A 144179-nucleotide genomic window follows, 5' to 3' on the forward strand; every position below is an offset into this window, starting at 1 on the left:
TTGTATGACATCGCCCTCTAAATCGAGTAACGTTTCTATGGAACCGACAGGACTTTATATTGGGATACGAGTATCACCTTTCCGATGCACTATTCCATCTCTGCTGCGTCCCTCGCTCCCTCACATTGACGAATTAACACAGAAATTGCGTCGCTATGAAATACAATGGGTTCTATGACATCTCTTTCTAATTGGAGTAACGTTTCTATGGAAACGACTGGATTTTCTTTTGGGATACGAGTATCTCCTTTCCGATTCACAACTCCTTCTTTACTGCATCCCACGCTCCCTCACATTGACGGATTAACACAGATATTACGTCACTATGAAATACAATGAGTTCTATGACATCTTCTATATCGAGTAACGTTTCTATGGAAACCACAGGATTTCCTTTTTGGATACGAGTATCTCCTTTCCGATGCACTACTCCTTCTTTACAGCATCCCCCGTTCCCTCACATTGACAAATTAACACAGAAATTGCGTCGGTATGAAATACTATGGGTTCTATGGCCTCTCCTCTCAAATCGCGTAACATTTCTATGGAAACGACAGGATTTTCTTTTGGGATATGAGTATCTCCTTTTCGATGCCCTATTCCTCCTTTACTGCATCCCTCGCTCCATCACATTGACGATTTAATTGAGAAATTGCGTCGCTATGAAATACTATGGGTTCTATGACATCTCCTCCCAAATCGACTGACGTTTCTATGGAAACGACAGGATTTTCTTTTGGTAAACGACTATCCCCTTTCTCATGCACTATTCCTACTGTTCTGCATCCCTCGCTCCCTCACATTGACGAATTTACACAGAAATTACGTCACTATGAAATACTATGTGTTATATGACATCTCCTTCTAAATCGAAAAACATTTCTGTGGAAACGACAGGATTTTCATTTTGGTTACGACTATCTCCTTTCCGATGCGCTATTCCTTCATTACTGCATCCCCCGCTCCCTCACATTGCCAAATTAACACTGAAATTGCGTCGGTATGAAATACTATGGGTTCTATGACGTCTCCTCTCAAATCGCGTAACGTTTCAATGGAAACGACAGGATTTTCTTTTGGGATATGAGTATGTCCTTTCCGATGCACTATGCCTCCTTTACTGCATCCCTCGCTCTCTCACATTGACGTATTAACACAGAAATTGCGTCGCAATGAAATACTATGAGTTCAGTGACATCTCCTTCCAAATCGAGTAATGTTTCTATGGAAACGATAGGATTTTCTTTCGGGATACGAGTATCTCCTTTCCGCTGCACTATTCCTTCTTTACTGCATCCCTCGCTCCATCACATTGACGAATTAACAAAGAAATTGCGTCGTTAGGAATTCTATGGGTTCAATGACATCTCCTACTAAATCGAGTAACGGTTCAATGGAAACGACATAATTTTCTTTTGGGATAAGAGTATCTCCTTTCCGATGCACTATTCCTTCTTTACTGCATCCCTCGCTCCCTCACATTGACGATTTAACATAGAAATTGCGTAGCTATGAATTACTATGTGTTCTATGACATCGCCCTCTAAATCAAGTAACGTTTCTATAAAAACGACAGGATTTTCTTTTGCGATACGAGTATCTACTTTCCGATTCACTATTCTTTCTTTACTGCATAACTCGCTCCCTCGCAATGACGATTTAATAGAGATATTGCGTCGCAATGAAATACTATGGGTTCTATGACAACTCCTTCTAAATCGCGTAACGTTTCTATGGATACGACAGGATTTTCTTTTGGTATACGACTATCCCCTTTCTGATGCACTATTCCATCTTTACTGTATCCTCCGCTACTTCACAATGACGAATTAACTCAGAAATTGCGACGCTGTGAAATACTATGCGTTCTATGAATTCTCCCTCTAAATCGAGTAAAGTTTCTATGGAAACGCCTATATTTTCTTTTGGGATACGAGTATCTCCTTTCCGATTTACTATTCCTTCTTTACTGCATTCTTCGCTCCCTCACTTTGACGGATTAACACAGATATTGCGTCGCTATGAAATACTATAAGTTCTAAGACCTCTCCTTCTAAATCGAGTAACGTTTCTATGGAAAGGAAAGGATTTTCTTTAGCGATACGAGTATCTCCTTTCCGATGCACTATTCCTTCCTTACTGCATCTCTCTCTATCTCACATTGACGAATTAACACAGAAATTGCGTCGCTATGAAATACTATGGGTTCCATAAATTCTCCTTCTAAATTGAGTAACGTTCCTACGGAAACGACAGTATTTTCTTTTGGGATACGAGTGTCTTTTTTCCGATCCACTATTCCTTCTTTTACTGCATCCCTCGCTCCATCACATTGACGGATTATCACAGATATTGCGTCGCTATGAAATACTATGTGTTCTATGACATTTCCTTCTGAATCGAGTGACGTTTCTATGGAAACGACGAGATTTTCATTTGGTATACGAGTATCCCCTTTCCGATGCACTATTCCTTCTTTACTGCATCGCTCGCTCCCTCACATTGACGAATTAACACAGAAATGGTGTCTCTATGAAATACTATGGGTTCTATGACATCTCCTTCTAAATCGAGTAAGGTTTCTATGGAAACGACAGGATTTTCTTTAGGGATACGAGTATCTCTTTTCCGATCCACTATTCCTTCTTTACTGCATCTCTCGCTCCCGCACATTGACGAATTAACACAGAAATTGCGTCGCTATGAAATACTATGTGTTCTATGACTTCTACTCTCAAATCGCGTATCGTTTCCATGGAAACGACAGGATTTTGTTTTGGGATACGAGTATCTCCCTTCCGATGCACTATTCCTTCTTTACTGCATCCCTCGCTCCCTCACATTGACGAATTAACACAGAAATAGCGACGCTATGAAATACTATGAGTCCAATGACATCTCCTTCTAAATCGAGTAATGTTTCTATGGAAACCACAGGATTTTCTTTTTGGATACGAATATCTCCTTTCCGATGGACTACTCCTTCTTTACTGCATCCCCCGCTCCCTCACATTGACAAATTAACACAGAAATTGCGTCGGTATGAAAGACTATGGGGTCTATGACTTCTCCTCTCAAATCGCGTAACGTTTCTATGGAAACGACAGGATTTTCTTTTGGGATATGAGTATCACCTTTCCGATGCATTATTCCTCCTTTACTGCATCCCTCGCTCCCTCACATTGACGATTTAACTGAGAAATTGCGTCGCTATGAAATACTACGGGTTCTATGACATCTCCTTCTAAATCGACTAACGTTTCTATGGAAACGACAGGATTTTCTTGTGGTAAACGACTATCCCCTTTCTCTAGTACCATTCCTACTTTTCTGCATTCCTCGCTCCCTCACATTGACGAATTTACACAGAAATTACGTCACTATGAAATACTATGTTTTATATGACATCTCCTAAATCGAATAACATTTCTATGGAAACGACAAGATTTTCTTTTGGGATACGAGTATCTCCTTTCCGATTCACTATTCTTTCTTTACTGAATAACTCGCTCCCTCGCAATGCCGATTTAATAGAGATATTGCGTCGCAATGAAATACTATGGGTTCTATGACAACTCCTTCTAAATCGCGTGACGTTTCTATGGAAACGACTGGATTTTCTTTTGGTATACGACTATCCCCTTTCTGATGCACTATTCCTTCTTTACTGTATCCTCCACTACCTCACAATGACGAATTAACTCAGAAATTGCGACGCTGTGAAATACTATGCGTTCTATGAATTCTCCCTCTAAATCGAGTAAAGTTTCTATGGAAACGCCTGTATTTTCTTTTGGGATACGAGTATCTCCTTTCCGATTTACTATTCCTTCTTTACTGCATCCTTCGCTCCCTCACTTTGACGGATTAACACAGATATTGCGTCGCTATGAAATACTATGAGTCCTATGACATCTCCTTCTAAATCGAGTAATGTTTCTATGGAAACCACAGGATTTTCTTTTTGGATACGAGTATCTCCTTTCCGATGCACTACTCCTTCTTTACTGCATCCCCCGCTCCCTCACATTGACAAATTAACACAGAAATTGCGTAGGTATGAAATACTATGCGTTCTATGACTTCTCCTCTCAACTGGCGTAACGTTTCAATGGAAACGACAGGATTTTCTTTTGGGCCATGAGTATCTCCTTTCCGACGCACTATTCCTCCTTTACTGCACCCCTCGCTCTCTCACATTGACTTATTAACACAGAAATTGCGTCGCAATGAAATACTATGATTTCAGTGATATCTCCTTCCAAATCGAGTATTGTCTCTATGGAAACGATAGGATTTTCTTTCGGGATACGAGTATCTTCTTTCCGCTGCACTATTCCTTCTTTACTGCATCCCTCGCTCCCTCACATTGACGAATTAACACAGAAATTGCGACGCTATGAAATACTATGAGTCCTATGACATCTCCTTCTAAATCGAGTAATGTTTCTATGGAAACCACAGGATTTTCTTTTTGGATACGAGTATCTCCTCTCCGATGCACTACTCCTTCTTTACTGCATCCCCCACTCCCTCACATTGACAAATTAACACAGAAATTGCGTCGGTATGAAAGACTATGGCGTCTATGACTTCTCCTCTCAAATCGCGTAACGTTTCTATGGAGACGAAAGGATTTTCTTTTGGGATATGAGTATCTCCTTTCCGATGCACTATTCCTCCTTTACTGCATCCCTCGCTCCCTCACATTGACGATTTAACTGAGAAATTGCGTCGCTATGAAATACTATGGGTCCTATGACATCTCCTTCTAAATTGAGTAACGTTTCTATGGAAACGACAGTATTTTCTGTTGGGATATGAGTATCTCATTCCGATTCACTAACATTCTTTACTGCATAACTCGCTCCCTCGCAATGACGATTTAATAGAGAAATTGCGTCGCAATGGGATTCTATGGGTTCTATGACATCTCCTTCTAAATCGCGTAAAGTTTATATGGAAACGACAGCATTTTCTTTTGGAATACGACTATCCCCTTACTGATGCACTATTCCTTCTTTATTGCATCCCCCGCTCCCTCACAATGACTGATTAAATCACAATTCGCGACGCTGTGAAGTACTATGCGTTCTATGAATTCTCCTTCTACATCGAGTAACGTTTCTATGGAAACGACTGTATTTTCTTTTGGGATACGAGTATCTCCTTTCCGATTTACCATTCCTTCTTTACTGCATCCCTCGTTCCCTCACATTGACGGATTAACACAGATATTGAGTCGCTATGGAATACTATGTGTTCTATGACATCTTCTTCTAAATCGATTAACATATCTATGGAAACGACGAGATTTTCTTTTGGGATATGAGTATCTCCTTTCCGATGCACTATTCCTTCTTTACTGCATCGCTCGTCCCCTCACTTTGACGAATTAACACAGAAATTGAGTCGCTATGAAATACTATATGTTCTATGACATCTCCTTCTAAATCGAGTAACGTTTCTATGGAAGGGAAAGGATTTTCATTAGGGATACGAGTATCTCCTTTCCGATGCACTATTCCTTCTTTACTGCATCTCTCGCTCCCTCACATTGACGAATTAACACAGACATTGTGTCGCTATGAAATACTATGGCTTCCATAAATTCTCCTTCTAAATTGAGTAACGTTACCATGGAAACGACAGTATTTTCTTTTGGGATACGAGTGTCTTTTTTCCGATTCACTATTCCTTCTTTTACTGCATCCCTCGCTCCGTCACTTTGACGGATTATCACAGATACTGCGTCGCTATGAAATACTATGTGCTCTATGACATTTCCTTCTGAATCGAGAAACGTTTCTATGGAAACGACGAGATTTTCTTTTGGGATACGAGTGTCTCCTTTCCGATGCACTATTCCTTCTTTACTGCATCGCTTGCTTCCTCACATTGACGAATTAACACAGACATTCTGTCGCTATGAAATACTATGGGTTCTATGACATCTTCTTCTAAATCGAGTAACGTTTCTATGGAAACGACAGGATTCTCTTTAGCGATACGAGTATCTCCTTTCCGATGCTCTATTTCTTCTTTACTGCATCCATCGTTCCCTCACATTAACGAATTAACACAGATATTGCGTCGCTATGAAATATTGTGAGTTCTTGACTTCTCCTTCTACATCGAGTAACGTTTCTATTGAAACGACAGGATTCTCTTTTGGGATATGAGTACCTCTTTTCCGATGCTCTATTTCTTCTTTACTGCATCCCTCGCTCCCTCACATTGACGAATTAACACAGAAATTGCGTCGCTATGAAATACTATGAGTTCTATGACTTCTCCTTCTACATCGCGTAACGTTTCTATTGAAACGACAGGATTCTCTTTTGGGATATGAGTACCTCTTTTCCGATGCTCTATTTCTTCTTTACTGCATCCCTTGCTCTCTCACATTAACGAATTAACACAGAAATTGCGTCGCTATGAAATACTATGAGTTCTATGACTTCTCCTTCTACATCGAGTAATGTTTCTATTGAAACAACAGGATTCTCTTTTGGGATATGAGTACCTCCTTTGCGATGCTCTATTTCTTCTTTACTGCATCCCTCGCTCCCTCACATTGACGAATTAACACAGAACTTGCGTCGCAATGAAATACTATGGGTTCTATGACATTTCCTTCTAAATCGAGTAATGTTTCTATGGCAACAACAGGATTTTAGTTTGGGATACGAGTATGTACTTTCCGATGCACTATTCCTTCCTTTACTGCATCCCTCGCTCCGACACATTGACGGATTATCACAGATATTGCGTCGCTATGAAATACTATGTGTTCTATGACATTTCCTTCTGAATCGAGGAACGTTTCTATGGAAACGACGAGATTTTCTTTTGGGATACAAGTATCTCCTTTCTGATCCACCATTCCTTTTTTACTACATCTCTCGCTCCCTCACATTGACGAATTAACACAAAAAATGGCGTCGCTATGAAATACTATGTATTCTATGACTTCTACTCTCAAATCACGTATCGTTTCCATGGAAACGACAGGAATTTATTTTGGGATACCAGTATTTCCCTTCCGATGCACTATTCCTTCTTTACTGCATCCCTCGCTCCCTCACATTGACGAATTAACATAGAAATTGCGTCGCTATGAAATACTATGAGTTCTATGACGTCTCCTTCTTAATCGAGTAACGTTTCTATTGAAACGACAGGATTCTCTTTAGCGATAGGAGTATCTCCTTTCCGATGCTGTATTTCCTCTTTACTGCATCCATCGTTCCCTCACATTGACGAATTAACACAGATATTGCGTCGCTATGAAATATTGTGAGTTCTATGACTTCTCCTTCTACATCGAGTAACGTTGCTATTGAAACGACAGGATTCTCTTTTGGGATATGAGTACCTCTTTTCCGATGCTCTATTTCTTCTTTACTGCATCCCTCGCTCCCTCACATTGACGAATTAACACAGAAATTGCGTCGCTATGAAATACTATGAGTTCTATGACTTCTCCTGCTACATCGAGTAACGTTTCTATTGAAACGACAGGATTCTCTTTTGGGATTTGAGTACCTCTTTTCCGATGCTCTATTTCTTCTTTACTGCATACCTTGCTCCCTCACATTAACGAATTAACACAGAAATTGCGTCGCTATGATATACTATGAGTTCTATGACTTCTCCTTCTACATCGAATAACGTTTCTATTGATACGACAGGATTCTCTTTTGGGATATGAGTACCTCTTTTCCGATGCTCTATTTCTTCTTTACTGCATCCCTCGCTCCCTCACATTTACGAATTAACACAGAAATTGTGTCGCAATGAAATACTATGAGTTCTATGACATTTCCTTCTAAGTCGAGTAATGTTTCTCTGGCAACAACAGGATTTTAGTTTGGGATACGAGTATGTACTTTCCGATGCACTATTCATTCTTTACTGCATCCCTCGCTCCCTCACATTGACGAATTAACACAGAAATTACGGCACTAAGAAATACTACGGTTTCTATGACATCTCCTGCTAAATCGAGTAACGTTTCTATGGAAACACAAAGATTTTCTTTATGCATACGAGTATCTCCTTTCCGATGCACTATTCCTTCTTTACTGCATCGCTCGCTCCGTCACATTGACGAATTAACACGAAATTGTGTCGCTATGAAATACTATGGGTTCTATGTCATCTCCTTCTAAATCGACTAACGTTTCAATGGAAACGACAGGATTTTCTTTAGGGATACGAGTATCTCCTTTCCGATCCACTATTCCTTTTTTACTGCATCTCTCGCTCCCTCACATTGACGAATTAACACAAAAAATGGCGTCGCTATGAAATACTATATATTCAATGACTTCTACTCTCAAATCACGTATCGTTTCCATGGAAACGACAGGAATTTATTTTGGGATACGAGTATCTCCTTTCCGATGCACTATTCCTTCTTTACTGCATCCCTCGCTCCCTCACATTGACGAATTAACACAGAAATTGCGTCGCTATGAAATACTATGAGTTCTATGACGTCTCCTTCTAAATCGAGTAACGTTTCTATTGAAACGACAGGATTCTCTTTAGCGATACGAGTATCTCCTTTCCGATGCTCTATTTCTTCTTTACTGCATCCATCGCTCCCTCACATTAACGAATTAACACAGAAATTGCGTCGCTATGAAATACTATGAGTTCTATGACTTCTCATTCTACATCGAGTAACGTTTCTATTGAAACGACAGGATTCTCTTTTGGGATATGAGTACCTCTCTTCCGATGCTCTATTTCTTCTTTACTGCATCCCTCGCTCCCTCACATTGACGAATTAACACAGAAATTGCGTCGCTATGAAATACTATGAGTTCTATGACTTCTCCTTCTACATCGAGTAACGTTTCTATTGAAACGACAGGATTCTCTTTTGGGATATGAGTGTCTTTTTTCCGATTCACTATTCCTTCCTTTACTGCATACCTCGCTCCGACACATTGACGGATTATCACAGATATTGCGTCGCTATGAAATACTATGTGTTCTATGACATTTCCTTCTGAATCGAGTAACGTTTCTATGGAAACGACGAGATTTTCTTTTGGGATACAAGTATCTCCTTTCCGATCCACCATTCCTATTTTACTACATCTCTCGCTCCCTCACATTGACGAATTAACATAGAAATTGCGTCGCTATGAAATACTATGAGTTCTATGACGTCTCCTTCTAAATCGAGTAACGTTTCTATTGAAACGACAGGATTCTCTTTAGCGATAGGAGTATCTCCTTTCCGATGCTGTATTTCCTCTTTACTGCATCCCTCGCTCCGTCACATTAACGAATTAACACAGAAATTGCGTCGCTATGAAATACTATGAGTTCTATGACTTCTCCTTCTACATCGAGTAACGTTGCTATTGAAACGACAGGATTCTCTTTTGGGATATGAGTACCTCTTTTCAGATGCTCTATTTCTTCTTTACTGCATCCATCGCTCCCTCACATTGACGAATTAACACAGAAATTGCGTCGCTATGAAATACTATGAGTTCTATGACTTCTCCTTCTACATCGAGTAACGTTTCTATTGAAACGACAGGATTCTCTTTTGGGATATGAGTACCTCTTTTCCGATGTTCTATTTCTTCTTTACTGCATCCCTCGCTCCCTCACATTGACGAATTAACACAGAAATTGCGTCGCAATGAAATACTATGAGTTCTATGACATTTCCTTCTAAGTCGAGTAATGTTTCTATGGCAACAACAGGATTTTAGTTTGGGATACGAGTAACTCCTTTCCGATGCACTATTCATTCTTTACTGCATCCCTCTCTCCCTCACATTGACGAATTAACACAGAAATTACGGCACTAAGAAATACTACGGGTTCTATGACATCTCCTGCTAAATCGAGTAACGTTTCTATGGAAACGAAAGGATTTTCTTTATGCATACGAGTATCTCATTTCCGATGCACTATTCCTTCTTTACTGCATTCCCCGCTTCCTCACAATGACGAATTAACTCAGAAATTGCGACGCTGTGAAATTCTATGCGTTCTACGAATTCTCCCTCTAAATCGAGTAACGTTTCTATGGAAACGACAGGATTTTCATTAGGGATACGAGTATCTCCTTTCCGATACACTATTCCTTTTTTACTGCATCTCTCGCTTCCTCACATTGACGAATTAACACAAAAAATAGCGTCGCTATGAAATACTATGTATTCTATGACTTCTACTCTCAAATCACGTATCGTTTCCATGGAAACGACAGGAATATATTTTGGGATACGAGTATCTACTTTCCGATGCACTATTCGTTCTTTACTGCATCCCTCGCTCCCTCACATTGACGAATTAACACAGAAATTGCGTCGCTATGAAATACTATGAGTTCTATGACTTCTCCTTCTACATCGAGTAACGTTTCTATTGAAACGACAGGATTCTCTTTTGGGATATGAGTACCTCTTTTCCGATGCTCTATTTCTTCTTTACTGCATCCCTCGCTCCCTCACATTAACGAATTAACACAGAAATTGCTTCGCTATGAAATACTATGAGTTCTATGACTTCTCCTTCTACATCGAGTAACGTTTCTATTGATACGACAGGATTCTCTTTTGGGATATGAGCACCTCTCTTCCGATGCTCTATTTCTTCTTTACCGCATCCCTCGCTCCCTCACATTGACGAATTAACACAGAAATTGCGTCGCTATTAAATACTATGAGTTCTATGACTTCTCCTTCTACATCGAGTAACGTCTCTATTGAAGCGACAGGATTCTCTCTTGGGATATGAGTAACTCCTTTCCGATGCTCTATTTTTTCTTTTCTGCGACCCTCGCTCCCTAACATTGACGAATTAACACAGAAATTGCGTCGCTATGAAATACTATGGGTTCTATGACATCTCCTTCCAAATCGAGTAACGTTTCTATGGAAACGACGAGATTTTCTTTTAGGATACGAGTATCTCCTTTCCGATGAACTATTCCTTCTTTACTGCTTCGCTCGCTCCCTCATATTGACGAATTGACACAGAAATTGCGTCGCTATGAAATACTATGCGTTCTATGATATCGCCCTCTAAATCGAGTAACGTTTCTATGGAAACGACAGTATTTTCTTTTGGGATACGAGTATCTCCTTTCCGATTCACCATTCTTTCTTTACTGCATCCCTCGCTCCCTCACAATGACGACTTAAGAGAGAAATTGCGCCGCAATGAAATACAATGTGTTCTATGACATCTCCTTCTAAACTGAGTAACGTTTCTATGGAAACGACAGGATTTTCTCTTGGGATATGACTATCCCCTTTGCGATGCACAATTCCTAGTTTCTGCATCCTGCGCTCCCTCACAATGACGAATTAACACAGAAATAGCGCCGCTATGAAATACTATGGGTTCTATGAATTCTCCTTCCAAATCGAGTAACGTTTCCATGGCAACGACAGGATTTTCGTTTGGGATACGAGTTTCTCCTTTCCGATACACTATTCCTACTTTACTGCATCCCTCGCTCCCTCACATTGACGAACTAACACAGAAGTTACGGCACTATGAAGTACTACGTGTTCTATGACATCTCCTTGTAAATTGAGTAGCGTTTCTATGGAAACGAAAGGATTTTCTCTTGGGATACGACTATCTCCTTTGCGATGCACAATTCCTACTTTACTGCATCCTCCGCTTCCTCACAATGACGTATTAACACAGAAATTACGCCGCTATGAAATACAATGTGTTCTATGACATCTCCTTCTAAATCGAGTAATGTTTCAATGGGAACGACAAGATTTTCTTTTGGGATTCGAGTATTTCCATTCCGATGCTCTATTCCTTCTGTACTGCATCGCTCGCTCAATCACATTGACGAATTAACACAGATATTGGGACGCTATGAAATACTATGGGTTCTATGACATCTCCTTCTAAATCGAGTAACGTTTCTATGGAAACGACAATAATTTCTTTAGGGATACGAGTATCTCCTTTCCGATACACTATTCCTTCTTTACTGCTCTCTCGCTCCCTCACACTGACGATTTAACACAGAAATTGCGTCGCTATGAAATATTATGAGTTGTGTGACTTCTCCTCTCAAATCACGTAACGTTTCTATGGAAACGACAGGATTTTTGTTTTGGGATACGAGTTTCTCCATTCCGATGCACTATTCCTTCTTTACCGCATCCCTCGCTCGCTCACATTGACGAATTAACACAGAAATTGTGTCGCTATGAAATACTATGGGTTCTATGACATCTCCTTCTAAATCGACTAACGTTTCTATGGAAACGACAGGATTTTCTTTAGGGATACGAGTATCTCCTTTCCGATCCAATATTCCTTTTTTACTGCATCTCTCGCTCCCTCACATTGACGAATTAACACAAAGAATGGCGTCGCTATGAAAGACTATGTATTCTATGACTTCTACTCTCAAATCACGTATCGTTTCCATGGAAACGACAGGAATTTATTTTGGGATACGAGTATCTCCTTTCCGATGCACTATTCCATCTTTACTGCATCCCTCGCTCCCTCATATTGACGAATTAAACACAGAAATTGCGTCGCTATGAAATACTATGAGTTCCATGACGTCTCCTTCTAAATCGAGTAACGTTTCTATTGAAATGACAGGATTCTCTTTAGCGATACGAGTATCTCCTTTCCGATGCTCTATTTCTTCTTTACTGCATCCATCGCTCCCTCACATTAACGAATTAACACAGATATTGCGTCGCTATGAAATAGTATGGGTTCTATGACTTCTCATTCTACATCGAGTAACGTTTCTATTGAGACGACAGGATTCTCTTTTGGGATATGAGTACCTCTTTTCCGATGCTCTATTTCTTCTTTACTGCATCCCTCGCTCCCTCACATTAACGAATTAACACTGAAATTGCGTCGCTATGAAATACTATGAGTTCTATGACTTCTCCTTCTACATCGAGTAACGTTGCTATTGAAGCGACTGGATTCTCTTTTGGGAAATGAGTACCTCTTTTCCGATGCTCTATTTCTTCTTTACTGCATCCCTCGCTCCCTCACATTGACGAATTAACACAGAAATTGCGTCGCTATGAAATACTATGAGTCCTATGACTTCTCCTTCTACATCGAGTAACGTTTCTATGGAAACGACAGGATTCTCTTTTGGGATATGAGTACCTCTTTTCCGATGCTCTATTTCTTCTTTACTGCATCCCTCGCTCCCTCACATTAACGAATTAACACAGAAATTGCGTCGCTATGAAATACTATGAGTTCTATGACTTCTCCTTCTACATCGAGTAGAGTTTCTATTGAAACAACAGGATTCTCTTTTGGATATGAGTACCTCTTTTCCGATGCTCTATTTCTTCTTTACTGCATAACTCGCTCCCTCACATTGACGAATTAACACAGAAATTGTGTCGCAATGAAATACTATGAGTTCTATGACATTTCCTTCTAAGTCGAGTAATGTTTCTATGGCAACAACAGGATTTTAGTTTGGGATAAGAGTATGTACTTTCCGATGCACTATTCATTCTTTACTGCATCCCTCGCTCCCACACATTGACGAATTAACACAGAAATTACGGCACTAAGAAATACTACGATTTCTATGACATCTCCTGCTAAATCGAGTAACGTTTCTATGGAAACGAAAGGATTTTATTTATGCATACGAGTATCTCCTTTCCGATGCACTATTCCTTCTTTACTGCATTCCCCGCTCCCTCACAATGACGAATTAACTAAGAAATTGCGACGCTGTGAAATTCTATGCGTTCTACGAATTCTCCTTCTGAATCGAGTAACGTTTCTATCGAGACGACAGTATTTTCTTTCGGGATATGAGTGTCTTTTTTCCGATTCACTATTCCTTCCTTTACTGCATCCCTCGCTCCGACACATTGACGGATTATCACAGATATTGCGTCGCTATGAAATACTATGTGTTCTATGTCATCTCCATCTAAATCGACTAAAGTTTCTATGGAAACGACAGGATTATCTTTAGGGATACGAGTATCTCCTTTCCGATCCACTATTCCTTTTTTACTGCATCTCTTGCTCCCTCACATTGACGAATTAACACAAAAAATGGCGTCGCTATGAAATACTATGTATTCTATGTCTTCTACTCTCAAATCACGTATCGATTCCATGGAAACGACAGGAATTTATTTTGGGATACGAGTATCTCCTTTCCGATGCACTATTCCTTCTTTACTGCATCCCTCGCTCCCTCACATTGACGAATTAACACAGAAATTGCGTCGCTATGAAACACTATGAGTTCTATGACGTCTCCTTCTAAACCGAGTAACGTTTCTATTGAAACGACAGGATTCTCTTTTGCGATACGAATATCTCTTTTCCGACGCTCTATTTCTTCTTTACTGCATCCATCGTTCCCTCACATTAACGAATTAACACAGATATTGCCTCGCTATGATATACTATGAGTTCTATGACCTCTCCTTCTACATCGAGTAACGTTTCTATTGAAACGACAGGATTCTCTTTTGGGATATGAGTACCTCTTTTGCGATGCTCTATTTCTTCTTTACTGCATCCCTCGCTCCCTCACATTAACGAATTAACACAGAAATTGCGTCGCTATGAAATTCTATGAGTTCTATGACTTCTCCTTCTACATCGAGTAACGTTTCTATTGAAACGACAAGATTCTCTTTTGGGATATGAGTACCTCTCTTCCGATGCTCTATTTCTTCTTTACTGCTTCCCTCGCTCCCTCACATTGACGAATTAACACAGAAATTGCGTCGCTATTAAATACTATGAGTTCTATGACTTCTCCTTCTACATCGAGTAACGTCTCTATTGAAGCGACAGGATTCTCTCTTGGGATATGAGTAACTCCTTTCCGATGCTCTATTTTTCCTTTTCTGCGTCCCTCGCTCCCTATCATTGACGAATCAACACAGAAATTGCGTCGCTATGAAATACTATGGGTTCTATGACATCTCCTTCCAAATCGAGTAACGTTTCTATGGATACGACGAGATTTTCTTTTGGGATACGAGTATCTCCTTTCCGATGAACTATTCCGTCTTTACTGCTTCGGTCGCTCCCTCACATTGACAAATTAACACAGAAATTGCGTCGCTATGAAATACTACGCGTTCTATGATATCGCCCTCTAAATCGAGTAACGTTTCTATGGAAACGACAGTATTTTCTTTTGGGATACGAGTATCTCCTTTCCGATTCACCATTCTTTCTTTACTGCATCCCTCGCTCCCTCACAATGACGACTTAAGAGAGAAATTGCGGCGCAATGAAAAACTATGTGTTCTATGACATCTCCTTCTAAATTGAGTAACGTTTCTATGGAAACGACAGGATTTTCTCATGGGATACGACTATCCCCTTTGCGATGCACAATTCCTAGTTTACTGCATCCTGCGCTCCCTCACAATGACGAATTAACACAGAAATTGCGCCGCTATGAAATACTATGGGTTCTATGAATTCTCCTTCCAAATCGAGTAACGTTTCCATGGCAACGACAGGATTTTCGTTTGGGATACGAGTATCTCCTTTCCGATACACTATTCCTACTTTACTGCATCCCTCGCTCCCTCACATTGACGAACTAACACAGAAGTTACGGCACTATGAAGTACTACGTGTTCTATGACATCTCCTTGTAAATTGAGTAACGTTTCTATAGAAACGAAAGGATTTTCTCTTGGGATACGACTATCCCCTTTGCGATGCACAATTCCTACTTTACTGCATCCTCCGCTTCCTCACAATGACGAATTAACACAGAAATTGCGCCGCTATGAAATACAATGTGTTCTATGACATCTCCTTCTAAATCGAGTAATGTTTCAATGGAAACGACAAGATTTTCTTTTGGGATACGAGTATTTCCACTCCGATGCTCTAATCCTTCTGTACTGCATCGCCCGCTGAATCATATTGACGAATTAACACAGATATTGAGACGCTATGAAATACAATGGGTTCTATGACATCTCCTTCAAAATCGAGTAACGTTTCTATGGAAACGACAATAATTTCTTTAGGGATACGAGTATCTCCTTTCCGATACTCTATTCCTTCTTTACTGCTCTCTCGCTCCCTCACATTGACGATTTAACACAGAAATTGCGTCGCTATGAAGTATTATGAGTTGTGTGACTTCTCCTCTCAAATCACGTAACGTTTCTATGGAATCGACAGGATTTTTGTTTTGGGATACGAGTTTCTCCATTCCGATGCACTATTCCTTCTTTACTTCATCCCACGCTCCCTTACACTTACGAATTAGCACAAAAACTGCGTCGCTATGAAATACTATGAGTGCTATGGCTACTCCTTCTAAATCGAACTTCGTTTCTATGGTAACGAAAGGATTCTCTTTTGGGATATGAGTATCTCCTGTCCGATGCTCAAATTCTTCTTTACTGCATCCCTCGCTCCCTCACAGTGACGAATTAGCACAGATATTGCGTCACTATGAAATATATGGGTTCAATGACATCTCCTTCTAAATCGAGTAACGTTTTTATGGAAACGACAGGATTTTCTTTTGGGATACGAGTATCTCCTTTCCGATGCACTATTCCTTCTTTACTGCATCAATCGCTCCCCCACATTGACGAATTAACACAGAAATTGCGTCGCTATGAAATACTAAGGTTTCTATGTCATCGCCCTCTAAATCGAGTAACGTTTCTATGGAAACGACAGGATTTCCTTTTTGGGATACGAGTATCTCCTCTCCGATGCACTATTCCTTCTTTACTGCATCCCCCGCACCCACATATTGACGAATTAACACAGAAATTGCGTCGCTATGAAATACTATTGGTTCTATGACATCGTCTTTTAAATCAAGTAACGTTTCTGAGGAAACGACAGGATTTTCTTTTGGGATAAAACTATCCCCTGTCCGATGAACTATTCCCCCTTTACTGCATCGCCCGCTCCCTCACAATGACGAATTAACACAGAAATTGCGTCGCTATGAAATACTATGGGTTCTGGGACTTCTCCAGTCAAATCGCGTAACGTTTCAATGGAAACGACAGGATTTTCTATTGGGATACGAGTATTTTGTTTCCGATGCACTATTCCTATCCTACTGCAACCCTCACTCCCTCACATTGACGAATTAACACAGAAATTGTGACGCCATGAAATCCTATGGATTCTATGTCATCTCCTTCTAAATCGAGTAACGGCGCTATGGTACCGAGAGGATTTTCTTTTAAGATACGAGTATCTCCTTTGCGATGCACTATTCCTTCTTTACTGCTCTCTCGCTCCCTCACATTGACGAAATAACACAGAAATTGCGTCGCTATGAAATACTATGAGTTCTATGATTCCCCTTCTAATTCGAGTAACGTTTCTATGCAAACGATAGGATTCTCTTTTGGAAAATGAGTATCTCCTTTATGATGCACTATTCCTTCTTTACTGAATTCCTCGATCCCTCACATTGACGAATTAACACAGACATTGCGTCGCTATGAAATACTATGGCTTCTATGTCATCTCCTTCTAAATCGAGTAACGTCTCTATGGGAACGACAGGACTTCCTTTTAGGGTACGAGTATCACCTTTCCGATGCACTATTACTTCTTTACTGCATCCCACGCTACCTCTCATTGACGATTTAACATAGAAATAGCGCAGCTATGAAATACTATGTGTTCTATATAATCGCCCTCTAAATCGAGTAACGTTCATATGGAATCGACAGGATTTCCTTTTTGGGATACGAGTATCTCCTTTCCGATGTACTATTCCTTCTTTACTGCATCCCTCGTACCCACACATTGACGAATTAACACAGAAATTGCGTCGCTATGAAATACTATGGGTTCTATTACATCTCCTTCTTAATCGAGTAACGTTTCTATGGAAACGACAGGATAATCTTTTGGGATACGACTAACCCCTGTCCGATGCACTAATCCTTCTTTACTGCATCCCCCGCTCCATAACAATGACCAATTAACACAGAAATTGCGTCGCTATGAAAACTATGGGTTGTATGAATTCTCCTTCTAAATCGAGTAACGTTTCTATAGAAACGACAGAATTTTCTTTTGGCACAGGAGTATCCCCTTTCCGATTCACTATTCCTTCTTTACTGCATCCCTCGCTCCCTCACATTGATGGATTAACACAGATATTGCGTCACCATGAAATACTATGTGTTCTTTGACATCTCCTTCTAAATAGAGTAACGTTTATATGAAAACGACGAGATTATCTTATGGGATACTCGTACCTCCTTCCCGATGCAATATTCCTTCTTTCCTGCATCGCACGCTCCCTCACATTGACGAATTAACAGAGAAATTGCGTCGCTATGAATTTCTATGGGTTCTATGGCATTTCCTTCTAAATCGAGTAACGTCTCTATTGAAACGACAGGTTTCTTTTTTGGGATGCGACTATGCCCTTTCCGATGCACTAATCCTACTTGTCTGCATCCCTCGCTCCCTCACATTAACGAATTAATACAGAAAATGCGTCGCTATGAAATACTATGTGTTGTATGACATCTCCTTCTAAATCGAGTAACGTTTCTATGGAAACGACAGGATTCTCTTTTGGGATATGAGTATCTCCTTTAGGATGCTCTATTCCTTCTTTACTGCATCCCTCGCTTCCTCACATTGACGATTTAACAGAGAAAATGCGTCGCTATGAAATACTATTGGTTCTATGACATCTCCTTCTAAATCGAGTAACGTTTCTATCGAAACGACCGGATTTTCTTTTGGGATACGATTATGCCCTTTCCTATGCATTATTCCTACTTTTCTGCATCCCTCGCCCCCTCACAGTGACAAATTATCACAGAAATTGCGTCACTATGAAAAATATGGGTTCTATGACATCTTCTAAATCGAGTAACGTTTTTATGGAGACGACAGGATTTTCTTTTGCGATACGAGTATCTCCTCTCCGATGCACTATTCCTTCTTTACTGCATCCCTCGCTCCCCCACATTGACGAATTAACACAGAAATTGCGTCCCTATGAAATACTAAGGTTTCTATGTCATCGCCCTCTAAATCGAGTAACGTTTCTATGGAAACGACAGGATTTTCTTTTGGGATACGATTATGCCCTTTCCGATGCATTATTCCTACTTTTCTGCATCTCTCGCCCCCCCACATTGACGAATTAACACAGAAATTGCGTCCCTATGAAATACTAAGGTTTCTATGTCATCGCCCTCTAAATCGAGTAACGTTTCTATGGAAACGACAGGATTTCCTATATGGGATACGAGTATCTCTTCTCCGATGCACTATTCCTTCTTTACTGCATCCCCCGCACCCACACATTGACGAATTAACACTGAAATTGCGTCGCTATGAAATACTATGGGTTCTATGACATCGCCTTCTAAATCAAGTAACGTTTCTATGGAAACGACAGGATTTTCTTTTGGGACACGATTATGCCCTTTCCGATGCATTATTCCTACTTTTCTGCATCCCTCGCCCCCTCACATTGACGAATTAACACAGAAATTGCGTCGCTATGAAATACTATGTGTTCTATGACATCTTCTAAATCGAGTAACGTTTCTATGGAAACGACAGGATTCTCTTTTGGGATATAAGTATCTCCTTTCCGATGCTCTATTCCTTCGTAACAGCATCCAACGCTCACTGAAATTGACGAATTAACAAAGACATTGCGTCGCTATGAAATACTATGGGTTCTATGACATTTCCTTCTAATTCGAGTAACGGTTCTATGGAAACGACAGGATTTTCTTTTGGGATACGAGTATCTCCTTTCCGATGCTCTATTTCTTATTTACTGCATCGCTCGCTCCCTCAAATTGACGAATTAACACAGAGATTGCGTCGCTACGAAATACAATGGGTTCTATGACATCTCCTTCTAAATCGAGTAACGTTTCTATGGATACGACAGTATTTTATTTAGGATACGAGTATCTCCTTTCCGATGTACTATTCCTTCTGTACTGCATCTCTCGCTCCCTCACATTGACGAATGAAGACAGAAATTGCGTCGCTATGAAATACTATGGATTCTGTGACATTTCCTCTCTAATTGCGTAACGTTTTTATGGAAACGAAAGGATATTCTTTTGGGATACGAGTATCTCATTTCCGATGCACTGTTCCTTTTTTACTGCATCCCTCGTTCCCTGACATTGGCGAATTAACACAGAAATTGCGCCGCTATGAAATACTATGAGTTCTATGACTTCTCTTTCCAAATCGAGTAACGTTTCTATGGAAACGACAGGATTCTCTTTTGGGATATGAGTATCTCGTTTCCGATGCTCTATTTCTTGTTTACTGCATCGCTCGCTCCCTCACATTCACGAATTAACACAGAAATTGAGTCGCTATGAAATACTATGGCTTCTATATCATCTCCTGCTACATCGAGTAACGTCTCGATGGGAACGACAGGATTTTCTTTTTAGGATACGAGTATCTCCTTTCCGATGCACTATACCCTCTTTACGGCATCCCACGCTACCTCACATTGACGAATTAACACAGAAATTACGACACTGTGAAATACTATGGGTTCTATGCGATTTCCTTCTAAATCGAGTAACGGTTCTATGGAAACGACAAGATTTTATTTTGGGATACGAATATCTCCTTTCCGATGCACTATTCCTTCTTTACTGCGTCCCCCGCTCTCTCACAATGACGAAATAACACAGAAATTGCGTCGGTATGATATACAATGGGTTCTATGACTTCTCCTTGTAAATCGCGGAACGTTTCTATGTAAACGACAGGTATTTCATTTGGGATACGAGTATCTCCTTTCCGATGCACTACTCCTCCTTTACTGCATCTCTCGCTCTCTCACATTGACAAATTAACACAGAAATTGCGTCGCTATGAAATACAAAGGTTTCCGTGACTTCTCCTCCATAATCGCGGAACGTTTCAATGGGAACAACCGGATTTTCTTTCGGGATACGAGTATCTCCTTTCCGATGCACTATTCCTTCCTTCCTGCATCCCCCGTTCCCTCACAATGACGAAATAACACAGAAATTGCATCGCTATGAAGTACTATGAGTTCTAAGACCTCTCCTTCTAAATCGAGTAACGTCTCTATGGAAACGACAGGATTCTCTTTTGGGATATGAGTAACTCCTTTCCGATGCTCTATTTCTTCTTTACTGCATCCCTCGCTCCCTCACATTGACGATGTAACATCGAAAATGCGTCGCTATGAAATACTATGTGCTCTATGACATCGCCTTCTAAATCGAATAACGTTTCTATGGAAACAACAGGATTTTCTTTTGGGATACGAGTATCTCATTTCCGATGCACTATTCCTTCTTTACTGCATCCCTCGCTCCCTCACATTCAAGAATCAACACAGAAATTGTGTCGCTTTGAAATAGTATGTGTTCAATGACATCTCCTAAATCGAGTAACGTTTCTATGGGAACAACCGGATTTTCTTTCGGGATACGAGTATCTCCTTTTCGGTGCACTATTCCTTCTTTACTGCATCCCTCGCTCCCTCACAATGACAAATTAACACAGAAACTACGGCACTAAGAAGCACTATGGGTTTTATGACACCTCCTTCTAAATCGAGTAATGTTTCTATGGAAACGACAGTATTTTCTTTTGGGATACGAGTATCTCCTTTCCGAGTCACTATTCCTTCTTTACTGCATCCCTCGCTCCCGCACATTGACGAATTAACACAGAAATTGCATCGCTATTAAGTACTATGAGTTCTATGACTTCTCCTTCTAAATCAAGTAACGTTTCTATGGGAACGACTGGATTTTCTTTTGCGATACGAGTATCTCCTTTCCGATGCACAATTCCTTCTCTACTGCATCCCTCGCTCCCTCAAATTGACAAATTAAAACAGAAATTACGTCAGTAAGAAATACTATGTGTTCTATGACATCTCCTTCTAAATCGAGTAACGTGTCTATGGAAACGACGGGATTTTCTTTTGGGATACGAGTATCTCCTTTCCGATGCACTATTCCTTCTTTACTGCATCTCTCGCTCCCTCACATTGACGAATTAACACAGAAATTTCGTCGCTATGAAATACTATGGGTTCTGGGACTTCTCCAGTCAAATCGCGTAACGTTTCAATGGAAACGACAGGATTTTCTATTGGGATACGAGTATTTCGTTTCCGATGCACTACTCCTTTTCTACTGCAACCCTCACTCCCTCACATTGACGAATTAACACAGAAATTGTGACGCCATTAAATCCTATGGATTCTATGTCATCTCCTTCTAAATCGAGTAACGGCGCTATGGTAACGAGAGGATTTTCTTTTAAGATACGAGTATCTCCTTTCCGATGCACTATTCCTTCTTTACTGCTCTCTCGCTCCCTCACATTGACGAATTAACACAGAAATTGCGTCGCTATGAAATACTATGAGTTCTATGATTCCCCTTCTAATTCGAGTAACGTTTCTATGCAAACGATAGGATTCTGTTTTGGAAAATGAGTATCTCCTTTATGATGCTCTATTTCTTCTTTACTGCATCCCTCGCTCCCTCACATTGACGAATTAACAGAGAAATTGCGCCGCTATGAACTATATGGCTTCTATGACGTCTCATTCTAAATCGAGTAACGTCTCTACGGAAACGACAGGATTTTCTTTTGGGATACGAGTATCTATTTTCCGATGCACTATTCCTTCTTTACTGAATTCCTCGCTCCCTCACATTGACGAATTAACACAGACATTGCGTCGCTATGAAATACTATGGCTTCTATGTCATCTCCTTCTAAATCGAGGAACGTCTCTATGGGAACGACAGGACTTCCTTTTAGGGTACGAGTATCACCTTTCCGATGCACTATTACTTCTTTACTGCATCCCACGCTACCTCTCATTAACGATTTAACATAGAAATAGCGCCGCTATGAAATACTATGTGTTCTATATAATCGCCCTCTAAATCGAGTAACGTTCATATGGAATCGACAGGATTTCCTTTTTGGGATACGAGTATCTCCTTTCCGATGTACTATTCCTTCTTTACTGCATCCCTCGTACCCACACATTGACGAATTAACACAGAAATTGCGTCGCTATGAAATACTATGGGTTCTATTACATCTCCTTCTTAATCGAGTAACGTTTCTATGGAAACGACAGGATAATCTTTTGGGATACGACTAACCCCTGTCCGATACACTATTCCTTCTTTACTGCATCCCCCGATCCATAACAATGACGAATTAACACAGAAATTGCGTCGCTATGAAAACTATGGGTTGTATGAATTCTATTTCTAAATCGAGTAACGTTTCTATAGAAACGACAGTATTTTCTTTTGGCACAGGAGTATCCCGTTTCCGATTCACTATTCCTTCTTTACTGCATCCCTCGCTCCCTCACATTGATGGATTAACACAGATATTGCGTCACCATGAAATACTATGTGTTCTTTGACATCTTCTAAATAGAGTAACGTTTATATGAAAACGACGAGATTATCTTATGGGATACTCGTATCTCCTTCCCGATGCAATATTCCTTCTTTCCTGCATCGCACGCTCCCTCACATTGACGAATTAACAGGGAAATTGCGTCGCTATGAAAATCTATGGGTTCTATGGCATTTCCTTCTAAATCGAGTAACGTCTCTATTGAAACGACAGGTTTCTTTTTTGGGATGCGACTATGCCCTTTCCGATGCACTAATCCTACTTGTCTGCATCCTTCGCTCCCTCACATTAACGAATTAATACAGAAAATGCGTCGCTATGAAATACTATGTGTTGTATGACATCTCCTTCTAAATCGAGTAACGTTTCTATGGAAACGACAGGATTCTCTTTTGGGATATGAGTATCTCCTTTAGAATGCTCTATTCCTTCTTTACTGCATCCCTCGCTTCCTCACATTGACGATTTAACAGAGAAAATGCGTCGCTATGAAATACTATTGGTTCTATGACATCTCCTTCTAAATCGAGTAACGTTTCTATCGAAACGACCGGATTTTCTTTTGGGATACGATTATGCCCTTTCCTATGCATTATTCCTACTTTTCTGCATCCCTCGCCCCTACACAGTGACAAATTATCACAGAAATTGCGTCACTATGAAAAATATGGGTTCTATGACATCTCCTTCTAAATCGAGTAACGTTTTTATGGAAACGACAGGATTTTCTTTTGCGATACGTGTATCTCCTCTCCGATGCACTATTCCTTCTTTACTGCATCCCTCGCTCCCCCACATTGACGAATTAACACAGAAATTGCGTCCCTATGAAATACTAAGGTTTCTATGTCATCGCCCTCTAAATCGAGTAACGTTTCTATGGAAACGACAGGATTTCCTATTTGGGATACGAGTATCTCTTCTCCGATGCACTATTCCTTCTTTACTGCATCCCCCGCACCCACACATTGACGAATTAACACTGAAATTGCGTCGCTATGAAATACTATGGGTTCTATGACATCGCCTTCTAAATAAAGTAACGTTTCTATGGAAACGACAGGATTTTCTTTTGGGATACGATTATGCCCTTTCCGTTGCATTATTCCTACTTTTCTGCATCCCTCGCCCACTCACATTGACGAATTAACACAGAAATTGCGTCGCTATGAAATACTATGTGTTCTATGACATCTCCTAAATCGAGTAACGTTTCTATGGAAACGACAGGATTCTCTTTTGGGATATAAGTATCTCCTTTCCGATGCTCTGTTCCTTCGTAACTGCATCCAACGCTCACTGAAATTGACGAATTAACAAAGACATTGCGTCGCTATGAAATACTATGGGTTCTATGACATTTCCTTCTAATTCGAGTAACGGTTCTATGGAAACGACAGGATTTTCTTTTGGGATACGAGTATCTCCTTTCCGATGCTCTATTCCTTATTTACTGCATCGCTCGCTCCCTCAAATTGACGAATTAACACAGAGATTGCGTCGCTACGAAATACAATGGGTTCTATGACATCTCCTTCAAAATCGAGTAACGTTTCTATGGATACGACAGGATTTTATTTAGGATACGAGTATCTCCTTTCCGATGTACTATTCCTTCTGTACTGCATCTCTCGCTCCCTCACATTGACGAATTAAGACAGAAATTGCGTCGCTATGAAATACTATGGATTCTGTGACATTTCCTCTCTAATTGCGTAACGTTTTTATGGAAACGAAAGGATATTCTTTTGGGATACGAGTATCTCATTTCCGATGCACTGTTCCTTTTTTACTGCATCCCTCGTTCCCTGACATTGGCGAATTAACACAGAAATTGCGCCGCTATGAAATACTATGAGTTCTATGACTTCTCTTTCCAAATCGAGTAACGTTTCTATGGAAACGACAGGATTCTCTTTTCGGATATGAGTATCTCGTTTCCGATGCTCTATTTCTTGTTTACTGCATCGCTCGCTCCCTCACATTCACGAATTAACACAGAAATTGAGTCGCTATGAAATACTATGGCTTCTATGTCATCTCCTGCTACATCGAGTAACGTCTCGATGGGAACGAGAGGATTTTCTTTTTAAGATACGAGTATCTCCTTTCCGATGCACTATACCCTCTTTACGGCATCCCACGCTACCTCACATTGACGAATTAACACAGAAACTACGACACTGTGAAATACTATGGGTTCTATGACATTTCCTTCTAAATCGAGTAACGGTTCTATGGATACGACAGGATTTTATTTTGGGATACGAATATCTCCTTTCCGATGCACTATTCCTTCTTTACTGCGTCCCCCGCTCTCTCACAATGACGAAATAACACAGAAATTGCGTCGGTATGATATACAATGGGTTCTATGACTTCTCCTTGTAAATCGCGGAACGTTTCTATGTAAACGACAGGTATTTCATTTGGGATACGAGTATCTAATTTCGATGCACTCCTCCTCCTTTACTGCATCTCTCGCTCTCTCACATTGACAAATTAACACAGATATTGCGTCGCTATGAAATACAAAGGGTTCTGTGACTTCTCCTCCATAATCGCGGAACGTTTCAATGGGAACAACCGGATTTTCTTTCGGGATACGAGTATCTCCTTTCCGATGCACTATTCCTTTCTTCCTGCATCCCCCGTTCCCTCACAATGACGAAATAACACAGAAATTGCATCGCTATGAAGTACTATGAGTTCTAAGACCTCTCCTTCTAAATCGAGTAACGTCTCTATGGAAACGACAGGATTCTCTTTTGGGATATGAGTAACTCCTTTCCGATGCTCTCTTTCTTCTTTACTGCATCCCTCGCTCCCTCACATTGACGATGTAACATCGGAAAATGCGTCGCTATGAAATACTATGTGCTCTATGACATCGCCTTCTAAATCGAATAACGTTTATATGGAAACAACAGGATTTTCTTTTGGGATACGAGTATCTCATTTCCGATGCACTATTCCTTCTTTACTGCATCCCTCGCTCCCTCACATTCACGAATCAACACAGAAATTGTGTCGCTTTGAAATACTATGTGTTCAATGACATCTCCTAAATCGAGTAACGTTTCTATGGGAACAACCGGATTTTCTTTCGGGATACGAGTATCTCCTTTTCGGTGCACTATTCCTTCTTTACTGCATCCCTCGCTCCCTCACAATGACAAATTAACACAGAAATTACGGCACTAAGAAACACTATGGGTTCTATGACACCTCCTTCTAAATCGAGTAATGTTTCTATGGAAACGACAGTATTTTCTTTTGGGATACGAGTATCTCCTTTCCGAGTCACTATTCCTTCTTTACTGCATCCCTCGCTCCCGTACATTGACGAATTAACAGAGAAATTGCATCGCTATTAAGTACTATGAGTTCTATGACTTCTCCTTCTAAATCAAGTAACGTTTCTATGGGAACGACTGGATTTTGTTTTGCGATACGAGTATCTCCTTTCCGATGCACAATTCCTTCTCTACTGCATCCCTCGCTCCCTCACATTGACAAATTAAAACAGAAATTACGTCAGTAAGAAACACTATGTGTTCTATGACATCTCCTTCTAAATCGAGTAACGTGTCTATGGAAACGACGGGATTTTCTTTTGGGATACGAGTATCTCCTTTCCGATGCACTATTCCTTCTTTACTGCATCTCTCGCTCCCTCACATTGACGAATTAACCCATAATTTGCGTCGCTATGAAATACAATGTGTTCTATGACTTCTCCTCTCAAATCGCTTAACGTTTCAATGGAAACGACAGGATTTTATTTTGGGATACGAGTACCACCTTTCCCATTCACTATTCCTTCTCTACTACATCTCTCGCTCCCGCACATCGACGAAATAACACAGAATTTGTATCGCTATGAAGTACTATGGTTTCTATGACTTCTCCTTTTAAATCGAGTAACGTTTCTATGGAAACGACAGGATTCTCTTTTGGGATATGAGTAACTCCTTTCCGATGCTCAATTTCTTCTTTACTGAATCCCACGCTCCCTCACATTGACGAATTAACACAGAAATTGCGTCGTTAAAAAAACTATGTGTAATATGACATCTCCTTCTAAATCGAATAACATTTCTGTGGAAACAACAGGATTTTCTTTTGGGATACGACTATCTCCTTTCCGATGCACTATTCCTTCTTTACTGCATCCCCCGCTCCCTCACATTGACGAATTAACACAGAAATTGCGACGCTATGAAATACAATGGGTTCAATCACATCTCCTTCTAAACTGAGTAACGTTTGAATGGAAACGACAGGATTTTCATTTGGGATACGAGTATCTCCTATCCGATGCACTATCTCTCCTTTACTGCATCCCTCGCTCCCTCACATTGACGAAATGACACAGAAATTGCGGGGCTATGGAATACTATGGGTTCTATGACATCTCCTTCTAAGTTGTGTAACGTTTCTATGGAAACGACAGAATTTTCTTATGGGATACGACTATCCTCTTTCCGATGAATTATTACTTCTATTCTGAATCCCTCTTTCACTCACATTGACGAATAAACACAGAAATTGCGTCGCTATGATATACTATAGGTTCTATGGCATCTCCTTCTAAATCGAGTAATGTTTCTATTGTAACGAAAGGATTTTTTTTTTGGGATACAACTAACTCCTTTCCGATGCACTATTCCTACTTTACAGCAGTCCTCGCTCCATCACATTGCCCATTTAACACAGAAATAGCGTCGCTATGAAATTCTATAGGTTCTATGACATCTCCTTCTAAATCGAGTAACGTTTCTATGGAAACGAGAGGATTATCTTTTGGGATACGAGTATCTCCTTTCCGATGCACTATTCCATCTCTACGGCACCCCTCGCTCCCTCACATTGCCGATTTAACAAAGAAATTACGTCGCTATAAAATACTATGCGTTCTATGACATCTCCTGCTAAATCGTGTAACGTTTCTATGGAAACGACAGGATTTTCTTTTGGGATACGAGTGTTTCCTTTCATATGCAGTATTCCATCTTTATTGCATCCCCCGCTCCCTCACAACAACGAATTAACATAGAAATTGCGTCGCTATGAAATACTATGGGTTCTACGAATTTTCCTTCTAAATCGAGTAACGTTTCTATGGAAACGACAGTATTTTCTTTTGAGATACGAGTATCTCCTTTCCATTTCACTATTCCTACTTTACTGCATCCCTCGCTCCCTTACATTGACGGATCAACACAGATATTGCGACGCTATGAAATACTATGTGTTCCATAACATCTCCTTCTAAATCCAGTAACGTTTCTATGTAAACGACGATATTTTCTTTTGGGATACGAGTATCTCCTTTCCGATGCGCTATTCCTTCTTTACTGCATCCCTCGCTCCGTCACATTGACGAATTAACACAGAAATTGCGTCGCTATGAAATACTATGTGATCTATGACATCACCTACTAAATCGATTAACGTTTCTATGGAAACGACAGGATATTCTTTAGGGGATACGAGTATCTCCTTTCCTATGCACTATTCCTTCTTTACTGCTTCCCCAGCTCCCTCACAATGATGAATTAACACACAAATTGCCACGCTATGAGTTACTATGTGTTCTATGACATCTCCTTCTAAATCGAGTAACGTTTGTATGGAAACGACAGGATTTTCTTTTGGGACACGAGTATCTCCTTTCCGATGCACTATTCCTTCTTTACTGCATCTCTCGCTCCCTCACATTGACGATTAAACACAGAAATTGCGTCGCTATGAAATACTATGGGTTCTATGACATCTCCTTCTAAAACGTGTAACGTGTCTATGGAAACGACAGGATTTTCTTTAGGGATACGTGTATCTCCTTTTCGATGCACTATTCCTTCTTTACTGCATCCCTCGCTCCCTCACATTGACGAATTAACACAGAAATTGCGTCGTTATGAAATTCTATAGGTTCTATGACATCTCCTTCTAAATCGAGAAACGTTTCTATGGAAGCGAGAGGATTTTCTTTTGGGATACGAGTATCTCCTTTCCGATGCACTATTCCATCTTTACGGCACCCCTCGCTCCCTCACATTGACGATTTAACAAAGAAATTACGTCGCTATAAAATACTATCCGTTCTATGACATCTTCTGCTAAATCGTGTAACGTTTCTATGGAAACGACAGGATTTTCTTTAGGGATGCGTGTATCTCCTTTTCGATGCACTATTCCTTCTTTACCGCATCCCTCGCTCCCACACATTGACGAATTAACACAGAAATTGCGTCGCTATGAAATACTATGTGTTCTATGACATCTCCTAAATCAAGTAACGTTTCTATGGAAACGACAGGATTCTCTTTTGGGATATAAGTATCTCCTTTCCGATGCTCTATTCCTTCGTAACTGCATCCAACGCTCACTGAAATTGACGAATTAACAAAGACATTGCGTCGCTATGAAATACTATGGGTTCTATGACATTTCCTTCTAATTCGAGTAACGGTTATATGGAAACGACAGGATTTTCTTTTGGGATACGAGTATCTCCTTTCCGATGCTCTATTCCTTATTTACTGCGTCGCTCGCTCCCTCAAATTGACGAATTAACACAGAGATTGCGTCGCTACGAAATACAATGGGTTCTATGACATCTCCTTCAAAATCGAGTAACGTTTCTATGGATACGACAGGATTTTATTTAGGATACGAGTATCTCCTTTCCGATGTACTATTCCTTCTGTACTGCATCTCTCGCTCCCTCACATTGACGAATTAAGACAGAAATTGCGTCGCTATGAAATACTATGGATTCTGTGACATTTCCTCTCTAATTGCGTAACGTTTTTATGGAAACGAAAGGATATTCTTTTGGGATACGAGTATCTCATTTCCGATGCACTGTTCCTTTTTTACTGCATCCCTCGTTCCCTGACATTGGCGAATTAACACAGAAATTGCGCCGCTATGAAATACTATGAGTTCTATGACTTCTCTTTCCAAATCGAGTAACGTTTCTATGGAAACGACAGGATTCTCTTTTGGGATATGAGTATCTCGTTTCCGATGCTCTATTTCTTGTTTACTGCATCGCTCGCTCCCTCACATTCACGAATTAACACAGAAATTGAGTCGCTATGAAATACTATGGCTTCTATGTCATCTCCTGCTACATCGAGTAACGTCTCGATGGGAACGACAGGATTTTCTTTTTAAGATACGAGTATCTCCTTTCCGATGCACTATACCCTCTTTACGGCATCCCACGCTACCTCACATTGACGAATTAACACAGAAATTACGACACTGTGAAATACTATGGGTTCTATGACATTTCCTTCTAAATCGAGTAACGGTTCTATGGATACGACAGGATTTTATGTTGGGATACGAATATCTCCTTTCCGATGCACTATTCCTTCTTTACTGCGTCCCCCGCTCTCTCACAATGACGAAATAACACAGAAATTGCGTCGGTATGATATACAATGGGTTCTATGACTTCTCCTTGTAAATCGCGGAACGTTTCTATGTAAACGACAGGTATTTCAGTTGGGATACGAGTATCTCCTTTCCGATGCACTACTCCTCCTTTACTGCATCTCTCGCTCTCTCACATTGACAAATTAACACAGAAATTGCGTCGCTATGAAATACAAAGGGTTCTGTGACTTCTCCTCCATAATCGCGGAACGTTTCAATGGGAACAACCGGATTTTCCTTCGGGATACGAGTATCTCCTTTCCGATGCACTATTCCTTTCTTCCTGCATCCCCCGTTCCCTCACAATGACGTAATAACACAGAAATTGCATCGCTATGAAGTACTATGAGTTCTAAGACCTCTCCTTGAAAATCGAGTAACGTCTCTATGGAAACGACAGGATTCTCTTTTGGGATATGAGTAACTCCTTTCCGATGCTCTCTTTCTTCTTTACTGCATCCCTCGCTCCCTCACATTGACGATGTAACATCGAAAATGCGTCGCTATGAAATACTATGTGCTCTATGACATCGCCTTCTAAATCGAATAACGTTTATATGGAAACAACAGGATTTTCTTTTGGGATACGAGTATCTCATTTCCGATGCACTATTCCTTCTTTACTGCATCCCTCGCTCCCTCACATTCACGAATCAACACAGAAATTGTGTCGCTTTGAAATACTATGTGTTCAATGACATCTCCTAAATCGAGTAACGTTTCTATGGGAACAACCGGATTTTCTTTCGGGATACGAGTATCTCCTTTTCGGTGCACTATTCCTTCTTTACTGCATCCCTCGCTCCCTCACAATGACAAATTAACACAGAAATTACGGCACTAAGAAACACTATGGGTTCTATGACACCTCCTTCTTAATCGAGTAATGTTTCTATGGAAACGACAGTATTTTCTTTTGGGATACGAGTATCTCCTTTCCGAGTCACTATTCCTTCTTTACTGCATCCCTCGCTCCCGTACGTTGACGAATTAACAGAGAAATTGCATCGCTATTAAGTACTATGAGTTCTATGACTTCTCCTTCTAAATCAAGTAACGTTTCTATGGGAACGACTGGATTTTGTTTTGCGATACGAGTATCTCCTTTCCGATGCACAATTCCTTCTCTACTGCATCCCTCGCTCCCTCACATTGACAAATTAAAACAGAAATTACGTCAGTAAGAAACACTATGTGTTCTATGACATCTCCTTCTAAATCGAGTAACGTGTCTATGGAAACGACGGGATTTTCTTTTGGGATACGAGTATCTCCTTTCCGATGCACTATTCCTTCTTTACTGCATCTCTCGCTCCCTCACATTGACGAATTAACCCATAATTTGCGTCGCTATGAAATACAATGTGTTCTATGACTTCTCCTCTCAAATCGCGTAACGTTTCAATGGAAACGACAGGATTTTATTTTGGGATACGAGTACCACCTTTCCCATTCACTATTCCTTCTCTACTACATCTCTCGCTCCCGCACATCGACGAAATAACACAGAATTTGTATCGCTATGAAGTACTATGGGTTCTTTGACTTCTCCTTTTAAATCGAGTAACGTTTCTATGGAAACGACAGGATTCTCTTTTGGGATATGAGTAACTCCTTTCCGATGCTCAATTTCTTCTTTACTGAATCCCACGCTCCCTCACATTGACGAATTAACACAGAAATTGCGTCGTTAAAAAAACTATGTGTAATATGACATCTCCTTCTAAATCGAATAACATTTCTGTGGAAACAACAGGATTTTCTTTTGGGATACGAGTATCTCCTTTCTGATGCGCTATTCCTTCCTTACTGCATCCCTCGCTCCCTCACATTGACGAAATGACACAGAAATTGCGGGGCTATGGAATACTATGGGTTCTATGACATCTCCTTCTAAGTTGTGTAACGTTTCTATGGAAACGACAGGATTTTCTTTTGGGATACGACTATCCTCTTTCCGATGAATTATTCCTTCTATTCTGAATCCCTCTTTCACTCACATTGACGAATAAACACAGAAATTGCGTCGCTATGATATACTATATGTTCTATGGCATCTCCTTCTAAATCGAGTAATGTTTCTATTGTAACGAAAGGATTTTTTTTGGGATACGACTAACTCCTTTCCGATGCACTATTCCTACTTTACAGCATTCCTCGCTCCATCACATTGACCATTTAACACAGAAATAGCGTCGCTATGAAATTCTATAGGATCTATGACATCTCCTTCTAAATCGAGTAACGTTTCTATGGAAACGAGAGGATTATCTTTTGGGATACGAGTATCTCCTTTCCGATGCACTATTCCATCTTTACGGCACCCCTCGCTCCCTCACATTGCCGATTTAACAAAGAAATTACGTCGCTATAAAATACTATGCGTTCTATGACATCTCCTGCTAAATCGTGTAACGTTTCTATGGAAACGACAGGATTTTCTTTTGGGATACGAGTGTTTCCTTTCATATGCAGTATTCCATCTTTATTGCATCCCCCGCCCCCTCACAACAACGAATTAACATAGAAATTGCGTCGCTATGAAATACTATGGGTTCTACGAATTTTCCTTCTAAATCGAGTAACGTTTCTATGGAAACGACAGTATTTTCTTTTGAGATACGAGTATCTCCTTTCCATTTCACTATTCCTACTTTACTGCATCCCTCGCTCCCTCACATTGACGGATTAACACAGATATTGCGACGCTATGAAATACTATGTGTTCTATAACATCTCCTTCTAAATCCAGTAACGTTTCTATGTAAACGACGATATTTTCTTTTGGGATACGAGTATCTCCTTTCCGATGCGCTATTCCTTCTTTACTGCATCCCTCGCTCCGTCACATTGACGAATTAACACAGAAATTGCGTCGCTATGAAATACTATGTGATCTATGACATCACCTACTAAATCGATTAACGTTTCTATGGAAACGACAGGATATTCTTTAGGGGATACGAGTATCTCCTTTCCTATGCACTATTCCTTCTTTACTGCTTCCCCAGCTCCCTCACAATGATGAATTAACACACAAATTGCCACGCTATGAGTTACTATGGGTTCTATGACATCTCCTTCTAAATCGAGTAACGTTTGTATGGAAACGACAGGATTTTCTTTTGGGACACGAGTATCTCCTTTCCGATGCACTATTCCTTCTTTACTGCATCTCTCGCTCCCTCACATTGACGATTAAACACAGAAATTGCGTCGCTATGAAATACTATGGGTTCTATGACATCTCCTTCTAAAACGTGTAACGTGTCTATGGAAACGACAGGATTTTCTTTAGGGATACGTGTATCTCCTTTTCGATGCACTATTCCTTCTTTACTGCATCCCTCGCTCCCTCACATTGACGAATTAACACAGAAATTGCGTCGTTATGAAATTCTATAGGTTCTATGACATCTCCTTCTAAATCGAGTAACGTTTCTATGGAAGCGAGAGGATTTTCTTTTGGGATACGAGTATCTCCTTTCCGATGCACTATTCCATCTTTACGGCACCCCTCGCTCCCTCACATTGACGATTTAACAAAGAAATTACGTCGCTATAAAATACTATCCTTTCTATGACATCTTCTGCTAAATCGTGTAACGTTTCTATGGAAACGACAGGATTTTCTTTAGGGATGCGTGTATCTCCTTTTCGATGCACTATTCCTTCTTTACCGCATCCCTCGCTCCCACACATTGACGAATTAACACAGAAATTGCGTCCCTATGAAATACTATGGGTTATTTGAGATCTCCTTATAAATCGTTAACGTTTCTGCTGAAACGACATGATTTTCTTTTGGGATACGAGTATCTCCTTTCTGATGCATTATTCCTTCTTTACTGCATCCGCCGCTCCTTCACAATGACGAATTAACACTGAAATTGTGTCGCTATGAGATACTATGGGTTGTATGAATTCTCCTTCTAAATCGAGTAACGTTTCTATGGAAACTACAGTATTTTCTTTTGGGATACGAGTGTCTCCTTTCCGATTCACTATTCCTTCTTTCCTGCATCCCTCGCTCCCTCACATTGACGGATTATCACAGATATTGCGTTTCTATGAAATACTATGAGTTGTATGACATCTCCTTCTAAATCGTGTAATATTTCTTTGGAAACGAGAGTATTTTCTTTTGGGATATAAGTATCTCCTTTCCGATGCTCTATTCCTTCGTAACTGCATCCAACGCTCACTGAAATTGACGAATTAACAAAGACATTGCGTCGCTATGAAATATTATGGGTCTATGACATTTCCTTCTAATTCGAGTAACGGTTCTATGGAAACGACAGGATTTTCTTTTGGGATACGAGTATCTCCTTTCCGATGCTCTATTCCTTATTTACTGCATCGCTCGCTCCCTCAAATTGACGAATTAACACAGAGATTGCGTCGCTACGAAATACAATGGGTTCTATGTCATCTCCTTCTAAATCGAGTAACGTTTCTATGGATACGACAGGATTTTATTTAGGATACGAGTATCTCCTTTCCGATGTACTATTCCTTCTGTACTGCATCTCTCGCTCCCTCACATTGACGAATTAAGACGGAAATTGCGTCGCTATGAAATACTATGGATTCTGTGACATTTTCTCTCTAATTGCGTAACGTTTTTATGGAAACGAAAGGATATTCTTTTGGGATACGTGTATCTCATTTCCGATGCACTGTTCCTTTTTTACTGCATCCCTCGTTCCCTGACATTGGCGAATTAACACAGAAATTGCGCCGCTATGAAATACTATGAGTTCTATGACTTCTCTTTCCAAATCGAGTAACGTTTCTATGGAAACGACAGGATTCTCTTTTGGGATATGAGTATCTCGTTTCCGATGCTCTATTTCTTGTTTACTGCATCGCTCGCTCCCTCACATTCACGAATTAACACAGAAATTGAGTCGCTATGAAATGCTATGGCTTCTATGTCTTCTCCTGCTACATCGAGTAACGTCTCGATGGGAACGACAGGATTTTCTTTTTAAGATACGAGTATCTCCTTTCCGATGCACTATACCCTCTTTACGGCATCCCACGCTACCTCACATTGACGAATTAACACAGAAACTACGACACTGTGAAATACTATGGGTTCTATGACATTTCCTTCTAAATCGAGTAACGGTTCTATGGAAACGAAAGGATTTTTTTTAGGGATGCGAATATCTCCTTTCCGATGCACTATTCATTCTTTACTGCGTCCCCCGCTCTCTCACAATGACGAAATAACACAGAAATTGCGTCGGTATGATATACAATGGGTTCTATGACTTCTACTTGTAAATCGCGGAACGTTTCTATGTAAACGACAGGTATTTCATTTGGGATACGAGTATCTCCTTTCCGATGCACTACTCCTCCTTTACTGCATCTCTCGCTCTCTCACATTGACAAATTAACACAGAAATTGCGTCGCTATGAAATACAAAGGGTTCTGTGACTTCTCCTACATAATCGCGGAACGTTTCAATGGGAACAACCGGATTTTCTTTCGGTATACGAGTATCTCCTTTCCGATGCACTATTCCTTCCTTCCTGCATCCCCCGTTCCCTCACAATGACGAAATAACACAGAAATTGCATCGCTATGAAGTACTATGAGTTCTAAGACCTCTCCTTCTAAATCGAGTAACGTCTCTATGGAAACGACAGGATTCTCTTTTGGGATATGAGTAACTCCTTTCCGATGCTCTATTTCTTCTTTACTGCATCCCTCGCTCCCTCACATTGACGATGTAACATCGAAAATGCGTCGCTATGAAATACTATGTGCTCTATGACATCGCCTTCTAAATCGAATAACGTTTCTATGGAAACAACAGGATTTTCTTTTGGGATACGAGTATCTCATTTCCGATGCACTATTCCTTCTTTACTGCATCCCTCGCTCCCTCACAATAACAAATTAACACAGAAATTACGGCACTAAGAAACACAATGGGTTCTATGACACCTCCTTATAAATCGAGTAATGTTTCTATGGAAACGACAGTATTTTCTTTTGGGATACCAGTATCTCCTTTCCGAGTCACTATTCCTTCTTTACTGCATCCCTCGCTCCCGCACATTGACGAATTAACACAGAAATTGCATCGCTATTAAGTACTATGAGTTCTATGACTTCTCCTTCTAAATCAAGTAACGTTTCTATGGGAACGACTGGATTTTCTTTTGCGACACGAGTATCTCCTTTCCGATGCACAATTCCTTCTTACTGCATCCTTCGCTCTCTCACATTGACAAATTAAAACAGAAATTACGTCAGTAAGAAATACTATGTGTTCTATGACATCTCCTTCTAAATCGAGTAACGTGTCTATGGAAACGACGGGATTTTCTTTTGGGATACGAGTATCTCCTTTCCGATGCACTATTCCTTCTTTACTGCATCTCTCGCTCCCTCACATTGACGAATTAACCCATAATTTGCGTCGCTATGAAATACAATGTGTTCTATGACTTCTCCTCTCAAATCGCGTAACGTTTCAATGGAAACGACAGGATTTTATTTTGGGATACGAGTACCACCTTTCCGATTCACTATTCCTTCTCTACTACATCTCTCGCTCCCGCACATCGACGAAATAACACAGAATTTGTATCGCTATGAAGTACTATGGGTTCTATGACTTCTCCTTTTAAATCGAGTAACGTTTCTATGGAACGACAGGATTCTCTTTTGGGATATGAGTAACTCCTTTCCGATGCTCAATTTCTTCTTTAATGAATCCCACGCTCCCTCACATTGACGAATTAACACAGAAATTGCGTCGTTAAAAAAACTATGTGTAATATGACATCTCCTTCTAAATCGAATAACATTTCTGTGGAAACAACAGGATTTTCTTTTGGGATACGACTAACTCCTTTCCGATGCACTATTCCTTCTTTACTGCATCCCCCGCTCCCGCACATTGACGAATTAACACAGAAATTGCGTCGCTATGAAATACAATGGGTTCAATCACATCTCCTTTTAAACTGAGTAACGTTTGAATGGAAACGACAGGATTTTCATTTGGGATACGAGTATCTCCTATCCGATGCACTATCTCTCCTTTACTGCATCCCTCGCTCTCTCACATTGACGAATTAAGACGGAAATTGCGTCGCTATGAAATACTATAATTTCTGTGACATCTCCTTCTAAATCGAGTAATGTTTCAATGGAAACGACAGGATTTTCTTTTGGGATACGAGTATCTCCTTTCTGATGCGCTATTCCTTCCTTACTGCATCCCTCGCTCCCTCACATTGACGAAATGACACAGAAATTGCGGGGCTATTGAATACTATGGGTTCTATGACATCTCCTTCTAAGTTGTGTAACGTTTCTATGGAAACGACAGGATTTTCTTTTGGGGTACGAGTGTTTCCTTTCATATGCAGTATTCCATCTTTATTGCATCCCCCGCTCCCTCACAACAACCAATTAACATAGAAATTGCGTCGCTATGAAATACTATGTGTTCTACGAATTTTCCTTCTAAATCGAGTAACGTTTCTATGGAAACGACAGTATTTTCTTTTGAGATACGAGTATCTCCTTTCCATTTCACTATTCCTACTTTACTGCATCCCTCGCTCCCTCACATTGACGGATTAACACAGATATTGCGACGCTATGAAATACTATGTGTTCTATAACATCTCCTTCCAAATCCAGTAACGTTTCTATGTAAACGACGATATTTTCTTTTGGGATACGAGTATCTCCTTTCCGATGCGCTATTCCTTCTTTACTGCATCCCTCGCTCCGTCACATTGACGAATTAACACAGAAATTGCGTCGATATGAAATACTATGTGATCTATGACATCACCTACTAAATCGATTAACGTTTCTATGGAAACGACAGGATATTTTTTTGGGATACGAGTATCTCCTTTCCTATGCATTATTCCTTCTTTACTGCTTCCCCCGCTCCCTCACAATGATGAATTAACACACAAATTGCCACGCTATGAGTTACTATGTGTTCTATGACATCTCCTTCTAAATCGAGTAACGTTTGTATGGAAACTACAGGATTTTCTTTTGGGACACGAGTATCTCCTTTCCGATGCACTATTCCTTCTTTACTGCATCTCTCGCTCCCTCACATTGACGATTAAACACAGAAATTGCGTCGCTATGAAATACTATGGGTTCTATGACATCTCCTTCTAAAACGAGTAACGTGTCTATGGAAACGACAGGATTTTCTTAAGGGATACGTGTATCTCCTTTTCGATGCACTATTCCTTCTTTACTGCATCCCTCGCTCCCTCACATTGACGAATTAACACAGAAATTGCGTCGTTATGAAATTCTATAGGTTCTATGACATCTCCTTCTAAATCGAGTAACGTTTCTATGGAAGCGTGAGGATTTTCTTTCCGATGCACTATTCCATCTTTACGGCACCCCTCGCTCCCTCACATTGACGATTTAACAAAGAAATTACGTCGCTATAAAATACTATGCGTTCTATGACATCTCCTGCTAAATCGAGTAACGTCTCTATGGAAACGACAGGATTTTTTTTTGGGATACGAGTATCTCCTTTCATATGCAGTATTCCATCTTTATTGCATACCCCGCTCCCTCACAACAACGAATTAACATAGAAATTGCGTCGCTATGAAATACTATGCGTTCTACGAATTTTCCTTCTAAATCGGGTAACGTTTCTATGGAAACGACAGTATTTTCTTTTGAGATACGAGTATCTCCTTTCCGTTTCACTATTCCTACTTTACTGCATCCCTCGCTCCCTCACATTGACGGATTAACACAGATATTGCGACGCTATGAAATACTATGTGTTCTATGACATCTCCTTCTAAATCCAGTAACGTTTCTATGTAAACGACAATATTTTCTTTTGGGATACGAGTATCTCCTTTCCGATGCGCTATTCCGTCTTTACTGCATCCCTCGCTCCGTCACATTGACGAATTAACACAGAAATTGCGTCGCTATGAAATACTATGTGATCTATGACATCTCCTACTAAAACGATTAATGTTTCTATGGAAACGACAGGATTTTCTTTTGGGGTACGAGTATCTCCTTTCCGATGCACTATTCCAACTTTACTGCGTCCCCAGCTCCTCACAATGATGAATTAACACACAAATTGCCACGCTATGAGTTACTATGTGTTCTAAGACATCTCCTTCTTCATCGTCTAACGTTTCTATGGAAACGACGAGATTTTTTTTTTTGGGATACGAGTATCTCCTTTCCGATGCACTGTTCCTTCTTTACTGCATCTCTCGCTCCCTCACATTGACGGATTAACACAGAAATTACGTCGCTATGAAATACTATGGGTTATTCGACATCTCATTCTAAATCGAATAACGTTTCTGTGGAAACGACAGGATTATCTTTAGGGATACGAGTATCTCCTCTCCGATGCACTATTCCTTAATTACTGCATCTCTCGCTCCCTCACATTGAGGAATTAACACAAATTGTGACGCTATGAAATGCTATGTGATCTATGACATCTCCTATCTAATCGCGTAACGTTTCTATGGAAACCACAGGATTTCCTTTTGGGATACGAGCCTCTCCTTTCCGAAGCACTATTCCCTCTTTACTGCATCCCTCGCTCCCTCTCATTAATGAATTAACACAGATATTACGTCGCTATGAAATACTATGAGTTCTGTGACATCTCGTTTCTAATCGAATAACGTTTCTATGTAAACGAAAGGATTATCTTTTGGGATACGAGTATCTCCTTTCCGATGCACTATTCCTTCCTTACTGCATCCATCGCTCCCTCACAATGACGAATTAACACAAAATTGTGTCGCTATGAAATGCTATGAGTTCTATGACATCTCCTTCTAAATCGTGTAACATTTCTTTGGAAACGAGAGTAATTTCTTTTGGGGTACGAGTATCTCCTTTCCAATGCACTACTCCTTCTTTACTGCATCTCTCGCTCCCTCACACTGACGAATTAACACAGAAATTGCGTCGCTATGAAATACTATGGGTTATTCGACATCTCATTCTAAATCGAATAACGTTTCTGTGGAAACGACAGGATTATCTTTTGGGATACGAGTATATCCATTCCAATGCACTATTCCTTCCTTACTGCATCCATCGCTCCCTCACAATGACGAAATAACACAGAAATTGTGTCGCTATGAAATACTATGGGTTCTATGATATCTCCATCTAAATCGAGTAACGTTTCTATGTAAACGACAGTATTTTCTTTTGGGTTACGAGTGTCTCCATTCCGATTCACTATTCCTTCATTCCTGCATCCCTCGCTCCCTCACATTGACGGATTAACACAGATATAGCGTCGCCATGAAATACTATGTGTTCTATGACATCTCCTTCTACATCGAGTAACGTTTCTATGGAAACGACGAGATTTTCTTTTGGGATACGGGTATCTCCTTTCCGATACCCTATTCCTTCTTTACAGCATCGCTCGCTCTCTCACTTTGACGAATTAACACAGAAATTGCGTCGCTATGAAATACTACGGGTTCAATGTCATCTCCGTCTAAAACGAGTAACGTTTCTGTGGAAAAGACAGGATTTTCTTTTGGGATACGTGTATCTCCTTTCAGATGCGCTATTCCTTCCTTACTGCATCCATCGCTCCCTCACAATGACGAATTAACACCGAAATTGTATCGCTATGAAATACTATGGGTTCTATGGATTCTCCTTCTAAATCGAGTAACGTTTCTATGGAAACGACAGTATTTTCTTTTATGATACGAGTGTCTCCTTACCGATTCACTATTCCTTCTTTCCTGCATCCCTCGCTCCCTCACATTGACGGATTAACACAGATATAGCGTCGCTATGAAATACTATGTGTTCTATGACATCTCCTTCTAAATCGAGTAACGTTTCTTGGAAACGACGAGATTTTCTTTTGGGACACGGGTATCTCCTTTCCGATGCACTATTCCTTCTTTGTCCGCCCCTCGTGGTATCGCGGTAGCGTTCTCGCTTCGCGAGCACGGGGTCTCGGGTTCGATTCCCTAGGGGTCAGGAGTTTTTCCTGTCTCGAGATGACTGGGTGTTGTTGTGTCGTCTTCATCATCATCATTCATTCCCATTACGGTCGGAGGAAGGCAACGGCAAACCACCTCCATTAGGACCCTGCCTAGTAAGGCGGTGCGGGGCTCCCGCATCGTTCCCCTACGCTCTGTAAAGAAGCATGGGACTTCATTTCCATTTTCCATTCCGTCTTTACTGCATCACTCTCTCTCTCACTTTGACGAATTAACACAGAAGTTGTGTCGCTATGAAATACTATAGGATCTATGACATCTCCTTCTAAATCGAGTAACGTTTCTATGGAAACGACAGGATTTTCTTTAGGGATACGAGTATCTCTTTTCCGATGCACTATTCCTTCATTACTGCATCTCTCGCTCCCTCACATTGACGAATTAACACAGAAATTGTGTCGCTATGAAATGCTATGTGTTCTATTAATTCTCCTATCAAATCGCGTAACGTTTCTATGGAAACCACAGGATTTCCATTTGGGATACGAGTAACTCCTTTCCGATGCACTGTTCCTTCTTTACTGCATCCCTCGCCCCCTCTCATTGACGAATTGACACAGAAATTATGTCGCTACGAAATACTATGTGTTCTGTGACATCTCCTTATAAATCGAGTAACGTTTCTATGGAAACGAAAGGATTCTCTATTGGGATATGAGTTACCCCTTTCAGATGCACTATTCCCACTTTACTGCATCCCTCGCTCCCTCACATTGACGAATTAACACAAAAATTGCGTTGCTATGAAATACTATTTGTTCTATAACATCTCCTTCTAAAACGAATAACGTTTCTATGGAAACGAAAGGATTCTCTTTTGGGAATGAGTTTCAACATTCCGTTGCTCTATTTCTTCATTACCGCATCCCTCGCCCCACACATTGACGAATTAACACAAAAATTGCGTTGCTATGAAATACTATGTGTTCTATGACATCTCCTTCCATATCGAGTAACGTTTCTATGGAAACGACAGGATTTTCTTTTGGGATACGAACATCTTCTTTCCGATGCACTATTCCTTCATTACTGCATCTCTCGCGCCCTCACATTGACGAATTAACACAGAAATTCCGTCACTATAAAATACTATGGGTTCTATGACATCTTCTTCTATATCGAGTAACGTTTCTATGGAAACGACAGGATTTTCTTTCTGGATAAGAGTATCTCCTTTCCGATGCACTATTCCTTCTATACTGGAACCCCCGCTCCCACACAATGACGAATTAACACCGAAATTGTATCGCTATGAAATACTATGAGTTCTATGACGTCTCCTTCTAAATCGAGTAACGTTTCTATGGAAACGACGAGATTTTCTTTTGGGACACGGGTATCTCCTTTCCTATGCACTATTCCTTCTTTACTGGATCGCTCTCTCTCTCACTTTGACGAATTAACACAGAAATTGTGTCGCTATGAAATACTATAGGATCTATGACATCTCCTTCTAAATCGAGTAACGTTTCTATGGAAACGACGAGATTTTCTTTTGGGACACGGGTATCTCCTTTCTGATGAACTATTCCTTCTTAACTGCATCGCTCTCTCTCTCACTTTGACGAATTAACACAGAAATTGTGTCGCTATGAAATACTATAGGATCTATGACATCTCCTGTATCGAGTAACGTTTCTATGGAAACGACAGGATTTTCTTTAGGGATACGAGTATCCCCTTTCCGATGCACTGTTCCTTCTTTACTGCATCCCTCGCTTCCTCACATTAACGATTTAACACAAAAATTGCGTTGTTATGAAATACTATTTGTTCTATAACATCTCCTTCTAAAACGAATAACGTTTCTATGGAAACGAAAGGATTCTCTTTTGGGAATGAGTTTCAACTTTCCGTTGCTCTATTTCTTCATTACCGCATCCCTCGCCCCTCACACTGACGAATGAACACAAAAATTGAGTTGCTATGAAATACTATGGGTTCTATGACATCTCCTTCTAAATCGAGTAACGTTTCTATGGAAACGACAGGATTTTCTTTAGGGATACCAGTATCTCCTTTCCGATCCACTATTCCTTCTTTACTGCATCGCTCTCTCTCCCACTTTGACGATTTAACTCAGAAATTGTGTCGCTATGAAATACTATAGGATCTATGACATCGCCTTCTAAATCGATATCGTTTCAATGGAAACGACAGGATTTTCTTTAAGGATACGAGTATTTCCTTTCCGATGCACTATTCCTTCATTACTGCATCTCTCGCGCCCTCACATTGACGAATTAACACAGAACTTGTGTCGCCATGAAATGCTATGTGTTTTATTAATTCTCCTATCAAATCGCGTAACGTCTCTATGGAAACCACAGGATTTCCATTTGGGATACGAGTATCTACTTTCCGATGCACTGTTCCTTCTTTACTGCATCGCTAGCTCCCACTCATTGACGAATTGACACAGAAATTATGTCGCTACGAAATACTATGTGTTCTGTGACAGCTCCTTATAAATCGAGTAACGTTTCTATGGAAACGAAAGGATTCTCTATTGGGATATGAGTTTCCCCTTTCCGATGCACTATTCCCTCTTTACTGCATCCCTCGCTCCCTCACATTGACGAATTAACACAAAAATTGCGTTGTTATGAAATACTATGTGTTCTATGACATCTCCTTCTAAATGGAGTAACGTTTCTATGGAAACGACAGGATTTTCTTTTGGGATACGAGCATCTCCTTTCCGATGCACTATTCCTTCTTTAATGCGGCCCTCGCTCCCTCACATTGACGATATAACATAGAAATTACGTCGCTATGAAATACTATGTGTTCAATTACATCGCCCTCTAAATCGAGTAACGTTTCTATGGAAACGACAGAATTTTCTTTTTGGATACGATTAACTCCTTTCCGATGCACTATTCCTTCTATACTGCAACCCGCGCTGCCTCATAATGACGAATTAACACAGAAATTGCGTCGCTATGAAATACTATGGATTCTATGAATTCTCCTTCTAAATCGAGTAACGTATCTATGGAAACGACAGTATTTTCTTTTGGGATACGAGTATCTCCATTCCGATGCAGTATTCCTTCTTTACTGCATCCCTCGCTATGTCACATTGACGGATTAACACAGATATTGCGTCGCTATGAAATACTATGTGTTCTATGACATCTCCTTCTATATCGAGTCACGTTTCTATGGAAACGACAGGATTTTCTTTTGGGATACGAGTATCTCCATTCCGATGCAGTATTCATTCTTTGCTGCATCCCTCACTCCCTCACATTGACGAATTAACACAGAAATATCGTCGCAATGAATTACTATGAGTTCAATGACATCCCCTTCTAAATCGAGTAACGTTTGTATCGAAACGACAGGATTTCCTATTTGGATACGTTTTGTCCCTTCCTAAGCACTATTCCTTCTTTACTGCATCCCTCGCTCCCTCACACTGACAAATTAACACAAGAATTACGTCACTATGAAATACTACGGGTTCTATGACATCTCCTTCTAAATCGAGTAACGTTTATGTGGAAAAGACAGGATTTTCTCTTTTGGTATACGACTATCTCCTTTCCGATGCATTATTCCTACTTTACAGCATCCGCTCCCTCACATTGAGAAATTAACACAGAAATTGCGTCGCTTTGAAATACTATGGGTTCTATGACTTCTCCTCTCAAATCGAGTAACATTTCTATGGAAACGACAGGATTTTCTTTTGGGATACGAGTATCTCCTTTCCGATGCACTATTCCTTCTTTACTACATCCCTGGCTCCCTCACATTGACGAATTAACACAGAAATTGTGTCGCTATGAAATGCTATGTGTTCTATTAATTCTCCTATCAAATCGCGTATCGTTTCTATGGAAACCACAGGATTTCCATTTGGGATACAAGTATCTCCTTTCCGATGCACTGTTCCTTCTTTACTGCATCCCTCGCTCCCTCTCATTGACGAATTAACACAAAAATTACGTTGCTATGAAATACTATGGGTTCTATGACATATCCTTTTAAATTGCGTAACGTTTCTATGGAAACTACAGGGTTTTCTTTTGGGGTACGAGCATCACCTCTCCGATTCACTATTCCTTCTTTAATGCAGCCCTCGCTCCCTCACATTGACGATATAACATAGAAATTGCGTCGCTATGAAATACTATGTGTTCTATGACAACGCCCTCTAAATCGAGTAACGTTTCTATGGAAACGACAGAATATCCTTTTTGGATACGATTAACTCCTTTCCGATACACTATTCCTTCTATACTGCATCCCCCGCTGCCTCATAATGACGAATTGACACAGAAATTGCGTCGCTATGAAATGCTATGGGTTCTATGATTTCTCCTTCTAAATCGTGTAACGTTCCAATGGAAACGACAGTATTTTCTTTTGGGATACGAGTATCTCCTTTCCGATGCACTATTCCTACTTTACTGCATCCCTCGCTATGTCACATTGACGGATTAACACAGATATTACGTCGCTATGTAATACTATGTGTTCTATGATATCTCCTTCTAAATCGAGTAACGTTTCTATGGAAACGACATGATTTTCTTTTGGGATACGAGTATCTCCATTCCGATGCAGTATTCCTTCTTTACTGCAACCCTCGCTCCCTCACATTGACGAATTAAAACAGAAATTGCATTGCTATGAAATACTATGGGTTCTATGACATCTTCCTCTAAATTGAGTAACGTTTCTATTTAAACAACAGGATTTTCTTTTTGGATACGAGTATCTCCTCTCCAATGCAATATTCCTTCTTTACTGCATCCCTCGCTTCGTCACATTGACAAATTAACACAGAAATTGCGTCGCTACGAAATACTATGGTTTCTATGACCTCTCCTTCTAAAACGAGTAACGTTTGTATGGAAACGACAGGATTTTCTATTTGGATACGAGTATCTCCTTTCCGATGCAAAATTCCTTCTTTACTGCATCCCTCGCTCCCTCGCACTGACGAATTAACACAGAAATTCCGTCACTATGAAATACTATGGGTTCTATGACATCTCCTTCTATATCGAGTAACGTTTCTATGGAAACGACAGGATTTTCTTTTTGGATAAGAGTATCTCCTTTCCGATGCACTATTCCTTCTATACTGGATCCCCCGCTACCACACAATGACGAATTAACACAGAAATTGCTCCGCTATGATATTATATGGGTTCTATGAATTCTCCTTCTATATCGAGTAACGTTTCTAAGGAAACGACAGTATTTTCTTTTGGGACACGAGTATCTCCCTTCCGATTCACTATTCCTTCATTACTGCATCCCTCGCTATCTCACATTGACGGATTAACGCAGATATTGCGTCGCTATGAAATACCATGTGTTCTATGACATCACTTCTAAATCGAGTAACGTTTCTATGGAAACGACAGGATTTTCTTTTGGGATACGAGTATCTCCATTCCGATGCTATATTCCTTCTTTACTGCATCCCCCGCTCCCTCACATTGACGAATTAACACAGAAATTGCGTCGCTATGAAATACTACGGGATCTATGTCATCTCCTTCTAAAACGAGTAACGTTTCTGTGGAAAAGACAGGATTTTCTTTTGGTATACGTGTATCTCCTTTCCAATGGGCTATTCCTTCCTTACTGCATCCATCGCTCCCTCACAATGACGAATTAACACCGAAATTGTATCGCTATGAAATACTATGGGTTCTATGGATTCTCCTTCTAAATCGAGTAACGTTTCTATGGAAACGACAGTATTTTCTTTTATGATACGAGTGTCTACTTTCCGATTCACTATTCCTTCTATCCTGCATCCCTCGCTCCCTCACACTGACGGATTAACACAGATATAGCGTCGCTATGAAGTACTATGTGTTCTATGACATCTCCTTCTAAATCGAGTAACGTTTCTATGGAAACGACGAGTTTTCCTTTTCGCACACGGGTATCTCCTTTCCGATGCACTATTCCTTCTTTACTGGATCGCTCTCTCTCTCACTTTGACGAATTAACACAGAAATTGTGTCGCTATGAAATACTATAGGATCTATGACATCTCCTTCTAAATCGAGTAACGTTTCTATGGAAACGACAGGATTTTCTTTAGGGATACGAGAATCTCCTTTCCGATGCACTATTCCTTCATTACTGCATCTCTCGCTCCCTCACATTGACGAATGAACACAGAAATTGTTTCGCTATGAAATACTATGTGTTCTATGACATCTCCTTCTAAATCGAGTAACGTTTCTATGGAAACGACGTGATTTTCTTTTGGGACACGGGTATCACCTTTCCGATGAACTATTCCTTCTTAACTGCATCGCTCTCTCTCTCACTTTGACGAATTAACACACAAATTGTATCGCTATGAAATACTATAGGATCTATGACATCTCCTTCTGAATCGAGTAACTTTTCTATGGAAACGACAGGATTTTCTTTAGGGATACGAGTATCTCCTTTCCGATGCACTGTTCCTTCTTTACTGCATCCCTCGCATCCTCACATTAACGATTTAACACAAAAATTGCGTTGTTATGAAATACTATTTGTTCCATAACATCTCCTTCTAAAACGAATAACGTTTCTATGGAAACGAAAGGATTCTCTTTTGGGAATGAGTTTCAACTTTCCGTTGCTCTATTTCTTCATTACTGCATCCCTCGCCCCTCACATTGACGAATTAACACAAAAATTGCGTTGCTATGAAATACTATGGGTTCTATGACATCTCCTTCTAAATCGAGTAACGTTTCTATCGAAACGACAGGATTTTCTTTAGGGATACGAGTATCTCCTTTCCGATGCACTATTCCTTCTTTACTGCATCGCTCTCTCTCCCACTTTGACGATTTAACTCAGAAATTGTGTCGCTATGAAATACTATAGGATCTATGACATCGCCTTCTAAATCGAGTAACGTTTCTATGGAAACGACAGGATTTTCTTTAGGGATACGAGTATCTCCTTTCCGATGCACTATTTAGTCATTACTGCATCTCTCGCTCCCTCACATTGACGAATTAACTCAGAAATTGTGTCGCCATGAAATGCTATGTGTTTTATTAATTCTCCTATCAAATCGCGTAACGTTTCTATGGAAACCACAGGATTTCCATTTGGGATACGAGTATCTCCTTTACGATGCACTGTTCCTTGTTTACTGCATCCCTCGCTCCCTTTCATTGACGAATTAACACAAAAATTACGTTGCTATGAAATACTATGGGTTCTCTAACATGTCCTTATAAATCGAGTAACGTTTCTATGGAAACGACAGGATTTTCTTTTGTGATACGAGTATCTCCATTCCGATGCTCTATTCCTTCTTTACTGCATCCCCCGCTCCCTCACATTGACGAATTAACACAGAAATTGCGTCGCTGTGAAATACTACGGGATCTATGTCATCTCCTTCTGAAACGAGTAACGTTTCTGAGGAAAAGACAGGAATTTATTTTGGGATACGTGTATCTCCTTTCCGATGCGCTATTCCTTCCTTACTGCATCCATCGCTCCCTCACATTGACGAATTAACACCGAAATTGTATCGCTATGAAATACTATGGGTTCTATGGATTCTCCTTCTAAATCGAGTAACGTTTCTATGGAAACGACAGTTATTTTTTTTTTATGATACGAGTATCTCCTTTCCGATGCACTATTCCTTCATTACTGCATCTCTCGCTCCCTCACATTGACGAATTAACACAGAAATTGTGTCGCTATGAAATGCTATGTGTTCTATTAATTCTCCTATCAAATCGCGTAACGTTTCTATGGAAACAACAGGATTTCCATTTGGGATACGAGTAACTCCTTTCCGATGCACTGTTCCTTCTTTACTGCATCCCTCGCTCCCTCTCATTGACGAATTGACACAGAAATTATGTCGCTACGATATACTATGTGTTCTGTGACTGCTCCTTATAAATCGAGTAACGTTTCTATGGAAACGAAAGGATTCTCTATTGGGATATGAGTTTCCCCTTTCCGATGCACTATTCCCTCTTTACTGCATCCCTCGCTCCCTCACATTGACGAATTAACACAAAAATTGCGTTGCTATGAAATGCTATGTGTTCTATGACATCTCCTTCTAAATCGAGTAACGTTTCTATGGAAACGACAGGATTTTCTTTTGGGATACGAGCATCTCCTTTCCGATGCACTATACCTTCTTTAATGCAGCCCTCGCTCACTCACATTGACGAATTAACACAGAAATATCGTCGCACTGAAATACTATGAGGTCTATGACATCTCCTTCTAAATCGAGCAACGTTTGTATCGAAACGACAGGATTTTCTATTTGGATACGTTTTGTCCTTTCCAATGCACTATTCCTTCTTTACTGCATCCCTCGCTCCCTCACACTGACGAATTAACACAAAAATTACGTCACTGTGAATTACTATGGGTTCTATGACATCTCCTTGTATTTCGAGTAACGTTTCTAGGGAAACGACAGGATTTTCTTTTTGGATACGAGTATCTACTTTCCGATGCACTATTCCTTCTATACTGCATCCCCCGCGCCCTCACAACGACGAATTAACACAGAAATTGCGTCGCTATGAAATACTACGGGTTCTATGACATCTCCTTCTAAATCGGGTAACGTGTCTGTGGAAAAGACAGGATTTTTTTTGGGATACGACTATCTCCATTCCGATGCATTATTCCTTCTTTACAGCATCCGCTCCCTCACATTGACGAATTAACACAGAAATTGTGTCGCTATGAAATGCTATGTGTTCTATTAATTCTCCTATCAAAACGCGTAACGTTTCTATGGAAACCACAGGATTTCCATTTGGGATACGAGTATCTCCTTTCCGATGCACTGTTCCTTCTTTACTGCATCCGTCGCTCCCTCTCATTGACGATTTAACACAAAAATTACGTTTCTATGTTATACTACGGGTTCCCTAACACGTCCTTATAAATCGAGTAACGTTTCTATGGAAACGACAGGATTATCTTTTGGGATACGAGCATCTCCTTTCCGATGCACTATTCCTCCTTTAATGCAGCCCTCGCTCCCTCACATTGACGATATAACATAGAAATTGCGTCGCTATGAAATACTATGTGTTCTATGAATTCTCCTTCTAAATCGAGTAACGTTTCTATGGAAACGACAGGATTTTCTTTAGGGATACGAGTATCTCCTTTCCGATGCACTATTCCTTCTTTACTGCATCCCTCTCTCTCCCACTTTGACGATTAAACACAGAAATTGTGTCGCTATGAAAAACTATAGGATCTATGACATCTCCTTCTAAATCGAGTAATGTTTCTATGGAAACGACAGGATTTTCTTTAGGGATACGAGTATCTCCTTTCCGATGCACTATTCCTTCATTACTGCATCTCTCGCTCCCACACATTGACGAATTAACACAGAAATTTTGTCGCTATGAAATGCTACGTGTTCTATTAATTCTCCTATCAAATCGCGTAACGTTTCTATGGAAACCACAGGATTTCCATTTGGGATACGAGTATCTCATTTCCGATGCACTGTTCCTTCTTTACTGCATCCCTTGCTCCCTCTCATTGACGAATTAACACAAAAATTACGTTGCTATGAAATACTATGGGTTCTATGACTGCTCCTTATAAATCGAATAACGTTTCTATGTTAACGGCAGGATTTTCTTTTGGGATACGAGCATCTCCTTTCCGATGCACTATTCCTTCTTTAATGCAGCCCTTGCTCCCTCACATTGACGATATAACATAGAAATTGCGTCGCTAAGAAATACTATGTGTTCTTTGACATCGCCCTCTAAATCGAGTAACGTTTCTATGGAAACGACAGAATTTCCTTTTTGGATACGATTAACTCCTTTCCGATGCACTATTCCTTCAATACTGCATCCCCCGCTGCCTCATAATGACGACTTAACACAGAAATTGCGTCGCTATGAAATACTACGGTTTCTATGAATTCTCCTTGTAAATCGAGTAACGTTCCTATGGAAACGACAGTATTTTCTTTTGGGATACGAGTATCTTTTTCCGATTCACTATTCCTTCTTTACTGCATCCCTCGCTATGTCACATTGACGGATTAACACAGATATTGCGTCGCTATGATATACTATGTGTTCTATGACATCTCCTTTTAATCGAGTAACGTTTCTATAGAAACGACAAGATTTTCTTTAGGGATACGAGTATCTCCTTTCCGATGCACTATTCCTTCTTTACTGCTTCGCTCTCTCACCCACTTTGACGATTTTACACAGAAATTGTGTCGCTATGAAATACTATAGGATCTATGACATCTCCTTCAAAATCGAGTAACGTTTCTATGGAAACGACAGGATTTTCTTTAGGGGTACGAGTATCTTCTTTCCGAAGCACTGTTTCTTCTTTACTACATCCCTCGCTCCCTCTCATTGACGAATTGACACAGAAATTATGTCGCTACGAAATACTATGTGTTCTGTGACATCTCCTTATAAATCGAGTAACGTTTCTATGGAAACGAAAGGATTCTCTATTGGTATATGAGTTTCCCCTTTCCGATGCACTATTCCCTCTTTACTGCATCCCTCGCTCCCTCACATTGACGAATTGACACAAAAATTGCGTTGCTATGAAATACTATGGGTTCTATGACATCTCCTTCTAAATGGAGTAACATTTCTATCGAAACGACAGGATTTTCTTTTGGGATACGAGCATCTCCTTTCCCATGCACTATTCCTTCTTTACTGCAGCCCTCGCTCCCTCACATTGACGATATAACATAGAAATTGCGTCGCTATGAAATACAATGTGTTCTATGACATCGCCCTCTAAATCGAGTAACGTTTCTATGGAAACGACAGAATTTTCTTTTTGGATACGATTAACTTCTTTCCGATGCACTATTCCTTCTATACTGCATCCCCCGCTGCCTCATTATGACGAATTAACACAGAAATTCCGTCGCTATGAAATACTATGGGTTCTATGAATTCTCCTTCTAAATCGAGTAACGTTCCTATGGAAACGACAGTATTTTCTTTTGGGATACGAGTATCTCCTTTCCGATTCACTATTCGTTCTTTACTGCATCCCTCGCTATGTCACATTGACGGATTAACACAGAAATTGCGTCGCTATGAAATACTATGTGTTCTATGACATCTCCTTCTAAATCGAGTCACGTTTCTATGGAAACGACAGGATTTTCTTTTGGGATACGAGTATCTCCATTCCGATGCAGTATTATTTCTTTGCTGCATCCCTCACTCCCTCACATTGACGAATTAACACAGAAATATTGTCGCACTGAAATACTATGAGCTCTATGACATCTCCTTCTAAATCCAGTAACGTTTGTATCGAAACGACAGGATTTTCTTTTTGGATACGAGTATCTACTTTCAGATGCACTATTCCCTCTATACTGCATCCCCCGGGCCTCACAACGACGAATTAACACAGAAATTGCGTCGCTATGAAATACTACGGGTTCTATGACATCCCCTTCTGAATCGAGTAACGTGTCTGTGGAAAAGACAGGATTTTCTTTTGGGATACGACTATCTCCATTCCGATGCATTATTCCTTCTTTACAGCATCTGCTCCCTCACATTGACGAATTAACACAGAAATTGTGTCGCTAGGAAATGCTATGTGTTCTATTAATTCTCCTATCAAATCGCGTAACGTTTCTATGACAACCACAGGATTTCCATTTGGGATACGAGTATCTCCTTTCCGATGCACTGTTCCTTCTTTACTGCATCCCTCGCTCCCTCTCACTGACGAATTGACACAGAAATTATGTCGCTACGAAATACTATGTGTTCTGTGACATCTCCTTATAAATCGAGTAACGTTTCTATGGAAACGAAAGGATTCTCTATTGGTATATGAGTTTCCCCTTTCCGATGCACTATTCCCTCTTTACTGCATCCCTCGCTCCCTCACATTGACGAATTAACACAAAAATTTCGTTGCTATGAAATAATATGGGTTCTATGACGTCTCCTTCTAAATGGAGTAACGTTTCTATGGAAACGACAGGATTTTCTTTTGGGATACGAGCATCTCCTTTCCGATGCACTATTCCTTCTTTACTGCAGCCCTCGCTCCCTCACATTGACGATATAACATAGAAATTGCGTCGCTATGAAATACAATGAGTTCTATGACATCTCCTTCTAAATCGAGTAACGTTGGTATGGAAACGACTGGATTTTCTATTTGGATACGTTTATTTCTTTCCAATGCACTATTCCTTCTTTACTGCATCCCTCGTTCCCTCACATTGAGTAACATTTCTATGGAAACGAAAGGATTTTCTTTTGGGATACGAGTATCTCCTTTCCGATGCACTATTCCTACTTTACTACATCCCTCGCTCCCTCACATTGACGAATTAACACAGAAATGGCGTCGCTATGAAATACTACGGGTTCTATGACATCTCCTTCTAAATCGAGTAGCGTTTCTGTGGAAAAGACAGGATTTTCTTTTGGGATACGACTATATCCTTTCCGATGCATTATTCCTTCTTTACTGCATCCGCTCCCTCACATTGACGAATTAACACAGAAATTGCGTCTCTTTGAAATACTATGGGCTCTATGACTTCTCCTCTCAAATCGAGTAACATTTCTATGGAAACGGCAGAATTATCTTTTGGGATACGAGTATCTCCTTTGCGATGCACTATTCCCTCCTTACTGCATCCATCGCTCCCTCACAATGACGAATTAACACCGAAATTGTATCGCTATGAAATATTATGGGTTCTATGGATTCTCCTTCTAATTCGAGTAACGTTTCTATGGAAACGACAGTATTTTCTTTTATGATACGAGTGTCTCCTTTCCGATTCACTATTCCTTCTTTCCTGCATCCCTCGCTCCCTCACATTGACGGATTAACACACATATAGCGACGTTATGAAGTACTATGGGGCCTATGACTTCTCCTTCTAAATCGAGTAACGTTTCTTTGGAAACGACGAGAATTTCTTTTGGGACACGGGTATCTCCTTTCTGATGCACTATTCCTTCTTTACTGCATCGCTCTCTCTCTCACTTTGACGAATTAACACATAAATTGTGTCGCTATGAAATACTGTAGGATCTATGACATCTCCTTCTAAATCGAGTAACGTTTCTATGGAAACGACAGGGTTTTCTTTAGGGATACGAGTATCTCCATTCCGATGCACTATTCTTCCATTACTGCACCTCTCGCCCCCTCGCATTGACGAATTAACACAGAAATTGTTTCGCTATGAAATGCTATGGGTTCTATGGCATCTCCTTCTAAATCGAGTAACGTTTCTATGGAAACGACAGGATTCTCTTTTGGAATACGAGTATCTCCTTTCCGATGCACTGTTCCTTCTTTGCTGCATCCCTCGCTTCCTCACATTGACGAATTAACACAGAAATTGTGTCGCTATGAAATACCATAGGTTCTATGATATCTCCTTCTAAATCGAGTAACGTTTCCATGGAAACGACAGGCTTTTCTTTAGGGATACGAGTGTCTCCTATCCGATGCACTATTCCTTCACTACTGCATCTCTCGCTCCCTTACATTGACGAATTAACACAGAAATTGTTTCGCTATGAAATACTATGGGTTCTATAACATCTCCTTCTAAAACGAATAACGTTTCTATGGAAACGAAAGGATTCTCTTTTGGGAATGAGTTTCAACTTTCCGTTGCTCTATTTCTTCTATGCTGCATCCCTCGCTCCCTCACATTGACGAATTAACACAAAAATTGCGTTGCTATGAAAGCCATGGGTTCTATGACATCTCCTTCTAAATCGAGTAACGTTTCTATGGAAACGACAGGATTTTCTTTTGGGATACGAGCATCTCCCTTCCGATGCACTATTCCTTCTTTAATGCAGCACTCGCTCCCTCACATTGACGATATAACATAGAAATTGCGTCGCTATGAAATTCTGTGTGTTCTATGACATCGCCCTTTAATCGAGTAACGTTTCTATGGAAACGTCAGAATTTTCTTTTTGGATACGATTAACTCCTTTCCGATGCACTATTCCTTCTTTACTGCATCCCCCGCTGCCTCATAATGACGAATTGACACAGAAATTGCGTCGCTATGAAGTACTATGGGTTCTATGAGTTCTCCTTCTAAATCGTGTAACGTTTCTATGGAAACGACGAGATTTTCTTTTGGGATACGAGTATCTCCTTTCCGATGCACTATTTCTACTTTACTGCATCCCTCGCACCCTCACATTTTCGAATTAACAGAGATATAGCGTCGCTATGAAATACTATGGGTTCTATGACTTCTCTCTCTCAAATCGAGTAACGTTTCTGAGGAAGCGACAGGATATTCCTTTGGGATACGAGTATCTCCTTTCCGATGCACTATTCCTTCTTTACTGCATCCGTCGCTCCCTCACATTGACGAATGAACACAGAAACTTCGTCGCTATGAAATACTATGGGTTCTATGGCATCTCCATTTAAATCGAGTAACGTTTCTGTGGAAGCGACAGGATTTTCTTGTGGGATACGAGTATCTCCTTTCCGATGCACTGTTCCATCTTTACTGCATCCCTCGTTCCCTCACATTGACGAATTAACACAGAAATTGCGTCGCTATGAAATACTAGGGGTTCTATGACTTCTTCTCTCAAATCGAGTAACATTTCTATGGAAACGACAGGATTTTCTCTTGTGATGGAAGTATCTCCTTTCCGATGCACTATTCCTTCTTTACTGCATCCCCTGCTCCGCCACAATGACGAATCAACACAGAAATTGCGTCGCTATGAATTACAATGGGTTCTATGATTTCTCCTTGTAAATCGAGTAACGATTTTATGGAAACGACAGTATTTTCTTTTGGGGTCAGAGTATCTCCTTTCCGATTCACTATTCCTTCTTTACTGCATCCCTCGCTCCCTCACAATGCCGGATTATCACAGACATTGCGTCGCTATGAAATACTATGTGTTCTATGACATCTACTTCAAAATCGAGTAACGTTTCTATGGAAACGACAGGATATTCCTTTGGGATACGAGTATCTCCTTTCCGATGCACTATTCCTTCTTTACTGCATCCGTCGCTCCCTCACATTGACGAATGAACACAGAAACTTCGTCGCTATGAAATACTATGGGTTCTATGGCATCTCCATTTAAATCGAGTAACGTTTCTGTGGAAGCGACAGGATTTTCTTGTGGGATACGAGTATCTCCTTTCCGATGCACTGTTCCATCTTTACTGCATCCCTCGTTCCCTCACATTGACGAATTAACACAGAAATTGCGTCGCTATGAAATACTAGGGGTTCTATGACTTCTTCTCTCAAATCGAGTAACATTTCTATGGAAACGACAGGATTTTCTCTTGTGATGGAAGTATCTCCTTTCCGATGCACTATTCCTTCTTTACTGCATCCCCTGCTCCGCCACAATGACGAATCAACACAGAAATTGCGTCGCTATGAATTACAATGGGTTCTATGATTTCTCCTTGTAAATCGAGTAACGATTTTATGGAAACGACAGTATTTTCTTTTGGGGTCAGAGTATCTCCTTTCCGATTCACTATTCCTTCTTTACTGCATCCCTCGCTCCCTCACAATGCCGGATTATCACAGACATTGCGTCGCTATGAAATACTATGTGTTCCATGGATTCCCAATCCCAATCGAGTAACATATCTACGGCAACGAAAGGATTTTCTTTTGGGAGCCGAGTAACTCTTTCCGATGCACTATTGCTTCTCTACTGCATCCCTTGCTCCCTCACATTGACGAAATAACACAGAACATTCGTCGATACGAAATACTATGGGTTCAATGCCTTCTCCTTCTAAATCGAGTAACGTCTTTATGGCAACGACAGGAGTTTCTTTTCGGAGACGTGTATCTCTTTTCCGATGCACTATTATTCTTATACTGCATCCCTCGCTCCCTCAATTTGACGAATTAACACAGACATTACGTCGCTATGAAATACTATGGGTTATATGACATCTCCTTCTAAATCGAGTAACGTTCCTATGGAAACGACAGGATTTTCTTTTGGGATACGAGTATCTCCTTTCCGATGCACTATTCCTTCTCTACTGCATCCCTTGCTAACTCACACTGACGAATTAACACAGAATTTGCTTCGCTATGAAATACTATGGGTTCTATGACTTCTCCTTCTAAATCGAGTAACGTTTCAATGGATTCGACAGGTCACTCTCTTGGGATATGAGTATCTCCTTTCCGATGCACTATTCCTCCTTTACTGCATCCCTCGCTCCCACACATTGACGAATTATCACAGAAATTGCGTCGCTACGAAATTCTATTAGTTCTATGACATCTCCTTCTAAATCGAGTAACGTCTCTATGGAAACGACAGGATTTTCTTTTGGGATACGAGTATTTCCTTTCCGATGCACTATTCCAGCTTTACTGCATCCCTCGCTCCCTCAAATTGACGGATTATCACAGATATTGCGTCGCTATGAAATACTATGTGTTCTATGACATCTCCTTCAAAATCGAGTAACGTTTCTATGAAAACTACCAGATTTTCTGTTGGGATACGAGTATCTCCGTTCTGATGCAGTATTCCTTCTTTACTGCATCTCTCGCTCACTCACAATTTATCATAGAAATTGCGTCGCTATGAAATACTATGTGTTCTATGACATCGCCTTCTAAATCGAGTAACGTTTCTATGAAAACAAGAGGATTGTCTCTTGGGATACGAGTATCTCCTTTCCGATGCACTATTCCTTCTCTGCTGCATCCCTCACTCCCTCACATTCACGATTTATCACAGACATTGTGTCGCTATTAAATACTATGGGTTCTATGACATCTCCTTACAAAAGGAGTAACGTTTCTATGTAAACGACAGGATTAACTTTTGGGATACGAGTATCTCCTTTCCGATTCACTATTCCTTCTTTACTGCATCTCTAGCTGCCTCACTTGACGAATTAACACAGAAATTATGTCGCTACGAAATACTATGTGTTCTATGACATCTCCTTCTAAATCGAGTAACGTTACTATGGAAACGACAGGATTTTCTTTTGGGATACGACAATCCCCTTTCCGATGCATTAATCCATCTTTTCTGCATCCCTCGCTCCCTCACATTAACGAATTGACACAGAAATTGCGTCGCTATGAAATACTATGGGTTCTATGGCTTCTCCTCTTTAATCGCGTAACGTTTCCATGGAAACGACAGGATTTTCTTTTGGGATACGAGTATCTTCCTTCCGATGCACTATTCCTGCTTTACTGTATCCCTCGCTCCCTCACATTGGCGAGTTAACACAGAAATTGCGTCGCTATGAAACACTATGGGTTCTATGACATCTTCTAAATCGAGTACCGTTTCTATGGAGACATCAGGATTTTCTTTTGGGATACGAGTATCTCCTTTCCGATGCACTATTCCTTCCTTACTGCATCCCTCGCACGCAGACATTGACGAGTTAACACAGAAATTGCGTCGCTACGACATTCTATTAGTTCAATGACATCTCCTTCTAAATCGAGTAACGTTCCTATGGAAACGACAGGATATTCTTTTTGGATATGAGTATCTCCGTTCCGATGCACTATTCCTTCTTTACGGCATCACTCGCTCCCTCATATTGACGAATTAACACAGAAATTGCTTCGCTATGAAACACTACGGGTTCTATGACATCTCCTTCTAAATCAAGTACCGTTTCTATGGAAACGACAGGATTTTCTTTTGGGATACGAGTATCTCCTCACCGACGCACTATTCCATCTTTACTGCATCACTCGCACCCTGACATTGCCGAGTTAACACAGAAATTGCGTCGCTACGAAATTCTATTAGTTCTATGACATCTCCTTCTAAATCGAGTAACGTTTCTATGGATACGACAGGATTTTCTTTTGGGATATGAGTATCTCCTTTCCGATGCACTATTCCTCCTTTACTGCATCCCTCGCCCTCACACATTGACGAATTAACACAAAAATTGCGTCGCTACGAAATTCTATTAATTCTATGATATCTCCTTCTAAATCGAGTAACGTTTCTATGGATACGACGGAATTCTCTTTTGGGATACGAGTATCTCCTTTCCGATGCACTATTCCTCCTTTACTGCATCCCTCGCTCCCTCCCATTGACGAATTATCACAGAAATTGCGTCGCTATGTAATACTATGGGTTCTATGACAACCCCTTCTAAATCGCGTAACGTTACTATGGAAACGACAGGATTTTCTTTTGGGATACGACAATCCCCTTTCCGATGCACTACTCCTTCTCTTCTGCATCCCTCGCTCCCTCACATTGACGAATTGACACAGAAATTGCGTCGCTATAAGGTACTATGGGTTCTATGACATTACCATGTAAATCGAGTAACCTTTCTATGTAAGCGACAGGAATTTCTTCTGGGATACGAGTATCTCCTTTCCGATGCACTGTTCCTTCTTTACTGCATCGCACGCTCTCTCACACTGACAATTTTTTCACAGAAATTGGGTCGCTATGAAATACTATGGGTTCTATGACATCTCCTCCTAAATCGAGTAACGTTTCTAAGGAAACGACAGGATTCTCTTTTGGGATACGAGTATCCCCTATCCGATGCACTATTCCTTCTTTACTGCATCCCTCGCTCCCTCACATTGACGAATTAACACAGATATTGAGTCGCTATGAAATACTATGTGTTCTAAGACATCTCCTTCTAAATCGAGTAACGTTTCTATGGAAACGACGAGATTTTCTTTTGGGATACGAGTATCTCCATTCCGATGCACTATTTCTTCTTTACTGCATCGCTCGCTCCCTGACATTGACGAATTAACACAGAAATTGCGACGCTATGAAATACTATGGGTTCTATGACATCTCCTATGGAAACGACAGTTTTTCTTTTGGGATACGAGTATCTCCTTTGCGATTCACTATTCCTTCTTTCCTGTATCCCATAGAAACGACAGGATTTTCTTTTGGGATACGAGTATCTCCTTTCCGATGCACTATTCCTTCTCTACTGCATCCCTCGCTCCCTCACATTGACGAATTAACACAGAAATTGCGTCGCTATGAAATACTATGGTTTCTATGACATCTACTTCTAAATCGAGTAACGTTACTACGGAAACGACATGATTTTCTTTTGGGATACGACAGTCCCCATTCCGGTTCACTATTCCTCCTTCTCTGCATCCCTCGCTCCCGCACATAGACGAACTAACACAGAAATTGCGTCGCTATGAAATACTATGGGTTCTATGTCATCTCCTTCTAAATCGAGTAACGTTTCTATGAAAACGACAGGATTTTCTTTTGGGATACGAGTATCTCCTTTCCGATGCACTATTCCTATTTTACTGCCACCCTCGCTCCCTCACATTGACAAATTAACACAGAAATTAGGTCTTTATGAAATACTGTGGGTTCTGTGACATCTCCTTCTAAATCGAGTAACGTTTCTATGGAAACGACAGGATTTTTTTTTGGGATACGAGTAACTCCTTTCCGATGCACTAATCCTTCTTTACTGCATCCCTCGCTCCCTTAGAATGACGAATTAACACAGAAATTGCGTCGCTATGAAATACTATGTGTTCTATGACTTCTCCTTCTGAATCAAGTATCTTTTCTATGGAAACGACAGTTTTTCTTTTGGGATACGAGTATCTCCTTTCCGATTCACTAGTCCTTCTTTACTGCATTCCTCGCTCCCTCACGTTGACGGATTATCACAGATATTGTGCCGCTATGTAATGCAATGGGTTCTATGACATCTCCTTCTAAATCGAGTAGCGCTTCTATGGAAACGACAGTTTTTCTTTTGGGATACGAGTATCTCCTTTGCGATTCACTATTTCTTCTTTCCTGTATCCCTCGCTCCCTCACATTGACGGATTATCACAGATATTGCGTCGCTATGTAATACTGAAAATTTAATAGTCATGGGTGACTGGAATTCGAGTGTAGGAAAAGGGAGAGAAGGAAACATAGTAGGTGAATATGGATTGGGGGACAGAAATGAAAGAGGAAGCCGCCTGGTCGAATTTTGCACAGAGCACAACATAATCATAACTAACACTTGGTTTAAGAATCATGAAAGAAGGTTGTATACATGGAAGAACCCTGGAGATACTAAAAGGTATCAGATGGATTATATAATGGTAAGACAGAGATTTAGGAACCAGGTTTTAAATTGTAAGACATTTCCAGGGGCAGACGTGGACTCTGACCACAATCTATTGGTTAAGACCTGTAGATTAAAACTGAAGAAACTGAAAAAAGGTGGTAATTTAGGGAGATGGGACCTGGATAAACTAAAAGAACCAGAGGTTGTACAGAGATTCAGGGAGAGCATAAGGGAGCAATTGACAGGAATGGGGGAAATAAATACAGTAGAAGAAGAATGGGTAGCTTTGAGGGATGAAGTAGTGAAGGCAGCACAGGATCAATTTGGTAAAAAGACGAGGGCTAGTAGAAATCCTTGGGTAACAGAAGAAATATTGAATTTAATTGATGAAAGGAGAAAATATAAAAATGCAGTAAGTGAAACGGGCAAAAAGGAATACAAACGTCTCAAAAATGAGATCGACAGGAAGTGCAAAATGGCTAAGCAGGGATGGCTAGAGGACAAATGTAAGGATGTAGAGGCCTATCTCACTAGGGGTAAGATAGATACCGCCTTCAGGAAAATTAAAGAGACTTTTGGAGATAAGAGAACGACTTGTATGAATATCAAGAGCTCAGATGGTAACCCAGTTCTAAGCAAAGAAGGGAAAGCAGAAAGGTGGAAGGAGTATATAGAGGGTCTATACAAGGGCTATGTACTTGAGGACAATATTATGGAAATGGAAGAGGATGTAGATGAAGATGAAATGGGAGATGTGATACTGCGTGAAGAGTTTGACAGAGCACTGAAAGACCTGAGTCGAAACAAGGCCCCCGCAGTAGACAATATTCCATTGGAACTACTGACGGCCGTGGGAGAGCCAGTCCTGACAAAACTCTACCATCTGGTGAGCAAGATGTATGAAACAGGCGAAATACCCTCAGACTTCAAGAAGAATATAATAATTCCAATCCCAAAGAAAGCAGGTGTTGACAGATGTGAAAATTACCAAACTATCACCTTAATAAGTCACAGCTGCAAAATACTAACACGAATTCTTTACAGACGAATGGAAAAACTAGTAGAAGCCAACCTCGGGGAAGATCAGTTTGGATTCCGTAGAAACACTGGAACACGTGAGGCAATACTGACCTTACGACTTATCTTAGAAGAAAGATTAAGGAAAGGCAAACCTACGTTTCTAGCATTTGTAGACATAGAGAAAGCTTTTGACAATGTTGACTGGAATACTCTCTTTCAATTTCTAAAGGTGGCAGGGGTAAAATACAGGGAGCGAAAGGCTATTTACAATTTGTACAGAAACCAGATGGCAGTTATAAGAGTCGAGGGACATGAAAGGGAAGCAGTGGTTGGGAAGGGAGTAAGACAGGGTTGTAGCCTCTCCCCGATGTTGTTCAATCTGTATATTGAGCAAACAGTAATGGAAACAAAAGAAAAATTCGGAGTAGGTATTAAAATTCATGGAGAAGAAATAAAAACTTTGAGGTTCGCCGATGACATTGTAATTCTGTCAGAGACAGCAAAGGACTTGGAGGAGCAGTTGAATGGAAAGGACAGTGTCTTGAAAGGAGGATATAAGATGAACATCAACAAAAGCAAAACAAGGATAATGGAATGTAGTCTAATTAAGTCGGGTGATGCTGAGGGAATTAGATTAGGAAATGAGGCACTTAAAGTAGTAAAGGAGTTTTGCTATTTGGGGAGCAATATAACTGATGATGGTCGAAGTAGAGAGGATATAAAATGTAGGCTGGCAATGGCAAGGAAAGCGTTTCTGAAGAAGAGAAATTTGTTAACATCCAGTATTGATTTAAGTGTCAGGAAGTCATTTCTGAAAGTATTCGTATGGAGTGTAGCCATGTATGGAAGTGAAACATGGACGATAAATAGTTTGGACAAGAAGAGAATAGAAGCTTTCGAAATGTGGTGCTACAGAAGAATGCTGAAGATTAGATGGGTAGATCACATAACTAATGAGGAAGTATTGAATAGGATTGGGGAGAAGAGAAGTTTGTGGCACAACTTGACCAGAAGAAGGGATCGGTTGGTAGGACATGTTCTGAGGCATCAAGGGCTCACCAATTTAGTATTGGAGGGCAGCGTGGAGGGTAAAAATCGTAGAGGGAGACCAAGAGATGAATACACTAAGCAGATTCAGAAGGATGTAGGCTGCAGTAGGTACTGGGAGATGAAAAAGCTTGCACAGGATAGGGTAGCATGGCGAGCTGCATCAAACCAGTCTCAGGACTAAAGACCACAACAACAACAACAATGTAATACTATGGGTTCTATGACATCTCCTGCTAAATCGAGTAACGTATCTATGGAAACGACAGGACTCACTTTTTGGATATGAGTATCTCCTTTCCGATGCACTAGTCCTTCTTTACTGCATCCCTCGCTCCCTCACATTGACGAGTTAACACAGAAATTGCGTCGCTATGAAACACTATGGGTTCTATGACATCTTCTAAATCGAGTACCGTTTCTGTGGAGACGACAGGATTTTCTTTAGGTATACGAGTATCTCCTTTCCGATGCACTATTCCTTCCTTACTGCATCCCTCGCTCCCTGACATTGACGAGTTCACACAGAAATTGCGTCGCTACGAAATTCTATTAGTTCAATGACATCTCCTTCTAAATCGAGTAACGTTCCTATGAAGACGACAGGATATTCTTTTGGGATATGAGTATCTCCGTTCCGATGCACTATTCCTTCTTCACGGCATCCCTCGCTCCCTCATATTGACGAATTAACACAGAAATTGCGTCGCTATGAAACACTATGGGTTCTATGACATCTCCTTCTAAATCTAAATGGAAACGACAGGATTTTCTTTTGGGATACGAGTATCTCCTTACCGACGCACTATTCCTTCTTTACTGCATCACTCGCACCCTGACATTGACGAGTTAACACAGAAATTGCGTCGCTACGAAATTCTATTAGTTCTATGACATCTCCTTCTAAATCGAGTAACGTTTCTATGGATACGACAGGATTTTCTTTTGGTATTGAGTATCTCCTTTCCGATGCACTATTCCTCCTTTACTGCATCCCTCGCCCTGTCACATTGACGACTTAACACAAAAATTGCGTCGCTTCGAAATTCTATTAACTCTATGATATCTCCTTCTAAATCGAGTAACGTTTCTATGGATACGACGGAATTTTCTTTTGGGATACGAGTATCTCCTTTCCGATGCACTATTCCTCCTTTACTGCATCCCTCGCTGCCTCACATTGACGAATTATCAAAGAAATTGCGTCGCTATGTAATACTATGGGTTCTATGACAACTCCTTCTAAATCGAGTAACGTTTCTATGGAACCGACAGGATTATCTTTTGTGATACGAGTATCTCCTTTCCGATGCACTATTCCTTCTTTACTGCATCCCTCGCTCCCTCACATAGACGAATTAACACAGAAATTAAGTCGCTATTGAAAGCTATGGTTATATGACATCTCCTTCTAAATCGTATAACGTTTCTGTGGAAACCACAGGATTATCTTTTGGCATACGACTATCTCCTTTCCGATGCGCTATTCTCTCTTTACTGCATCCTTCGCTCCCTCACATTGACGAAATTACACAGAAATTGCGTCGCTATAAAATACTATGGGTTCTATGACTTCTCGTCTCAAATCGAGTAACGTTTCTATGGAAACGACAGGAATTTCTTTTGGGCTACGAGTATCTCCATTCCGATGAACTATACCTCCTTTACTGCATCGCTCGCACTCTCACATTGACGAATTACCACAGAAATTGCGTCGCTATGAAATACTATGGGTTCTGTGACATCTCCTTCTATATCGAGTAATGTTTCTACGGAAATGACAGGATTTTCTTTTGGGATACAAGTATCTCCTTTCCGATGCACTATTCCTTCTTTACTGCATCCGTCGCTCCCTCACATTGACGTTTTAACACAGAAATTGCGTCGCTATGAAATACTAAGGGTTCTATGGCATCTCCGTCTAAATGGAGTAACATTTCTATGGAAACGACAGGATTTTCTTTTGGGATACGAGTATCTCCTTTCCGATGCACTATTCCTTCTTAACAGCATCCCTCGCTCCCTCACATTGACGGATTTACACAGAAATTACGTCGCTATGAAATACTATGTGTTCTATGACATCTCCTTCTAAATCGAGTAACATTACTATGGAAACGAAAGGATTTTCTTTTCGGATACGACTATCCACTTTCCGATTCACTATTCCTTCTTTTCCTCCTTTTCTGCATCTCACGCTCCCCCACATTGACGAATCAAATAAGAAACTGCGTCGCTATGAAAAACTATAGGTTCAATGGCATCTCCTACAAAATCAAGTGATTGTATTGTGAAAAATCAAGTAACATTTCTATGGAAACGACAGGATTTTCTTTTGGGATACGAGTATCTCCATTCCGATGCACTATTCCTTCTCTAGTGCATCCCTCGATCCCTCACATTGACGAATTAACACAGAATTAGCGTCGCTATGAAATACTATGGGTTCTATGACTTCTCCTCTCAAATCGAGTAACGTTTTTATGGAAACGACAAGACATTCTTTTGGGATACGAGTATCTCCTTTCCGATGCACTATTTCTATTTTACTGCTTCCCTCGGTTTCTCACATTGATGAATTACCACAGAAATTGCGTCGCTATGAAATACCATGGGTTCTGTGACATCTCCTTCTAAATCGAGTAACGTTTCTAGGGAAAGGACAGGATTTTCTTTTGGGATACGAGTATCTCCTTTCGGATGCACTATTCCTTCTTTAAAGCATTCCTCGCTCCCTCACATGGACGTTTTAACTCAGAAATTGCGTCGCTATGAAATACTATGGGTTCTATGACATCTCCAAAATGGACTAATGTTACTATGTAAACGACAGGATTTTCTTTTGGGATACGACTATTCCCTTTATGATGCACTATTCCTTCCTTTCTCCATCCCTCGCTCCCTCACATTGACGAATTAAGACAGAAATTGCGTCGCTATGAAAAACTATAGGTTCTATGACATCTCCATTGAAATCGAGTAACGTTTCCATGGAAACAACAGGTTTTTCTTTTGGGAAACAAGTAACTCCTTTCCGATGCACTATTCCTTCTTTACTGCATCCCTCGCTCCCGCACATTGACTAATTAACACAGAAATTGCGTAGCTATGATGTATTATTAGTTCCCTGACTCCTCCTTCAAAATCGAGTAACGTTTCTATGGAAACGACAGGATATTCATTTGGGATATGAGTATCTCTTTTCCGATGCTCTATTTCTTCTTTACTGCATCCCTCGCTCCCTCGCATTGACGAATTAACACAGAAATTGCGTCGCTATGAAATACTAAGGGGTTCTAAGACATCTCCTCCTAAATCAAGTAACGTTACTATGGAAACGAAAGGATTTTCTTTTAAGATACTACTATCCCCTTTCTGATTCACTATTCCTCCTCTTCCTTCTTTTCTGCATCCCTCGCTCCCTCACATTGACGAATCAACACAGAAATTCCGTCGCTATGTAAAACTATAAGTGCTATTACATCTCCTTCTAAATGGAGTAACGTTTCTATGGAACAGACAGGATTTTATTTGGGATACGAGCATCTCCTTTCCGATGCACTATTCTTTCCTTACTGCATCCCTCGCTCCCTCACATTGACGATTTATCACAGAAATTGCGTCGCTATGAAATACTATGGATTCTATGACATCTCCTAAATCGTGTAACTTTACTATGGAAACGACAGGATTTTCTTTTGGGATACGACTATCCCCTTTCCGATGCACTATTCCTTCTTTTCTGCATCCCTCGTTCCCTCACATCTACGAATTATTTAGAAATTGCGTCGCTATGAAAAACTATAGGTTCTATAAGATCTCCATCTAAATCGGGTAACGTTTCTGTGGAAACGACAGGATTTTCTTTTGTGATGCAAGTAACTCCTTTCCGATGCACTATTCCTTCTTTTCTGCTTCCCTCGCTCCCCCACATTGACGAATTAACACAGAAATCGCGTGGCTATGAAAAACTATTGGTTCTATGACATCTCCAGCTACATCGAGTAACGTTTCGATGGAAACGACAGGATTTTTTTTTGGGATACAACTATCTCCTTTCCGATGCACTATGCCTTCTTTACTGCATTCCTCGCTCCCTCACATTGACTAATTAACACAGAAATTGCATCGCTATGATGTACTATGATTTCTATGACTTCTCCTTCTAAATCGAGTAACGTTTCTATGGAACAGACAGGATTTTATTTGGGATACGAGAATCTCCTTTCCGATGCACTATTCTTTCCTTACTGCATCCCTCGCTCCCTCACATTGACGATTTATCACAGAAATTGCTTCGCTATGAAATATTATGGGTTCTACGTCATCTCCTTCTAAATCGAGTACCGTTTCTATGGAAACGATAGGATTTTCTTTTGGGAAACGAGTATCTCCTATTCGATGAGCAATTCCTTCTTTACTGCATCCCTCGCTCCCTCACATTGACGATTTAACACAGAAATTGCGCCGCTATGAAATACTATATGTTCTATGACATCACCTAAATCGAGTAACGTTACTATGGAAATGAGAGGATTATCCTTTGGGATACGACTATCCCCTTTCCGATGCACTATTCCTTCTTTTCTGCATCCCTCGCTCTCTCACATTGACGAATTAAACAGAAATCGCGTCGCTATGAAAAACTATAGGTTCTATGACATCTCCATCTACATCGAGTAACGTTTCTATGGAAACGACAGTATTTTCTTTTGGGATACAACTAACTCCTTTCCGATGCACTATTCCTTCTTTACTGCATCCCTCGCTCCCTCACATTGGCGAATTAACACAGAAATTGTGTCGCTCTGATATACTATGATTTCAGTGACTTCTTCTAAATCGAATAACGTTTCTATGGAAACGACTGGATTCTCTTTTGGGATATGAGTATGTCCTTTCCGTTGCTCTATTTCCTCTTCACTGCATCCCTCGATCCCTCACATTGACGAATTAACACAGATAATGCGTCGCTATGAAAGATTATGTGTTCTATGACATCTTCTTCTAAATAGAGTAACGTTTTTATGGATACGACGAGATTTCCTTTAGGGATACGAGTATCTCCATTTCGATGCACTATTTCTTCTTTACTTCATCTCTCGCTCCCTCATATTGACGAATTAACACAGAAATTGCGTCGCTATGAAATACTATGGGTTCTATGACTTCTCTTCTCAAATCGCGTAACGTTTCTATGGAAACGACAGGATTTTCTTTTGGTATACAAGTATCTCCTTTCCGATAAACTAATTCTTCGTTACTGCATCCCTCGCTGCCTCACATTGACGAATTAACTCAGAAATTGCGTCGCTATGAATTACTATGGATTCTATGACATCTCCCTCTAAATCGAGTAACGTTTCTATGGAAACGACGAGATTTTCTTTTGGGATACTAGTATCTCCTTCCCGATGCACTATTCCTTCTTTACTGCATCGCTCGCTCCCTCACATTGACGCATTAACACAGAAATTGCGTCGCTATGAAATACTATCGGTTCTATGACATCTTCTAAATCGAGTAACATTTCTATGGAAACGACAGGATTTTCTATTGGGATACGAGTATCTCCTTTCCATGCACTATCCCTTCTTTACTGCATCCTTCACACCCTCACATTGACGAATTACACAGAAATTACGTCACTATGAAATAAAGGGTGATTCAAAATAAATACCACAACTTTAGGAATTTATAACTCTGCAACGACAAAAGGCAGAGCTAAGCACTATCTGTCGGCGAATTAAGGGAGCTATAAAGTTTCATTTAGTTGTACATTTGTTCGCCATTTAGCCAATAAAGTTTTTGGCCCCTTTTTCTTCGAAGGTGCTACTGTAACTGGACTACAGTATCTGGAGATGTTAGAGAATTGGCTGTTCCCTCAGCTCGAACAAGAAGCACAACAATTCATATTTCAGCAGGATGGAGCGCCCCCACATTGGCACTTATCTGTCCGTAACTACCTGAACGTCAACTACCTGAGGCGATGGATCGGCCGCCAGGCAGCCCGTGACAGAGCACTTCATCACTGGCCTCCAAGAAGCCCAGATCTCACCCCTCGCGATTATTTCTTATGGGGGTATGTTAAGGATATGGTGTTTCTTCCACTTCTCCCAGCCACCATTGATGATTTGAAACGAGAAATAACAGCAGCTATCCAAACTGTTACGCCTGATATGCTACAGAGAGTGTGGAACGAGTTGGAGTATCGGGTTGATATTGCTCGTGTGTCTGGAGGGGTCCATATTGAACATCACTGAACTTGTTTTTGAGTGAAAAAAACCTTTTTAAATACTCTTTGTAATGATGTATAACAGAATGTTATACTATGTTTCTTTCGTTAAATACACATTTTTAAAGTTGTGGTATTCTTTTTGATTCACCCTGTACTTTGAGTTCTATTACATATCTTTCTAAATCGATTAACGTTTCTATTGAAGCGACGAGATTTTCTTTTAGGAAACGAGTATCTCCTTTCCGATGCACTATTCCTTCTTTACTGCATCCCTCGCTCCCTCACATTGACGATTTAACACAGAAATTGCGTCGCTATGAAATACTATGTGTTCTATAAGATCGCCCTCTAAATCGTGTAACGATTCTACGGAAACGACAGGATTTTCTTTTGGGATACGAGTATCTCCTTTCCGATGCGCTATTCCTTCTTTACTGCATCACTCGCTCCCTGACATTGACGATTTAACGTAGAAATTGCGTCGCTATGAAATACTATGTGTTCTATGACATCGAACTCTAAATCGAGTAACGTTTCTGCGGAAACGACAAGATTTTCTTTTGGGATACGAGTATCTCCTTTCCGATGCACTATTCCTTCTTTACTGCATCCCTCCCTCCCTCACAGTGACAGATTAACGCAGAAATTGCGTCGCTATGATATACTATGTGTTCTATGACATCTCCTTCCAAATCGAGTAACGTTTCTATGAAAACGACAGGATTTTCTTTTGGGATACGGGTATCTCTTTTCCGGTGCACTATTCTTTCTTTACTGCAACCCTCGCTCCCTCACACTGACGAATTAACACAGAAATTGTGTCGCTATGAAATACTATTGGTTCTGTGACTTCTCCTTCTAAATCGAGTAACGTTTCTATGGTAACGACTGTATTTTCTTTTGGGATACGATTATCTCCTTCCCGATGCACCATTCCCTCTTTACTGCATCCCTCGCTCCATCACATTGACGAATTAACAAAGAAATTGCGTCGCTATGAAATACTATGTGTTCTATGACATCTCCCCTCTAAATCGAGTAACGTTTCAATGGAAACGACAGGATTTCCTTTTGGGATACAACTAACTCCCTTCCGATGCACTATTCCTTCTTTACTGCATCCCTCTCTCCCTCACATTGGCGAATCAAAAGAGTAATTGCGTCGTTATGAAATGCTATATGTTCTATGACATCTCCATGTATATCGAGTAACGTTTCAATGGAGGCGACAGGATTTTCTTTTGGGATATGAGTATCTTCTTTCCAATGCACTATTCCTTCTCTACTGCATCCGTCTCTCCCTCACGTTGACGTTTTAACACAGAAATTGCATCGCTATGAAATACTATGGGTTCCATGGCATCTCCTTCTAAATCGAGTAACGTTTCTATGGAACGACAGGATTTTATTTGGGATACGAGTATCTCGTTTCCGATGCACTATTCTTACCTTACTGCATCCCTCGCTCCATCACATTGACGATTTAACACAGAAATTGCGTCCCTATGAAATACTATGTATTCTATGACATCTCCTATATCGAGCAACTTTACTATGGAAACGACAGGAATTTCTTTTGGGATACGACTATCCCCTTTCCGATGCACTATTCCTTCTTTTCTGCATCCCTCGTTCCCTCACATTGACGAATTAACTTCGAAATTGCGTCGCTATGAAAAACTATAGGTTCTATAAGATCTCCATCTAAATCGAGTAACGTTTCTGTGGAAACGACAGGATTTTCTTTTGTGATGCAACTAACTCCTTTCCGCGCACTATTCCTTCTTTTCTGCTTCCCTCGCTCTCCCACATTGACGAATTAACACAGAAATCGCGTCGCTATGAAAAACTATTGGTTCTATGACATCTCCAGCTACATCGAGTAACGTTTCGATGGAAACGACAGGATTTTCTTTTGGGATACAACTAACTCCTTTCCGATGCACTATTCCTTCTTTACTGCATCCCTCGCTCCCTCACATTGTCGAATTAACACAGAAATTGCATCGCTATCATGTACTATGATTTCTATGTCTTCTCCCTTTAAATCTAGTAACGTTTCTATGGAAACGACAGGATTTTCTTTTGGGATATGAGTAGCACCTTTCCGATGCTCTATTTTTCCTTTACTGCATCCCTCGCTCCCTCACATTGACGAATTAACACAGATATTGCGTCGCTATGAAAGAATATGTGTTCTGTGACATCTCCTTCTAAATCGAGTAACATTTCTATAGATACGACGAGATTTTCTTTTGGGATACGAGAATCTCCTTTCCGATGCACTATTCGTTCTTTACTGCATCGATCGCTCCCTCACATTAACGAATTAACGCAGAAATTGCTTCGCTATGAAATATTATGGGTTCTACGTCATCTCCTTCTAAATCGAGTAACGTTTCTATGGAAACGATAGGATTTTCTTTTGGGAAACGAGTATCTCCTATCCGATGAACAATTCCTTCTTTACTGCATCCCTCGCTCACTCACATTGACGATTTAACACAGAAATTGCGCCGCTATGAAATACTATGGATTCTATGATATCCCCTAAATCGAGTAACGTTGCTATGGAAACGAGAGGATTATCCTTTGGGATACGACTATCCCCTTTCCGATGCACTATTCCTTCTTTTCTGCATCCCTCGCTCTCTCACATTGACGAATTAAACAGAAATCTCGTCGCTATGAAAAACTATAGGTTCAATGACATCTCCATCTACATCGAGTAACGTTTCTATGGAAACGACAGTATTTTCTTTTGGGATACAACTAACTCCTTTCCGATGCACTATTCGTTCTTTACTGCATCCCTCGCTCCCTCACATTGACGAATTAACACAGAAATTGCGTCGCTATGATATACTATGATATCAGTGACTTCTCCTTCTAAATCGAATAACGTTTCTATGGAAACGACAGGATTCTCTTTTGGGATATGAGTATCTCCTTTCCGTTGCTCTATTTCTTCTTCACTGCATCCCTCGCTCCCTCACATTGACGAATTAACACAGATATTGCGTCGCTATGAAAGATTATGTGTTCTATGACATCTCCTTCTAAATCGAGTAACGTTTTTATAGATACGACGAGATTTCCTTTAGGGATACGTGTATCTCCATTCCGATGCACTATTTCTTCTTTACTTCATCTCTCGCTCCCTCATATTGACGAATTAACACTGAAATTGCGTCGCTATGAAATACTATGGGTACTATGACTTCTCTTCTCAAATCGCGTAACGTTTCTATGGAAACGACAGGATTTTCTTTTGGTATACAAGTATCTCCTTTCCGATAAACTAATTCTTCGTTACTGCATCCCTCTCTGTCTCACATTGACGAATTAACTCAGAAATTGCGTCGCTATGAATTACTATGGATTCTATGACATCTCCTTCTAAATCGAGTAACGTTTCTATGAAAACGACGAGATTTTCTTTTGGGATACGAGTATCTCCTTTCCGATGCACTATTCCTTCTTTACTGCATCGCTCTCTCCCTCACATTGACGCATTAACACAGAAATTGCGGCGCTATGAAATACTATCGGTTCTATGACATCTTCTAAATCGAGTAACATTTCTATGGAAACGACAGGATTTTCTTTTGGGATACGAGTATCTCCTTTCCGTGCACTATCCCTTCTTTACTGCATCCCTCGCACCCTCACATTGACGAATTAACACAGAAATTACGTCACTATGAAATACAGGGTGATTGAAAAAGAATACCACAACTTTAGGAATTTATAACTCTGCAACGACAAAAGGCAGAGCTAAGCACTATCTGTCGGCGAATTAAGGGAGCTATAAAGTTTCATTTAGTTGTACATTTGTTCGCCATTTCAGCCAATAAAGTTTTTGGTCCCTTTTTCTTCGAAGGTGCTACTGTAACTGGACTACAGTATCTGGAGATGTTAGAGAATTGGCTGTTCCCTCAGCTCGAACAAGAAGCATAACAATTCATATTTCAGCAGGATGGAGCGCCCCCACATTGGCACTTATTTGTCCGTAACTACCTGAACGTCAACTACCCGAGGCGATGGATCGGCCGCCAGGCAGCCCGTGACAGAGCACTTCATCACTGGCCTCCAAGAAGCCCTGATCTTACCCCCCGCGATTATTTCTTATGGGGGTATGTTAAGGATATGGTGTTTCGGCCACTTCTCCCAGCCACCATTGATGATTTGAAACGAGAAATATCAGCAGCTATCCAAACTGTTACGCCTGATATGCTACAGAGAGTGTGGAACGAGTTGGAGTATCGGGTTGATATTGCTCGTGTGTCTGGAGGGGGCCATATTGAACATCAATGAACTTGTTTTTGAGTGAAAAAAACCTTTTTAAATACTCTTAGTAATGATGTATGACAGAAGGTTATATTATGTTTCTTTCGTTAAATACACATTTTTAAAGTTGTGGTATTCTTTTTGAATCACCCTGTACTTTGAGTTCTAATACATATTCTTCTAAATCGATTAACGTTTCTATTGATGCGACGAGATTTTCATTTAGGAAACGAGTTCCTCCTTTCCGATGCAGTATTCCTTCATTACTGCATCCCTCGCTCCCTCACATTGACAGATTAACGCAGAAATTGCGTCGCTATGATATACTATGTGTTCTATGACATCTTCTTCTAAATCGAGTAACGTTTCTATGAAAACGACAGGATTTTCTTTTGGGATACGGGTATCTCCTTTCCGGTGCACTATTCCTTCTTTACTGCAACCCTCGCTCCCTCACATTGACAAATTAACACTGAAATTACGTCGCTATGAAATACTATGGTTATATGACATCTCCATCTAAATCGTATAACGTTTCTGTGGAAACTACAGGTTTTTCTTTTGGGATACGACTATTTCCCTTAAGATGCACTATTCCTACATTACTGCATCCCCCGCTCCCTCAAATTGACGAATTAACACAGAAATTGCGTCGCTATTAAACTCTATGGGTTCTACGACTCCTCCTCTCAAATCGAGTAACGTTTCTATGGAGGCGACAAGATTTTCTTTTGGGATTCGAGTATACCCATTCCGATGCACTATTCTTCCTTTACTGCATACCTCGCACTCTCACATTGACGAATTACCGCTGAAATTGCGTCGCTATGAAATACTATGGGTTCTGTGACCTCTCCTTCTAAATCGAGTAAAGTTTCTATGGAAACGATCGGATTTTCTTTTGGGTTACGAGTATCTCCTTTCCGATGCACTATTCTTTCTTTACTGCATCCCTCGCTCCCTCACATTGACGAATTAACGTAGAAATTACGTCGCTATGAAATACTGTGGTTATATGACATCTCCCTCTAAATCGTATAACGTTTCTGTGGAAACTACAGGATTTTCTTTTGGGATCCGACTATCTCCATTCCGATGCACTATTCCTTCTTTACTGCATCCCCCGCTCCCTCACACTGACAAATTACCACAGAAATTGCGTCGCTATGAAGTACTATGGGTTCTGTGACTTCTCCTTCTAAATCGAGTAATGTTTCTATGGAAACGACAGGATTTTCTTTTGGGAAACGAGTATCTCCTTTCAGATGCACTATTCCTTCTTTACTGCATCCCTCGCTCCCTCACATTGACGATTTAACACAGAAATTGCGTCGCTATGAAATACTATGGGTTCTATGATATCCCCTAAATCTAGTAACGTACTATGGAAACGAGAGGATTTTCTTTTGGGATACGACTATCCCCTTTCCGATGCACTATTCCTTCTTTTCTGCATCCCTCGCTCTCTCACATTGACGAATTAACACAGAATTCGCGTTGCTATGAAAAACCATCGGTTCTATGACATCTCCATCTACATCAAATAACGTTTCTATGGAAATGACAGTATTTTCTTTTGGGATACAACTAACTCCTTTCCGATGCACTATTCCCTCTTTACTGCAACCCTCGCTCTCTCACATTGACGAATTAATACAGAAATGGCGTCGTTATGGTATACTATGATTTCTATGACTTCTCCTTCTAAATCGAGTAACGTTTCTATGGAAACGACAGGATTCTCTTTTGGGATATGGGTATATCCTTTCCGATGCTCTATTTCATCTTTACTGCGTCCCTCGCTCCCTCACATTGACGAATTAACACAGAAATTGCGTCGCTATGATATACTATGGTTTCTCTGACATCTCCCTCCAAATCGAGTAACGTCTCTATGGAAGCGACAGGATTCGCTTTTGTGATACGAGTATCTCCTTTCCGATGCATTATTCCTTCTTTACTGCATCCCTCGCTCCCTCACATTGACGAATTAACACAGAAATTGGGTCGTTATGAAATACTATGGGTTCTATGTCATCTCCTTCTAAATCGAGTAACGTTTCGATGTAAACGACAGGATTTTCTTTTGGGATACGAGTATCTCCTTTTCGATGCACTATTTCTTCTATACTGCATCGCTCGCCCAATCACATTGACGAATTAACACAGAAATTACGCCATATGAAATACTATGTGTTCTATGACATCTACTCTCTAAATCAAGTAACGTTTCTATGGAAACGACAGGATTTTCTTTTGGGATACGAGTATCTCCTTTCCGATGCACTATTCCTTCTTTACTGCATCCCCCGCTCCCTCACAAGACGAATTAACACAGAAATTGCGTCGCTATGAAATACTATGGGTTCTATGAATTCTGCTTCTAAATCGAAAAACGTTTCAATGGGAACGAATGTATTTTCTTTTGGGATACGAGTATCTCCCTTCCAATTCACTATTCCTTCTTTACTGCATCCCTCGCTTCCTTACTTTGACGGATTAACACAGATATTGCGTCGCTATTAAATACTATGTGTTCTATGACATCTCCTTCTAAATCGAGTAACGTTTCTATGGAAACGACGAGATTTTCTTTTGGGATACGAGTATATCCTTTCCGATACACTATTCCTTCTTTACTGCATCGCTCGCTCCCTCACATTGACGAATTAGCGCAGAAATTGCGTCGCTATGAAATACTATGGGTTCTATGTGTGGCGTCACCGCTAGACACCACACTTGCTAGGTGGTAGCTTAAATCGGCCGCGGCCCATTTAGTACATGTCGGACCCGCGTGTCGCCACTGTGTGATCGCAGACCGAGCGCCACCACAAGGCAGGTCTCGAGATACGGACTAGCACTATCCCCAGTTGTACGGACGACATTGCTAGCGACTAGACTGACGAAGCCTTACTCTCATTTGCCGAGAGACAGTTAGAATAGCCTTCAGCTAAGTCCATGGCTACGACCTAGCAGGGCGCCATTAGTCTTACATAGTTGATAGTTATCGTATGAAATGTCTCATCAAGAATGCTGTAGTCACGTGAAGGAATAAAAGTTAAGTATTCGAGGAGCTGCATACTTTTCTTATTAGCATTCACTACTTATCCTGTTCCAGAATTCACGATCCTCTGCATTAGATAGCGTGCATTTCGGCCTCCTCTATCTACAAGGTGTTGGCTCATTTGCCAACATATCACTACGACATCTCCTTCTAAATCGTGTTACGTCTCTATGGAAACGACAGGATTTTCTTTAGGCATACGAGTATCTCCTTTCCGATGCACTGTTCCTTCTTTACTGCATCTCTCGCTCCCTCACATTGACGAATTTACACAGAAATTGCGTCGCTATGAAATACTATGGGATCTATGACGTGTCCTTCTAAATCGGGTAACGTTTCTATGGAAACGACAGGATTTTCTTTTGGGAGACGTGTACCTTTTTACGATGCACAATTCCTTCTTTACTGCATCTCTCGCTCCCTCACATTGACGAATTAACACAGAAATTGCGTCGCTATGAAATACTATGGGCTCTATGACATCTCCTTCTAAATCCCGTAACGTTTCTATGGAAACGACGAGATTTTCTTTTGGGAAACGAGTGACTCCTTTCCGATGCACCATTCCTTCTTTACTGCATCGCTCGCTCCCTCATATTGACGAATAAACACAGAAATTGCGTCGCTCTGAAATACTATGGGTTCTATGACATCTCCTAAATCGAGTAACGTTTCTATGGAACCGACAGGATTTTCGTTTGGGATACAAGTATCTCTTTTCCGATGCACTGTTCCTTCTCTACTGCATCCTTCGCTCCCTCACATTGAGGAATCAAAACAGAAATTGCGTCGCTATTAATTACTATGTGTTCTATGACATCACCTTCTAAATCGAGTAACGTTTCTATGGAAACGACGAGATTTTCTTTTGGGATACGAGTATCTCCTTTCCGATGCAGTTTTCCTTCCTTACTGCATCGCTCGCTCCCTCACATTGACGCATTAACACAGAAATTTCGTCGCTATGAAAAACTATGCGTTCTATGACATCTTCTAAATCGAGTAACGTTTCTATGGAAACGACTGGATTTTCTTTTGGGATACGAGTATCTCCTTTCCGATGCAGTATTCCTTCTTTGCTGCATCTCTCGCTCCCTAACATTGACGAATTAACACAGAAATTGCGTCGCTATGAAGTACAATGTGTTCCATGACATCTCCTTCTAGATCAAGTAACGTTTCTATAGAAACGACAGGATTTTCTTTTGGGATACAACTAACACCTTTCCGATGCACTATTTCCTCTTTACTGCATCCCTCGCTCCCTCACATTGACGATTAAACACAGAAATTGCGTCGTTATTAAATACCTTGTTCCTATGACATCTCCTTCCAAACCGAGTAACATTTCTATGGATACGAGAGGATTTTCTTTTGGGATACGAGTATCTCTTTTCCGATGCACTGTTCCTTCTCTACTGCATCCTTCGCTCCCTCACATTGACGAATCAACACAGAAATTGCGTCGCTATTAATTACTATGGGTTCTATGACATCACCTTCTAAATCGAGTAACGTTTCTATGGAAACGACGAGATCTTCTTTTGGGATACGAGTATCTCCTTTCCGATTCACTATTCCATCACTACTGCATCCCCCGCTCCCACACGATGACGAACTAACACTGAAATTGCATCGCTATGAAATACTATGGGTTCTATGAATTCTCCTTCTAAATCGAGTAATGTTTCTATGGAAACGACAGTATTTTCTTTTGGGATACGGGTATCTCCTTTCCGATTCACTATTCCTTCTTTCCTGCTTCCCTCGCTCCCTCACGTTGACGGATTAACAAAGATATTACGTCGCTATGAAATACTGTGTGTTCCATGACGTCTCCTTCTAAATCGAATAACGTTTCTGTGGAAACGACAGGATTTTCTTTAGGGAAACAAGTATCTCCTTTCCGATGCACTATTTCTTCTTTACTGCATCTCTCGCTCCCTCTCACTGACGAATTAACACAGAAATTGGTTCGCTATGAAATACTATGGGTTCTATGACATCTCCTTCTAAATCGAGTAACGTATGTAAGGTTGGTTGGTGTTTGGGGAAGGAGACCAAACAGAGTGGTCATCGGTCTCATCGGATTAGGGGAGGATGGGGAAGGAAGTCGGCCGTGCCCTTTCAGAGGAACCATCCCGGCAATTGCCTGGAGTGATTTAGGGAAATCACGGAAAACCTAAATCAAGATGGCCGGACGCGGGATTGAACCGTCGTCCTCCCGAATGCGAGTCCAGTGCGTATCTAAGGAATCTACAGGATTTTCTTTTGGGATACGAGGATCTCCTTTCCGTTGCACTAGTCCCTCTTTACTGCATCTCTTGCTCCCTCAAATTGACGAAGTAACACCGAAATGGCGTCGCTATGAAATACTATGTGTTCTATGACATCTCCTTCTAAATCGAGTAACGTTTCTATGGAAACGACAGGATTTTCTTTTGGGATACAACTAACTGCATTCCGATGCACTATTCCTTCTTTACTGCATCCCTCGCTTCCTCACATTAACGATTAAACACAGAAATTGCGTCGTTATTAAATACCAAGGGTTCTATGATACATCCTTCTAAATCGAGTAACGTTTCTGTGGAAACGACTGCATTTTCTTTTGGGATACCACTATCTCTTTTCCGATGCACTATTCCTTCTTTACTGCATCCCTCGCTCCCTCACGTTGACGAATTAACACAGAAATTGCGTCGCTATGAAATTCTATGGGTTCTGTAACATCTCCTTCTAAATCGAGTAACGTTCCTATTGTAACGACAGGATTTTCTTTTGGTATACGATTGTCTCTTTTCCGATGAACTATTCCTTCTTTACTGCATCCCCCGCTCCCTCACAATGAAGAATTAACACAGAAATTGCGTCGCTATGAAATACTATGGGTTCTATGAATTCTCCTTCTAAATGGAGTAACGTTTCTATGAAAACGACAGTATTTTCTTTTGGGATACGAGTATCTCCTTTCTGATTCACTATTCCTTCTTTACTGCAACCCTCGCTCTCTCACATAGACGGATTGACACAGATATAGTGTCGCTATGAAATACTATGTGGTCTATGATATCTCCTTCTAAATTGAGTAACGTTTCTATGGAGACGACGAGATCTTCTTTTGGGATACGCGTATCTCCTTTCCGATGCACTATTCCTTCTTTACTGCATCGCTCGCTCCCTCACATTAACGAATTAACACAGAAATTGCGCCGCTATGAAATACTATGTGATCTATGACATCTCCGTCTAATTCGAGTAACGTTTCTGTGGAAACGACAGGATTTTCTTTAGGGATACGAGTATCTCCTTTCCGATGCACTATTACTTCTTTACTGCATCTCTCGCTCCCTCACATTGACGAATTAACTTAGAAATTGCGTCGCTATGAAATACTATGGTATCTATGACTTCTGCTCTCAAATCGCGTAACGTTTCTATGGAAAGGACAGAATTTTCTTTTGGGATACGAGTATCTCCTTTCCGATGCACTATTCCTTTGTTACTGCATCCCTCGCCCCGTCATATTGACTAATTAACACAGATACAACTTCGCTATGAAATACTATCAGTTCTAAGACTTCTCCTTCTAAATCGAGTAACGTTTCAATGGAAACGACGGGATATTCATTTGGGATATGAGTATCTCCTTTCCGTTGCTCTATTTCTTCTTTACTGCATCCCTCGCTCCCTCACATTGACGAATTAACACAGAAATTGTGTCGCTACGAAATACTCTGGGTTCTATGCCTTCTCCTTCAAAAAGGAGTAACGTTTCTTTGGCAACGGCAGGATTTTCATTTGGGCATCTAGTATGATAAAAAAATTATTACAATTAAATATATCTCAATTCTTTCAATTTAAATCTGTATTTCATCCTAGAGTGCCGTGTTCCCAGTTTGGCAAAGCTTTGCCACAGGACACACGAAAGCGGTCGAAGACGTCCGTCTTCTGGTCGGCTCCTGATCGTTGTCAGAAGGAGGCTAGTTTTTGATTACGCAAAGACTTCTATTATTTGGAAGAGAACAACCCGGATTGCTTTACATAATCAGTATGAATTTTATAATTACCTAAGGGACCTTTAACAACGAATAGTAAAAGAAATTGCATTTGCAAATGAAATCATTAATAAATGGGGCAGCTATGAGTTGTATAGAAGCACGGAGCGGCCTTCTGTCTACGACCGGGATGCCGCAGTATTCTCTGCTGTAGTAAAGGCTGTTTGACATTTATAAAAATAATATGGCATGGAGGATAAAAAGGTATAAAGGAAAAGAACAGAATAAGAAGTCAGGTAAACACTAAATATATTCAAACAATTCTCACTAGCAAATTAGGGCATATTTATAAACAATATAACTTACATAAGTACTTTTCTAACAGTATGGTGCGATCAGATTTCAGCCTGTCCTGTGCAGTTTCCTTGGTACACGTTTTTGTCACAAATTACAGTCATTACTTTTCTCCTTTCGTTAAAGACAATTCTTGCAGTGCAGCAAATACGCTTCTCGGGTTTGCCGCCGGATCGTATTGTGTAAATCGTACAATATATCTTCGATACAACTGCTCGACATCATCAGGTGGTGGTAGCTGCTGCTGTCACTGCTACAAGCGCGACTGATGACATGAAAAGTCACAATTATTGCACTGTTGAACACCTCCGATAACAATAGCTTGCTGATTTACAGATTCGAACATAAAATACATTAATTTTATTAATTAATAATGTTGTCCGCACGCTGGCAAGACCGCTCACTTTTTTTAACTTAAAGTCGACCTCCTTTACGTTTTCACATTACAAGCAGACGTAGATTAAAATCTGAAGATCTACAAAAGTTTTTTTTTTTCCTTACTGTCATCTTTTATTTATATCGAAGCGGAACGACAGTTCAACTTCTGTAAAAATGTTTCTTTGACTGCGCAATCGATGTATTAGCGTCCGTGCTAGATGCGCATCTTTACAGTTATGTAAATTATACAAAACAAATGTCTTTCAAAGAATATGTCTCATCTTATAAGTTGATCATTTAATATACAGATAGGTGAATGCCTTTCCAAGGGTACTCAATGCTTTCATAGGACGAAAATACCAATTACAATACAAGGCGAACATCTCTGTTCCGATGCACTATTCTTCCTTTTCTGCATCCTCGCTCCCTCACCCTGACGAATTAACTAAGAAATTGGGTCGCTATGAAATACTATGTGTTCCATGGATTCCCCATCCCAATCGAGTAACGTTTCTACGGCAACGAAAGGATTTTCTTTTGGGAGTCGAGTAACTCTTTTCCGATGCACTATTCCTTCTCTACTGCATCCCTCGCTCCCTCACACTGACGAAATAACACAGATATTGCGTCGATACGAAATACTATGTGTTCTATGCCTTATCCTTCTAAATCGAGTAACGTTTCTATGGAAACGACAGGATTTTCTTTTGGGATACGAGTATCTCCTTTCCGATGCACTATTATTCCTTTACTGCATCCATCGCTCTCTCACATTGACGAATTAACACAGAAATTGCGTCGCTATGAAATACAATGGGTTCTATGACTTCTCCCTTTAACTCGAGTAACGTTTCTATGGCAACGAGAGGATTTTTTTTGGGATACGAGTATCTCTTTTCCGATGCACTATTCCTTCTTTACTGCATGCCTCGCTCCCTCACATTGACGAATTACTACAGAAATAGCGTCGCTATGAAATACTATGGGTTCTATGACATCTCCTACTAAATCGAGTAACGTTTCTATGGATACGACAGGACTCTCTTTTGGGATACGAGTATCTCTTTTCCGATGCACTATTCCTTCTTGACTGCATCCCTCGCTCCCTCACATTAACGAATTAACTCAGAAACTGCGTCGCTACGAAATTCTATGGGTTCTATGACAACTACTTCTAAATCGAGTAACGTTTCTATGGAAACGAAAGGACTTTCTTTTGGGATACGAGTATCTTTTTCGGATGCACTATTCCTTCTTTACTGCACCCCTCGCTCCCTCACATTGGCGAATTAACACAGAAATTGCGTCGCTATGAAATACTATGTGTTATATGACATCTCCCTCTAAATCGAATTACGTTTCTGTGGAGACGACAAGATTTTCTTTTGGGATACGACTATCTCCTTTCCGTGCACTACTCCGTCTTTACTGCATCCCCCGCTCCCTCACATTGACGAATTTACACAGAAATTGCGTAGCTATGAAATACTATGGGTTCTATGACTTCTCCTCTCGAATCGAGTAACGTTTCTATGAAAACGACAGGATTTTCTTTTGGGTTACGAGTATCTCCTTTCCGATGCACTATTCTTCCTTTTCTGCATCCCCCGCTCATTCACATTGACGAATTAACACAGAAATTGCGTCGCTATGAAATACTATGGGTTCTGTGACATCTCCTTCTAAATCGAGTAATGTTTCTATGGAGACGAAAGGATTTTCTTTTGGGATACGGGTAACTCCTCTCCGATGCATTATTCCTTCTTTACTGCATCCCTCGCTCCCTCACATTGACGATTTTACACAGAAATTGCGACGCTATGAAATACTGTGGGTTCTACGACATCTCCTTCTAAACCGAGTAACGTTTCTATGGAAACGAAAGGATTTTCTTTTGGGTCACGAGTATCACCTATCCGATGCACTATTCCTTCTTAACAGCATCCCTCGCTCCCTCACATTGAGGAATTAAGACAGAAATTGCGTCGCTATGTAATACTATGGGTACTATGATATCACCTTCTAAATCGAGTAAGGTTACTATGGAAACGACAGGATTTTCTTTTGGGATACGGCTATCCCCTTTCCGATGCACTATTCCTTCTTTTCTGCATCCCTCGCTCCCTCACATTGACGAATTAACACAGAAAATTCGTCGCTATGAAATGCTATAGGTTCTATGACATCTCCTTCTAAATCGAGTAACGTTTCTATAGAAACGACAGGATTTTCTTTTGGGATACGTGTATCTCCTTTCCAAAGCACTATTCCTCCTTTACTGCATCCCACGCTCTCTCACATTGACGAATTAACACAGAAATTGCGTCGTTATGATAAACTTTAAGTTATGACATCTCCTTCTAAATCGAGTAACGTTTCTATGGAAACGACAGGATTTTCCTTTGGGAAACGAGTATCTTCTTTCCGATGCACTGTTCCTTCTTTACTTCATCCCTCGCTCCCTCACATTTGCGAATTAACACAGAAATTGCGTCGCTATAAAAATACTATGGGTTCAATGACATCTCCTTCTAAATCGAGTAACGTTTCTAAGGAAACGACGAGATTTTCTTTTGGGGTACGAGTATCTCCTTTCCGATACACTATTCCTTCTTTACTGCATCCCTCGCTCCCTCACATTGACGAATTAACACAGAAATTGCGTCGCTATGAAAAACTATAAATTGTAACATCTCCTTTTAAATGGAGTAACGTTTCTATGGAATCGACAGGATTTTCTTTTGGGATGCAACTAACTCCTTTCCGATACGCTATTCCTTCTTCACTGCATCCCTCGCGCGCTCACATTGACGAATTATCACAGAAATTACGTCACTATGAAATACTATGTGTTCCGTCACATCTCCTTCTAAATCGAGTAACGTTTCTATGGAAACGACGAGATTTTCTTTTGGGATACGAGTATCTCCTTTCCGATGCACTATTCCTTCTATACTGAATCCCTCTCTCCCTCACATTGACGGATTAACACAGATATTGCGTCGCTATGAAATACTATGCGTTCAGTGACATCTCCTTCTAAATCAAGTAACATTTTTATGGACACGACGAGATTATCTTTTGGGATACGAGTATCTCCTTTCCGATGCACTATTCCTTCTTTACTGCAGCGCTCGCTCCCTCACATTGTCGAATTAAACAGAAATTGCGGCACATTGAAATACTATGGGTTCTGTGACACCTTCTTCTAAATCGAGTAACGTTGCAATGGAAACGACATGATTTTCGTTAGGGATACGTGTATTTCCATTCCGATGCACTATTCCTTCATTACTGCATCCCTCGCTCCCTCACATTGACGAACTAACAAGGAAATTGCGTCGCTATGAAATACTATGGGTTCTATGACATCTCCTTCTAAATCGAGTAACGTTACTATGGAAACGACAGGATTTTCTTTTGGGATACGAGTATCTCCTTTCCGATGCACGATTCCTTCTTTACTGCATCCGTCGCACCCTCACATTGACGAATTAACACAGAAAATGCGTCGCTATGAAATACTATGTGTTATATGACATCTCCCTCTAAATCGAATTACGTTTCTGTGGAGACGACAAGATTTTCTTTTGGGATACGACTATCTCCTTTCCGTGCACTACTCCGTCTTTACTGCATACCCGCTCCCTCACATTGACGAATTTACACAGAAATTGCGTAGCTATGAAATACTATGGGTTCTATGACATCTCCTCTCGAATCGAGTAACGTTTCTATGAAAACGACAGGATTTTCTTTTGGGTTACGAGTATCTCCTTTCCGATGCACTATTCCTCCTTTACTGCATCCCCCGCACTTTCACATTGACGAATTAACACAGAAATTGCGTCGCTATGAAATACTATGGGTTCTGTGACAACTCCTTCTAAATCGAGTAATGTTTCTATGGAGACGACAGGATTTTCTTTTGGGATACGGGTATCTCCTTTCCGATGCATTATTCCTTCTTTACTGCATCCCTCGCTCCCTCACATTGACGATTTTACACAGAAATTGCGACGCTATGAAATACTATGGGTTCTACGACATCTCCTTCTAAACCGAGTAACGTTTCTATGGAAACGAATGGATTTTCTGTTGCGATACGAGTATCACCTATCCGATGCACTATTCCTTCTTAACAGCATCCCTCGCTCCCTCACATTGAGGAATTAACACAGAAATTGCGTCGCTATGTTATACTATGTGTGCTATGATATCACCTTCTAAATCGAGTAAGGTTACTATGGAAACGACAGGATCTTCTTTCAGGATACGAGTATCTCCTTTCCGATGCAATATCCCTTCTTTACTCTATCCCTCGCTCCCTCTCATTGTCGATTAAACATAGAAATTGCGTCGGTATTAAATACAATATGTTCTATGACATCGCCCTCAAAACCGAGTTACGTTTCTATGGAAACGAGAGGATTTTCTTTAGGGATACGAGTATCTCCTTTCCGATGCACTATTCCTTCCATACTGAATCCCTCTCTCCCTCACATTGACGGATTAACACAGATATTGCGTCGCTATGAAATACTATGCGTTCAGTGACATCTCCTTCTAAATCAAGTAACATTTTTATGGACACGACGAGATTATCTTTTGGGATACGAGTATCTCCTTTCCGATGCACTATTCCTTCTTTACTGCAGCGCTCGCTCCCTCACATTGTCGAATTAAACAGAAATTGCGGCACATTGAAATACTATGGGTTCTGTGACACCTTCTTCTAAATCGAGTAACGTTGCAATGGAAACGACATGATTTTCGTTAGGGATACGTGTATTTCCATTCCGATGCACTATTCCTTCATTACTGCATCCCTCGCTCCCTCACATTGACGAACTAACAAGGAAATTGCGTCGCTATGAAATACTATGGGTTCTATGACATCTCCTTCTAAATCGAGTAACGTTACTATGGAAACGACAGGATTTTCTTTTGGGATACTAGTATCTCCTTTCCGATGCACGATTCCTTCTTTACTGCATCCGTCGCACCCTCACATTGACGAATTAACACAGAAAATGCGTCGCTATGAAATACTATGTGTTATATGACATCTCCCTCTAAATCGAATTACGTTTCTGTGGAGACGACAAGATTTTCTTTTGGGATACGACTATCTCCTTTCCGTGCACTACTCCGTCTTTACTGCATACCCGCTCCCTCACATTGACGAATTTACACAGAAATTGCGTAGCTATGAAATACTATGGGTTCTATGACATCTCCTCTCGAATCGAGTAACGTTTCTATGAAAACGACAGGATTTTCTTTTGGGTTACGAGTATCTCCTTTCCGATGCACTATTCCTCCTTTACTGCATCCCCCGCACTTTCACATTGACGAATTAACACAGAAATTGCGTCGCTATGAAATACTATGGGTTCTGTGACAACTCCTTCTAAATCGAGTAATGTTTCTATGGAGACGACAGGATTTTCTTTTGGGATACGGGTATCTCCTTTCCGATGCATTATTCCTTCTTTACTGCATCCCTCGCTCCCTCACATTGACGATTTTACACAGAAATTGCGACGCTATGAAATACTATGGGTTCTACGACATCTCCTTCTAAACCGAGTAACGTTTCTATGGAAACGAATGGATTTTCTGTTGCGATACGAGTATCACCTATCCGATGCACTATTCCTTCTTAACAGCATCCCTCGCTCCCTCACATTGAGGAATTAACACAGAAATTGCGTCGCTATGTTATACTATGTGTGCTATGATATCACCTTCTAAATCGAGTAAGGTTACTATGGAAACGACAGGATCTTCTTTCAGGATACGAGTATCTCCTTTCCGATGCAATATCCCTTCTTTACTCTATCCCTCGCTCCCTCTCATTGTCGATTAAACATAGAAATTGCGTCGGTATTAAATACAATATGTTCTATGACATCGCCCTCAAAACCGAGTTACGTTTCTATGGAAACGAGAGGATTTTCTTTAGGGATACGAGTACCTCCTTTCCAAAGCACTATTCCTCCTTTACTGCATCCCACGCTCTCTCACATTGACGAATTAACACAGAAATAGCGTCGCTAGGAAAAACAATGGGTTCTACGACATCTCGTTCCAAATCGAGTAACGTTACTATGGAGACGACAGGATTTTCTTTTGGGATACGACTATCCCCTTTCCAATGCACTATTCCTTCTTTATTGCATCCCTCGCTCCCTCACATTGACGAATTAACACAGAAATGGCGTCGCTATGATAAACTTTAAGTTATGACATCTATTTCTAAATCGAGTAACGTTTCTATGGAAACGACAGAATTTTCTTTAGTGATACAACTAACTCCTTTACGATACGCTATTCCTTCTTTACTGCATCCCTCGCTGCCTCACATTGACGAATTAACACAGACATTACGTCACTATGTGATACTATGGGTTCTATGACTACGCCTTTTAAATGGATTACGTTTCTATGAAAACGACAGGATTTACTTTTGGGATACAAGTATCTCCTTTCCTATGCACTATTCCTTCTATACTGCATCCCCCGCTCCGTCACAATAAAAATTAACACAGAAATTGCGTCGCATTGAAATACTATGGGTTCAATGAATTCTCCTTCTAAATCGAGTAACGTTTCCTCGGAAACGACAGTATCGTTTTTGGGGTACGAGTATCTCCTTTCCGATTCACCAATCCTTCTTTACTGCATCCCTCTCTCCCTCACATAGACGGAGTAACACAGATATTGCGTCGCTAGGAAATACTATGTGTTCTATGACATCTCCTTCTAAATCGAGTAACGTTTCTATGGACACGACGAGATTTTCTTTTGGGATACGAGTACCTCCTTCCCGATGCTCTATTCCTTCTTTACTGCAGCGCTCACTCCTTCACATTGACGGATTAACACAGAAATTGCGTCGCTATGAAATACTACGGGTTCTATGACATCTCCTTCTAAATCGAGTAACGTTTCTATGGAAACGACATGATTTTCATTCGGGATACGTGTATTTCCTTTCCGATGCACTATTCCTTCTTTACTACATCTCTCGCTCCTTTACATTGACGAATTAACACAGAAAATGCGTCTCTATGAAATACTATGGGTCCTATGACTTCTCCTCTCAAATCACCTAACGTTGCTATGGAAACGACAGGATTTTCTTTTGGGATACGAGTATCTCATTTCGGATGCACTATTGCTACTTTACTGCATCCCACGCTCCCTCACATTGACGAATTAACACCGAAAACGCGTCGCTATGAAATACTATGGGTTCTATGACATCTCCATCTAAATCGAGTAACATTTCTATGGAAACGACAGGATTTTCTTATGGGATACGAGTATTTCCTTTCCGATGCACTATTCCTTCTTTACTACATCCCTCGCTCCCTCATATTGACGATTAAACGCAGAAATTGCGTCGCTATGAAATACTATGTCTTCTATGACATCTCCTTCTAAATCGAGTAACGTTACTATGGAAACTACAGGATTTTCTTTTGGGATACGAGTATCTCCTTTCCGATGCACTATTTCTTCTTTACTGCATCCGTCGCTCCCTCACATTGACAAATTAACACAGAAAATACGTCACTATTAAATACTATGTGTTCTATGACAACTCCTTCTAAATCGAGTAACGTTTCTATGGAAACGACAGGATTTTCTTTTGGGAGAAGAGTATCTCATTTCCGATGCACTATTCCATCTTTACTGCATCCCCCGCTTCCTCACAATGACGAATTAACACATAAATTGCGTTGCTATGAAATACTATGGGTTCTATGACATCTTCTTCTATATCGAGTATCGTTTCTATGGAAACGACAGGATTGTTTTTTGGGACACAGGTACCTCCTTTCCGATGCACTATTCATTCTTTACTGCATCCGTCACTCCCTCAATATGATGGATTAACACAGATATTGCGTCGCTTTGAAATACTACGTTTTCTATGACATCTCCTTCTAAATCGAGTAACGTTTCTATGGAAACGACGAGATTTTCTTTAGGGATACGAGTATCTCCATTCCGATGCACGCTTCCTTCTTTACTGCATCTCTCGCTCCCACACATTGACGAATTAACACAGAAATTTCATCGCTATGTAATACTATGTGTTCTATGACATCCCCTTCTAAATCGAGCAACGTTTCAATGGAAGCGACAGGATTTTCTTTTGGGATACGAGTATCTCCTTTCCGATGCACTATTCCTTCTTTACTGCTTCCCTCGCTTCCTCTCATTGACGATTTAACACAGATATTGCGTCGCTATGAAATACTATGTATTGTATGACTTCTCCGCTCAAATCGCGTAACGTTTTTATGGAAACGACAGGATTTTCTTTTGGGATACGGGTACCTCCTTTCCGATGCACTATTCATTGTCTACTGCATCCCTCGCTCCCTCACATTGACGAATTAACACAGAAATTGCGTCGCTATGAAATACTATGAGTTCCATGACTTCTCCTTCTAAATCGAGTAACGTTCCAATGGTAACGACAGGATTTTCTTTTGGGATACGAGTATCTCCCTTCCGATGCACTATTCCTTCTTTACTGCATCCCTCGCTCACTCACATTGACGAATTAACACAGAAATTACGTCACTATAAAATACTATGGGTTCTATGACATCTCCTTCTAAATCGAGTAACGTTTCTATGGAAACGGCAGGATTTTCTTTTTGGATACGAGTATCTTATTTCCGATGCACTATTCCTTCTTTACTGCATCCCCCGCTCCCTCACAATGACGGATTAACACAGAAAATCCGTTGCTATGAAATACTATGGGTTCTATGAATTCTCCTTCTAAATCGAGTAACGTATTTGCGGAAACGACAGTATTTTGGGATACGAGTATCTCCTTTCCGATGCACTATTCCTTCTTTACTGCCTCTATTTTGGGATACGAGTATCTCCTTTCCGATGCACTATTCCTTCTTTACTGCCCTCTATAAAGGCACATTTGCATGCCGTGCGTGAGTATTCTCGGAAACGCGAAATCTTAATTAAATGATTAATCTCTGACATATAAATAAAGCCTATGGCACAGAGTTGCAGCGCTATGTCGCTTATAAAACAAAAAACACAATTACGATACTCTTATGTTTCATTAAGAAAAAGAGAGCTTGGATAAGTGGTGCGGGAAGCACGTATATTTCATTGACTTGCACACCGCCATATTTGATGTTATATAAGAACACTGCGAGTTGCAATCTTACTAGGCACTCGAGTCTGTAAAGAATTTATATTTATGAAAGTAAGTAGAATTATTTAACTGTAGGCTTATTGGTTGAATATATCTGATTTAACTAACTGGGTAAACTTTTTATGTTTAGTAGACAGTCACCTCTGTACGACGTATTGACATGGCTGGCAAAATTAGTCTAATATTGAGAATTTAGATTTGAGTCCGCACCTACCGCAGCAGTCTTTGGAAACGATTTAAATACGAAGTCCGATTATTTGAGTCTCATTTCACGGTCAACTACGAATAACATCGCATTTACGAAAAAGCCATTGTCAAGCGTCTGATACCGAATAATTAAACGTCCACGTTCCAGATAAGCAAATATTAATTACAACCAATCACTATCATACAGATAAAATAATTTATATTTTATTTTATTTTATTTTATATATTTTATATTGGCGACTGCGTGTCGGACTTGTTATTTTGTTATTTGTTACATTGTTCTCTTTGTTTCATGTGAAAAATCAACTTTCTTGACCTGGACTTGACTATATGAGAAATAACAATAATCTGAAGATATTTGCCAATTATAAAATTTTGTGGGAAGACGCAATGAAGCTTCCAGCAAAATAAGGTAATACGCAGCATCTTTGCATTGGCAGGCTTGACCAGACGCATAATTCAGTGTATTAGCTCTTCAGTAGATTCTGTAGTATTTTTTTCGCGCGTAGCAGTTTTCAGTGATAAATTTCATTCTCAGTACTTTTCCTTAAACAATAACTTCTGCAACAATACCAATACACGAGTGTACAATATGGCCGACTTCTGTACGATACGTTGTAACACGGACAGCAGCCATTAACAATAATCCCATATTCAGTTTACATTTATAAATTAACAAACAGCCATTGTTGCTACGAGTGATTCATGCTCAACTGCATTTTATTTTAAAACCAGTGTCAAACGTTATTTTCTTGAAACATATACCACGTGTGGCATGGTCATAACTAGAAAACAATACGCAAAGATGGAACAGCAAAGACATACTCAAAAAAATGGCTCTGAGCACTATGGGACTCAACTGCTGAGGTCATTAGTCCCCTAGAACTTAGAACTAGTTAAACCTAACTAACCTAAGGACATCACAAACATCCATGCCCGAGGCAGGATTCGAACCTGCGACCGTAGCGGGCTTGCGGTTCCAGACTGCAGCGTCTTTAACCGCACGGCCACTTCGGCCGGCAACAAAGACATACTATTCAGACGCAATCCGACTCGGACGGGAGACAAGTGTTAGAAAATGACTTTACGACAGCAACCGGTAGTGACGATTCATCAAATATTGACGCAAGTGTTAACGGAAATTTTGACAATAGGCCGTCCACCACAAAAATTTCAAAGTCTCAGTCAGAGCCCATGTTAATACATGACGTCACGTCTAATGACGCGACGGGGGCAGAGACCTTGCAAACAGTAAACGTTGCCATCATGTTACAAATGCTAATGAAACAGAACGCGGAAAACATGGCAACCTTAAAGACACAGTTAAAGACACAAAATGACGAAATTAAATCTGATCTCATAGCAATCAAGACAGGTAATGACACTTTATAAAAACGTGTAGAACTTATAGACGCCACACAGACCAAACAGATGACTGAGCTCAGTACGAAATTTTCCAAGCTTAATACGATACAAGAAAAGACTACAAATGACGTAGCACTTTTACAGACACAATTAAAAAACCTTAATGTCCCGTGTGAAGCTCTTACTGAACAAATTCAAACATATCCTTCAGTACACGACAACCTTGAAAAACGAATTACTGACGTGCAGAATAAATTTGACGATGTTGAACAACACCTGACTGACATCTTACAATCTGATGCCACAGCTCATTTTCAAAATATTAATAAAGAATTTCATGATTGGGTAGAGAACAAAGACAAACATTTTGATAGATGCATACGTGAAAATTTACCAACAACTGTGCACGACTCCGTAGCAGAATACATCACTAATAACAAACAGCTGAATAGTGACGCAGTACAATCCGTCACTGCACCCATGAGACAATTCACCGATCAACCACAGTCTGAATGTAACGAAGATATGAGTCAAAATGTACAGTTCAGAAACCAATATACATTCGAGTATGACGCACACATACCGCACACGAAAAACACACAAGAACAAAACACACCACGACTACAACACATACCACGACGTGCAACCACAAACACAAGCTATTATCATGGTAAACCACAGCAACATTATCGTAATTACTCGCCAGCTGAACATTGCAGTAATTACAGTGGAAGAAATCCATATCATAATGCAAAGTAAGAAGAAAGCTTAATAAAACACCGGCAATTTCAGGCTTTTATCCCAGAAAAACGAACCATTCATCCGGTGATTTTTCTTAAATCTTTTAGTAACGCATTTCCACGCACTTGGAGTGACCGGAAAAAGATTTCATATATTATCGGTTACATCCAAGGCGATGCAGCTGTCTGGGCATACAGTCAAGCTGACGTATGTACCACGTACAGTGAGTTTGAGCATGCCTTTCTGAACAAATTCTGGTCGCAATCCGTCCAGGAGCGACTCAGGAGACAAATTTTAGAACCTGAAACTTTTAACAGTAAAAATAGTAACTTACGCAGATATTTTGAAAAATACTTGAACATGGGACATTTTTTAGACGAACCAGTCGCAACACATGATGTACTCCGTGCGTTGAAGGCCAAATTGCCTTTCAACATTAAAGAAAAACTCTTACATATTCCGGATGACGATCCAGATTATTTTTTAACAGCTTTAGATTCGGTCGACATGTTACTAGAAGATCAGCGCTTCGCGCGGCAAAACAGCAGCCACAATGTTTATACTAGTGGTATGCAAAACATGCAGGCTTGCCAACTCGATTCTGGCGCGCCCACAGTTGGATACGCGGTACAGCAAAAACAGCAAACTCACATGCCGTCTCAATACGGAAATCAAAATCAACACACGTATTCCAATACGAACAACAGTTACAACAGTAATAACACTCCATGCGGCAATCCATACAAAAGGCACCGCAGTAATAACAACAACGGTAACAACGGATACAAATGTAACAACAAAAACACAAACAGAAATAGAAATAATAATAACTACGATCCAAGACAGCATCAAGGCTGGACTCGTAGCGATCAATACTTTCATTCAAACACTGCTTTACCACAGCAGCCACCAGGACAAAATTGGAGCATACCTTACGACCGACAGGTAAGTTATAATGCGCAACAGCAAAAACAACCGCAAAAGTTTGGAGTCACAACAGGCAATATCCGAATGTGAATATAATAGAAATGACACCTGATACACAACCTCAATCTGTGTCAGTACCTAATACAAATGCTAATCCAACAAACTAGAAACAGTCACTTCTATGCCCCGGATCGTCGCTGAAGAATTCTTGGGGGGCGACTTCAATGTTAATCAGTTATTTGACACCACAATTGAACAACAAAATATTGGTATGCCTAATAATTCTAAACAAAAACTACCTGTTCTATTTATAAGATACAACCACAATGACAATATATCAGATGAACTTTTGAAAGACAGTACACAATGTCGTTCAAACACAAATGAAATTGTTTTAGCATCTTCTACTGGTGTAGTAGGTGGGATTCCAACTACTATTATCTTAGATACAGGTGCAGCTGTGAGCGTTTTGTCTTTTAATTTCTATAAAAAGATGTGTGAATTGGAGCCTGTGCCTGAGTTTCCTGCCCAAAACTGTAAAATAACTACTGCTCTAGGTAATAAGTCATGTAGAGTTACGAAGCAAGTTTTTGTGAACATTAAAATAGGGAATGGAACCGTACAATGGCCATTCCTGGTTGTACAAAACCTTGTGACAAATTGCATATTAGGAATAGATATTATGAGCGAGAAGGACTGCATTATAGACTTCTCCAAAGGTAAATGCATTTTAAATGATAAAGGCAGTGTAATTATTATTGATTTGGACAGGAGAACTCTAAAGCATGACAAACACTGTACAGGGTACAAGGTTCAGTTAGTACTTGACAATGACATTCAAGACACGCACACACACTCATCTGACACAGAGCTAATGGACTTGAAAACATTGCTTGATCATAAGATAAATGAAGCTACAGCTCTCAGTGTACATGAACGTATAAAACTACAGGAAGTGTTATCCAAATATTTACAAGTTTTTACCAAACGATTAGGTGTTATCAACACGTATGTGTACAAGATTGAAGTTAAGCCTCACAAGATCTTCTACCACAAGACATATAACGTACCGTTATCTCAACGACCTGCTGTGTGGCAAGAATTAAAACAAATGTTAGACTAAAAGGTCATTGAACCATCCACCTCACCTTACTGTAGTCCTCTACTTGTTGTCAAAAAATCAAATGGTAGCATTAGGCTAGTGTTAGACGCACGGGCAATTAATGAAATAATTTTACCGGTTCACACAAAACCTGAAAATTTAGAAGAGCAATTACAGAAGTTTCGAGATGCAAAATATTTTTCCACAATAGATCTCGCTAATTCATTTTGGCAAGTAGTTATCACTCCTGATTCTCGGAAATATACTGCATTTATGTTCGGGGGGCGAACCTATCAGTTTTGTGTTCTACCCTTCGGATTGAATGTCAGTTCTGGGGTATTCATTACAGCCCTGGGTACCGTACTTGGCGATGATTTAGTTGAGACAGTCACACACTATGTAGATGATATACTGATAGCTACACAGTCTTGGAATGAACACGTTGACATACTTCAAAAAATTTTATAAAAATTTGCACAAGCTGGAGTCACAGCCAATCTTAGAAAATCAAAATTTGGTTGCAGAGAGATAAAATATTTAGGACATATCATTAATTCACAGGGCATACGTCCTGATCCCAGTAAATTAGATGCTATCAGAAACTTTCCTAGCCCTCGAACTAAAAAGCAGTTAAAATCATTCCTTGGGCTATGTTCATTTTTCAGACGTTTTTTACCACAACCATTTTTGAACAGTAAACATCTGCTAAATCTACTCAGAAAGAATCAAGTTTGGATCTGGTCGGAACAGTGCCAGAATGACTTTAATACAATTAAACATGCTTTAGTGAATGCAAACATATTGAGCCATCCAGATTTCAATTTAGATTTTTGTATGACTTGTGACGCTTCATGTACTGTCTTGGGCTGTTGCTTATTTCAAGTTGTAAAGAATAAAGAAAAGGAACAGATAAGAATTATTGGGTTTGCAAGTCGTACTCTAACTGAATGTGAGCGTACATACTCCACTACTGAGTTAGAAACACTTTCCATAGTCTGGGCATTCAAGAAATTCAATTATTATTTATTTGGAAAACATACAGTTATTTATACCGATCACCAGGCCCTGACATTTTTGTTAACCTGTAAACTTGTACATCCTAGACTATCACGATGGGCAGTTACACTTCAGAACTACTCTTTTGAAATTAAGTACATAAAAGGTAAGGACAACACCATTGCCGATGCTTTGTCTAGACTTCCACAAGGTATGAATGAAACCAACAGTGACTAGAAAATATAAATGACTACAGGATTCTCTTAATGCAAGACAAGCAGTATCACCAATATTATATTGATATGTGCAGAAACATGGCTAAATTACAAAAATCTGATCCTCACTGGTATAAGATAATAACATTACTGGTAGAAAAACACAATCATCCTTTGACTAGGTATTACAAGTTACACAATGATGTGTTATTTTATCGCCGACATCCAAATGCTACTAACTGGTGTGTATGCATTCCCAAAGAGTTTGAACGTAATCTGATTTGGCACACACACTTAGTTTGGGGTCATTATGGGACGAAAAAGTGTTTGGCAAAGCTCAGCACATACTGTTATTTTAGCAATATGAGAAGAAAAATTTACAGGGAACTGAAAACATGTGTCCTATGTCAAAAATCAAAACCTCAGAATTTATCCACAAAAACAGATTTACATTCTATTTCACCGAGTAAACCCCTGGAAATTCTATGTACTGACATCAGTGGATCGCATCCAGCAAGCTCTGGAGGTGTCAAATATATCTTAGCTTTTTACGATATATTTTCTAAACATGTAAAACTTTATGCTTTAAAATCCGCCACTGCAAATGCTATAATACGAAGATTCTCAAGTGATTACCTGACGCACGTGGGAAAACCTAAAACAATTCTGTCAGATAGTGCAGCATACTACTCTGGGTACAAATGGAGAAATTTCTTGAAGGACAATAACATTAAAAGTATATTTATTTCAAAGTTTAGTCCACAATGTAACGCGACTGAAAGACTTTTCCGAGAACTAAACCGATTCATGAGGACCTATATTTCATCAAAACATACAAATTGGGTGTCCTACCTAAGTCTTTTCGAAGACGTACACAATAACTTAAATATTTACAATACAAATTACACACCTAACGAGATCATGTTAAGTTGCAAACAGAACGATCAATGGATAGAACCATTACCTCAGTTGTCAGACAAGGAAATGACACCTGAACAGAAAATAAAAGAAGTATTGACTACACTGGCACATCATGCACAGATACGAAACAAACATCACACAAACATAATAAAAAGAAAACAAAAATTCAAGGTAGGAATGCTTGTACTACTTCGTACTCATCATAACTCTGTAGCACTCAAACGACGCAATGCTAAGTGGCGTCTGCTATATGAAGGACCTTATATAACTGTTAACATCCCGCATCCTGGTGCGTATCTGTAACAACGTCCCAGAACTAACAAAATTATTGGGCTATACGCACACCGAGATCTTAGAGCATTTCATGCTAAATAATGTCAAAGTCATACCCATAAAAACATTGCTAAGCAACTCGCCAAACTCTGTTTGCTACAACACAGATAATAAGTAGTATAGAAATTTTCATTTCAGCGGTTCCAGTGACGCAGTTGAAGACAGAAGAACTTTTCTTTCAACGCCGCGGCACCACCGAGAAGACTGAATATTAAAGTAAAATTTATGATTACGTAGCAGTGAAGGATATATTAATTTTTCACGGAACATTTGTGACTGTAGGTACCACTGACTTGGTATGACACCTGACGAACCGACAGACGTCATCTGTGAAGCGATCTTTTACTTCGAGAAATAGATTAGACGCACATCTCTCAGCAAGAAAAGCATCTACCAGTAGCCAAGGCCACACAGACACTATACACACACGCACAAAACGCGAGGAATCGAACAGTTTTCCGTCTCTTATTATTTTGAATATTTATTGAGTAGTGAAAACGCCTGGTCTTGCCTACTGATGTAGTGAATTTTGTGTCTAACCTATCTTAATTTCAGATGACATCACAAAAAAAAAAAAATCGATAAAATCCCAGCAAAACCGTTAAAGACGACGTAAATATCTGCAATTCATGTAATCAAATGTGACACAATGTAATAATTTATAGCTATGTATTGATGATGTAAACATGTTTATGTGTAACTGTATTATGTTTATGCTAAGAATATATGTGACGTGTATATGTATGATTAATTATGTTTTTTTTAACTGATGTATAATGTAACTGTTAGTATGTGAAAATTTGAACAATAACGAGTGCCAAAATATAAAAAAAAAAAAAAGCGTAGTGAACCACTGTTCACGGACATTAACGTACATTACTAAGTCTGGGGAGACCAAGAGATGACTACACTAAGCAGATTCAGAAGGATGTAGGTTGCAGTAGGTACTGGGAGATGAAAAAGCTTGCACAGGATAGAGTAGCATGGAGAGCTGCATCAAACCAGTCTCAGGACTGAAGACCACAACAACAACAACTAAGTCTGCAACTACGCAGAAACTTATGTGAAAGAAACTGTTAATGACATTCATCATGCATCGTACTTTTGTAAACGCGATGAACGATTTCTTTGATAAGTAACTACGAACATTTAGGTGAGCTATATTTAGCAAAAAAAACTGAAAATGTGAAGTGCGTAATTGGTGCATCGTCTAGTGACATTACTACAGTATCTAACTTCAAGATGTTAACTGGATTAAATGGTCACAACGTGCCTGTCCAGAAAACAACACGACGAGTGGAAGAATTTTGGTTGGAACTTCAGGGAATGGAATGTTCTCGAAATGTGACGGACACACTTACCTGGACTGTCCAAGGATCGACGCCAGCTATGTACCGCCGCCAGCTATGTACCGCCCGAGGTTCTGCAACCAAGCTTCCACGGAATATCGAAAACGAACTGCATAAGGACCAATTACTCGACGGGTCACGTCTGACCTGTAATAAACAATGCCTTTTGTCACAACGAAATTGCTCGCCTGCAGGTGTGTCGTTTCGCCTCGCAATTCAGGGGGCAATATAAAGGTACATTTGCATGCCGTGCGTGAGTTTCCTCGGAAACGCGAAATCTTAATTAAATGATTAATCTCTGACATATAAATAAAGCCTATGGCACAGAGCTGCAGCGCTATGTCGCTGATAAAACAAAAAACACAATTACGATATGCTTATGTTTCATTAAGAAAAAGAGAGCTTGGATAAGTGGTGCGGGAAGCACGTATATTTCATTGACTGGCACACCGCCATATTTGATGTTATATAAGAACACTGCGAGTTGCAATCTTACTAGGCACTCGATTCTGTAAAGAATTTATATTTATGAAAGTAAGCAGAATTATTTAACTGTAGGCTTATTGGTTGAATATATCTGTGTAAACTTTTTATGTTTAGTAGACAGTCACCTCTGTACGACGTATTGACATGGCTGGCAAAATTAGTCTAATATTGAGAATTTAGATTTGAGTCCGCACCTACCGCAGCAGTCTTTGGAAACGATTTAAATACGAAGTCCGATTATTTGAGTCTTAATTCACGGTCAACTACGAATAACATTGGATTTACGAAAAAGCCATTGTCAAGCGACTGATACCAAATAATTAAACGTTCACGTTCCAGATAAGCAAATATTAATTACAACCAATCACTATCATACAGATAAAATATTTAATATTTTATTTTATTTTATTTATTATATACCTCGCGCCCTCACATTGACGATTAAACATAGAAATTGCGCAGGTATGAAATACAATGTGTTCTATGACACCACCCTCTAAATCGAGTAACGTTTCGATGGAAACGACAGGATTTTCTATTGGGATACGAGTATCTCCTTTCTGATGCACTATTCCTTCTTTACTGCATCCTTCGCTCTCTCACATTGAGGAATTAACACAGAAATTGCGTCGCTATGTAATACTATGGGTTCTATGACATCTCCTTCTAAATCGAGTAACGTTTCTATGGAAACGACACAATTTTCTTTTTGGATACGAGTATCCCATTTCCGATGCACTATTCCTTCTTTACTGCATCCCCCACTCCCTCACAATGACGAATTAACACAGAAATTGCGTCGCAATCAAATACTATGAGTTCTATGAATTCTCCTTCTAAATCGAGTAACGTTTCTATGGAAGCGACAGTATTTTCACTTGGGATACGAGTATCTCCTTTCCGATGCACTATTCCTCCTTCACTGCATCCCTCGCTCTCTCACATTGACGAATTAACAGAGAAATTGCGTCGCTATGTAATACTATGTGTTCTATGACATCTCCTTCTAAATCGAGTAACGTTTCTATGGAAACGACACAATTTTCTTTTTGGATACGAGTATCCCATTTCCGATGCACTATTCCTTCTTTACTGCATCCCCCACTCCCTCACAATGACGAATTAACACAGAAATTGCGTCGCAATCAAATACTATGAGTTCTATGAATTCTCCTTCTAAATCGAGTAACGTTTCTATGGAAGCGACAGTATTTTCACTTGGGATACGAGTATCTCCTTTCCGATGCACTATTCCTCCTTCACTGCATCCCTCGCTCTCTCACATTGACGAATTAACAGAGAAATTGCGTCGCTATGTAATACTATGTGTTCTATGACATCTCCATCTAAATCGAGTAACGTTTCTATGGAAGTGACAGGATCCTCTTTTGGGATACGCGTATCTCCTTTCCGATGCACTATTCCTCCTTTACTGCTTCCCTCGCCTCCTCACATAGACGATTTAACACAGAAATTGCGTCGCTATGAAGTTCTATGGGTTCTATGACATCTCCTTCTAAATCGAGTAACGTTTCTATGGAAACGACAGGATTTTCTTTTGGGATACGAGTATCTCCATTCCGATGCATTATTCCTTTTTTTACTGCATCCCTCGCTCCCTCACATCGACCAGTGTGTTCTATGACATCTCCTTCTAAATCAGATAACGTTTCTGTGGAAACGACAGATTTTTCTTTTGGGATACGAGTATCTCCTTTCCGATCCACTATTCCTTCTTTACTGCACCCGTCGCTCAATCAAATTGACGGATTACCCCAGATATTGCGTCGCTTTGAGTCACAACGTTTTCTATGACATCTCATTCTAAATCGAGTAACGTTTCTATGGAAACGACGAGATTTTCTTTAGGGATACGAGTATCTCCTTTCCGATGCACTATTCCTTCTTTACTGCATGGCTCGCTCCCTCACATTGCCGAATTAACACAGAAATAGCGTCGCTATGAAATACGATAGGTTCTTTGACATCTGCTTCTAAATCGAGTAACGTTTTTATGGAAACGACAGAATTTACTTTAGGGACACGAGTATCTCCTTTCCGATGCACTATTCCTTCTTTACTGCATATCTCGCTTCCTCACTATGAAGATTTTTCATAGAAATTGCGTCGCTATGAAATACTATGTGTTCTATGATATCGCCCTCTATATCGAGTAACGTTTCTATGGAAACGACGGGATTTTCTTTTGGGATACGAGTATCTCCTTTCCGATGCACTATTCCTTCTTTACTGCATTCCTCGCTCCCTCACATTGACGAATTAACACAGAAATTACGTCGCTATGAAATACTATGGGTTCTATAACATCTCCTCCTAAATCGAGTAATGTTTCTATGGAAACGACAGGATTTTCTGTTTGGATACGAGTATCTGCTTTCCGATGCACTAGTCCTTCTTTACTGCATCCCTCGCTCCCTCACATTGACGAATTAACACAGAAATTACGTCACTATAAAAAACTATGGTTTCTATAATATCTCCTTCTAAATCGAGTAACGTTTCTATGGAAACGACAGGATTTTGATTTTGGATACGAGTAACTCATTTCCGATGCACTATTCCTTCTTTACTGCATCCCCCACTCCCTGACAATGACGAATTAACACAGAAATTGCGTCGTTATGAAATACTATGAGTTCTATAAATTCTCCTCCTAAATCGAGTAACGTTTCTATGGAAACGATAGCATTTTCTTTTGGGATACGAGTATCTCCTTTCCGATTCACTATTCCTTCCTTACTGCATCCCTCGCTCCGTCACATTGACCGATTAACACAGATATGCCGTCGCTATGAAATACATTGTGTTCTATGACATCTCCTTCTAAATCGAGTAACGTTTCTATGGATACGATGAGATTTTCGTTTGGGGTGCGAGTATCTCCTTTCCGATGCACTGTTCCTTCTTTACTGCATCGCTCGCTACCTCACATTGACAAATTAACACAGAAATTGCGTCGCTATGAAATACTATGGGTTCTTTGACATCGCTCTCTATATCGAGTAACGTTTCCATGGAAACGACAGAATTTTTTTTGGGATACGGGTATCTCCTTTCCGATGCACTATTCAATCTCTACTGCATCCTTCACTCCCTGACATTGACAATTTAACACATAAATTGCGTCGGTATGAAATACTATGAGTTTTATGACTTCTCCTTCTAAATCAGGTAACGTTTGTATGGTAACGACAGGATTTTCTTTTGGGATACGAGTATCTCCTCTCCGATGTACTATTCCTCCTTTACTGCATCCCTCATTTTCTCACATTGTCGAATTCACACAGAAATTGCGTCGCTATGAAATACTATTAGTTCTATGACTTCTCCGCTCAAATCGCGTAACGTTTCAATGGAAACGACAGGATTTTCATTTAGGATACGGGTATCTCCTTTCCGATGCACTATTCCTCCTTTACTGCATCCCTCATTCTCTCACATTGTCGAATTCACACAGAAATTGCGTCGCTATGAAATACTATCAGTTCTATGACTTCTCGGCTCAAATCGCGTAACGTTTCAATGGAAACGACAGGATTTTCTTTTAGGATACGGGTATCTCCTTCCCGATGCACAATTATTCCTCTACTGCATCCGCTACTCCCTCACATTGCCGAATTAACACAGAAATGGCGTCGCTATGAAATACTATGAGTTCTATGTCTTCTCCTTCTAAATCGAGTAACGTTTGTATGGTAACGACAGGATTTTCTTTTGGGAAACGAGTATCTCCTTTCCGATGCACTTTTCCTTCTTTTCTGCATCTCTCGCTCCCTCACATGGATGATTTAACATAGAAATTTCGTCGCTATGTAATGCTATGTGTTCTATGACATCTCCTTCTAAATCGAGTAACGTTTCAATGGAAACGACAGGATTTTCTTTTGGGATTCGAGTATCTCCTTTCCGATGCACTATTCCCTCTTTACTGCATCTCTCGCTCCCACACATCGACGCATTAACACAGAAATTTCGTCGCTATGTAATACTATGTGTTCTATGACATCTCCTTCAAAACCGAGTAACGTTTCTATGGAAGCGATAGGATTTTCTTTAGGGGTACGAGTATCTCCTTTCTGATGCACTATTCCTTCTTTACTGCTTCCCTTGCTTCCTCACATTGACGATGTAACACAGAAATTGCGTCGCTATGAAATACTAAGGGTTCTATGATATCTCCGCTCAAATCGCGTAACGTTTCTATGGAAACGACAGGATTTTCTTTTAGGATACGGGTATCTCCTTTTTGATGCACTATTCAATCTCTACTGCATCCCTCACTCCCTCACATTGACGATTTAACACATAAATTGCGTCGATATGAAATACTATGAGTTCTATGACTTCTCCTTCTAAATCGGGTAACGTTTCTATGGTAACGTCAGGATTTCCATTTGGAATACGAGTATCTCCTTTCCGATGTACTATTCCTTCTGTACTGCTTCCCTCGCTCCCTCACATTGATGATTTAACATAGAAATTGCGTCGCTATGAAATTCTATCTGTTCTATGACATCGCCCTCTATATCTAGTAACGTTTCTATGGAAACGACAGGATTGTGTTTTGGGATACGAGTATCTCCTTTCTGATGCACTATCCCCTCTTTACTGCATCCTTCGCTCCCTCACATTAAGGAATTAACACAGAAATTGCGTCGCTATGTAATACAATGAGTTCTATGACATCTCCTTCTAAATCGAGTAACGTTTCTATGGAAACGACAGAATTTTCTTTTAGGATACGAGTATCTGATTTCCGATGCACTATTCCTTCTTTACTGCATCCCCCACTCCCTCACAAAGACGAATTAACACAGAAATTGCGTCGCAATCAAATACTATGAGTTCTATTAATTCTCCTTCTAAATCGAGTAACGTTTCTATGGAAGCCACAGTATTTTCATTTGGGATACGAGTATCTCCTTTCCGATGCACTATTCCTCCTTCACTGCATCCCTCGCTCTCTCACATTGACGAATTAACACAGAAATTGCGTCGCTATGTAATACTATGTGTTCTATGACATCATCATCTAAATCGAGTAACGTTTCTATGGTAGCGACAGGATCTTCTTTTGGGATACGAGTATCTCCTTTCCGATGCACTATTCCTCCTTTACTGCTTCCCTCGCTTCCTCACATAGACGATTTAACACAGAAATAGCGTCGCTATGAAGTTCTATGGGTTCTATGACATCTCCTTCTAAATCGAGTAACGTTTCAATGGAAACGACAGGATTATCTTTGGGGATACGTGTATCTCCATTCCGATGCATTATTCCTTTTTTTACTGCATCCCTCGCTCCCTCACATTGACCAATTAACACAGAAATTGCGTCGCTATGAATTACTATTGGTTCTATGACATCTCCTTCTAAATCGATTAACGTTTCTATGGAAACGACAGGATTTTCTTTTGGGATTCGAGTATCTCCGCTCCGATGCACAATTCCTTCATTACTGCTTCCCTCGCTTCCTCTCATTGACGATTTAACACAGAAATTGCGTCGCTATGAAGTGCTATGGGTTCCCTGACCTCTCCGCTCAAATCGCGTAACGTGTCCATGGAAAGGACAGGAGTTTTTTTTGGGATACGGGTATCTCCTTTCCGATGCACTATTCATTCTCTACTGCATCCCTCGCTCCCGCACATTGACGAATTAACACAGAAATTGCGTCGCTATGACATTCTATGAGTTCAATGAAGTCTCCTTCTAAATCGAGTAACATTTCTATGGAAGGGACAGCATTTTCATTTGGGATACGATTATCTACTTTCCGATGCACTATTCCTTCTTTACTGCATCCCCCACCCCCTCACAATGACGAATGAACACAAAAATTGCGTCGCAATGAAATACTATGGGTTCTATGAATTCTCCTTCTAAATCGAGTAACGTTTCTATGGAAACGACAGAATTTTCATAAGGGACACGAGTATCTCCTTTCCGATGCACCATTCCTTCTTTACTACATCCCTCGCTCACACACATTGACGAATTAACACAGAAATTTCGTCGCTATGTAACACTATGTGTTCTATGACATCTCCATCTAAATCGTTTAACGTTTCTATGGAATCGACAGGATTTTCTTTTGGTATACGAGTATCTTCATTCCGATGTAGTATTCCTACTTTTCTGCTTCCCTCGCTTCCTCACATTTACGATTTAACACAGAAATTGCGTCGCTCTGAAGTTCTATGGGTTCTATGACATCTCCTTCTAAATCGAGTAACGTTTCTATCGAAACGACAGGATTTTCTTTTGGGATACGAGTATCTCCATTCCGATGCATTATTCCTTTTTTTACTGCATCCCTCGCTCCCTCACATTGACAAATTAACACAGAAATTGCGTCCCTTCGAAATACTATGGGTTCTATGACATCGCCTTCTAAATCGGATAACGTTTCTGTGGAGAAGACAGGTTTTTCATTTGGGATACGAGTATCTCCTTTCCGATGCACTATTCCTTCTTTACTGCATCTCAAGCTCCCTCACATTGAAGATTTAAAATAGAAATTGCGTCGCTATGAAATACTATGTGTTCTATGACATCGCCCTCTATATCGGGTAACGTTTCTATGGAAACGACATGATTTCCTTTTGGGATACGAGTATCTCCTTTCTGATGCACTATTCCTGCTCTACTGCTTCCCTCGCTTCCTCACATTGATGATTTAACACAGAAATTGCGTCGCTATGAAATACTATTAGTTCTATAACTTCTCCGCTCAAATCGCGTAACGTTTCTATGGAAACGACAGGAATTTCTTTTAGGATACGGGTATCTCCTTTCCGATGCACAATTCCTTCTTTACTACATCTCTCGCTCCCACACATTGTCGAATTAACACAGAAATTTCGTTGCTGTGTAATATAATGTGATCTATGACATCTCCATCTAAATCGAGTAACGTTTCTATGGAAGCACAGGATTTTCTTTTGGGATACGAGTATCTCCTTTCCGATGCACTATTCCTTCTTTGCTGCTTCCCTCGCTTACTCACACTGGCGAATTTACACAGAAATTGAGTCGCTTTGGAATACTATGGGTTCTATGACGTCTCCTTCGAAATCAGATAACGTTTCTGTGGAAACGACAGGCTTTTCGTTTGGGATACGAGTACCTCCTTTCCGATGCACTATTCCTCCTTTACTGCATCCCTCGTTCTCTCACATTCACGAATTCACACAGAAATTGCGTCGCAGTGAAATACTATGGGTTCTATGAAATATCCTTCTAAATCGAGTAATATTTCTACGGAAACGATAGGATTTTCTTTTGGGATACGAGTATGTCTTTTCCGATGCACTATTCCTGCTTTACTGCACCCTTCGCTCCCTCACATTGACGATTTAACAGAGAATTAGCGACGCGAAGAAATACTATGGTTTCTATCACATCTCCTTCTAAATCGAGTAACGTTTGTATGGAAACGACTGGATTTTCTTTTGGGATTTGACTCTCCCCATTCCGATGCACTATTCCTTCTTTTCTGCATCCCTCGCGCCCTCACATTGACGAATTAACACAGAGATTGCGTCGCTATGAAATACTATGTATTCTAAGACATCTCCTTCTAAACCGAGTAACGTTTCTATGGAAACGACAGGATTTTCTTTTTGGGATACGAGTATCTATTTTCCAATATACTATTCCTTCTATACTGCATCCCTCGCATACCTCACACTTACGAATTTACACAGAAATTGCGTCGCTATAAAATACTATGGGTTCTATGACAACTCCTTCTAAATCGAGTAACGTTTCTATGGAAACGACAGGAATTTCTTTAGGGATACGAGTATCTCCTTTCCGAAGCACGCTTCCTTCTTTACTGCATCTCTCGCTCCCAGATATTGACGAATTAACACAGAAACTTCGTCGCTATGTAATACTATGTGTTCTATGACATCTCCTTCTAAATCGAGTAGCGTTTCTATGGAAACTACAGGATTTTCTTTTAGGATACGGGTATCTCCTTTCCGATGCACAATTCATTCCCTACTGCATCCCTCACTCACTCACATTGACGAATTAACACAGAAATTGCGTCGCTATGAATTACTATTGGTTCTATGACATCTCCTTCTAAATCGGGTAACGTTTCTATGGAAACGACAGGAATGTCTTTAGGGATACGAGTATCTCCTTTCCGAAGCACGCCTCCTTCTTTACTGCATCTCTCGCTCCCACATATTGACGAATTAACACAGTAATTTCGTCGCTATGTAATACTATGTGTTCTACGACATCGACCTCTAAATAGAGTAACGTTTCTATGGAAACGACAGGATTTCAATTGGGATACGAGTATCTCCCTTCCGATGCACTGATCCTATTTTACTGCATCGCTCGCTCTCTCACACTGCCGAATTAACACAGAAATTGCGTCGCTATGAATTACAATTGGTTCGATGACTTCTCCTTCAAAATCGAGTAACGTCTCTACGGAAACGACAGGATTTTCTTTTGGGATTCGAGTATCCCCTTTCCGATGCACTATTCCTTCTTTGCTGCTTCCCTCGCTTACTCACACTGGCGAATTTACACAGAAATTGCGTCGCTATGTAATACTATGGGTTCTATGACGTCTCCTTCGAAATCGGATAACGTTTCTGTGGAAACGACAGGCTTTTCTTTTGGGATACGAGTACCTCCTTTCCGATGCACTATTCCTCCTTTACTGCATCCCTCGTTCTCTCACATTGTCGAATTCACACAGAAATTGCGTCGCTATCAAATACTATGGGTTCTGTGTTATATACCTCTAAATCGAGTAATGTTTCTATGGAAACGATAGGATTTCCATTTGGGATACGAGTATGTCCTTTCCGATTCACTATTCCTTCTTTACTGCATCCCTCGCTCCCTCACATTGACGATTTAACACAGAATTAGCGGCGCTATGTAATACTATGTGTTGTATGACGTCTTCTTCTAAATCGAATAACGTTTCTATGGAAGCGACAGGATATTCTTTTGGGATACGAGTATCTCATTTCCGATGCACTATTCCTTCTTTACTGGATCCCCCACCCACTCACAGTGACGAATGAACACAGAAATTGCGTCGCAATGAAATACTATGAGTTCTATGAATTCTCCTTCTAAATCGAGTAACGTTTCTATGGATGCGACAGTATTCTCATTTGGGATACGAGTATCTCCTTTCCGATGCACTATTCCTCCTTTACTGCATCCCTCGCTATCTCACATTGACGAATTAACACAGAAATTGTGTCGCTATGTAATACCATGTGTTCTATGACATCTCCTTCTAAATCGAGTAACGTTTCTATGAAAACGACAGGATTTTCTTTAGGGATACGAGTATTTCCTTTCCGATGCACCATTCCTTCTTTATTACATCTCTCGCTCATACACATTAACGAATTAACACAGAAATTGCGTCGCTATGAAGTTCTATGGGTTCTATGACATCTCCTTCTAAATCGAGTAACGTTTCTATGGAAACGACAGGATTTTCTTTTGGGATACGAGTATCTCTATTCCGATGCATTATTCCTTTTTTTACTGCATCCCTCGCTACCTCACATTGACAAATTAACACAGAAATTGCGTCGCTTCGAAATACTATGGGTTCTATGACATCGTCTTCTAAATCGGATTACGTTTCTGTGGAGAAGACAGGTTTTTCATTAGGGATACGAGTTTCTCCTATCCTATGCACTGTCCTTCTTTACTGCATCTCAAGCTCCCTCACATTGAAGATTTAACATAGAAATTGCGTCGCTATGAAATACTACGTGTTCTATGATATCGCCCTCTATATCGGGTAACGTTTCTATGGAAACGACAGGATTTCCTTTTGGGATACGAGTATCTCCTTTCTGATGCTTTATTCCTGCTTTACTGCTTCCCTCGCTTCCTCACATTGATGATTTAACACAGAAATTGCGTCGCTATGAAATACTATTAGTTCTATGACTTCTCCACTCAAATCGCGTAACGTTTCTATGGAAACGAAAGGATTTTCTTTTAGGATACGGGTATCTCCTTTCCGAGGCATAATTCATTCTCTACTGCATCCCTCACTCCCTCACATTGACGAATTAACACAGAAATTGCGTCGCTATTAATTAATATTGGTTCTATGACATCTCCTTCTAAATCGATTAACGTTTCTATGGAAACGACAGGATATTCTTTTGGGATACGAGTATCTCCTTTCCGATGCACTATTCGTTCCTTACTTCATCCCTCGCTCGTTCAAATTGGCGATTTAACACAGAATTAGCGTCGCTATGAAATACTATGGGTTCTATGACATCTCCTTCTAAATCGAGTAACGTTTCTATGGAAACGACTGGATTTTTCTTAGCGATACGAGTATCTCCTTTCCGATGCACTATTCCGTCTTTACTGCATCGCACGCTCCCTCACATTGCCGAATTAACACAGAAATTGCGTCGCTATAAAATACTATGGGTTCTATGAAATCTCCTTCTGAATCGATTAACGTTTCTATGGAAACGACAGGAATTTCTTTAGGGATTCGAGTATCTCCTTTCCGAAGCACGCTTCCTTCTTTACTGCATCTCTCGCTCCCACATATTGACGAATTAACACAGAAATTTCGTCGCTATGTAATACTATGTGTTCTATGACATCTCCTTCTAAATCGAGTAACGTTTCTATGGAAACGACAGGATTTTCTTTTGGGATACGTGTATCTCCATTCCGATGCATTATTCCTTTTTTTAGTGCATCCCTCGCTCCCTCACATTGACGAATTAACACAGAAATTGCGTCGCTATGAAAGACTATGGGTTATATGACGTCTCCTTCTAAATCGAATAACGTTTCTGTGGAAACGACAGGTTTTTCTTTTGGGATACGAGTATCTCCTTTCCGATGCACTATTCCTCCTTTACTGCATCCCTCGTTCTCTCACATTCACGAATTCACACAGAAATTGCGTCGCAGTGAAATACTATGGGTTCTGTGAAATATCCTTCTAAATCGAGTAATATTTCTACGGAAACGATAGGATTTTCTTTTGGGATACGAGTATGTCCTTTCCGATGCACTATTCCTGCTTTACTGCATCCTTCGCTCCCTCACATTGACGATTTAACACAGAATTAGCGACGCGATGAAATACTATGGTTTCTATCACATCTCCTTCTAAATCGAGTAACGTTTGTATGGAAACGACTGGATTTTCTTTTGGGATTTGACTCTCCCCATTCCGATGCACTATTCCTTCTTTTCTGCATCCCTCGCGCCCTCACATTGACGAATTAACACAGAGATTGCGTCGCTATGAAATACTATGTATTCTAAGACATCTCCTTCTAAACCGAGTAACGTTTCTATGGAAACGACAGGATTATCTTTTGGGATACGAGTATCTATTTTCCAATATACTATTCCTTCTATACTGCATCCCTCGCATCCCTCACATTTACGAATTTACACAGAAATTGCGTCGCTATAAAATACTATGGGTTCTATGACATCTCCTTCTAAATCGAGTAACGTTTCTATGGAAACGACAGGATTTCCTTTTGGGATACGAGTATCTCCTTTCTGATGCTTTATTCCTGCTTTACTGCTTCCCTCGCATCCTCACATTGATGATTTACCACAGAAATTGCGTCGCTATGAAATACTATTAGTTCTATGACTTCTCCACTCAAATCGCGTAACGTTTCTATGGAAACGAAAGGATTTTCTTTTAGGATACGGGTATCTCCTTTCCGAGGCATAATTCATTTTCTACTGCATCCCTCACTCCCTCACATTGACGAATTAACACAGAAATTGCGTCGCTATTAATTAATATTGGTTCTATGACATCTCCTTCTAAATCGATTAACGTTTCTATGGAAACGACAGGATATTCTTTTGGGATACGAGTATCTCCTTTCCGATGCACTATTCGTTGCTTACTTCATCCCTCGCTCGTTCAAATTGGCGATTTAACACAGAATTAGCGTCGCTATGAAATACTATGGGTTCTATGACATCTCCTTCTAAATCGAGTAACGTTTCTATGGAAACGACTGGATTTTTCTTAGCGATACGAGTATCTCCTTTCCGATGCACTATTCCGTCTTTACTGCATCGCACGCTCCCTCACATTGCCGAATTAACACAGAAATTGCGTCGCTATAAAATACTATGGGTTCTATGAAATCTCCTTCTGAATCGATTAACGTTTCTATGGAAACGGCAGGAATTTCTTTAGGGATACGAGTATCTCCTTTCCGAAGCACGCTTCCTTCTTTACTGCATCTCTCGCTCCCACATATTGACGAATTAACACAGAAATTTCGTCGCTATGTAATACTATGTGTTCTATGACATCTCCTTCTAAATCGAGTAACGTTTCTATGGAAACGACAGGATTTTCTTTTGGGATACGTGTATCTCCATTCCGATGCATTATTCCTTTTTTTAGTGCATCCCTCGCTCCCTCACATTGACGAATTAACACAGAAATTGCGTCGCTATGAAAGACTATGGGTTATATGACGTCTCCTTCTAAATCGAATAACGTTTCTGTGGAAACGACAGGTTTTTCTTTTGGGATACGAGTATCTCCTTTCCGATGCACTATTCCTCCTTTACTGCATCCCTCGTTCTCTCACATTCACGAATTCACACAGAAATTGCGTCGCAGTGAAATACTATGGGTTCTGTGAAATATCCTTCTAAATCGAGTAATATTTCTACGGAAACGATAGGATTTTCTTTTGGGATACGAGTATGTCCTTTCCGATGCACTATTCCTGCTTTACTGCATCCTTCGCTCCCTCACATTGACGATTTAACACAGAATTAGCGACGCGATGAAATACTATGGTTTCTATCACATCTCCTTCTAAATCGAGTAACGTTTGTATGGAAACGACTGGATTTTCTTTTGGGATTTGACTCTCCCCATTCCGATGCACTATTCCTTCTTTTCTGCATCCCTCGCGCCCTCACATTGACGAATTAACACAGAGATTGCGTCGCTATGAAATACTATGTATTCTAAGACATCTCCTTCTAAACCGAGTAACGTTTCTATGGAAACGACAGGATTATCTTTTGGGATACGAGTATCTATTTTCCAATATACTATTCCTTCTATACTGCATCCCTCGCATCCCTCACATTTACGAATTTACACAGAAATTGCGTCGCTATAAAATACTATGGGTTCTATGACATCTCCTTCTAAATCGAGTAACGTTTCTATGGAAACGACAGGAATTTCTTTAGGGATACGAGTATCTCCTTTCCGAAGCACGCCTCCTTCTTTACTGCATCTCTCGCTCCCACATATTGACGAATTAACACAGAAATTTCGTCGCTATGTAATACTATGTGTTCTACGACATCGACCTCTAAATAGAGTAACGTTTCTATGGAAACGACAGGATTTTCAATTGGGATACGAGTATCTCCCTTCCGATGCACTGATCCTATTTTACTGCATCGCTCGCTCTCTCACACTGCCGAATTAACACAGAAATTGCGTCGCTATGAATTACAATTGGTTCGATGACTTCTCCTTCAAAATCGAGTAACGTCTCTACGGAAACGACAGGATTTTCTTTTGGGATTCGAGTATCCCCTTTCCGATGCACTATTCCTTCTTTGCTGCTTCCCTCGCTTACTCACACTGGCGAATTTACACAGAAATTGCGTCGCTATGTAATACTATGGGTTCTATGACGTCTCCTTCGAAATCGGATAACGTTTCTGTGGAAACGACAGGCTTTTCTTTTGGGATACGAGTACCTCCTTTCCGATGCACTATTCCTCCTTTACTGCATCCCTCGTTCTCTCACATTGTCGAATTCACACAGAAATTGCGTCGCTATCAAATACTGTGGGTTCTGTGTTATATCCCTCTAAATCGAGTAATGTTTCTATGGAAACGATAGGATTTCCTTTTGGGATACGAGTATGTCCTTTCCGATTCACTATTCCTTCTTTACTGCATCCCTCGCTCCCTCACATTGACGATTTAACACAGAATTAGCGGCGCTATGTAATACTATTTGTTGTATGACGTCTTCTTCTAAATCTAATAACGTTTCTATGGAAGCGACAGGATATTCTTTTGGGATACGAGTATCTCCTTTCCGATGCACTATTCCTCCCTTACTGCATCCCTCGTTCTCTCACATTCACGAATTCACACAGAAATTGCGTCGCAGTGAAATACTATGGGTTCTGTGAAATATCCTTCTAAATCGAGTAATATTTCTACGGAAACGATAGGATTTTCTTTTGGGATACGAGTATGTCCTTTCCGATGCACTATTCCTGCTTTACTGCTTCCTTCGCTCCCTCACATTGACGATTTAACACAGAATTAGCGACGCGATAAAATACTATGGTTTCTATCACATCTCCTTCTAAATCGAGTAACGTTTGTATGGAAACGACTAGATTTTCTTTTGGGATTTGACTCTCCCCATTCCGATGCACTATTCCTTCTTTTCTGCATCCCTCGCGCCCTCACATTGACGAATTAACACAGAGATTGCGTCGCTATGAAATACTATGTATTCTAAGACATCTCCTTCTAAACCGAGTAACGTTTCTATGTGAAACGACAGGATTATCTTTTGGGATACGAGTATCTATTTTCCAATATACTATTCCGTCTATACTGCATCCCTCGCATCCCTCACATTTACGAATTTACACAGAAATTGCGTCGCTATAAAATACTATGGGTTCTATGACATCTCCTTCTAAATCGAGTAACGTTTCTATGGAAACGACAGGGATTTCTTTAGGGATACGAGTATCTCCTTTCCGAAGCACGCTTCATTCTTTACTGCATCTCTCGCTCCCACATATTGACGAATTAACACAGAAATTTCGTCGCTATGTAATACTATGTGTTCTACGACATCGCCCTCTAAATAGAGTAACGTTTCTATGGAAACGACAGGATTTTCAATTGGGATACGAGTATCTCCTTTCCGATGCACTGATCCTATTTTACTGCATCGCTCGCTCTCTCACACTGCCGAATTAACACAGAAATTGCGTCGCTATGAATTACAATGGGTTCGATGACTTCTCCTTCAAAATCGAGTAACGTCTCTACGGAAACGACGGTATTTTCTTTTGGGATTCGAGTATCCCCTCTCCGATGCACTACTCCTTCTTTACTGCACCCATCGCTCCCTCACAGTGACGAATTAACACAGAAATTGAGTCGCTTTAAATAACTATAAGTTATGACATCTCCTTCTAATATGAGTAACGTTTCTATGGAAACTACAGGATTTCCTTTTGGGATACAACTAACTCCTTTCCGATGCGCTATTCCTTCTTTACTGCATCCCTCGCTCACTCACATTGACGAATTAACACAGAAATTACGTCACTATGAAATACTATGGGTTCTATGACATCTCCTTCTAAATCGAGTGACGTTTCTATGGAAACAACAGGAGTTTCTTTTGGGATACGAGTATCGTCTTTCCGATGCACTATTCCTTCAATACTGCATCCCCCGCTCCCTCACAATGACGAATTAACACAGAAATTGCGTCGCTATGAAATACTTTGGGTTCTATGAATTCTCCTTCTAAATCGTGTAACGTTTCCTCAGAAACGACAGTATTTTTTTTGGGATACGAGTATCTCCTTTCAGATACATAATTCCTTCTTTACTGCATCCCGCTCTCCCTCACATTGTCGGATTAACACAGATATTGCGTCGCTATGATATACTATGTGTTCTATGACATCTCCTTCTAAATCAAGTAACGTTTCTATGGACACGACGATATTTTCTTTTGGGATACGAGTATGTCCTTCCTGATGCACTGTTCCTTCTTTACTGCAGCACTAGCTCCCTCACATTGACGGATTAACACAGATATTGCGTCGCTACGAAATACTATGTGTTCTATGACATATCCTTCTAAATCAAGTAACGTTTCTATGGACACGACGAGGCTTTCTTTTGAGATACGAGTATGTCCTTCCTGATGCGCTGTTCCTTCTTTACTGCAGCGTTAGCTCCCTCACATTGACGGATTAACACAGAAATTGCGTTGCTATGAAATACTATGGGTTCTATGACATCTCCTTCTAAATCGAGTAACGTTTCTATGGAAACGACGGGTTTCTCTTTTGGGATACAAGTATCTTTTTTGCGATGCACTATCCCTTCTTGAATGCATCCTTCGCTCCCTCACATTGGCGATTTAACACAGAAATTGCGCCGCTATGAAATACTATGTGTTCTATGACATCTCCTTGTAAATCGAGTAACGTTACTATGGAGACGACTAGAATTTCTTTTGGGATACGACAATCCCCTTTCCGATGCACTATTCCATTTTTTCTGCATCCCTCACGCCCTCACATTGACGAATTAACACAGAAATTGCGTCGCTTTGAAAAATTATAAGTTATGACATCTCCTTCTAAATCGAGTAACGTTTCTATGGAAACTACAGGATTTCCTTTTGGGATACAACTATCTCCTTTCCGATGCACTATTCCTTCTTTACTGCATCTCTCGCTCCCTTACCGTGACGAATTAACACAGAAATTGCGTCGCTATGATGTACTATGTGTTCAATGACATCTCCTTCTAAATCGGGTGACGTTTCTATGGAAACGACAGGAATTTAAATTGCGATACGAGTATCTCCTTTCCGATGCACTAATCCTCCTTTACAGCATCCCTCGCTCTCTCACTTTGACGAATTAACACAGAAGTTGCGTCGCCAGGAAATACTATGTGCTCAATGACATCTCCTTCTAAATCGAGTTACGTTTTTATGGAAACGACAGGATTTTCTTTTGGGATACGAGTATCACCATTCCGATGCACTATTCCATCATTAATGCATCCCTTGCTCCCTCACATTGGCGAATTAACAATGAAATTGCGTCGCTATGAAATGCTATAGGTTCAATGACATCTCTTTCTAAATCGTGTAACGTTTCTCTGGAAACGACAGGATTTTTTTAGGGATACGAGTATCTCCTTTCCGATGCATTATTCCTTTTTCACTGCATCCCTCGCTCCCTCACATTGACGAATTAACACAGAATTTGAGTGACTATGTAATACTATGTGTTATATGACATCTCCTTCTAAATCGATTAACGTTTCTGTGGAAACGACACGTTTTTCTTTTGGGATACGAGTATGTCCTTTCCGATGGACTATTCCTCCGTTACTGCATCTCTCGTTCTCACACATTGACGAAATCACACAGAAATTGCGTCGCTATGAAATACTATGGGTTCCGTGAGATATCCTTCTAAATCGAAGAATGTTTCTATGGAAACGATTGGATTTTCTTTGGGTTACGAGTATGTCCTTTCCGATGCTCTATTCCTTCTTCATTGCTTCCGTCGCTCCCTCACAATGACGAGTTAATACAGAATTTGCGTCGCTATGAAATACTATGGGTTCTATCACATCTCCTTCTAAATCGAGTAACGTTTGTATGGAAACGACTGGATTTTCTTTTGGGATTCGACTCTCCCCTTTCCGATGCATTGTTCCTTCTTTTCTGCATCCCTCGTGCCATCACATTGTCGAATTAACACAGAGATGGCGTCGCTGTGGAATACTATGGGTTCTATGATATCTCCTTCATAATCGAGTAACATTTCAAAGGAAACGACAGGATTTTCCTTTGGGATACGAGTATATCTTTTCCGATTTACTGTTCCAGTTTCACTGCATCACCCGCTCCCTCACAATGACGAATTATCACAGAAATTGCGTCGCTATGAAATACTATTGGTTCTATGACTTTTCCTTCTAAATCGAGTACCGTTTCTAAGACAACGTCTGGAACCTCATTAGGGAGGCGAGTATCTTTTTACGATGCACAATTCCTTCTTTACTCCATCCCTCGCTCGCTTACATTGACGAATTAACACAGAAATTGCGTTACTATGAAATACTATGGGTTCAATGCGTACTCCTTCTAAATCGAGCAACGTTTCTATGGCAACGACAGGATTTTCGTTTGGGATGCGAGTGTTTCTTTTCCGATGCATTACTCCTTCTTTACTGCATCCCTCGCTCCCTCACATTGACCAATTAACACTGAAATTGCGTCGCTATGGAATACTATGGGTTCTATGACATCTCCTTCTAAATCGAGTAACGTCGCGATGAAATACTAAGGGTTCAATGCTTACTCCTTCTAAATCGAGCAACTTTTCTATGTCGACGACAGGATTTTCCTTTGGGATGCGAGTATTTCTTTTCCGATGCACTATTCCTTCTTTACTGCATCCCTCGCTCACTCACATTGACGAGTTAACACAGAATTTGGGGCGCTATGAAATTCTATGGGTTCTATGACATCTCCTTCTAAATTGAGTAACGTTACTATGGAAATGACAGGATTTTTATTTGGGAAACGACTATCTCCTCTCCGATGCACTACTCCTACTTTACTGCATCTCTCGCACCCTCACATTGACGAATTAACACAGAGATTTCGTCGCTGTGGAATACTATGGGTTCTATGATATCTCCTTCATAATCGAGTAACATTTCAAAGGAAACGACAGGATTTTCCTTTGGGATACGAGTGTATCTTTTCCGATTTACTTTTCCATTTTCACCGCATCACCCGCTCCCTCACATTGACGAATTCACACAGAAATTGCGTCGCTATGAAATACTATGGGGTCTATGACTTCTCCCTCTAAATCGAGTAACGTTTTTATGGTAACAACAGGATTTTCTTTGGGATACGAGTATCTCCATTCCGATGCACTATTCCTCCTTTACTGCATCCCTCGCTTCCTCACATTGACGAATTAACACAGAAATTGAGTCGCCATGAAATACTATGTGTTCTATGACATCTCCTTCTAAATCGAAAAACGATTCTATGAAAACGACAGGATTTCTTTCGGGATACAACTAACTCCTTTCCGATGCACTATTCCTACGTTACTGTTTCCCTCGCTCAATCACTTTGATGATTAAACACAGAAATTGCGTCGCTATGAAATACAATGTGTTCTATGACATCTCGTTCTAAATCGAGTAACGTTTCTATGGAAACGACAGGATTTTCTTTTAGGATACGAGTATCTGCATTCCGATGCATTATTCCTTTTTTAATGCATCCCTCGCTCCCACACATTGAGGAATTAACACAGAAATTGAGTCGCTATGAAATACTATTGGTTATAAGACATCTCCTTCTAAATCGAATAACGTTTCTGTGGAAACGACAGGTTTTTCTTTTGGGATACGAGTATCTCCTTTCCGATGCACTATTCCTCCTTTACTGCATCCCTCGTTCTCTCACATTGACGAATTCACACAGAAATTGCGTCGCAATGAAATACTATGGGATCTGTTATACAGGGTGATTCAAAAATGCATGTAAATATTTCAAGGGTGTATTTGTGAGGTAAATATAAGACAAAAATGTTCTATACAATTTTTTCCATACTTGGCTTATTACAGAGTTATGAACAAAACAGGATAATACATTCAATACAACGTAAGGTATTTAATTCCCAGAGTTCACAGTTTAATTACAGTGCATTTGGACTAACAACGCAAACTGATAAATAAACGTGACGTAACAAACTGAAACAATTCCTCGCGAACACTGTATTAATTTAGGTCCTGTTGATTGAACTACAGCAATGCACAATAACTAAGGAAAATTGAAGCATTTTACAGACTGTACTGTACTGTACTGTATTTGCACAAATCTTAATGCAATGCATGTTCAAAATGCTGTCCCTGAACTTGCAGACAGACCCAGACAGTAGATTGTGGAAGTCGTACAGCTGCACTAATTTGTCTCGTACTGATAGATGGATCTTGGTCTACCAGGTCCAAAACATGTTCCTCGACGTTCACTGCATGCTCAAGTGGTCGACCTGAATGTGGCCCAGGACGAATGCCATACTCCCGCATACGTCTATCCACAGATACAAACGTCTGATGACTTGGTAACCGTCTTCCTGGAAACAGCTCACTGTACCTTCGTCTTGCTGCAAGTGCATTTCCATCTGCTGCACCATACACAAGGTGCATATCAGCATACTCACTGTTTGAGTACATCATGTGCACGAAACCTTTAGCCTTCCGACGATGAATGAACGACAGGACGTACTTTTCCGTTACCAACAACATCAGCGCCATCTTCCGTACAGTAGGAGTAAACATCACGTGCAAACAAAAACAAACACTACTCATGCAGTTTCGAATCAACTGTTGGGAGATACGTATGTGAATTACGTACCAGAATATGGCATCCTGCTGCTTGCACTGCCGTCGTTTTGATACGGACATGACTTTCGTATTTAACGATAACTCTGGAATTAAACGTTTATGGAAAAACATTTATAGAACATTTTTGTCTTATATTTACCTCACAAATACACCCTTAAATTATTTACATGCATTTTTGAATCACCCTGTATATCCTTCTAAATCGAGAAATGTTTCTATGGAAACGATAGGATTTTCTTTTGGGATACGAGTATGTCCTTTCCGATGCACTATTCCTTCATTATTGCATCCCTCGCTCCCTCACAATGACGAGTTAATACAGAATTTTCGTCGCTATGAAATACTATGGGTTCTATCACATCTCCTTCTAAATCGAGTAACGTTTGTATGGAAACGACTGGATTTTCATTTGGGATACGAGTATCTCTTTTCCGATGCACTATTCCTTCTTTACTGCATCCCTCGCTCCCTCACATTGACGAATTCACACAGAAATTGCGTCGCTATGAAATACTATGGGGTCTATGACTTCTCCTTCTAAATCGAGTAACGTTTCTATGGTAACAACAGGATTTTCATTTGGGATACGAGTATCTCTTTTCCGATGCACTATTCCATCTTCACTGCATCCCTCGCTCCCTTACATTGACGAATTAACACAGAAATTGCGTCGCTGTGAAGTACTACGTGTTGTATGACATCTCTTTCTAAATCGAATAACGTTTCTGTGGAAACGAGAGGATTTTCTTTTGGGATACGACTATCTCCTTTCCGATGCACTATTCCTTCTTTACTGCATCCTCCGCTCTCTCACATTGACGAATTAACACAGAAATTGCATCGCTATGATATACTATATGTTCTGTGACATCTCCTTCCTAATCGAGCAATGTTTCAATGGAAACGACAATATTTTCTTTTGGGATACGAGTATCTCCTTTCCGATGCACTATTCCTTCTTTACTGCATCCCTCTCTCCCTCACATTGACGATATAACACAGAAAATGCGTCGCTATGAATACTATGTGTTCTATGACATCTCCTTCTAAATCGAGTAACGTTTCTCTGGAAACGACTGGATTTTCTTTAGGGATATGAGTTTACCCTTTCCGATGCACTATTCCTGCTTTACTGCATCCCCCGCTCCCTCACAATGACGAATTAACACAGAAATTACGTTGCTATGAAATACTATGTGTTCTATGTCTTCTCTTTCTATATCGAGTAACGTTTCTGTGGAAACGACAGTATTTTCTTTTGGGATACGAGCATCTCCTTTCCGATTCACTATTCCTTCTTTACTGTATCCGTCGCTCCCTCACATTGACGGATTAACACTGATATTGCGCCGCTATGAAATATTACGTGTTCTATGACGTCTCCTTCTAAATCGAGTAACGTTTCTATGGAAACGACGAGATTTTCTTTTGGGATACGTGTATCTCCTTTCCGATGCACTATTCCTTCTTTACTGCATCGCTCGCTCCCTCACATTGACGAATTAACACAGAAATTGCGTCGCTATGAAATACTATGGGTTCTATCACATCTCCTTCTAAATCGAGTAACGTTTGTATGGAAACGACAGGATTTTCTTTTCGGGAATCGACTCTCCCATTTCCGATGCATTATTCCTATCTTTTCTGCATCCCTCGCGCCCTCACATGGACGAATTAACACAGATATTGCGTCGCTATGAAATACTATGGGTTCTATGACATCTCCTTCAGAATCGAGTTACAATTCAAAGTCAACGACAGGATTTTCCTTTGGGATACGAGTATCTCTTTTCCGATGCACTTTTCAATCTTCACTGCATCCCTCGTTCCCTCACATTGACGAATTCACACAGAAATTTCGTCGCTATGAAATACTATGTGTTATATGACATCTCTTTCTAAATCGAATAACGTTTCTGTGGAAACGAGAGAATTTTCTGTTGGGATACGACTACCTCCTTTCCGATGCACTATTCCTTCTTTACTGCATCCTCCGCTCTCTCACATTGACGAATTAACACTGAAATTGCGTCGCTATGATATACTATGGGTTCTGTGACATCTCCTTCTAAATCGAGCAATGTTTCAATGGAAACGATAGGATTTTCTTTTGGGAAACGCGTATCTCCTTTCCGATGCACTATTCCATCTTTACTGCATCCCTCTCTACCTCACATTGACGATTTAACACACAAATTGCGTCGCTATGAATACTATGTGTTCCTTGACATCTCCTTCTAAATCGAGTAACGTATCTATGGATGTGACAGGTTTTTCTTTTGGGAAGTGAGTATCACCTTTCCGATGCACTATTCCGTCTTTACTGCATCCCTCGCTCCCTCACATTGACGAATTAACACAGAAATTGTGTCGCTATGAAATACTATTGGTTCTATGACATCTCCTTCTAAATCGAGTAACGTTACTATGGAAACGACTGGATTTTCTTTTGGGATGCGAGTATCCCCTTTCCGATGCACTATTCCTTCTTTACTGCATCCCTCACTCTCTCAATCTGACGACTTAACACACATATTGCGGGGCTATGAAATGCTATGGGTTCTATGACATCTCCTTCAAAAGCGAATAAAGTTTCTATGGAAACGACTGGATTTTCTTTTGGGATACGAGTATCTACTTTCCGATGCACTATTCCTTCTTTACTGCATCCCTCGATCCCTCACATTGACAAATTAACACAGAAATTGCGTCGCTATGAAATACAATGGGTTCTATGACATCTAATTCTAAATCGACTAACGTTTCTATTTAAACGACATGATTTTCTTTTGGGATACGACTTTCTCCTTTCCGATGCACTATTCCATCTTTACTGCAACATTCGTTCCCTCACATTGACGAATTAACACAGAAATTGCGTCGCTATGAAATACTAAGTGTTCTATGACATCTCCATCTAAAACGAGTAACGTTCCTAAGGAAACGACAGGAAATTCTGTTGGGAAACGAGAATCTCGTCTCCGATGCACTACTCCTTCATTACTGCATCCGTCGCTCTTTCACATTGACGAATTTACACAGAAATCGCGTCACTATGAAATACTATGGGTTCTATGACTTCTCCTTCTAAATCGAGTAACGTTTCTATGGAAGCGACAGGAATTTCTTTTGGGATACGACTATCTCCTTTGCGATGTACTATTCCTTCATTACTGCATCCCTCGCACCACCACATTGACGAATTAACAAAGAAATTGCGTCGCAATGGAAAACTATGCGTTCTATGACTTCTCCTTCTAAATCGAGTAATGTATCTATGGAATCGAAAGGAATTTCTTTTGGGATACGACTACCTCCTTTAAGATGCACAATTCTTTCTTTACTGCATCCCTCGCGCCCTCACGTTGACGAATTAACACAGAGATTGCAGCGCTATGAAATACTATTGTTTCTATGACATCTCCTTCTAAATCGAATAACGTTTCTATGGAAACGACATGATTTTCTTTTGGGATCCGGCTTTCTCCTTTCCGCTGCACTATTCCTTCTTTATTGCATCCCTCGCTCCCGCACACTGACGAATTAACACAGAAATGGCGTCGCTTTGAAATTCTATGGGTTCTATGACTTCTCCTTCTAAGTCGAGTAACGTTTCTATGGAAGCGATAGGATTTTCTTCTGGAATACGACTATCTCCTTTGCGATGCACTATTCCTTCTTTACTGCATCTCTCGCTCCCTCACATTGACGAATTAACACAGAGATTGCGTCGCTATGAAATACTATGGGTTCAATGATTTCTCCTTCTAAATAGAGTAACGTTTCTATGGAAACGACAGCATTATCTTTTTTATTCGAGTATCTCCTTTGCCATGCACTATTTCTTCTTTACTGCATTCATCGCTCCCTCTCATTTACCAATTAACACAGAAATTGCGTCGCTTTGAAATACTATGTGTTCCATGATATCTCCCTCTAAATCGAGTAACGTTTCTATGGAAACGACAGGATTTTCCTTTGGGATACTATTGTCTCTTTTCGATGCACTATTCCATCTTTACTGCTTTCCTCGTGTCCTCACAATGACGAACCGACACTGAAATTGCGTCGCTATGAAGTACTATGGGTTCTATGACTTCTCCTTCTAAATCGTGTAACGTTTCTATGGAAACGACAGGATTTTGTTTTGAGAAACGAGTATCTCCTTTGCGATGCACTAGTTCTTCTTTACTGCATTCCTCGCTCCCTCACATTGACGAATTAACACAGAAATTGCGTCGCTATGAAATACTATGGGTTCTATGACTTCTTCTTCTAAATCGAGTAACGTTTCTATGGAAACTACAGGAATTGCTTTTAGGATACGAGAATCTATTTTCCGATGCACTGTTCATTCTTTACGGCATCCCTCGGTCCTCCACAATGACGAATAAACACAGAAATTGCGTCGCTATGAAATACTATGGGTTCTATGACTTCTCCTTCAAAATCGAGTAACGTTTCATTGGAAACGACAGGTTTTTCCCTTGGGATACGTGTATCTCCTTTCCGATGCACTATTCCTTCTTTACTGCATCGCTCGCTCCCTCACATTGACTAATTAACACAGAAATTGCGTCGCTATGAAGTAATGTGGGTCCTATGACATCACCTTCTAAACCGAGTAACGTTTCCATGGAAACGGCAGTATTTGCTTTTGGGAGTCGAGTATCTACTTTCCGATGCACTGTTCCTCCTTTACTGCATTCCTCGCTCCCGCACATTGACGAATTAACACAGAAACTGCGTCGCTATGAAATACTATGGTTTGTAAGACCTCACCTTCTAAATCGAGTAACGTCTCTGTTGGAAACGACAGGATTTTCCCTTGGGATACGATTATCTCCGTTCCGATGCTCTATTCCTTCTTTACTGCATCCCTCGCTTCCTCACATTCACGAATTAACGCAGAAATTGCGTAGCTATGAAATGCAATGGGTTCTATGACATCTCTTTCTTAATCGAGTAACGTTTCTATGGAAAGGACAAGATTTTCTTTTGGGATACGACTATCACCTTTCCGATGCACTATTCCTTCTTTACTACATCCATCGCTCCATCACATTGACGAATTAACACAGAAATTGCGTCGCATTGAAACACAATGGGTTCTATGACTTCTCTTTCTATATAGAATAACGTTTCTGTGGAAACGACAGTGTTTTCTTTTGGGATACAAGTATCTCCTTCCGATGCACTAATCCTTTACTGCATCCACCGGTCCCTCACATTGACGAATTAACACAGAAGTTGCGTTGCTATGAATTGCTATGGGTACTATGACATCTCCTTCTAATTGGAGTGACGTTTCTAAGGAAACGACAGGATTTTCTTATGGGATACGACTATCTCCTTCCGATGCACTATTCCTTCTTTACTGCATCCCTCACTCCATCACATTGACGTATTAACACAGGAATTGCGTCGCTTTGAAATACTATTGGTTCTATGACTTCTCCTTCTAAATCGAGTAACGTTTCCATGGAAACGAAAGGACTTTCTTTTGGGATACGACTATCTCCTTTCCGATGAAGCATTCCTTCTTTACTGCATCCCTTAATATCTCAAAGTGACGAATCAACACAGAAATTGCGGGGCGCTGAAATGCTATGGGTTCTATGACATCTCCTTCTAAATCGAGTAACGTTTCTATGGAAGCGACAGTATTTTCTTTTGGGATACGACTATCTCCTTTCCGATGCACTATTCCTTCTGTACTGCATCCCTCGCTCCATGACATTGACGAATTAACACAGAAATTGCGTCGCTCTGAAATACTATGGGTTCCATGACTTCTCCTTCTAAATCGAGTAACTTCTCTATGGAAACGACAGGATTTTTAAATTTGGGATACGACAAACTCCTTTCCGATGCACTATTTCCTCTTTACTGCATCCCTCGCACCCTCGCATTGACGAATTAACACAGAAATTACGACGCTATAAAATACAACTTGTTCTATGACATCCCCTTCTAAATCGGGTAACGTTTCTATGGAAACGACAGGATTTTATTTTGGGATACGACTATCTCCTTTCCGATGCACTATTCCTTCTTTACTGCATCCCTCGCTCCCTCACATTGACGAATTAACACAGAAATTGCGTCGCTATTATATACTATGGGTTCTATGACATCACCTTCAAAATCGAGTAACGTTTCTATGGATACGACAGTATATTACTTTGGGGTGCGAGTATCTCTTTTCCGATGCACGATTTCTTCTTTACTGCATCCCTCCCTCCATCACATTGTCGAATTAACACAGAAATTGCGTCGCTTTGAAATACTAAGGGTTCTATGAATTCTCCTTTTAAATCGAGTAACGTTTCTATGGAAACGAGAGGATTTTATTTTTTGATACGACTATCTGCATTCCGATGCACTATTCCTTCTTAACTGCATCCCTCGCTCCATCACATTGGCGAATTAACACAGAACTTGCGTCGCTTTGAAATACTATTGGTTCTATGACTTCTTCTTCTAAACCGAGTAACGTTTCCATGGAAGCGACAGAATTTTCTTTTGTGATTCGAGTGTCTCCTTTCCGATGCACTATTCCATCTTTACTGCATCCCTCGCTCCCTCACATTGACGAATTAACACAGAAACTGCATCGCTATGAAATACAAAGCTTTGTATGACCTCTCCATCTAAATCGAGTAACGTTTCTATGGAAACGACAGGATTTTCTTTTGGGATACGACTATCTCCATTCCGATGCTCTATTCCGTCTTTACTGCATCCCTCGCTTCCTCACATTGACGAATAAACACAGATTGCGTCGCTATGAAATACTATGGGTTCGATGACATCTCCTTCTATATCGAATAACGTTTCTATGGAAACGAGAGGATTTTCTTTTGGGATACGTGTATCTTTTTCCGATGCACTATTCCTTCTTTACTGCATCCCCCGGTCCCTCACATTGACGAATTAACACAGAAATTGCGTCGCTACGAAGTACTATGGGTTCTATGACATCTCCTTCGAAATCGAGTAACGTTTCTATGCAAACGAGAGGACGTTCTTTTGGGATACGACTATCTCCTTTCCGAAGGAGCATTCCTTCTTTACTGCATCCCTTAATATCTCAAATTGACAAATCAACATACAAATTGCGGGGCGCTGAAATACTATCGATTCTATGACTCATCCTTCTAAATCGCGTAACGTCTCTATGGAAACGACAGGATTTTCTTGTGATATACGACTATCTCCTTTCCGATGCTCTATTCCTTCTTTACTGCATCCCTCGCTCCCTCACATTGACGAATTAACACAGAAATTGAGTCGCTACGAAGTATTATGGGTTCTATAACATCTCCCTCGAAATCGAGTAACGTTTCTATGCAAACGAGAGGACTTTCTTTTGGGATACGACTATCTCCCTTCCAATGGAGCATTCCTTCTCTACTGCATCCCTTAATATCTCAAATTGACGAATCAACACAGAAATTGCGGGGCGCTGAAATACTATCGGTTCTATGACTCCTCCTTCTAAATCGAGTAACGTTTCTATGGAAACGACAGTATTTTCTTTTGGGATACGACTATCTAATTTCCGATGCACTATTCCTTCTTTACTGCATCCCTCGCTTCCTCACATTGACTAATAAACACAGAAATTGCGTCGCTATGAAATACTATGGGTTCCATGACATCTCCTTCTAAATGGAGTAAAGTTTCTATGGAAACGACAGGATTTTCTTTTGGGATACGACTATCTCCTTTCCGATGCACTATTCCTTCTTTACTGCATCCCTCGCTCCCTCGCACTGACTAATTAACACAGAAATTGCGTAGCTATGAAATACCATATGTTCTATGACTTCTGCTTCTAAATCGAGTAACGTTTCTGTGGAAACGACAGTATTTTCTTTTGGGATACGACTATCTCCTTTCCGATGCACTATTCCTTCTTTACTGCATCTCTCGCTCCCTCACATTGACGAATTAACACAGAAATTGCGTCGCTACGAAGTACTATGGGTTCTATGACTTCTCCTTCGAAATCGAGTAACTTTTCTATGCAGTCGAAAGGACTTTCTTTTGGGATACGACTATCTCCTTTCCGATGGAGCATTCCTTCTTTACTGCATCCCTTAATATCTCAAATTGACGAATCAACACAGAAATTGCGGGGCGCTGAAATACTATCGGTTCTATGACTCCTCCTTCTAAATCGAGTAACGTTTCTACGGAAACGACAGTGTATTCTTTTGGGGTGCGAGTATCTCCTTTCCGATGCACTATTCCCTCTTTACTGCATCCCTCGCTCCCTCACATTGACGAATCAACACAGATATCGCGTCGGTATGAAATACTATGGGTTCTATGACGTGTTCTTCTAAATCGACTAACGTTTCTATGGAAACGACAGGATTTTCTTTTGGGAGACTTGTAGCTCCTTCCGAAGCACTATTCCTACTTTACTGCATCCCTCGCTCCCTCACATTGACCAATTAACACAGAAATTGCGTGGCTTTGAAATACTATGGGTTCTATGACTTCTCCTTCTAAATCGAGTAACGTTTCTATGGAAACGACAGGATTTTTTTTTGGGATACGACTATCTCCTTTCCGATGCACTATTCCTTCCTTACTGCATCCCTCGCTCCCACACACTGACGAATTAACACAGAAATCGCGTCGCTATGAAGTACTATGTGTTCTATGACATCTCCTTCTAAATCGAGTAACGTTTCTATGGAAGCGACAGTATTTTCTTTTGGGATACGACTATCTCCTTTCCGATGCACTATTCCTTCTGTACTGCATCCCTCGCTCCATGACATTGACGAATTAACACAGAAATTGCGTCGCTCTGAAATACTATGGGTTCTATGACTTCTCCTTCTAAATCGAGTAACTTCTCTATGGAAACGACAGGATTTTTAAATTTGGGATACGACAACCTCCTTTCCGATGCACTATTTCCTATTTACTGCATCCCTCGCACCCTCGCATTGACGAATTAACACAGAAATTACGACGCTATGAAATACAACTTGTTCTATGACATCCCCTTCTAAATCGAGTAACGTTTCTATGGAAGCGACAGTATTTTCTTTTGGGATCCGACTATCTCCTTTCCGATGCAGTATTCCTTCTTTACTGCATCCCTTAATACTTCAAATTGACGAATGAACACAGAGATTGCACGGCTATGAAATACAACGGGTTCTATGACATCTCCTTTTAAATCGAGTAACGTTTCTATGGAAACGACTGCATTTTCATTTGGGATACGTGTATCTCCTTTCCGATGCACTATTCCTTCTTTACTGCATCCCTCGCTCCCTCACATTAACGGATCAACACAGAAACCGCGTCTGTATGAAATACTATGGGTTCTATGACGTGTCCTTCTAAATCGGGTAACGTTTCTATGGAAACGACAGGATTTTATTTTGGGATACGACTATCTCCTTTCCGATGCACTATTCCTTCTTTACTGCATCCCTCGCTCCATCACATTGACGAATTAACACAGAAATTGCGTCGCTTTGAAATACTATGGGTTCAATGACTTCTCCTTTTAAATCGAGTAACGTTTCTATGGAAACGACAGGATTTTCTTTTGGGTTATGACTATCTCCTTTCCGATGCACTATTCCTTCTTTACTGCATCCCTCGCTCCCTCACATTGACGGATCAACACAGAAACCGCGTCTGTATGAAATACTATGGGTTCTATGACGTGTCCTTCTAAATCGGGTAACGTTTCTATGGAAACGACAGGATTTTATTTTGGGATACGACTATCTCCTTTCCGATGCACTATTCCTTCTTTACTGCATCCCTCGCTCCATCACATTGACGAATTAACACAGAAATTGCGTCGCTTTGAAATACTAAGGGTTCTATGATTTCTCTTTTTAAATCGAGTAACGTTTCTATGGAAACGAGAGGATTTTATTTTTTGATACGACTATCTCCATTCCGATGCACTATTCCTTCTTAACTGCATCCCTCGCTCCATCAAATTGGGGAATTAACACAGAAATTGCGTCGCTTTGAAATACTATTGGTTCTATGACTTCTTCTTCTAAACCGAGTAACGTTTCCATGGAAGCGACAGTATTTTCTTTTGTGATTCGAGTGTCTCCTTTCCGATGCACTATTCCATCTTTACTGCATCCCTCGCTCCCTCACATTGACGAATTAACACAGAAACTGCATCGCTATAAAATACTAAGCTCTGTATGACCTCTCCATCTAAATCGAGTAACGTTTCTATGGAAACGACAGGATTTTCTTTTGGGATACGACTATCTCCATTCCGATGCTCTATTCCTTCTTTACTGCATCCCTCGCTTCCTCACATTGACTAATAAACACAGAAATTGCGTCGCTATGAAATACTATGGTTTCCATGACATCTCCTTCTAAATGGAGTAAAGTTTCTATGGAAACGACAGGATTTTCTTTTGGGATACGACTATCTCCTTTCCGATGCACTATTCTTTCTTTACTGCATCCCTCGCTCCATCACATTGATGTATTAACACAGAAATTGCGTCGCTTTGAAATACTATGGGTTCTATGACTTCGCCTTCTAAATCGAGTAACATTTCTATGGAAACGACAGGATTTTGTTTTGGGATACGACTATCTCCTTTCCGATGCACTATTCCTTCTTTACAGCATCCCTCGCTCCCTCGCACTGACGAATTAACACAGAAATTGCGTCGCTACGAAGTACTATGGGTTCTATGACTTCTCCTTCGAAATCGAGTAACTTTTCTATGCAGACGAAAGGACTTTCTTTTGGGATACGACTATCTCCTTTCCGATGGAGCATTCCTTCTTTACTGCATCCCTTAATATCTCAAATTGACGAATCAACACAGAAATTGCGGGGCGCAGAAATACTATCGGTTCTATGACTCCTCCTTCTAAATCGAGAAACGTTTCTACGGAAACGACAGTGTATTCTTTTGTGGTGCGAGTATCTCCTTTCCGATGCACTATTCCTTCTTACTGCATCCCTCGCTCCCTCACATTAACGAATGAACAGGGAAATAGCGTCGCTATGAAATACTATGGGTTCTATGACTTCTCCTTTTAAATCGAGTAACGTTTCTATGAAAACGACTGGATTTTCCTTTGGGATAAGAGTATCTCCTTTCCGACGCACTATTCCTTCTTTACTGCATCCCTCGCTCCCACACACTGGCGAATTAACACAGAAATCGCGTCGCTATGAAGTACTATGTGTTCTATGACTTCTGCTTCTAAATAGAGTAACGTTTCTGTGGAAACGACAGTATTTAATTTTGGGATACGACTATCTCCGTCCGATGCACTATTCCTTCTTTACTGCATCCCTCGTTCCCTCACATTGCTGAATTAACACAGAATTGGCGTCGCTATGATATACTATGGGTTCTATGACATCACCTTCTAAATCGAGTAACGTTTTTATGGAATCGACAGTATATTATTTTGGGGTGCGAGTATCTCCTTTCCGATGCACTATTTCTTCTTTACTGCATCCCTCGCTCCATCACATTGACGAATTAACACAGAAACTGCGTCGCATTGAAATACTATGGATTCTATGAATTCTCCTTCTAAATCGAGTAACATTTCTATGGAAACGCCACGATTTTATATTTTGTTACGACTATCTCCTTTCCGATGCACTATTCCTTCTTTACTGCATCCCTCGCTCCATCACATTGACGAATTAACACAGAAATTGCGTCGCTTTGAAATACTATGGATTCTATGAATTCTCCTTCTAAATCGAGTAACGTTTCTATCGAAACGACAGGATTTTAATTTTTGATACGACTATCTCCATTCCGATGCACTATTCCTTCCTTACTGCGTCCCTCGCTCTAAACCGAGTAACGTTTCCATGGAAGCTACAGAATTTTCTTTTGTGATTCGAGTGTCTCCTTTCCGATGCACTATTCGAGCTTTACTGCATCCCTCGCTCCCTCACATTGACGAATTAACACAGAAATTGCGTCGCTATGAAATACTATGTGTTCTATGACTTCTGCTTCTAAATCGAGTAACGTTTCTGTGGAAACGACAGTATTTTCTTTTGGGTTACGACTATTTCCTTTCCGATGCGCTATTCCTTCTTTACTGCATATCTCGCTCCCACACATTGACGAATTAACACAGAAATCGCGTCGCAATCATATACTATGGGTTCTATGACATCTCCTTCTAAATCGAGTAACGTTTCTATGCAAACGACATGATTTTCTAGTGGGATACGACTATCTCCTTCCCGATGCACTTTTCCTCCTTTACTGCTTCCCTCGCTCCCTCTCATTGACGAATTAACACAGAAATAGCGTCGCTATGAAATACTAGGGGTTCAATGACTTCTCCATCTATATCGAAAAACGTTTCTATGGAAACGAGAGAATTTTATTTTGTGATACGTGTATCTTTTTCCGATGCACTATTCCTTCTTTACTGCATCCCCCGGTCCCTCACATTGACGAATTAACACAGAAATTGCGTAGCTATAAAATACTATGTGTTCTATGACATCTCCTTCTAATTCGAGTTACGTTTCTATGGAAACGACAGGATTTTCTTTTGGGATACGACTATCTCCTTTCCGATGCACAATTCCTTCTTTACTGCATCCCTCGCTCCATCACATTGACGTATTAACGCAGAAATTGCGTGGCTTTGAAATACTATGGGTTCTATGACTTCTCCTTCTAAATCGAGTAACATTTCTGTGGAAACGACAGGATTTTCTTTTGGGATACGACTATCTCCTTTCCGATGCTCTATTCCCTCTTTACTCCATCCCTCGCTCCCTCACATTGACGAATTAACACAGAAATTGCGTCGGTACGAAGTACTATGGGTTCTATGACATCTCCTTCGAAATCGAGTAACGTTTCTATGTAAACGAGAGGACTTTCTTTTGGGATACGACTATCTCCTCTCCGATGGACCATACCTTCTTTACTGCATCCCTCAATATCTCAAATTGAGGAATCAACACAGAAATTGCGGGGCGCTGAAATACTATCGGTTCTATGACTCCTCCTTCTAAATCGAGTAACGTTTCTATGGAAACGACAGTATTTTCTTTTTGGATACGACTATCTACTTTCCGATGCACTATTCCTTCTTTACTGCATCCCTCGCTTAATCACATTGACGAATAATCACAGAAATTGCGTCGCTATGAAATACTATGGGTTCGATGACATCTCCTTCTAAATGGAGTAAAGTTTCTATGGAAACGACAGGATTTTCTTTTGGGATACGACTATCTCCTTTCCGATGCACTATTCCTTCTTTACTGCATCCCTCGCTCCATCACATTGACGTATTAACACAGAAATTGCGTCGCTTTGAAATACTATGGGTTCTATGACTTCTCCTTCTAAATCGAGTAACATTACTATGGAAACGATAGGATTTTCTTTTGGGATACGACTATCTCCTTTCCGATGGAGCATTCCTTCTTTACTGCATCCCTTAATATCTCAAATTGACGAATCAACACAGAAATTGCGGGGCGCTGAAATACTATCGGTTCTATGACTCCTCCTTCTAAATCGAGTAACGTTTCTACGGAAACGACAGTGTATTAAGGCACATTTGCATGCCGAGCGTGAGTTTCCTCGGAAACGCGAGATATTAATTAAATAAAGCCTATGGCACACAACTGCAGCGCTGTGTCGCTGATAAAACAAAAGCTCAATTACGTTACTCGTATGTTTGATTAAGAAATGGGAGCTCTGGTTGGAGTGGTGCGAGAAGCACGTATTTTAGTTTATTGTCTGGCACACCGCCATATTTCATGTTATAGAAAATTACTGCGAGTTGCAACCATACTAGGCACTCGATTCTGAAAAGAATTTATATTTGTAAAAGTAAGTAGGATTATGAACTGTAGGCTTATTCATTGAATATATCTGATTTAACTAACTGTGTAATTTTTTGTTTAGTAGACAATCACCTCTGTACGACGTTTTGGCATGGCTGGCAAATTATTGTAATATTGAGATTTAGATTATGAGTCCGCACCTACCGCAGCAGTCTTTGGAAACGATTTAATTATGAAGTCTGATTATTTCAGTTTTATTTCACGGTCAACTACGAGTAACATTGCCTTTACGAAAAAGCCATTGTCAAGCGTCTGATACCGAATAATTAAAACCTGACGACTCATAGGAGAGACAATCATACAGATAAAATAATTAATATTTTATTTTATTTAATTTATTTTATTAATTTTATATTGGCGACTGCGTGTCGGACTTGTTATTTTGTCATTTGTTACATTGTTCTCTTTGTTTCATGTGAAAAATCAACTTTCTGGACCTGGACTTGACTATATGAGAAATAACAAAAATCAGAAGATATTTGCCAATTATAAAATTTTGCGGGAAGACTCAAAGAAGCTTCCAGCAAAATAAGGTAAGACGCAGCATCTTTGCATTAGCAAGCTTGACCAGACGTATAATTCAGTGTATTAGCTTTTCAGTAAAATTCTGTAGTGTTTCTTTTCCGCATAACAGTTTCAGTGATAAATTCCATTCTCAGTATTTTTCCTTAGACAATAACGTATGCAACAATACAAATACACGAGTGTACAATATGGCCGACTTATGTACGATATCATGTAACATGGCCAGCAGCCATTACCAATAATCTCAAATTCAGTTTATATTTTTAAATTAACAGACAGCCATTGTTGCTACGACCGATTCATGCTCAACTGCATTTTATTTTAAAATCAGTGTCAAATATTTTCTTGAAACATATATCACGTGTGGCATGGTAATAACTAGAAAACAATACGCAAAAATGGAACAGCAAAGACGTACTATTCAGACGCAATCCGACTCGGACGAGAGACAAATGTTAGAAAATGACTTTACGACAGCAACCGGTAGTGACGATTCATCAAACATTGACGCAAGTGTTGACGAAAATTTTGACAATAGGCCCTCCACCACAAAAATTTCAAAGTCTCAATCAGAGCCCATGTTAATGCATGACGTCACGTCTAATGACGCGGCGGGGGCAGAGACCTTCCAAACGGTAAACATTGCCGACATGTTACAAATGCTAATGAAACAAAACGCCGAAAACATGGCAACCTTACAGACGCAAAATGAACAGTTAAAGACACAAAATGACGAAATCAAATCTGATCTCATAGCACTCAAGACAGGTAATGACACTTTATGTAAGCATGTGGAACTTATAGACGCCACACTGACCAAACAGATGACTGAACTCAGTGCTAAATTTTCCCAGCTTAATACAAGACAAGAAAAGACTACAACTGACGTAGCACTTTTACAGACACAAGTAAAAAACCTTAATGTCACGTGTGAAGTTCTTACTGAACAAATTCAAACATATCCTTCAGTACATGACAACCTTGAAAAACGAATTACTGACGTACAGAATAAATTTGACAATGTTGAACAACACCTGACTGACATCTTACAATCTGATGCCATAGTTCATTTTCAAAATATTAATAAAGAATTTCATGATTGGGTAGTGAACAAAGACAAACATTTTGATAGATGCTTACGTGAAAATTTACCAACAATTGTGCACGACTCCATAGCGCAATACATTACTAATAACAAACAGCTGATCAGTGACGCAGTACAATCCGTCACTGCACCCATGAGACAATTCACCGATCAACCACAGTCTGAATGTAACGAAAATATCAGTCAAAATGCACAGTTCAGGAACCAATATACATTCGAGTATGACACACACATACCGCACACGACAAATACACAAGAACAAAACACACCACGACTACAACACATACCACGATGTGGAAACACAAACACAAGCTATTATCATGGTAAACCACAGCAACATTATCGTAATTACTCGCCAGCTGGACATAGCAGTAATTACAGTGGGACAAATCCATATCATAATGCAAAGGAAGACGAAAGCTTAATGAAACACAGGCAATTTCAGATTTTTATCCCAGAAAAACGAACCATTCATCCGGTGATTTTTCTCAAATCTTTTAGTAACGCATTTCCACGCACTTGGAGTGACCGGAAAAAGATTTCATATATTGTCGGTTACATCCAAGGCGATGCAGCTGTCAGGGCATACAGTCAAGCTGACGTATGTACCACGTACAGTGAGTTTGAGCGTGCTTTTCTGAACAAATTCTGGTCGCAATCCGTTCAGGAGCGACTCAGAAGACAAATTTTAGAACCTGAAATTTTTAACAGTAAAAAAAGGTAACTTACGCAGATATTTTGAAAAATACTTGAACATGGGACACTTTTTAGACGAACCAGTCGCAACGCGAAATATACTCCGTGCGTTGAAGGCCAAATTGCCTTTCAACATTAAAGAAAAACTCCTACATATCCCGGATGACGATTCAGATTATTTTTTAACAGCTTTAGATTCGGTTGACATGTTACTTGAAGATCAGCGCTTCGCGCGGCAAAACAGCAGCCACAATGTTTACACTAGTGGTATGCAAAACATGCAGGCTTGCCAACACAATTCTGGCGCGCCCACAGTTGGATACGCGGTACAACAAAAACAGCAAACTCACATGCCGTCTCAGTACGGAAATCATAATCAACACGCGTATTCCAATACAAACAATAGTTACAACAGTAATAACATTTCATGCGGCAATCCATACAAAAGGCACCGCCGTAATAACTACAACGGTAACAACGGATACAAAGGTAATAACAAAAACACAAACAGAAATAGAAATAATACTAACTACGAGCCAAGACAGCATCAAGGTTGGACTCGTAACGATCAGTACTTTCATTCAAACTCTGCTTTACCACAGCAGCCACCAGATCAAAATTGGAGCATACCTTGCGACCGACAGGTAAGTTATAATGCGCAACAACCGCAAAAGTTTGGAGATCATAATAGGCAATATCCGAATGTGAATATAATAGAAATGACACCTGATGCACAACCTCAATCTGTGTCAGTACCTAGTACAAATGCTAATCCAACAAACTAGAAACAGTCACTACTTTGCCCCAGGTCGTGGCTGAAGAATCCTTGGGGGGCGGCTTCAATGTTAATCAGTTATTTGACACCACACTTGAACAACAGAATAATGATATGCCGAGTAATTCTAAACAAAAACTACCTGTTTTATTTATAAGATACAACCACAATAACAATATATCAGATGAACTTTTACAAGACAGTACACAATGTCGTTTAAACACAAATGAAATTGTTTTAGCATCCACTACCGGTGTAGTAGGTGGGATTCCAACTACTATTATCCTAGATACAGGTGCAGCTGTGAGCGTTTTATCTTTTAATTTTTATAAAAAGATGTGTGAATTCGAACCTGTGCCTGAGTTTCCTGCCCAAAACTGTAAAATAACTACTGCACTAGGTAATAAGTCATGTAGGGTTACGAAGCAAGTTTTTGTAAACGTTAAAATAGGTAATGGAACCGTACAATGGCCATTCCTGGTTGTACAAAACCTTGTGACCAATTGTATATTAGGAATAGATATTATGAGCGAGAAGGACTGCATTATAGACTTCTCCAAAGGTAAATGTATTTTAAATGATAAAAGCAGGGTAATTATTATTGATTTGGACAGGAGAACTCTAAAGCATGACAAACACTTTACAGGGTACAAGGTTCAGTTAGTACTTGACAAAGACATTCAAGACATGCAAACACACTCATCTGACGCAGAGCTAATGGACTTGAAAACATTGCTTGATCATAAGATAAGTGAAGCTACAGCTCTCAGTGTACATGAACGTATAAAACTACAGGAAGTGTTATCCAAATATTTACAAGTTTTTACCAGACGATTAGGTGTTATCAACACGTATGTGTATAAGATTGAAGTTAAGCCTCACAAGATCTTCTACCATAAGACATATAACGTACCGTTATCTCAACGACCTGCTGTGTGGCAAGAATTAAAACAAATGTTAGACTGGAAGGTCATTGAACCATCCACCTCACCTTACTGTAGTCCTCTACTTGTTGTCAAAAAATCAAATGGAAGCATTAGGTTAGTGTTAGACGCACGAGCTATTAATGAAATAATTTTACCGGTTCACACAAAACCTGAAAATTTAGAAGAGCAATTACAGAAATTTCTAAATGCAAAATATTTTTCCACAATAGATCTCGCTAATTCGTTTTGGCAGGTGGGTATCACTCCTGATTCTCGGAAATATACTGCATTTATGTTCGGGGGGCGAACCTATCAGTTTTGTGTTCTACCCTTCGGACTGAATGTCAGCTCTGGGGTATTCATTACAGCCCTGGATACCGTGCTTGGCGACGATTTAGTTGAGACAGTCACACACTATGTAGATGATATACTGATAGCTACACAATCCTGGAATGAACACGTTGACACACTTCAAAGAATTTTAGATAAATTTGCACAAGCTGGAGTCACAGCCAATCTTAGAAAATCAAAGTTTGGTTGCAGTGAGATAAAGTATTTAGGACATATCATTAATTCACAGGGCATACGTCCGGATCCCAGTAAATTAGATGCTATCAGAAACTTTCCTAGCCCTCGAACTAAAAAGCAGTTAAAATCATTCCTTGGGCTATGTTGATTTTTCAGACGTTTTTTGCCACAACCACTTTTGAACAGTAAACATCTGCTAAATCTACTCAGAAAGAATCAAGTTTGGATCTGGTCGGAACAGTGCCAGAATGACTTTAATACAATTAAACATGCTTTAGTGAATGCTAACATATTGAGCCATCCAGATTTCAATTTAGATTTTTGTATGACTTGTGACGCTTCACGTACTGGCTTGGGCTGTTGCTTATTTCAAGATGTAAAGAATAAAGAGGATGAACAGATAAGAATTATTGGGTTTGCGAGTCGCACTCTAACTGAATGTGAGCGTACATACTCCACTACTGAGTTAGAAACACTTTCCATAGTATGGGCATTCAAGAAATTCAATTATTATTTATTTGGAAAACATACAGCAATTTACACCGATCACCAGGCCCTGACATTTTTGTTAACTTGTAAACTTGTACATCCTAGACTATCACGATGGGCAGTTACACTTCAGAACTACTCTTTTGAAATTAAGTACATAAGAGGTAAGGACAACACCATTGCAGACACTTTGTCTAGACTTCCACAAGGTATGAACGATACCAACAGTGACTTAGAAAATATAAATGACTACAGGATTCTCTTAATGCAAGACAAGCAGTATCACCAATATTATATTGATATGTGCAGAAACATGGCTGAATTACAAAAATCTGATCCTCACTGGTATAAAATAATAACATTACTGGTAGAAAAACACAATCATCCTTTGACTAAGTATTACAAGTTACACAATGATGTGCTATTTTACCGCCGACATCCAAATGCTACTAACTGGTGTGTATGCATTCCCAAAGAGTCTGAACGTAATTTAATTTGGCACACACACTTAGTGTGGGGTCATTATGGGACAAAAAAGTGTTTAGCGAAGCTCAGTACATACTGTTATTTTAGCAATATGAGAAGAAAAATTTACAGGGAACTGAAAACATGTGTCATATGTCAAAAATCAAAACCTCAGAATTTATCCACAAAAACAGATTTACTTTCTATTTTACCTAGTAAACCCCTGGAAATTCTGTGTACTGACATCAGTGGACAGCATCCAGCAAGCTCTGGAGGCATCAAATATATCTTAGCTTTTTACGATATATTTTCTAAACATGTTAAACTTTATGCTTTAAAATCCGCCACTGCAAGTGCTATAATACGAAGATTCTCAAGTGATTACCTGACGCACGTGGGAAAACCTAAAGCAATTCTATCAGATAATGCAGCATACTACTCTGGGTACAAATGGAGAAATATCTTGAAGGACAATAACATTAAAAGTATATTTATTTCGAGGTTTAGTCCACAATGTAAGGCGACTGAGAGACTTTTCCGAGAATTAAATCGTTTCATGAGGACCTATATTTCATCAAAACATACTAATTGGGTGTCCTACATAAGTCTTTTCGAAGACGTACACAATAACTTAAATATTTACGATACAAATTACACACCTAACGAGATCATGTTCAATTGCAAACAGAACGATCAGTGGATAGAACCATTACCTAAGTTGTCAGACAAGGAAATCACACCTGAACAAAAAATAAAAGAAGTATTGACTACATTGACACATCACGCACAAATACGAAACAAACATCACAGAAACATAATAAAAAGAAAACAAAAATTCGAGGTAGGAATGCTTGTACTACTTCGTACTCATCATAAATCTGTTGCACTCAAACGACGCAACGCTAAGTGGCGTCTGCTATATGAAGGACCCTATGTAATTGTTAACATACCGCACCCTGGTGCGTATCTGTTACAACAACGTAGAACTAACAAAATTATTGGGCTATACGCACACCGAGATCTTAGAGCATTTCATGCTTAATAATGTCAAAGACATACACATCAAAATATTGCTAAGCAACTCGAAAAACTCTGTTGCTACAACACAGATAATAAGTAGTATAGAAATTTTCATTTCAGCGTTCCAGAGTCGCAGTTGAAGACAGAAGAACTTTTCTTTCAACGCCGCGGCTCCACCGAGTAGACTGAATATTAAAGTAAAATTTATGATTACGTAGCAGTGAATGACATATTAATTTTTCACGGAACATTTGTTATTGTAGGTACCACTGACTTGGTATGACACCTGACGAACCGGCAGACGTCATCTGTGAAGCGATCTTTTACTTTGAGAAATAGATTAGACGCACATCTCTCAACACGAAAAGCATCTACCAGTAGTCAAGGCCACACACACACTGTACACACACGCAAAAAAAAAAAAAAAAAAAAACGCGAGGAATCGGACATTTTCTCTCTCTTACTATTTTGAATATTTATTGAGTAGCGAAAACGCCTGGTCTTGCCTACTGATGTAATGAATGTTGTGTCTAACCTATCTTAATTTCAGATGACATCACAAAAAAAAACATCGATAATATCCCGGCAAAACCGCTAAAGAGGATGTAAATATCTGCAATTCATGTAATCATATGTGACACAATGTAATAACCTATAGCGATGTAATGATGATGTAAACATGTTTATGTGCAACTGTATTATGTTTATGCTAAGAAAATATGTGACGTGTGTATGTATAATTACTTATTTTCTTTTTAACTGATGTATCATGTAAAAATTTGTACAAAACGAGTGCCAAAAAGACATTGCATAGTGAACCTCTGTTCACGGACATTAACGAACATTACTAACTCTGCGACTACGCAGAAACCTATGTGAAGGAAACGGTTAATGCCATTCATTATGCATCGTACCTATGTAAACGCGATGAACGATTTCCTCGATTAATAACTACGAACATTTAGGTGAGCTATATTCAGCAAAAAACTGAAAATGTGAAGTCCATAATTCGTGCATCGTCTAGTGACATTACTACAGTACCTAACTTCAAGATGTTAACTGGATTAAATGGACACATAGTGCCTGACCAGAAAACAACACGACGGGTGGAAGAATTTTGGTTGGAACTTCAGGGAATGAAATGTTCTCGAAATGTAACGGACACTCTTACCTGGACTGTCCAAGGATCGACGCCAGCTATGTGCCGTCCGAGGTTCTGCAACCAAGCTTCCACGGAATGTAAAAAACGAACTGCACGTGGACCAATTACTCGACGGGTCACGTCTGATCTGTAATAAGCAATGCTTTTACTTACAACGAACTGCATCACAACGACTATAATGGAAATGGAAAATGGACACGCTTATGTATTAATCACGTTGTTATACAACGATGTTACTGTGATCAAAAAACTTTACCACGACGAAACTAACCTGTAAAAAATTATTGTGCAGCAGATGAATATGAACTGTAATAACGACACGATGTGTATAGGTCAACGCACCTGAAAAATACGGACATATTCCTTTGAAGTATTTCAAAACAATACTATGTAACTAAGAACATTCAACAATATAAGTTGTATTGTGTTATAACGAATACTGTAAATTTAAAACTAAGTTACCTGTCATAGAATGTAGTCTTCATATGTAATCTTGGTAGAAAATTTTCTTTGTGCAACCACTGAGAAACGCGCGCACACGGACAATATGAACTGCAATACTGTGCCGCGTGATCTAACTGTACGACATAACGGCAGTCACACAGACGCTTCTGCGCATGCGCGCACTCTATCTGCCAACATAAGAACTTTTACGGCGCACCCGCGTCATTCAAAGTCTGTATATAATGTGTATAATGTGTATAATGTAGGTCATGTAAATAGTTGTAGATAACTTAGATTTTCTTGTGCCTTTAGGTGAATTGCTCGCCTGCAGGTGTGTCCTTTCGCCTCGCAATTCAGGGGGCAATATAAAGGCACATTTGCATGCCGAGCGTGAGTTTCCTCGGAAACGCGAGATATTAATTAAATAAAGCCTATGGCACACAACTGCAGCGCTGTGTCGCTGATAAAACAAAAGCACAATTACGTTACTCGTATGTTTGATTAAGAAAGGGGAGCTCTGGATGAAGTGGTGCGAGAAGCACGTATTTTAGTTTATTGTCTGGCACACCGCCATATTTCATGTTATAGAAAATTACTGCGAGTTGCAACCATACTAGGCACTCGATTCTGAAAAGAATTTATATTTATAAAAGTAAGTAGGATTATGAACTGTAGGCTTATTCATTGAATATATCTGATTTAACTAACTGTGTAATTTTTTGTTTAGTAGACAATCACCTCTGTACGACGTTTTGGCATGGCTGGCAAATTATTGTAATATTGAGATTTAGATTATGAGTCCGCACCTACCGCAGTAGTCTTTGGAAACGATTTAATTACGAAGTCCGATTATTTCAGTTTTATTTCACGGTAACTACGAGTAACATTGCCTTTACGAAAAAGCCATTGTCAAGCGTCTGATACCGAATAATTAAAACCTGACGACTCATAGGAGAGACAATCATACAGATAAAATAATTAATATTTTATTTTATTTTATTTTATTTATTTTATAAGTGTATTCTTTTGGGGTGCGAGTATCTTCTTTCCGATGCACTATTCCTTCTTACAGCATCCCTCGCTCCCTCACACTAACGAATTAACAGGGAAATAGCGTCGCCATGAAATGCTATGGGTTCTATGACATCTCCTTCTAAATCGAGTAACGTTTCAATGGAAACGGCAGGATTTTCTTTTGGGATACGACTATCTCCTTTCCGATGCAGTATTCCTTCTTTACTGCATCCCTTAATACTTCAAATTAACGAATTTACACAGAGATTGCGGGTCTATGGAATACAACGGGTTCTATGACATCTCCTTTTAAATCGAGTAACGTTTCTATGGAAACGACTGGATTTTCATTTGGGATACGAGTATCTCCTTTCCGATGCACTATTCCCCCTTTACTGCATCGCTCGCTCCCTCACATTCACGAATCAACACAGATATCGCGTCGGTATGAAATACTATAGGTTCTATGACGTGTCCTTCTAAATCGACTAACGTTTCTATGGAAACGACAGGATTTTCTTTTGGGAGACGTGTACCTCCTTCCGATGCACTATTCCTTCTTTACTGCATTACTC

This window comes from Schistocerca serialis, unplaced genomic scaffold (genome assembly GCF_023864345.2).
Source record: "Schistocerca serialis cubense isolate TAMUIC-IGC-003099 unplaced genomic scaffold, iqSchSeri2.2 HiC_scaffold_849, whole genome shotgun sequence".
Taxonomy (NCBI): Eukaryota; Metazoa; Arthropoda; class Insecta; order Orthoptera; family Acrididae; genus Schistocerca; species Schistocerca serialis.